Below are 142,396 nucleotides of genomic sequence, written 5' to 3'. Positions count from 1 at the left end.
TTCACAACAGAAATGATGGAAGATCCTGAATTTCCCCCTTTCCCCCCCATCATAAGCTAAAATCCAGTGGCAAGGTGAAAGACTGGATTTCAAGAGCAAAACCAGCTCTCCTCCCCCATGCAGCAGCATCACATCCTCCAGGTCATTCTGCTGCCCGTTCTCTTAGGCGGAGCAGCAAGATACAGCACAACATGCCGAGTTGTTTTTCTTCCACATATAATTATTGCATTTGAAGATAAACTGGCCTTCTTGCTTACTCCGGTTGATTATCAGGCAGTTTGGCTAAGAGATACTGTCAAGAAACTTAACCACTGAGCTATTGAAGAAAATAGCACACCGCTTTACAAGAGCACTTGGATCAGGTTTCTGCTCAGAAACAAGTTGACAAGGGCTGCTAGAAGAGCAAAATCCTCGAAATACTCTTTACCGCACTTTAAAAACTAAAATACTGCTTGGACTGGTGACCATCTGAGATGCTTGGTTATCTCACCTGTGCTACCAGCAGAGATCTTGCAGTCCATACCAGGGAAGGAGAGGAACTGAGCTAATGGAGGGGAACTGCGCACCAACCTCAGGAACCAGATGTTGAAAATCAGAGAAGAAAATGTGAGAAAACTGGTCTGGGAAAGTTATTTGGGTCAAAATTCTCTTGACCCATGGAGGACTGAGGAGCTGTTGCCCTCTAGAGACCTTGCCTCATGCACGTGGTCCTTGTGAATTCAGTCTCCTGGAAGTCAGCCTAGGCAAGGGCATAGGGTAGAGCAGAGGATTTGGGGGAGCTTGCTTACACAGCTGACACAGAGAGCAAAAGCCTACTCTCACTTTGGATGGAGACTAAGAGTTAGGGAAGCATCCCAGAAAAGCCAGATTGAACCGATGAACAGCCAAGTCACCACAAAGCTTTCCGGAAAGCAGGAAAACTCCAGGACAAGGGCAGTGCTGGGCACAGGAGGGCTGTGCAGCCAGCCATCTCCTCCAGCAACTGAGCCCAAGTTGCCCAATAGCTAGCTTGAGGAGCAGGTGTCAGAAATCATAGGAAACAGAGCTAGAAGAGATGCCCAAGCCCGATCCCCAGCTTCAAGGCAGTTTGTACAAGCCTGCATGTCTGCAGACATACTTACTGTGCTGCTCTCAAACCCTCCAGTGCCACAGATGCCCTGGGCAACCCCACCCCTGGAGATGCCTTACATCTAGGAAGGGTTTCTGAGCATGGAGCCTACCCATTCCTGCTGCAGCCCAAAGCCCTCACTTCTTGCCTTAGCCCCAGCAGATACAGGGAGCAAGTTACTTGCGCTGCCTGCAGCAGTTTTGGGTATTTGACTGCCACATGTTTCCTCTTGCGTGTGTGCGAGATGGGGTGGCAGGAGAGAGGGAATCTCCATCAGCGAGAGCCAATCTTTGTCATGCAAAAAGATGAAATTCTGCTTTTTGGCAAAAGTGAATTTTCATTAATTCCCCCAGCTGGAGGTTCACCATTTTCCAGAGGAATTTGGCCATTTTCCCAGCGTGCAAAGCCTCTGTGGGTTAGCACCAGCAGGGTTTCATTTTCACAAGATCAGCCTCCAAATATGCAACACAGCCTATTGTCTAAATACAGTATGAGCACAGCTGAAGCCACCTGATCGGGGCCTGGGTTCCTGGCATCTACTTTCCCCATCTGTTGGCTCTTAGCATAAACTAAAGCGCGAGTGCCTACTAATACTAGTCTCGCATTTGAACGTGCTCACAAAGCCATAATCTAACATGCAGAGAGCATATTGGACCGAGTTCAGTTTCTGTGAAACGCAAGGCACATCCCCAAGGCAGAACTGGAACTGCTTTGAGGGCGTGTTCTTTGCCCAGACCCCTTTCTGCTGCACATGCACATGCTGGAGACCTTTTTTTGGAAAAGGAGAAGTGCACGTAAATGGGAACTTTCCTCAGGCTAACTCTGATCCTGCTTCATTTCTCATCTGACCCCCAAACACATCCCAAATGAGCTTGGAGAACTCGAGGCCATTATGTGGAAAACAGAGTTTCGAGTGATGATCTCCCAAATTTCCTTGCACGTTAATGACTTGGATGTGCAAAGGAGTGACGCAGCTTTGCACAGCAGGATGGCTCCCTGCAAAGCCACACGCCATCCTAAAGCCAGGTTGGTGTTTCTAAGCTGCCCATGGCTTTTGCAACCTCCAAGGATCCTCTCTGCACAAGGGCTGCAATAAACCTGAGCTTCTGGACTAGGCGAGAAAGCAGCCCTCCTAAAAATGCAGTGGGTGGGTACAGCAACCAAAGCTACCATTTCACCATCGGTCATTTCCAAAGGGTCCTCTCTAAGCATCACGGCTCTGCCTTGTCTTGGGAAATTGGGAAACTGGGACTCTTCGCAGTCGGGGTTTGTCCTCTGCCATTGGCCATTTGCTTCACTCTTCTGCCATGTCACATCCCCGTGGAGCCGGGGTCCCTCGCGTGCCACCACACCGCCTCAGGGATTGCCATGCTCATCCCAGACCCCGGTTTCTGAAGGTCAGCTTCCCCGTAGCCTGGGCAAGGAAGGATCATGCTGATTAAGAAGCTTACCAAAATCAGCACCTAGATCTAACCCACAAGGCTTTTCTGGATTTGTGTGCCTGTAATTTCAATAAAGGAGCTTCTTCCATATGTGCACCTTCTCAGCACCTCAGTTTGCCTTTATCTCTTCGACTCATCCTTAAAAACAGCCATAAAGGCTTGCTTCGCATTTCATCCTCTGTTTCTCAGAAGTGCCTTCCAAGGACAGACACGCACCAACTCCCTGCTCAGGGATGGGCAGGGCAGAGCGTGACTGCACCGAAAGAGTTTGTACATCCACATATCTTGACCAAGTCAAGATATATATTAGATATGTCTAACATTGTTCTGAGGGCAGCCTCTGGGCACTGCCCTTTGAACATCCAAGCAGCAGCACTGCACCCTTGACGGGTCCCGTTCAGGATGTTTTGCTTTGCTTTCTCCACTCTCAGAAAAGCACGCTATTTTCTACTTTATATTGCTTGGGATTTTCGGTCAAGGCCTTACCCACATCCCTGTACATCGACAGCAGACAACCCCTTCTGAGCCTAGATCTCCACTCATGTCCTCCTCCTTCCAGTGCCACACGCACATTTTGTCCTCCATCAGTGTTGCACGTGTATGAGCAGCAGGCAGGAGCAGAAGCCGAGCAGGCACAAGACGAACAGGCACCATGGAGCTCGGCAGGAGGGGCGGCGCAGCATGGTCCCAGGAGAGCCGCAGCACAACAACGGGGATGATCTGGCAGCTCTTGCTGCAGACCAACCCCAACCCCTTGCCTGGGGCTTGCAGCCAGCAGAGAAGAAAAGCAACCCGGATCATCTGCCCCCCATGCCATGACACACACCCAGTATGCTTCGTCGCTGGGAGGTCTGACAGGTCCCGCTGGGATGGTGCTGTCCTGCCTGTCCCCAGCCCAGGCAGCTGCAGGAGGGGGCCCAGCCCCAGCAGCTCTGCTGCGTCCAGTCCCCACCACCACTTACTCCTTCTGTGGGATCTCCCTGACCCCTGCACAGCAAAACACCCTTGGAAGCACAGGCTTCGCAAAAAGGGTGTCAAGGCATCCCCAGCCTCCTAGCAGCCACTGCCAGACAGAGATACATTAAAAAAAAAAAAAAAAAGAGAGGTATTTCATTGCCATCATTTTATATATTGCATTGCCATCAGGCTGCACCGTTGCTTGCATAAGCCTGACCGGCCCTATGCAAAAGGTTCAGGGACAGACCCAGCACCATGCGGGGGTGCTGGGGAGGGAAGCCTGTAACACACAGGGACAGCAGCAGTGGTTGCAACCATAAAGCAGTTCCGGGGCACTCCCAGGGCTGGGGCAGGTGAAGGAGCTCGAAGGGAGCAGGAATGTCCCCAGACAGTAACAATTATCTACCAGAAACCCCTCTCCCCTGCTTCTGCCCAGGTCCCTGTCTTTTCTAGAAGACTTCTCACACTAAAGCCGGAGAGAAAGGCAAAGCCACAGGTGCCTCGCGTCTCCCGAGGCTCTGCCTGGCAGGGCAACAGCACAGGCAGCTGCCTGCTCCTGGCACGGGGCCCCCAGGACAGGGTGTCATTCTTCCAGAGAACACTTCTTTGGCAGGGAACGTCCAATTCCTCCAGAGGAGAAACAAAAGGACACGGGTTTGAACAGCGGCACAGACATCTCCCTATATAGCTGTGTGCTGTTCTCACCACACGCGGTCCCTGCCTAGGGAAGCCTCTGCCTGACCCATGCTCGCAGGCAGCATGAGGCGCACGGTCAGGGGCTCACCAGGAGCATGCTGCAGGGCACTGTGGCAAACCAGGAAAAAGCTCCGCAGGGTCAGGGCTGTTTCCCATGCCTACGGAGGGTGCCTCACATCCTAACCCTGCTTCCACCAGGAGCTGTGCAAACATTCACCAAGTGATGCCACATCCTGGGAGAGCCTCCACACGGGCTTTGCCTCACCAAAGGCTGAGCCCAACTCGACCAAGCATCTCTCCAGGCACAGAACTGGGGGTTTGGCCTCCCCATGCCCAGGGCAGCTCCCAGCTCCCCACAGTCTCATCTCTCCCTGTCGGCACAGACCACACATGGAAACAGCCACTGCTTTGCAATGCCAGGAGATTTGCTCACCAGCACAACCCACCCCGGGGAGGTTTGCAAGCTGTGCAAGACCACCACGGAGGGCACACGCCACTTCTGGTCCTTAGCAAACTCCTTTTAAAAAAAGTAGTAATTCACCTCTTAAAGCAACAGCAAGCGCCAAGCAGTCTATTTAACACCATCATTAACAGAGCTGAATGGTTCAGTCTGCCCTGGACAGAGAAGTGCACAGGATACAGCAGAGGGCAAGATTCATTAGCCTCTACTTTGTTTGCTTTGGGTTGCTCAGCAGAAAAACTTACTAAGTTGGCAGTCATTGACTATGGGAAGTAGTTTATAACTCTTAACAACTAAGAAAAAAACCAATTTCCAGAAATCAGTGGAAGTAGGCTTGGTCACCCTCCAGGTGATGCAGACCCAGAGGTGCAGCCACGGAAGTCCATGCTGCTTTGCCATCAGGGAAAGCCCCCATCACCTGCCACAATCATGGGATGGAATCGCTCATGCACAGCCAAGAGGGAAATCCCAAAGAACCAGCAAAGTGGCAAATTATCCCCCAAAGCCTAGGTAGGACTCCAATGCCCTTGTAAAGCTGAGCTTCATCTCACAATGCCGGGAGAGAGCAAGGGTCTGCTGCCAGTTCAGGCCACAGGAGCCACCCAGCCAGGGTGGGACAGGAGAGCAGCCCCACGGTCCGACCCCAGCACGGATGGGTGTGGAGGTGCTGTCACTCCGTCTCACAGCATGGAGAGGTAACCATTGCTGACTTACTTCCCCCAGACCAACGGTTTTCATTGGAATTTGTCCATGTCCAGCACCTTTCTGACAGTAAGCCAAACACCAAATTTTCAGCTGCCAAAGTGTGTTTTTGTTTTTTTTTTAATGGTCAAACCATAAATTCCCCCCTCCCTTGAATTTCCCTCGTGCTGTTGCTGGAGCCTGCCTCCAAGAAGAGGTCTGCAAGGTCTGCAGGGTTCAAGCCAGCAGGTTCACCAAGCCAGGGTAGAAAAGACTTTGCTGGTGTAAAAGGGAAAAAACAAGGTTCCACATTGCACCACCCTAGACCTCCCCAACTAGAATAAAGCTCCATTTTCACTAACCCATCTCAAAGTAGGTGACCTCCTCTCCACAGCCCATCGTGACAGCTATGGGCATCACAGCCCATGCCAAGGCGTGTGGATAAACCCCACAGAGGCAGGAAATTTCCACCTGCAAAACCCACCCGCTTGAGTGGGAATCTGCCCACAGACGGCTCTGGGTGAGGCTTTGGCTGTCAAGAGCAGTTGGATTCAGTTGTATCATCACCTCCAAATGCATCCCTCGCTTTTATCATTTTTCCTGAGCAGTGCTTCACCTGGACAGACACATGCATGTTACTGCATGCAAGCTCCAGCCCAGTAACAGCATCATGGCTTAGGAGGTACTTACGCTGCAGGGGATCCAGATGAGTACTGACACCGCAGCATTCAAAGTCACATAAGCTTAATATTTCTGAGTACACACACTCTCTGCCAAAAAGAAAACATCACTGTAAAACTGGATTTCCTCCCGGCTCTGTCCTTCCCTACCCCAGCAGGCAGCTTTGGCTTTTGACGGCTATCAAAGACACGCGCCCTGAAGAGGCAATTTCACCAGCACAAAGCCTCAGTGGGAGCACAGTCCGAGCTGGCCGCCGGCTCAGGTACTGCTCTCTGCCTCCTCCGTACGCTATGTGCAGCATGGGGAGCCCCTTCCCACTCCAAACCACTCTGGGCTGCTGCAGCTCTCCCGCAGCTGGGAGCGACTCCACCACCCGCCCGCCGAGATCCGCATCCCTGCCTAGCACCGCGTGCTCAGAACTGAGCGAGGTCCATGCCCAGGTTGGGTTCCAGATGCCACGGCTGTCCCCTAGCAGCAGTCCCATGCAAAACACGCTGCCTAGCTGTCACCTCTGAGGATCCCAAGCTCTGGCTCAGCCCTGGGAAAGATGTTCTGAATTTTGGTCAAGGGCACCTGTGTTACCCTACTACGAAGAGGCTCTTCAGAATCTGACAAAACAGCCCTTTCCAGCAAAGTACAGCTGTGTCCTCCTGCAAGCACAGGTAAATATCGCATGCCTTTTAAACACAAAGCACAGCATCCAGCCCTCAGGTTGAAGTTTTTAAACTGGTACAGCGTGATGTGAGCCAATATGCATTATGGAAGTGTCATTCGATAATCAAGGCTAAGCAATGAACTTTGAGTTGAGCTATAAAGATAAAAAAACCCCACTTTCAAACAGCAGTTTTGTTGCGACGGCATCTTTCCACTGCGGCATGGGAAGAGGCAGCCGTCAGGCATGGGACTGAATAACTCACGTACTTGAGAAAGTGCCTTTGCACACATAGCGTGCGGAGAACCTGGGAAAGCCTGCTTCAGGCAGACAGATCAGACTTACAAAAACTCACTCCTTTTGGGGAGAGGGAAGTGCAGGGAGGGGGCTAATAGCTGCTTTATTGCATTAGGCAGTATCTTCATTAAGGCAGAGAAGAGTAACCAAGGGGAATGAGCACGTAGCGTGACTTCTTTGCTAGAACCCCACAAACCACCAACTGGCAGCTCCTTGGCTCCCAGCCACCCAAATCCAAGAGACCATCTGGCAACTGGTTCAGTTATCCCTCCCCAGTTAACAGATGTACACTAGATGGTGTGGGAACAGCATTTTACAGAAGCAATTAGTTTAATCCTCAACTAAACAGTTTAAATTCCAAGTAATTTGGAGCAGGGGAAAAAAAAAAAAGGAAAAGAAAAATCCAAAAAACAAACCAACTTGCTTCCAGTTTCAGTGAGAATAACTAACAAAAAGCCAATTCTGCTTTTGCTTTTTGGTTTTGCTACCAATGCACGCCCACGGGGCTTGTTCCTATCCCCGACTCCACGTGCTGGACACCAGAAAACCGCCAGATTTACTCTGAGGCTGCAACTGGGTGGCCACCACTCGCGTGGCCGTGTGATAGCTGCACGCGCCGTCCCATAGCCAAACCCCAGCTGGGTAGGGGCTGATCTTTGAAATGCAAAACTGTGCCGACTTCAGCTCCTCATCTGACCTTGGGCAAATCATTTAACCTGGTTAAAATGATTTGCCTGGCTCATGCCTCCCTGTCTTCAGAAAATGGGGTAAATTACCTGGTCCTGCTACAGGGAATGGTAAGGTGGAATCAGTTAGGGTTTGTGAAGCACTTAGTCTTGAATGGGAGGAATCGTAGACATACAGAACATTGTTATTAATTACACTAACTGATTAATTATTATTAAATTAGGACAATTTTGTTCTCTTGAGAGAAGATAGATATGTTTTCCAGCCATTTCTTTTACTCACGTCCTTAAAAGAGTGACTTTCCAACTGAAGAAGACTGAATGAGGAGCTTAACCCAAATAAAATAAATTGCCAGTAATTTCTGGTATCCCCTATGCCATTATTGAACAATTTGCATTTGAATCGGGGCTTTTTCCATCACAATCCAGCTTCACCTGATCCTGCTCTATAATCACCATCCCCATTTATGAAATCCCAGCATGTTGCCACAGAAATTATGTCACAAATTCATCATTATGACTTCCCCAGCAGGAGCAATTGGAGCTGAAGATTGGCTATAAAAGTTGCCTTTTTACCAGTCCTGCTTTAAAGATATTTTAATATTTTTTTAAGGTACAGAAGTAAGATTAGCTACCATGGGGAATTAGGCGAACATGTCATGAATATCCCAGGGATACAAGATTACACCCATGAGTCACAGGAACCATAAAATATGATCAAGAGACTTTACGGAGGATGATCTTTGAAATCAACTCCTAATCTCCAAGCGGTTTACATAAAACAGACTATTAGTTTTTTTAAAAAAAATTGTAATTCAAAATTCAAAAGTGAACCAGACTGTTAATAGCCGAGTTACATCTATTTCCGTCAGGAAGGCTTATCTGTCAAACCACTCCAAACACCGAGGCTTACAGGTTTGCACGCTCCTTTGATAAGATGATAATTAGTCAGGTACTGGTGGCAAGAAACATTCAGAGTCAACTTTTGAGGTAAATAATTTATATTTAAATATTTTAGACTCTTCCTGCTAGGCTATGCTCCTCTCACTGCCACTTGTCAAAGACTGGCATGTGTTATATTTCCTAACGAGAGCCACTCAAGAACTTCGACACTGGGGAAAACCTTAAAACAAAGACTATTGATGCTATAAGGAATGCACTTTGCCAGCAATTGTCTTATTATTCTCCTTAATTATTGAAAATAAACCACATTGGAATAAACCTCTCTTTCTATCACTGCTAGGGCTGAGAAAATATTCAGCAAAAAATTAAAAACACCTTATAGGGAGTGTAACGCCTGGTTTGGGGACCACATGCCAGGTGGTTTGGGGACCACCAAGCTTAACATGTGTTCACGTTAAGCTTGGGGCTGGGCTGCCACCGTGGGATGCTCACAAGGCAGCCCTGAGAGGCTTCATGTTTGGTGCACGCTTTCTCCATGTGCTTTGTTTCTTCTCCACTAAACACCTCTCCATTGCTCTGATGGCCACTGGCATTTCCCGGAGGCCAGGCGAGCCCTGTGTGCACAGGGTGGGCACCACCATGGTGCCAGCACCGGTCCTGCCCCTGCCGCAACACTGGCGCCCTGCTCCAGTCCTGCTCCCATCACCTTGGGACTGGCCCTGCTCCACCTCCAAGGCATGATGCTCCTGCCCCAGCCTCTGCATCCCTTCAGAGTGGGGCACGACGGAGGCAGGGCTGGGTAGAGGGTTCCCAAATAGTCCCTTGGACATAAGCAAGGGAATGGAGGGGGAAACTTTCCCATTTTTTCAATTGTGCTGAAACACTCCAGCTCCTTGTCCAGTAGCCTTAGCATCACGATGATGATGCTTGGTGGCCATGCCTTGGTAGATGACTACTGTCCTTGGCTGCTTTATCCATGCTTGGAGGAGCAGCGTGCGATGCTGAGGAAGGACACCACACAGGGTGTGGGTGCCCTGGACAACAGAGGAGCACGGTGTTGGAAAGAGCGAGCAAAGAGAGAAATCCAAATTTCCTCCCAGCCACACCAGGCACGCGCTGGGCTCTGCTGCCACAGCGCTGCCCCATTCACAGCCCTTTCCATGTCATGCCTGGATCCATTTGCACCTTCCCCCCTTTCTCCCAGGGGCCCACCCCTCCACGCAGCTGGAGCCCACCCACTCCTCCAGGTTTCGGCAGACGAGCCTGGGTGGTTTGAGAAGCGGCTGCTCCCGTGGCAGAGGAGATCAAAGCTACCATGTGCCAGCTCCTTACTGCATCAGCTATTAACTCAAACTGCCATCAATTCTCATTTGCACTAACACAAACTATGGCAGCTGGAAAATTACCCAGCCATAAATCACCGCCGGTTGCTTGTCAACCATCAGCCCTCCAGTTGGATGCACAGATTTCTCCCCACCAGCTTTCCACCTTTTCTAAATTAAAAATGAGCCAAGGAGATGGCAGATATGTCCTGTATTTAGTTACAAGAAATCTTTTTGTGATGTTGTTAAGCAGTCTGGCAGGTTAATTAGTTCTTTGATGTTGCCTAGAGTGCAATGTTTGACTGGTAAGGGAGACACCATCCATTTTAAGCCAACCGAAAACATTCAGGATGAGCAAGAAACCACAAGACTGCCCCCCCACCCCCCACCCCCAAAAAAAAAAAACCCCACCAAAAAAAGAAAACCAAGAAAGGTGTGACACGGGAGGCTCAGCCCTCCCCACGTCCCCAGAAGACCAGCACTACAAGCAGCAAGTAACCACCGGCCGTCAGGTCCCCACAGCTGTAAACAGGAGTTATTTAGCACCGGTAAGCCTGTTACACCGCAATTGAGCCTTTCCATTTCTGAGCAGCGACAAGCAATAATTAATTAGTAGCAAACACTCTAATGGCTATTTGATCCTTACTCCAGCAATTAGACTCTTTCAGCTGAGAGGTCTGTCCCAGCGCAGCACAACTCATTAAGGGAAAGAGCAGGAGGAAACCTGGGAGTCAATCAGAGCGGGAAGAAGAGGGAAATAAAGACCCAGTCCCACGTGCCCCATGGCAAGATCCCAAGGAGCTGGCTAATTGAATCACCGCTGGCGTGTGGTTTCATATGCAGTGAACACGTTTCTGAAGCCCGGACACCTCTAGTCAGTATGTAAAAAGAATTACGTATCGTATGCAGGCATGGTGGTTTAAAGTTATTAGTGATGTGATGCGCAGGAAGGCGTTTCCTGAGGGACACCTGCATTGGGCCAAGGAAAGCATGGGTGGTCCTGCAAAGCGCATGCTGCAGCATCTGTCACGCAAAGAGGGAGCTGGAGATAACAGCCGCCTGCTGGGTTTGATCTGCAGCCCACGGACCTGTTCAGGGGCCTCAAAGGGATCTGCTTTCAGGCTGGTTTGGGGTTGAGTCAGAAGTCTGGGAGGTAAAAGGCATTCTCCTCCCTACATCACCCAACACAATGTTGTCCTGCAAGGTCAGCAGGAGTTCTCTGTGCCCACAGCCACCCCAGTCAGCCCTTTCACAAAGCACAAGCCCCGAACACGTTATGGATGTATCTCCACTGCCCACAGCACACCCACAGCATGACAGGAGCTACATATGGCACGTGGCCCTGAGGGCATCTCCCGGGCGAGCAAAGCCTGGTGCCACAGGCACCTTCTAGCCAACATGGCAGGGGCATCTTTGTCCTACCATCTCTGCTAGTCAAGCACTTTCCCCCAATTTAACCATGGGACAAGTGCCATCCTCCTGGGTTTACACCCGTGGCACAGAAACACCCCAGATGACGGGAGAAGCCCACAGGGTTTCATTCCCTGCTTTAAATTTCCCAGTTTGGCCACTTCACCGTGAAGCCATTTAGTCTCAGTTAAGCCTAGGGTAAGCCACTTCCCCACCCTGAGGTCTTGCTCTGTTCCAGAAAGCTCCTGGGGAGGTACCTGGCCTGGGGGTCCCCAAGCTTGCCGTGACAGCAGCATTGCAGCCTGGGGACTCCCTGTGAAGTAGGACACACCACAGCACAGCCCCTGCCCTGCCCAGAGACGCTCCCTGCTCCAAGGGAGCCTCAGGAACCAGCTCCCATATGACCATGCAGCCCATTTTTGCCCAGGAAACCCCTACGCCAAGAGAGTGTCACCACAGTGATCACCACAAACGCCCCCTTTCCCCCCCACTCCCTTCAAAGAGGGGAAGCTCAACAGCAGAGGTTTGCTGAACTCACATCGTGTCCCGCTCCTTGGGATAGAAAACCAGCAGAAGCTCCAGCCGACAGCCCAGCACACACACCCTTCCCCGACTCTGCTCCTCACCACACCTGAAAGCCCTAAAAGCGTCACAAGGTCTTCTCATTATCCCAACCTGGGCTCTCCACCAGGTGGGCAGGAGTGGAGGGATCTGTTTATGCATGTCTGCACAGACGTGGGTGCTGGTGGTAAACCCACACAGCCAGCACACCTCTGCACACGCGGTAAAACTTTTAATACGCTTTGAACAATTGTTTATAATTATGTTTAGTCACACTTAAGTGTCCTTGGTTCTTACCAGCCTGGTGGCCATCTAAAGGTACAGTGGGGTTTTTTTACACCATGTTGTGTGGGGAGGGGGCTTTGTTAGTAGGGGGGTCTCTTTGCTGGAGGTTGCATCTTGTAGTATGCTAATTAGGATAGTTCACACGCAGTTCCAGTAATTTTCTGTTTAGTCTCATTAACCATTTAGTTCTCCTTGAGCTTATCTTGTTGTACCCCAGCTCCACAGTTATGGCTCCGTTCCTTCTCCCAAGGCCATGTCTTGCTAACCATTTGTAAGGATTTAACGAACATCCTCTGTTTTTCAAATTCTTGTTTTTCACTACAGATGTTTACTTCCCCCCCCCCTTTTTTTTAAAGTAAATACTTCTTATTATGGGTTTTGCTGCTTAACCACCCTCAGCTGCACAATTAATACCAATTCACTGCTTTCCCTCTTTGATGCTGGAGCTCGCTCAGCTCCCCCAGCCCACCCTGCTCGAAGCTGTCCATGCAGCGTCCTGAGACACCTAGACCATTTAACGTGCTTTTCCTCAACCTCTGCTTCAGCCTCCCTAATTCCCTTGGATTTCTTCCTGCAGTACAAGCTTACCCTGCAATGCATGCAGGATGCTGCGCAGTTGTTTCATATAAAGTATCTGCCTTTTTTTTTTTTTTCCCCTTCTGTCTTAACCAAAGCTTCCCTGCTGATGCAACCTCCAAAGGAGATGCTTGGAGAGGAGAGGCAGGAGAAAGCTGGAAGCCAGCTGAGCCTGTGTGGAGCCTGAGGACTAGCAGTCACCTGCATGACCCTGCATCCCTCTGCCTGGTCAGGAGCTCCCCACTGCCACCCCATCTGCACCCCTCCTGGAGGGATGCCTGGCCACATCTAGCCATTCCACGCTTCTTGAGCATTACAGGACCCCTGCAACATTAGCAACCCTCCTCTTTCTGCTCACACACCACCACCACCACTAAGAAATCCAGAGGGCGTCTCCTGCTGCTGCCTGGGAGCATCAGAGAACATTTACTTGATGCACCCCACATATCCACAGCAAATGATAAGACCAGCTGAGAAAGACCGAGTGGAGTAGCCATAGCAGGCAGGTTGGGGATCAGCCTGAGATGCCCAGTGCCGGCATCAGTAGGAAATTTGTTGGAAAAAGTACCCCACACTAACCTGCAGGTGAAACTACACATTGGCCCCTGCCAGTCTGATGGACTGTCTCTTAATCTAGATTAAGTTTAACCCTGAGTGCGTGACCAGGCCAAACAAAGCGAGGACCTGTGAATGTAAAGGCAGGAGCAGCATCTGTCAGATGAGCCGAGCCAAACGCTGCCACAGCTTTTGCGCAGTTTGGAGAAACCACTTTCTCTCTGCTGGTCACAGCACCCCCGAGGTGACTGTGTTTCCCTGCAAACCCTCCCAAAGCACCCAGATGTTACTCACATCAGTACTGCAGAAAACCCAAAAGGAAGAGGCAGGGCTGTCGCAGCCGGTGGTCTCAGGATAGTGGTGGGAAAAGCTCTCCAGGCAGAGGGAGTGTCTTATTAAGCCATCTAAGACAGCCAGGACACCCGGCTGCAGGCTGCCCTCCACAGCCCCGCTCAGCTGGCCCGGCTGCCGAGGATGCTGTGGTGGCCACAGCCCCATTCGGCTGGCCAGGCTGCCGAGGATGCTGTGGTGGCCACAGCCCCATTCGGCTGGCCAGGCTGCCGAGGATGCTGTGGTGGCCACAGCCCCATTCGGCTGGCCAGGCTGACGAGGATGCTGTGGTGGCCACAGCCCCATTCGGCTGGCCAGGCTGACGAGGATGCTGTGGTGGCCACCATGGCCGAACGCTCCCACCCGCTGGGTCTGGCACAAGCCACCAAGCTCCAGCTTCCTCTGCGTAGCCATTCCTGGTCCCTTTCTAAAAAGCGGGGTTTCTTTATTGTATCTCTTTTTGCCTGCAGCCATCATCCTTTGGGATGAGCATTTTTGAGGTGCCGACATCGCACCAGTAGCTCCGGCACAGACTGGGAGTATCAGCTCTCAATCCATCCACCAACTGCGCTACTGGGATTTCCTCCATTGCCCTTCTCCAGGAGAGGTTAAAGCCTCATTGACAGCTCAGCTGCATATGTCTCTTCTCTATTAATGATAGCTCAAGAGGGAGATAAACATCCTCTGGATGTACAAATATAATACTTGTCCCATAGAGTCCAAAGGACTTTTGCCAGGGCTCCCACGCCTTTTCATCTACTACAGAGCCTGTCAAGGAGCAGCACAGGAGGGAAACAAAACCAGAAAATATGGAAGGCACATGTGCACGTCTGATTAACCCGACTTTTTATGATAAACAAAGCAGCTCAAGGGCCCTGTTCTCTCTGCCCCTGTAATAAATCTCTGGGTTTTACTGTTTTATGATGTCAAACATCTGAGAGTTTTCCCTGAGTTGCAAATAGAACATAAATTACCTTGGGTAAACTCCGCAGACGCTAATGTTATCTATAAAAATCCTGGCACTAATAACTTCACAGAAAGTCTAAGGGCTTCCAGTTTGTATGAGCACAGCTAATTAGTGTGTGTAGCCTGTAACAAAGAGGCATCTAGATTAGGGAGATAAAGTACCATGCTGTGAACTCCCTAACTGTAGTTACTCTGGGTACCAAAACAGACCGTGACCCTGACCTGAAGTTTTGGGTACAGACTTGCAGCATCCCAACAGAACATGAAAGACATCCATCCTGCTTTTATCCCAGCAAAGTCAAAGACATCCCACCCGGGTGCAAACTAACCCTACTAAGAAGGATGCACCGTGTCTCCAGGAGAGTTGCATCACTGGTTATTAGCCTAGGGGAAAGCCTAGGCTGTTGCTAAGCCTTTTCCCACCTGCTCTTTGCCATAAGAAAAAGTCTCTTCCCCTCAAGCAAATCACACTGCGGTCAAGTCCTGACTTTGGCCTTAACGGAGAGGCTGCAACAGTTTGGTCACTTCTCGTGTTCGTGGGCCCTCAGGCGCTTGCTGCAAGGGCTGCGCCCTCCAGGACCCCTCCTGGGCTCCGCTGCTGCAGGACTGCACTGGAAAGCTCTGGGAAATGGGGTCAGACCCTCTTTTTCACACCTCTCTGGCAGGAGGAGCTCTGCTCAGGGCAAAAATGGTGTCCCCAGATATGAAAAGGAAAAGGAAAAACGAAGGCCACCTAACCTAAAGCCACCCGCACCACCCTGAGTGCCTTTCCTAAAAATAATGGTTAGCACACATAGTTCCTAATTAATAAAACCAGTAATATTGAAATAACTCGGCTCCGTGACATGACTTTAGCAGACACTGTTTTAAAGACTTAAATCTAACTTTAGTTGAACAAGTCATAGTTGCAGGTGAAGAGCACAGCAGCTCTGCCTCGCTATTCTTAAGCCTGGAGGCACCAGCAGTTGTTCTGCAGAAATGCTGTGATCTCATTCCTGCTTGCAAACGAAGATGCAGAGTAATATAGGAGAGCTCAGAGAAACGGGGACACACTTCGCTTTTTCCCCACCAGCTTCAGTGCTATAGCTCATGGGAATGGAACTGGGCATCCGAACATTTGGTGTAGGACTACGGAGGACAGATCTCTGTCAGGAAATCACACGTCTAAGAATCATCCCTTCTTTACGGTTTCTGACCAGCATGACCTTTTTCCATCTGCTTCAGCAGCCATTTGCCTCCACCCCAATTCTTACAATGCAGAACACCTAACATTGTTTCTTTTATGTGTGATTTTCACAGCCGGACCTTCATGTGGTCAGCGTTGTCAAAGATCTCACCACTTAGGTTCCAGAAGAGATCCCACGTCTACACTAGCATTTGACTGCAGGCAAAGTTTGGTTTAAATTTCCTCTTCCCCAGTTCTCTGCAACAGAACCCACTAAACATTTGAGCTATTGGCATAGCAAACTAAGAGACAACTTTTAAATATTAACTTGGCAAGTGTTATCAAACGCAAAAGCCCAACTGGTGTAAGGAAGATGAAGCAAGCCACTGAAGCCCAGGTTATTGCTGTTCATCAAACATCCTTCCCTCACAACTAACCATGAACATGCCACGCATCCCCAGCTCCTCCACCCTTTATAGTCCTCAAGGAGGTTTTCATAGGATGGGCATGAATCCCATATCCGTACTGCACCTGCCTCCCACCTCGCGGTACATCAGCACGGCCTCGTTCCTGGCATTTACATGCAGGAAAAGAAGACGAGGCTGTGCCTGTTCAGCACTGTTCAAGCAAGTGGAATGAAATGTAAAACAGCAGCACTGAAATCCCTTCTTCCTTTGAGGTTCTGTTGTAACTTGTCAAGTTTTACTTAAAATGTGACAAACACAACATTTACAAAGTCTGCTGGATTTGGGTGGTTATTACAAGAAGAGTCTGACACGGGAGACGCTTTACTTCATCTGCTGCGAGTCCATTACTGGGAGCATCACAAAATGCAACGTGGATGCCTATAGATCCACTTCGGTAAAACTAAAACTCCACCCGATTTTTTTCTTTTTTGAAGAGGGGGGGAAGGCTGAAGTGTCTGCAGCAGGATAGGGAATGCTTTACTAAGCCCGTTGTTCTAATGGGAGTAGACGAATAACTGTTATTTCCACGTGACAGCCATTATTATTAAGTTAATATAAAATGGGTTAGAGATCAGACACCAGTTACCAGCGATCCGAGCACTTCCCACTCCCATTTCCCCATACTGACCACCTCTTCTTCAAAGCCCATGGCTGATTCAACACAGAGCGGACAAAAATCTTTAACCATGGTGTAAAAACTCCTGAAGAACACCGAGAGTCACTGGAAAGCCACTTAATTACAGCCCATCCCTGGGCTCAATAAAATGAAAACTAAGAAGTTTGTCTACTGCTCCCTAGCTAGGGCTTACACCACCTTTAAATCGATCCGTGCTTCCTCTGTAAGTGCGGAGCAGAAGACAGCTTGCAACTTTTCCTCAGTCAAAAAAAGACACCAGGAGATGCTGAGGGCTTATATTCAGATTCTCTGCAAACTGCACAAACCTTAGAGCTGGGGCCAGCAAAAATACTTTGATGTAGAAGACTTCAAGAGGCAGGAGGGGTAGTCGTCTCCTCGGCAGGGGAAGTGTAGCAGCAGCAAATCTCACAGGCATCCACAGATGGGAAAATAAGACTATTTTAGAACGTGCCACCATCCAGGTGTTAGTCAGTCAGGACAGTGCCTGCCCCAGCTCATCCCTGTAGCATGTAAAGATCGTCCTTAAAATTCACTCTAATTATACTCAAACGCAAAGCCCACGACAGACAGTAACAGTAGAGCGACGGCCCTTGCCATGACAGGATCCATCTATTTTGAAGAAATGAGACTAAAACTCAAGCCTTTTTCTGATTGTTTTAGATACACTCCGTTGCTCCACAACATTTTATTGCCATCACAAAGACTGCTGAAATATGAGTTACACCAGATTTGCATGAATAAGGGCCTAATTAAAAAAAAAGTAAAAGTTCTCTGACAACCGCTTGAGGACGACTGGTTTACTTTCTCATGGCTTTGGCTCTAGACTACTGGCAAGCTTCAAAAAACTCACTTAACCGAGTATCTACTTTTTATCTCACTAGCAGTCACAGTAAAAGCCCCATAAATACAATTTTACACCTCATTTTACTTTTCCGCTTGTGAAATGCGTATTTACTAACCTGGCAAGATTTTCTGCTGGGAGTTTATGCCAACTGTGGCTCCAAATTCTCATGAATTCATTTCCCTTTGAACATGTAAAATTCAAAACCAGCTTCAGCCAACATTTTTTTTTTTTTAAGTATCCAATAAAATCCCCCCAAAGTTTAAACACACAATTTAATAGGAAGAACCTTTTTAAACAGAGCAGTGCCAATTTCAAGAGTGTGAAATCTCTAGTAGAGTGAACGGTGCTCTTGAACCAGCAGATAACTGCAAGTTGATCTCTCTAATGGCAACTCTGTAGTTTTCCACCTCTGGAAAGGGAAATGGAGATTTTGGTGGTAGGAGGGGAACACATTTGGGAGGCCGGGTTGCCATCAGGAGCACACCTGAACCTCATTTGAAACAACCCTTACTGTAGCCAGCTCCTCCTGGTTCACTAACACTTGGCTCTTTTTATTAAGTTGTCTAAAGCCTCATTTTTATGCCACAGGCATTGTTCAAAAGATGCAGGCTGGTACTCATCCCCAGCTTAGCCAGGTGATCTGTCCCACACTAACCTGGAACAACGACACACAGAAGTAAAACTTGAAATCCTCATACCAAAGATTAAGTTTTGGAAAGCATATTAAATATTTAGCTACAATAACCTGGTGCTTGTATGACGATGAAAAGATAGAGAGTCATTTTGGGTCTTGTTAAATTGCGGGCTTAGACACCGAAAAGCAGCTTCCAGTGATGAATGTTTCCATATGCCAGTTAATAGGCTTTGAGTATTTTGCCCATTAATCTGAGAGAACATCCCCTTATTCATCTCCAACAGCATCAGTAACACAGCCATTTGAATTATATGTCTGCAGTGACTCCGCTCAGCTTCAAGTGCAATTCAAGATTTTGGGGAGCTTCTTTCTTTAAAGCCTTGCCATCCCTGAGAGAAGAACGCCTGCAAGCTTATAACTGAAGAGGCTATTAAGATACTCCATCTCATGTAATCCAGCATTTAAGCCCAAGCTCTGCAGAGCAGGAAGAAAGGCTTCGCCTTAAGAATCATCCATTCCCAAGCCCACTAGATTCATGGCTAAACTTCCTAACAAGCTGCATGCGATCTTTGCAGGATGAAGAACAACGAAGATGTGTGTTTTGGGGGGCTAGAAGAAAGAAAAGGTTTTTGCTCTTTGATAGAACGTAATAGTTTGCCCAGCAAAAAAATGTTTTGAGGAAAGTCAAAGTGCACAGCTGAGGCACAAGTAACAGCAGCAGCAGCTTCAGAAGCCCCTGCCCACCCTACAGCCCCATGGACTCAAGTGACCTACCAGTTCTGCTGCTTGCAGAGGCAATCTGCAGCCAGTCACAGCCAAACTGTTTATAAACTTGAATATATAATACAAATAAAATAAATACAATATAAAACTCAAAAGCTATCAACTGTCCAAACTAATGTGATCTGTGTCCAAGTGGTGAAGGTCTAATTAACAAGAAAGGAAACACATTAGAGTTGTGCAGTTTTATTTGAACAAAAACCAGTGTTGATATTTTTAATAAAGTCTACATTACACTAAATGAATGTACATTTTTAAGAAGATATCTAGTTGTAAAGAATGTGCAGGATAATATGTACAATCATAGTTAAGTTAAAAAAATTCACATTTTACATAGATTTACTTGACAGTCCTATGCTTTCATGGTACATAAATGTAACCAAAAGAGGTAACAAAAAAAACCCAAACCAAACCCAAATCCAAGGAATTTCAGCTGGAGGACTGTATAATGCATTCATTTTTCAAATAAACTAGGTAACAATTTTTATTTGTCCTAAATCACATTTTGGATATAATTTTTTGAATTATTAGAATTAGCATGTTCAATGAGTACACCAATGTAAACATTTTTCCAATGGTGCTATTTCCTTCCATAAAAATCTGTATTTTACGCTGTAGTCTGCTTTTCAGCTTTTACAAATTAGAATAATTACACAGGATGTTTTTCAATACATGGTAAAAATTATCAAACAGCAAGGGAGATATGTTCTAAAGACACTTTGAAGCTTTTCAGTCCACTTTCACAACACTGTAAATCTTACTTACAAACCAGAAGCAGGCAAAAAATCCAATAGTCCCTAAAATGAAAAAGCAAAAATGGTTAAGTTTATCTTACAGTTTGCTCTGAGAGAAAAATCTAAGAAGTACTTCCCAGCAGGACAGAATATAACATTGTATTCCAGCTAACTATCCAGAATAACAGTACTTGTTAAATTCAACAACACACATTCATCCCTAGGCTAAGTTACTGATTTAGATAAAAGATTACTTTTAGGACCAGGCTGCTTGATGTACATTTAAGGCACTGAACGTGATGCTACTGCCACCACTAGCAGGCACACAAGCACTAGTTAAGAAACTGACTTTTATACGCACACAAAGTCAACCCCCACCTGGGTTTTTCAGGTCTACAATAGTTAACAGCCACCTAAGAATTATACCACAAAACACAGCCTTGAGAAAAAGTCACCTGGCCCAGTTTTCTGTTCATCGTGCTCTATTTATACTTAAGAACAGGAAACTTCTTACTCTGTATATCTTGTTGCTTCCTTTTGCTAAAATAACGCTCCGAGTGCTACAGCAGTTGGGAGCAAGCATCAAATGAAACTAGCAGCGACACAAACCAAAACATACTTTTGTGTAACATATACGTATTCAAGCTGCGGATTTTCTTGTCACAGGTCACTCTAGATAATAAAAACACACACTAGTTGGGCAAGTGAACAAGTTCACGAAAAAAGAAATCCAAAGGCTATGAATTACAGTGACACCATTTCAAGTGCTAAAAAAGCCCTTGAGCCACAGCTGATGGGAGGCTGGGAGAAAGTACCAGTGCATGCTTGTCCTGTTCTCATACTGCTTCCGACTGCTAGTAGGGTGCTTGGGTAGCGGACCTGTGGTCTGGTTTGGTAGAGCCTTCCTTTGTTTCTTACCAATCCAGTTTTCACTCAGCCAACCCAGGAGGAAAAAAAAAAAAACAACAAACCAACCCATACAACTACCTTCTGGAGGCACTTTGGACCACGTGTCAAGTGCTGTGGCTTGAGTTAGTGCAGTGCAGAGTAAGATGAAGGAGAGCCGAGATCACACTGAATGAGATTAGCGTATACCAATTTTCTATTTTTAAGCTGAAGAACAAGTCTAGGGCTTTCATCCCGCAGTTGCTATTCTAAGGCAACTGCAAAGACACTGTCCATCATATATACTTTAAAATTACTTTAAGAACTTAGTACGCAAGGAGACATTGAGTCCCATACAATTAATTTAGTCTTAAGCCTCTAAGGGAAGCAATGCATTGTTCCTCATGCTTTTACCTAGGGGCAAAAATGCCACACAGATGTTGAAGCCCTACCAACGGAAAAAAGGAAGGGTCTCAGTTTCAGCTGAGTTCACTCTACCTGCCAGCCCTGTGACAGCGCTTACCAGCTACACTACAGGCATTTGCAAAATCACACACTCTGCTTCTCCAGTTTTACATTCCTCCTTTTCTGTTTGTAGAGCCCATGTTTAACATCGGCTCCAACTTTTTTCACTATTTCATTGTGACTGGTTTATACTAACTAGAAGGTTCTTTATAGAGCATTATTCTTTTTTACATTCATTACTCTTCTGTCTTTCAGAGTACATCTACGCATTTCCCAAGCCAGGAACCTGTCTTTGGATGCTTATTATCTATATGCCAATTCTTGTGTTCTTCATGCTATCATGTATATTTGCAGTTAAAGGCTTTTTGACAGCCTACTATTATATGCCACAGATTACCCTTTCCCTCCAAGTTTGCAGTTATCATCCTCTGAAACAGTAGGAGACAGCAGATTTACTGCTGTTGATAGGATATCAGACACCAACCACAGAAGGAATTTAATTCCTTTGTAGGCTTGACATCACTAAGTCTTTGCAGTTTATGGTCAATTCTCACTCCTTCCTACTGTGTCCAATACTCCAATATCAGCATTGTTACTCCAAGCCTTACTCTCACGATTTTTTCCTAATAATGGTTTCTCATCATCTGCTTTCTAGTTGTTTTTATAATATAGCCTACTTTGAGCCTTTTATGGCTTTGAAAGCAATGTTTCTTCCAAATGTTTAACAGATGAGATACCTTACAAATCTATCTGCTGTTCTAGAACAAAACTGTCATATCATAACAAAAACATATAACTAGCACAAGAATGGGATTTACCACAGCTTTCTGAGCACGCCATAATTTTATATGGGAACACACCCTAAACCCACACTATTTTCCTCCCATCTTTGTCACTCTGAATCTTTGTGACACAGCAGCTTTCTATAAAACATGGCCTCATTCATAGCAGAACCTGAAGACTTCACACTGTGAACAAGCATTTCATCCATGAACAGATTTTCACAGGTTTCAGTAACATTGATTTTCAACTTCCCTCCTAAAAAGTCTGTTTAGCAAATCAAAGACCAAGTACCCCCTGCTCCTTTTTTAAACTTTAACAGAATTTTGCCAATGTACTGGAATGAGAATAAGACTATATTTTCTAACACAAGTGGTAATGTTTGTCAGACACCAGATTTGAACCATGGAACTTACAAGCTCAGGAGAGCAAGTCTAGACTCATCACTAAGCTACAGCCTTAGGCAGTCAGTACCTTCTCTGGTCAGCAGAGATTCCTTCTGCTACTTCCACATCAACAGAAGGGCTTCCCTGTATTTTAATTTCTTCTTCCCTCCCATGAACAAACTGCAGATGTGGATAGCTCTATGGACCAGAAACTTCAAAATGAACATCAAACTAAGGACCTTATTACCCATTAGAAGCACCTCTTCTACATAGTATACATGACACGCAAAGATCAGAATGGTTTAAAGGTGCTAGCAGAAATACAACTAGGTTGAAAATCCACATCGAGAATCGAACTGCAAATTTAGAAGTGAGAATTAATTGCAGCAAATCAACTGGGTATTTTTAGCGCTCTCTTTTTAAAAATAACATGGGCCAAACAGACTAGAAACTTCCAAAGGCTCAGGTCAGCACAGAGTTGTGTTGCTACTACAAAATCAGTATTAATTGATAGAAATAAATGTAAATTAAAACAACATTATTTACAAGGCTTCCATGTGCAGCTACTTTACCTACATGATTGCTTGTGTTAATGCAACAAAAAACTTTTTTTTTTTTTTTTTTTTGAGAATGTAAACAGTACAGTGCCTGGTTTCACTGAAATTCAGTGGCTTTTTTCCACCTCAAACCTAGGGGTGCTTTCGATTCCACGAACCACTAAAAGGTCCACAAAAGGCGATTTAGAAAAAAGCTTCCAACTTTCTATACAGGAGTAAATATCCCAATCAGAAAGGGATCTGCAAATGAATAACGATTGCGGAAGAACAACTCTGAATAGTTTGGTTTGTTTGAAAATTCTAGCTTGAATGTGTTTTCTTCATTTTAGCCCATTTTCACAAATTTGCCATTTATTCCAGATTTTAGCACTTTAGATGGGGAAAGCATCAACATACTAGATCTTTAGGCCAGCGCTGGCTAGCATACAAGGGTAAACTGAGAACCCGTTAACTACTTTGACTAAGGCCAATCTTAAAACACAGGTAAGTGCACGACCAGTTTCCTGCAACTGGTACCTCTACCCAGTAAAATTGCCATTATTAGTTATAGTAGTTAAACACAACCTTGCCATCTCGAGCAGCATGGCTTGAAATATATTTTCTTGAAAAGCCCGCTCAGCTCTCCTATCTTGAGCATTTTTCCAATCACATCTTGCACCAAAATTAGAATCACACTTTATTTAAAAATGTGCCTCTCATTAGAATAGTACGACTATTTAGGTAAGCTTTAGATAACACCAACCTAGGATCTTGTTTATATTTATTTCTTTCAAAATACATTCAAATTGAAACCAAAGTTTTGAAGCACTACCAACAAGGAGCGCACCTCTTCAGCTTACTGCTTCACTGATAGACATCAATGACCACTGCATGACAGAAAAGAGACACCAAAGGTGTTTGGTTTTTTTTTAAAGCTGCTAAAATACTCTAACAGTAAGTACTTAAAAAAACTCACCCACCCCAACCAATCAAAAAAACCCCTCTAGCTGAAAGAGTGGAGATCTAGCCTTTTTTTCCAATTTGTCTAAACTCCTTTCCATTTGTAAGGTTTTTACAGCTTTTATATGCACATGTCTATCAAATGACAGAGCACAAAGATACCAAGCCTGACACCAATTCCTCCCATGAGCATGTAAAAGCTGTTTGTTTTAATCTACTATTACAAATCAGTGTCATAGCTGATGTTTACTTTAACCAATCCTGACCACTCACCAGCTTAAATTAAAAGAAAACCCATCTGAACAGCATGCATTTAAGAACTTAAGTTTTGTCGGCAAACCTTTATTTTTCCTTCGTATTTTAAGATTCTGCCTTTCTAAATGACCTGTGCTAGTCTAGGAAAGCGATGCCATCCTAGGGTGCTGCAGCCCCACTGTACATCACTGACCATCCTAGAGTGGCACGGCTAAAAAGATTGTGTTTGCAGGAGCTATTTAAAATTCAAAACCCCAGTTGTTAAGATGTCTCAAGTCATTTCTCTAGCCAATACATCCATTTATACTTACTAGGGAGACAGTGACACCTCAGTTTTTAAATCTTTTTGTCCTCCAGTTTATACACCATTGAATATTCTGGTCTGCGATATATATCCTACCACTCAGCACAAGTTTTCTTATACACAGAAAGATCTTCTACACAGCAAGCTAGCATCTGACTGGGTGAGAGAAAGTTATTAGTAAACTAGTTTAAACTCAAAATTAAAACCAAGGATTATTGCACAGAATAATGCCAAAATACATTAAGCAGACTGTTCTGCTCTATTTGTTTCTTCTAGCTTTATTGTTTAATGAAGAAAAGAGAATTCAAAGCACGAACAGATTGTAAGAAAGCAAATAGAAAGGCACTCTGCACTTGGCTGATACTTCTTATGTACCTTAAAAGCTCTCTGTATCATACTGGTTTCAATCACCGCACAGTGGTGGGTGCTTCAGAATCTCGGATTCTAAACACAATCTACCCAGAAGATCAAAACTCAATTTTGAAAATGGCATTAACTCACAAGTGAAAATGATGTTCAAAAATAGAGGTCACTGTAAAGCAACATGCTTTGACTATATTCAGCATTTTTTTTTGTCTCCTAGCATAAACCACATGTAATCATGCGGCTATCCCCATTCAACCGCATGTATTATTTCTTGAAAGATTAGCCGCACTTTGTACATTAAAATAAAATTGTCCTGTTTGGGTGTGCACATTAATCATTAGATTTCACCAGTCAGATTATATTATTGTCGTTGTTGCCATACAAGCATTCAGTTCCTATTTATGTATTCATTATGATCTCTTTTGTAATGTCCACAGTAACCAACACACTGCCATGTAGGAGGTATTAACGCTGCCCTTTATATTTCTGTCACAGTGGCTGAGATCTAATAGGCAAGAATAGAGAAAACCAAAATACCTAGTGCTAACTTAAGTGGAACAGATCAAGGTCCCATTTTGGAAACATACAGAAGAATGCTATTAATGCAAACAGTGTGTAAAGTTACATTAGCAAACTCCCTCACCTCCATAAACTTGTGAAGGACTAAACCCATACTTTCCAAAGCAAGTGCTATTAAGGAATATTTTACAAAACAAAGTTAGGTGTCTTCTGCTTGAGTAACCCATCTAAAATACTGTACATTTCAGTCCCCAAAATCAATCAAACTAAACACGCAGAAGAAATTTATTACAGCACTTTACATTAGTAAGGATGTGTTACACACTCCAAATACCTATTATACCCTACTACCTTTCTAGTGATTAGGCATTCTATTAAACATTTTTTTTTTTTTAAAAAAAAAAGGGAATATTAGTAGCTTTCTTTATGAACTAGAAATGCAGCATAGCTATCGCTATTGCAGTTCTATTCAAAAAAAAAGGAAAAATGAACAAAAAGAGAGACACTGCAAAAATACCAGCCGCACAGTTTATATAGCAGTACTTTGGGGCCTCACTGGCCTCCACATCAAGAACTCCAGGATCAGCACATCTGAAGCTTTTAATACCATTTCAGCAGCTGCCATGACAACTTCAATTATCATTTTATATATGAAAGGGATATTTTTAATTCTACCAATTTGCATCTTGTAACTGAAATTGAAATTGGCAGAATAGCAACTAAACTACGCTAAAATCCAGACACATATTAACATATTGCTTTAGTTTAAAAGTAATTAAAACATTTTAGACTATACTTCGGGAGGTTTTTTTAAAATATAGATCTATATTAGAAGGGACATCTGGAGCTTGTCTGTTTCACCAGGATTTAAACAGGGGTTTAACTGGCAACACGCCAACTTCTATGTTCACCTTCTAATAATTAAGAATTGGAAGAATTAAATCCTCCCTCCCCCACTTCTTTTTAAAACTTTTTCTTTTCTTTTGAAGAGACTTCTTTTGAAGAAGGTCTAAATAACAAACAACAATAAAAATCTAGCAGTAAGTGCCAGTTAACGTTATTAAGTATAATTTCTACAGAGTAATTGCTTTGTTCAAGCACATACAGTAATTTGCTTCAGTGTTCTATTATGAACAGTGTTTTTTTCCTCATATCAACCAGTATTAGAGGCAATAAAGATGAAAGAGGCCCTTCTCACTGCTGAACTGACAAACTTGAAGTCTGATGCTAAGACTTACTTTCATTACTTATTTTAGCAACTCTTTTTTAACTGCATCAAGGGAGTTAAGTGATGCATTTCATAAAGCCAACACAAAGTAATTACAGCAGGTTTCAATAATCAGGTAGAAGATATTAAGAAGTAATAATACAAACCATCATGCCATCCACAGCGAGATTCTCTATTATAAATCTTAGGAATGAACATAAACGTTGGTTTTATGAACAACCCATTGTGAACTAGCATTTTCTTTAGTTCTGCCACTGCAGTACTTCATGATGCTAAGCAGAGTGATACATAAAAATCTGACTTCATGTGTTAAAGCTAAATACACAACAGCAGCAGTATGACAAACACCAATATGAAGTGCTCCTGGCTATTTTTAAGGGCCAGTACCCTTCAAAGAGCTTCTAATTTCTTCTAACACATGCTGAATCTGGCACAGATTTCTCATCAAATCAACCTCGAAATTATAGTTTGAGTCAAGTGATTATGAACATTAGAGTTAATTCTGTAGAAGACACTTAGTCTGCATGAGTAACATCAGAAACGTTGGATGACTAAAAAAGGAGAGCTGTTTTTCAAATAGGTTCCTCCATTAAAGTACATTCCTGTCATTAATAAGTGGTGCTTAATGAGTAAGTAAGATCACCTCTAACAGTACCAGAACTCTCTATTGTCAACATTCACTTTTTTCCCCAGCATCAACCCGCCTCACTTGCTAACAGTGAAAGCAGAAAATATCTTTTCTTTTCCATATACAGAGGGCAATTGTCTCTAACTATAGAGCTTCTAGAACCAATTGTAAACTCCAGAATCAAGTTAAACACGCAATATCAAATGAACAAGAACCACACTTTGAAAATGTAATGTTTTCAACTCACTCCTAATATAATATGCAATAAAGGAAATTTGTTTTACTGTAAATAAATACAATTTCAAGTCAGGAAAAACCAAACCTTAAAGAATATCTTCCTGTGATGTGTGGTGTCACAAACCAATACTGACTAAGAAGTCATAAGTTATATTTAATGTTTCAGACAGTCTAAATTTCACCTGATGTTTCTCATTTTAAAACCAGAATCCCCTGCATTCATTCTACTTTGCACATTGTACTTACCTGTGAAAAGGAAAAAAATCAAGACCATGATCATTGTGTAACCGAAGTATAAAATGGTGCTAGCGGTTCCTGTTATCTGGAGTTTAGAGAAGAAGTAATGAACTGCATAGATAAAGAGATAAACTGCTGTAAAGCTACTCGTCAAGAATGATCGCCACCACCAGTGATAATCCTGAAAGAAACAATAAACCATTCAGTAAGACACATCACGGAGAAAACAGAATACAAATAAGCTAGTTAAAAAATTAACATTGTCTTAGGAAATAATTTAATTCTTCAAAATTTATCTCAAAAAATAAAAATTCAAACATAGCACATAGCTACTTTTTTTTTTTCTTTCTCAAAGCCAGCTGTATTGCTTCCACTATGAACATGAAATTATGCTATGATCAAGGCTCTTTATTTTTGCTTATCTGCTGCAAACAGTGGATTTTGAAGGAAAAAGGCACGTGTCGAAAGAGTGGCTAAGATAAGCATGTCAAGGGTTGACAATACAATCCATTCATAGTGTCCAGCACATCACAGCATATGTGAATATCTCAACTCTATTTCTAACATCTTCCAGCTAAAAGTGGTATCTGCATCAAAACTATACTTTATACCTCTGCACACAGATGGAAGTAGCACAGCAAAACTGTAGCTTCCGAACACGTAATTAGAAGAATTATAAAAACTAGGAACAGGAATCCAAACATATAATACATCTGATGAGACCTAAAATAAACAAACAAACAAAGTTTCATTTTTGGTTAAGTTCTGAGTTTTACAGTGTCACACTGCCAGATACTAAGCTAATCAAAGAATAAAAACAAAAACCGAAACCCAAACAACCCACACCACTAGGGTAACTTTGTCTATACCACTACTGGCTGATTCATGGAAAGTTTTGTTTGCTTGAATGTACTCTGTAAATACCATTCATTTAAGCGGTAATAAATCCACTGCTTTACAGAGCAATGCTCCAAGTCTTCAGTTATACTTCCCCTGAAATTAACATCAAACTTTCACAGAGAACAGTTACAGACAATTTCCACCAGAGATACTTATCACTTCAGGTCATTTGCTGAGAGGACCTTTAGCTTCCCTGCCTGCTGCATCACCTGCACCCTTCCCGAGTTACGATACCCATTCCCTTCCTCCTACTGCACCTAAGTTTTCCAGGTGTCTCTGCACGTCCTCACTAGATCCAACCAGATGCTCCTCCACTCCCGGTCTATTCCTAGACCAAGTCTGACTCCAATCCAAGGGTTAATGAAACACAAGAACACTCACAAAAATAAATGCAAAGGAAATACGTTAATTTACTTTTAATCTGGTCTTTCAAATAAGGAAAGTAACCAAATCTACTTATTGAGTGATGATAATAGGATGATTGATTATAAGCTTGGACAGAGGGAGTATTAATTGCACATTCCCTCCATGCTTCCCTTCTATAGGATAAATAATGAGAAAACAATTTTGGAATTCAGTAATTTCAAGTACAAAAGTCTAGAGTATACCTCTTTGTCAGCTGATTACGTTTTTCAGCATATCTGTATTACACAGTTTCTACTTTTGTTGAGGACTAATGTGAAAGGCTAACATATCTAACGTATCTGAGTTTAAGAACTGATTTAGAAAATTTTTCTGTAAGAAATCTCAACATAAAGACAGAACACATTAAAAAGCCAGCACCTTAGGTTAACACTTTCCACTGACCAACAATATATTAAACATTTCATATTTACATTGTGAAAAGTTATGAAAGATTGCAGTGGTTTAATTTGCCATGCACCTGCTTTTTTGGCAAGGTTTTGACAAATTTAGGAGAGGTGTGGATGCTTCACAGGGGGTGGAATCTTCTTTTTGCAGAACATGGCATCCCAAGATCTTGAACTCATTCTTATTCAGCAGTTGAAACTATTACGATTTATGAAACTAATAATATTTAGCATAGTTACATAACAGATTATGTTCCACCTAACCACAACAGCATGAAACCATGTTTGTGCTGTTCAGAGCCAGAAAGATAAAATAAGGCAACAGAACTGATTTCACACTTCGCAGCTGTCAAGAAGAACAACTAGTTTTATAAGTTGGAATATATATGCAGATTCTAGAAATGCCACAGAAGTCTGCACAACGACAAAAATTTTAAAACTTGTTTTATTCCTTATATTAATTGGCTTGGGATGTTCAAATTCACCATGTGTTTATTAACAAACCAGCATAACTAGAAAAAAAAAAAGTGGTACTCACCAAATGCTGTTCAGAATGAAGAAAAGTTGAATAAAAATACAGCCAAAGGGCAAGATACCACCCATTATGATACCAGGCAATGGCTTTGTGAAAAAGGACTGTTCAGGAATTTGGCGAGGAATCTGATTTGTACGAACCGGATGTTCAATAGGCTTTGGAAGAAATTAATATAATTAAAAGATAAGTTGTTACACCATTAATAAAATTATAAAATCTTTAATGTTAATATTAGGGAAAAAGTAAACAACTTTATTGTCATCCATAAGCCATCACAAGTTACCAAACCAAAAATCTACAAACTTAATATCCATCATTAGGAAAAACACATATACTTTAGACATTCCAAATACTAGCCAGTAAACAAGTCGGAACATGAGGGAAAGAAATTTGTTCAGTCTTTAATAAAAAAAAAATAAAAAATAAGGAAACCCACAACACAAAGAACACCACCACCCACAGCTTGTACTTAGTTATCTGGCATTATCTCAGACTAGTGAAATACAAATTGAAGTACTTCCAAAATGCTACTTTTAAAAAAACACTGCTAAGGTATTGCTGAAGCACAGAAGGCAAGCAAGAGCTCCGAAAGCACTATTAATTTCTGATTCTAGTGAACGGACAGAAAAAAAAAGTTTAATGTGATATTACAAGCATATACCCAGTTTCAAAATCATGACAAAGTGAAACATCATTTCACAATAATAGGGCCACAGATGTTTCGATCCAACCAGTTCTTGCACGCTTAGGGATTCAGAGGCTCAACTACAGAGGATCGGTGTATTTCAAATTTGTATTCAGAGAGCCCTACCTTCTCTTTGAAGCCAAAATAGGCACCAACAAAGGTCAGTGGGACTGAAATTCCAAACCACATAGCTAGGATCGCAACCAAAGTACCAAAAGGGATGGCAGCTGAGGATCCTTTCACCCACAGAATGAGATTCATAATGAAGAAATCAGCGAAGACAATCCTGAAAAAATATCCGAGAAGATACTAAAATATTAAGGGAAGAATAAACATCAGTTAGCATTAAAAACGATAAACAGTTAAAAGCCTGCATCAGAAAAATGTAGCTTCTTGCTACATTAAGCAATCTTAATAATAAGCTTAATGCTTGCTACATAAGCAATTAGCCAATTAAGAATAGAAGGAATCTTCCATTCCTTAACAGTGCTAGTTACTTTCAGCAATAGTGCAGTTTATGTAAAAATGCCTGCAACATCCAATGCTTCTAATGCAAGTTTCTATGGTAAAGCCACTGTTTAAATAAAGACTGCACATAAAACCAAAAAGTAACAGAAATATTCCATTGTAAAAATCTATACAAAGAATGCAAGAAGATAAAACTAATGAAAACCCTCTTAGCTGAATCACCTTTCCTATTATTGCCAGTCATTTAATTCTTTTATTATCAGTAAATTCCCTCTGAAAAAAATGCAGTGGTAACAAAGTCTCAGATTTAGGAAGCCACACATCACTCTTACGACAAACATATACCCTGCTGCAGCATGTGTCACAGCAACATGATAGCAGAAGCGTGGATTAAAGAGGGCTCTTTCCTACAACAAGAATTTTTGTATTAACACCTCACAGAGTTACAGCTAAGTAGCCCACACCTTTGGAGGATTTAAAGACAGCATCAGTCATGACATGTCTCCAGACCTGTTCTGCCCTCCCCAATGAAGCGCATCTACCTCACTTTCTAAACATCCTGGGAAAACACTAGGAAACAACTCCAAGACATATGATGAAGATTTCAAACACCCGTTCTGAAAACAAAGCAAAATGTACTGCAAAGGAGCCCCACATGAAAGCCTGCTTAAATTGCCATTATTCATGGATTCAGAGATGCATCACAGAAAACTCAGCCTCAGGAAGGGCCCCTGTGAAGTGCACCATTATCTGGGTTTTGTTAAAAAAAGAAAAGTGTTCCTGAGGCAGAATTTAAACTGCCCTGAAGTGAACATGCATCCTCTACTGTATTTAATTTAAAAAGGAAGTATGGAGGATCAGAGCAATAGGCTCCTTTTTTCTTAGGAGAGGCCTTACACTTGCCAAAACTGTTTGGGGGAATAGACTTATTAAATAAGCACACCCAAGCGACCCCTGCTGTAAGCATCTTGTTCAACAAAAAATAAAAATCAAATCCATTTTTAGGAGTCTTGCTAATCTTTATCATCTATCCAAGCTCATAACACAGACCCCACTTTACCCCCTCCAAAATTAGAAAAAAGTACTGCAAATATGAATTCCCATCAGTCTACTGAGACTATAATGGCCTCAGGCTGTTTATGATATTATGCAAATTCACTGAACTAGCATAGCATAATCAAGACATCTGTTCCTATTCTACCACCCCCAAACATTTTACTTCCTCTGTGAAACTTAATTTATTTGGGAGTTTAAATAATCAGCATGATATTTTTCCACTGATAAATATTTTCTTCTCTCTCATGATAATATCTAAATGACAGCAGGGAGACTGAAGCACATTTTGTTTAGAAATAAGATTTCCTCATAGAAATACTACACTCAGTTGTTATCAAATGCATTACATTTAATTTGATAAAATTCTACTTTAGTTGAAACCAAGTCATGTTTTATTCATTCTGGGCTTTTGCAGGGCTTTTTCACCTTAAAAAAATATTTATAACCTTCTCCTCAACTTTTGTCAAGATCGTTTGTCACAAGATAGCTTCATGTACCCAAAGTTGCAACCAAGAAAAACAGTAGACTTGCAGAAGGAAGTTTCTGCTCCCTTTCTTCACTGACCTAATTCTCACAAAATGTCTAAGAGCTATGAGAAAACAAAAGGCAGGAGAGCTATCATCCTTCCCAAGCACAACAGTATTGACCATAGTATGATATACACTACAGTCATATCCAAAACTGGACACTACCTAAATTTATACAAGATTATTATCAGTTTAAGAGAATCTCTGCATCATTCTCACCCAGAAGCATAATAAACATCTACTGTTTAGTATAGCCATTTACTTAAGAAAAAAACCCACACCTAAATTATATTTCTTCTGTCCTTTTCAATAACATGGTTACAAGAAAACACTGATACTGTAACTAAGGTAACAGAGGTTCTGCCTAAAGGGCTCCCTCCCTACTTACAGAAGAGCACTCCAGACACTACAAGGTTACTACAAAACCATGTACTTCCTAACAAGGTGTCCATACCTATTACCAGTTAAGACAGGATCACCTGGAACATACCGAGTGCTGTGATAACAAATTGGAATTACCCCATCACTATGCCTCATGTTCTGGTGCAGCAATTCTCAAAGGCTGTGACACTACCTTGCAAGAGCTACATCACCCCTCTTAGCCCCACAGCTGATTACAAAACAAGATGCTAAGAAGCTGTGTTCTAGAGTCCTGGGCTTCAGCTCCTCAGAATTCTTTTCTTTATATTCACAGAAGGGCAATACACAAAAGGAACAGCAACTTAATAACATTAAAGAAAATAATCACACAAACAATTCATTTTTTTTGCCCACTCCTTCCCACCTAGGATTCATTTATACTTAAGAATAAAGGAAAGAAAGAGAAGAAAATACTAACCCAGGGCAAAGCAGAGCTGTAAGCAAAACGTTTGTCTTCCACTTCTCGCCTCTAAATGCTGAAGGAAAAAGTAAAAACAATTTTAAGTTCAAGACTTTTTCCAACTGTTTTGCAGTACGGCAGCAAGATGCAGATTTGTTGTCTGAGACACCTGCTCCAGATTGAGGTTTATATTAAGCCCAAAAATTCTGAATTTAACATGCTGTGTCACATTAAACACACACATGTACTTACTCTTGTACATTCTAGCAGACACATAACCAGCTGGAGTTCCCAGTAAGACCCACAATACAACTGCACAGGTCATCAAAGCACCACGGTTGGCAGGAGAAAGAAAACCAAGGCAAGCTAGGACTAAAGAGACGAAAAGATTTAGTCATTTGTGGGCACATCAAAATTCCCTATTAACACATATGAACAGGTTTATCCCTTTCACTACCAGATATTTAAATTAAAACTACCAAAGTTTTATGTGCATAAGATCTCATACAGCCCTATCACATGATCATACTCCCAATGTCATTTTTTCATTCAAAATAATGTATTATTTATTTCCACCTCATCTTTTAAACAGAAAGTTTCTTGAGAGCAAAAGACGGAAAAATAAAACGCCACACAGAGATAAACGATGAATCTGAACCAAACTTCAGCCTGAAAAACTGTGCTTCCAAAATCTTACAGTCCTCCTGTAAACATACGTGGTCAATACTTACGCATGCTAAGTAACAACAGAAGTTTAATATGTGGCATAAAGGATACCCGAGGACAGCAGGTCTGAAGAAACCAAGAACTTCAACAGCACTAAGGGTTTTTTGTTGTGCAGGGAAGTTGTTAGGGGTTTGGGGTTGGGGTTTTTTTGGGGGGTGGGGAGCAGAGGGGGGAATATTTGTTTATTGGGCTTTTTTAAGGTAGAAGTAAGTGTGAAGACGTAAGATCTTAGGAGGTATGAGTCACTTGCTTGAAATTCCACAAAAGACTCTCAGCCGCTATGATGGACAACACTCCAGTCAAGAATGCACTAACTTGAAAATAAGCCTCTTTTATTAAAGAAGGCTGCCCGTGCCCAAACTAATTGTAGAGGCCAGCCTGGAGATATTCTCAGAAAAGGAGTCCATCAGTGACCGCTAGTAGGGAGTTTTGTTTTTTAACAGAAAAAGGACTCCCACTGTCTAATTTCTTTCTACGCTACAGGAAACTATCACAGTTAAGTAAGTTACAAAAAGTTGTGATCAACACTGAAAGACAAGCACATCAAGAAAATTCTAATAATCTTACAGCAACACGTAACGAATAGAAATGAAGCAGCTCCTCTATGAAAGACCAAAAAGTCTGAATAAAACCTGGAGAGCAGAAATCAGAAAAAAAACCTTCCTTTGTAATAAGTATCAGTATACTTCCCAATTCTGCTGTACAGTAAGAAAATGAATTGTCATATACTTTATAGATAACATATAATAAACCATCAACCTGCGACAGGTTACATCATCGCATGTATATATAGCTATTTATGGTAGGCTCTCATATATCTCAGTTTTGTGTCAGTATTATTTCATTGGCATTCATTCTTGCTCTTATTTCTGCATGGCTGCAGACTGTTGTGTCAAACGTATTAGACAGAAAGTGTTCCGAGAACATTACAGCTTTGATTAGGTGTCTTGCACTACTGGATCCTTAGATAATTTACATCATGACAAACTGTTTTTCTTTAACAGTGTTACTAAAACTACCTAGATTAAGGTTAATTAATAGTACTACTATATATTCTGTATTAACAGCACTAATATTTTATTTTACTAACGGATGGACTTCATTTCCAAAAGAAGGCTTCTATCACCTTTAATAATATATTGCACCACAAATATCACCTTAATAAAGTTACTTACATAAAGTAATAAATGTCATAATGAAAATTTGCGTTCCTTGGCCCAAAAAGACAGACAGTAACATTCCCTTCCTTGGAGGTCTAAATACATCTCCATGAACCAGCTTCCAGCCAAATTCCTCTTGGGCATCTTCCTGTATAAAATCAACAAAGTCTTTAGCAAAGATACATAATGCAGTAGTGAATTAACACAAACAAGATGTAAAATATACATTTAAAGTTTGAATGACTTCCAGTTTAGATCCAAAGACTGACTAACTGCATCCAATGAATCACTCATTGATTTTATAACCCCCTAATGGTTCAGTGAAAGAAAAAGGCAGGATTTTTCAAGAAAATCTTCATCTCAAAGCAAAAAAAACCAAAACGTTATATGGTTTGGCTAATTACATCATTCTAAATTTAAACAAAAACAGAGCATTCAATTTAATTTAATTCAGATTATAGCATTGCAACGTACTTCAAGCATTTATCTTTTTTTGCTTCCACTACAAAGAACATCAGTCTCAATGACAACATTGGAAAAGAATAAAATAGTCTCTGTACTCCAGAAGGAAGTTTGCTCCCTAGAATCACTGGGGGCAAGTACCAACAATCTTTATCCCACTGCCAGAGGTGAATGGATGGGTGGCACGGGAGGGATCTCAGTCCAGCAGCTCTAAGGAACCACTGCTGAAGAATAAAACTTTTAAATAAAGTCACTCGCACATCTTCCCTCACAAAAAAAACCCAAACACACACCCGTGACCACAAACAGTAAACAACATGCCAAGACTACCACTCTCTTCCTCACAACGTTACAAACTACACGTTCAATTCAACCTAGGAGTACCGAGTTTAGTTTAATGAACTTCTTACCCCTAGAATTACAGTACACAAAAAAATAAGGCAAGAAAGAATAAAGACCAAACTGGCCACTGACATAACAGCATCTTAACTTGTGACAGATTATGTAATTTTATTTATTTTTTTTTAGCAAAAGATTTCATTTGCTGGCTAGAATTTACTCTCAGAAGTCTGATATACTAATACAAAAACTGAAAACTATTAAACTAATATAAAATTTGATTAAAAAAACCCAAACAAACAAAAAACCCCAGACTGTGCCTGCAAAGACAATTATACCGGGTATCTAGGTATAATTTCAATACACCAGCACTCTTCCAGTAAAGGAAGGTTTGCTTGGTTAAAAAAGCATAAAGTTCAGATTTTTCTGAACTTGAACTAATTGTGACAATGAGAAAATTGTCAAAGTAAGACAGAAGAAAAGATTTTCCCCAGGTAGTTGTGAAGAATGAAAGAATTTAAAAGGTTACCATCTGAAGCAAATCTTTATCCGTTTTCAAAATGGTGAACACTAAGCAGAAGTAAATGCTTAGTACTTTAGTTCCCGACAGAACAAGGAAAGCGTTGTACAAATTTGGAATGGCTGGTATTGGATTTCTTATCAACACCTAATCTGGCAAATGCACTCAAAACACACCCTCTGGTTCTAACACAAACTTTAAAACATACAGCTACATAGTAAATATCTTTGTTTAAGAAAAAATAGACAGAAAACAAGCTTGGCAGATCGAGACCCCTGATTTATCTTTTACGGGCCTATGGGCCACAGTGTTTGTCTCAAAGCCTGATTTTTAATAAAACTCTTCTATTACAGGCCAATTAGCTATGAGACAAAGTATTTTCCAGACTTTTGTTTAAAGAAATCAGTAGTATTTTATATTGCTAACCTTTAACGTTCAAAGGACAAGAACTGTACAACTAATCCAAGTAGGAAGCTATACTTTATAGTTACAAAAAAATACTTGAGGAAAAACTAAAAATACGCTTATGATTCTTGGCCAATATTTTAAAATTTAGCCTAATTTTTAGCAAAGTGCAGTAATCCTCATCTTACCCATAAGTTTAGCCTAGTTCTCAAAATACTCTAACAAAGATCTAAGTCCTCTACACTCAAGCAGTCATGATCAAAAATTAAACAAACAAACAAAAACAAACAAACAAAAAAAGAGACTAGTTTTACCATTCACTGTTGAAAATATATTGACATGAATTCTCTGCAGCTCAGGAATCTTCTCGTAGTCCTAACACCCTAGAAGTAATCTAATGATTTCTAAACACTTCATTAATTAAAGTATGACTCACTAAATCTACATCTTGCTAAAAGGTATTAGCTGAACATTAAATGCATATACTTAGACCACAACTACTGGCTTGTGCATTGATCTCTTTTCAAGTAGAAGCACCAGCATTCCCTAAGTGTGAGATATTAACTTGCTTCACTGCAGCTTCCTCAGCCCAGGTCTTCTTTTGCACAATTACTTCACATCTTTTTAAATCAGTTCCTTGAAGTGCAAACAGGTCTTTAAGTGTCTTACAACTGGCAAGAAAATAAAAAAAGTGTGGTTTTCTGAAAGTCACACCTATCCCTGCTGTTAGCCATAAAAATGAACCAAGCTTCTACAGGTCATGTTCTTCAGCACGTTAAGAATGACCAATAAGGATAACACAGTATAAGATATTGAACATAATTTAATTGAAAGATCAAACAGGAGCTTCGCAAAAACGATCAGTTATAAGATGTGCAAAAATTCCTCCACTTTACTGAATTTGCATTAACAAAAGATATTAAATATCAAAACCACATAGAAGAATAAAATACTTTCAGATGGATGTTTTAGTTTCAATATGAAACGTTTTTGTGCATTTTAAAGTATTTCTTTATCCAGACAGATAGCAACAACAGTGAAAATTCAAGCCTTTCTAGTATCTGACGTTATTTTTCATCTTCTGCTTGCAGATACCACTTTTACCAATGACAGAGTAATTTTTACTCGGCCTTTCACTCACAGTCTACTTACTGGTCAAGTCTTTAACTCACAGTCAGTTATATTCTCTTCCACCAAGGCAGCAAGCCACTGTAGAGGCCTGCCCCCTTCCCATTTTAAGAGGCACGTATTTCAAAAAAACTTCCAACAGGTTCAGTCAGATGGCAACAAGCTTCAGTCACTACCTTAAGTTAGACAAACCAGGCTCTGTTTGACAGAGTGATCACCAGGAGAATTGTATTTAAAAAAACCCCACAACATAATTTACACACACACACACGAAGTAGTTCTAACACAATTAGAGATCGTAAGTTGTCTTGCACATAAACTGCAATATTAGAATTTCCTAACTGCAGACAAAGTATATGATTTCATCACACTTTCTAGCCACAGACAAAAGGCAACATCAATTTGTATTAGTCTATCTTAATCAATCTCTCCCCTAACATTTAGCAAAACTACTGATATTCACACTGATTTCACTCCATTATTAGTCGTTGGTTTAATTTTTGATCCTTTTGTGATAATCATCTGTCATCGGGGTTTTTAAAAAAAACACTTTGCTTTATGAAGTTGCATAGCATCACACTTTCATGAAATTTAGACCACAAACTTTCCTAACTTCACAAGTCACATGCTAACACACTTCCTTTCTGGACAAGGCACGCTACAAACTACTATAACGAAACACCACCTTGGAATCTGAAAAATTGCAGCAACTGAGCTTCCTAACACAGCTTCATTACAGTGGGGGGACAATACCTGTCTGCAGCACTCTTAAGCCTGATCTCCTGAACAAGGGAAAAAAACAGTGATCAAAAATAACGGTTCTCCTCACAAGTTTGGTTGTTCAGACTATAAAATGCAGTTTTAGACAAATATTTAGACAAAATAGGCCAAAGTGGGTAGCAAGTCTTTGCTTCTGCATTACAAATGTCACTGCAACAGATACAGTGCAGGTCCTTTTCACTAAGGCTACATAACATTACTTAAAACAGGGCTGCGTTGACAAGGAATCTTACATATAATCCTAGGTGGCACAGAATCACTCAACAGATGATGATGGAAGGGACCTCTGGAAGTCATCTTGTCCAACTCCCCTGCTCAAGCACGGCCACGTACAGCAGGTTACCCAGAACCATGTCCGTATCTCCAAGGATGGAAATTCCCTAAATAAAACACTGGCTGCTTAGGTCAGCGTCATACCACCAGCTACATGACCTGACTGACTGCACAATGCAACCATACGACTCTGGAGAAACCACCGCATCTTGCTGGTGAACCAGCGCCAGAACACTTCTCAATGTCTGCACTGTGTCTTGTGGCTGTTGGCACTGTGAAAGTATTTATCAAAAAAAGAGGCTTTCCTTGGTTAAGGCCTTGGAACAAAGGGACTTGCATTTCAAATACAAGTTTTTTCACTACCAAAAAGTTTCTGTGAATCACTCCACATACTTCTAAAATCTGAAGTATGTCCTCACACATTACAAGTTCATCGAACGATGCTAGAAAAGTACAACTGTCACATCTGCCCATGTATTCCTGCTTTAGAAAAGCTGAACTAGCAATAAAGCTATTTTTAACCCCCACATATATTAGCATGTATCAGATTCTTGGTATTTACACATCTCTTTAGACTGATTCAGAACTAATTGGTAGACAGCACTATTACCAGAAAAATGTGCTCATGTGGAAGCTGTAAATCTTACTCACAGAAGAGTCAATCTGGTTGTATCTTGCAATATCTTTATGAAGAGTCCTCAGAATGATCATAGCCACCATGCCAGATAAGAAGAGAACAATTACGAGGGAATTCATTATACTGCAGATAAAGAAGAAGTCAAACTTTCAATCCATATTCAGGTTTCAGGACACTCGCGCCAATGCATACCACATACATGTACAGCTCAAATCTGAGGAATAAATAAATTCTGAATATCTACAGTTAAAGTAATTCAGACCTTTTAGTATTTTCCCACCCAGAGACAGTAGACTGTTTTAAATTGTGTACATATATGACTTGTTAGGAGAAAGAAGCGAGAACAATATTCCATAATATATTGTTAATTCTCAAAACAGTTACATACTGCTTTTATTTTCCCCTTACATAGCTAAGAAGTGATTTCTCTAGTGAAACAGCTACAGCTCTTAAAGCAGACTTTGTCAAGACTTTGTAACTATCAACTAATGAAATCTATATCATGCCATTTAATATTTTGTAGAGACATATTTAACCAGATTAGCCTTTTCAAACATTTTATATTGCAAAACATTAACATTTCAACATAAATTACATACTTGATATCATTTCCATGGTACAGAGGGAAATATATAAGAGCTTTTCATATACTTTTTACTCACAAAAACAGCCCTTCTTTTTACTGTAAGCAGCTGCCGAGTACAAAACACGCAGTACACATATGTACCTCTCACTTGGCAGAGAAAGCCAGACAGTAACAACAGGAACACTGCAGAGCAGCAATGTGTCAAAAGTTCTACAGAATGGAGGTGATAAAATAAAACGATGGAAGCTGCTTTTCTTTTGTACACTAACAGTGCATTCCTTTGGTGAAATGCAATACTGCAGTTGCTCCCAAGAGATGGAAGACTGATAAAAGTTACTTCACATATGAAAACAAGAACATTTTCTTGCCTGAAAACTAAGAGACTTTGTTCTACCACAGCTGAAGTTATACATTCCTAGCAGCACAAATAAGAAATCTCTGTGCTCCCCTACAGGGTTATTCACTGAAAGAATGCAAATCTTACCTAAACCACTGGATGTTTGTATGTGGCATTGACTCCAAAATGTAGTCCCATCTGGAAGCCCACTTAATATTATTCTTTTCCTATAAAGAAATTAAACGGCAATTAACAGAAACAAGTACAAGTTTGGTGCGGTCTCTGAGAAGGAATAAGCACATCAAATCTCCTCCACAAACCTTCCATTCAGCATTAATACCTAAGCTTGGTACCGACCCTGGATGTTAAATCTCCCTCTTGCATTAATTCATCTCTTGAGTCTCTCAAGGAATATCTTGTTCACCAAAATCTCCTATCCACATCTTCCACCCTCAACTGCAGCTTCTCTAAGCCTCATCTTTCCCTAATTTGGTACGTAGCTGCCTGCAGCTGCCAAACACATGCTAAAAACCAATCATGCCATCACTACAAGATACTCCCAGTATAGCACACTGATACTGAAACTTCAACTTTGTTAAACATACTCTATGAATATGTTTCTAGTTTCCCCTGGAATTTTTCTCTCTTGCCATCTTTAATGTATTTAGCACAGGCTTCTTTGCTCCCTGTCATAATGCTGTCTGATACAGACTACTTTCCACTCTGATTCCTGGCAGACAACTTTCATTTCCAGATACCCCTCTGAAGGATTTAAGAGGAAATCATTCAACAACTTTCACCTTTGAAAGACACTTCCATTCCCTTCTATCTCCTCCTCTAAACACTTCATGTGAAAGCTGTACAAGTGATGGTTCTCTCTGATCCCCAAGCCTTGCTCTCTACAGCTTCTCTCATGAGATGTACACCTGCTGCCCTGTTAACAAATTTTGTCTCCTCACTGGCATGAAGTCCTGCTGAACTTCTTCATTTATTCACCAGGTGGTAAGTTTGTACAGATAATTCTCAAAATTTAGACCACGTCTCCAGCCTAGAATTTTTAAGTTCCGATTCATGTTTTGGCTCAAGAACATGTAACAATGAAGAACTGCACCAACGAGGCAGTCGAAATGCCGTAAGTTGTTCTTTATCAGCCCAATCAGTAGTTCACAGGTAGTTGGGACAGTTTCAGAAGTGTGGTTCTAAAGCTTGTTACTTGAGTACCAACCTGCTCACATGCCTACATTTTTGTGTACTTGTGTATTAAACATTAGAGGCACAAACATGTATACTTTCCACATACACAGAGCTGAATACCTCACCCATTTCAATGAATTAAAGCAGACAATGTAGCTTTTTATCAGAAGTCAGCTGCCATACTGGAAAGGACAATGAAACAGTTACGCATTTTACTAGTTTACATATTTGGGCTTACTGAAACTAATGTTCTCCTATTTAAAGATACTGTGAAACACTGATAACTGCTCCCCTTTTAAGTTCTGTTGAAACTAGTAATGAAAAGTAAAACATAGCAGGTATTATTTCAAGTGCAGGGTCCCAGGCAGCAGAGAAAGCAAGCAGGGCTGAAGGGCCCGTGACCGAGATGTGCCCAGTGCCAGCCGGCAGCACAGGGCCCACGGCAGCTGCTCCCCACCCATGGGACAGGGAGCGGGGACCTGGAAGCCCCACGGGTGACACAGCACCGCTCACGCTGCAACTCCAAATGGCAATCCATCCTCATTTGAACACCAATGTTAAAAGACAGGAGGCTCATTCATGTAGTAAAACTGGAGAGTCTGAGGAGGACTGGGTGTCTCAAGGGAAAAGTAACGGGATATAGAGCCTCACACCTCCGGGTCACTGGTTCAAATCAAATTCAATTTGGTAGAATAAAAGTTGTTATCGTATGACAGCTGCTTGACTGCCTATACAAAATAAGCTGGTGGTCTCAAGCCAAATCCAGTAAGATTGGTGCGTTACATCAGAAAAACAACCATGCTTTTGGGACAGACTGGGACCAAAGTACCAAGGTTTGAAGCAGCTTGAATCAAATCTTTCGCATCCCCCACGGAGGCTCACTTTCCATGCTGGGGTAAAGACCCAGTTGCGAGAAAGTCTAATTTCCTCCTAAGTCATAATAGGCTGAATAAAGCATGAGAGTATTAGTAGACATTAGAGTATTGAATCTGAAAGGCCACCTACTTGAAAAAAAGCTAGTGAATAAAAACAATGGAAAATGAGACAACACCTGCAAGTTCACTACAAAAAAAGAGCTTTAAATATTGATCTTTAGCATATTGTAACACAAAAGTGCCTCCAAATATAATACAAACCTTTCTTCAACACAAGACTTTCAGTATCCTGACTGAACTGAAAAAAATAGAGCATACCTCAAGGAAGACAACTCTTGCAGTTATTCAATCTACTACCTCTATTTCTATTAGTAATAAAACAGGGCAAAAAAAAAAGCACCTTTATTTATACATTCCAAGTGTCAAACTACATTAATAGAAAAGTAAGAGATTTTGGGGAAAGTGCTTCACAAGACCATCCTTATGGAATTTACACTGCTTTAATCCAGTTATGACTATTAGCAAATTATCCAATTGTCTTGATTTCATTCTTTTGGGGAATTACATATTCATGTAACAGATTCAATACTTACTTCAAATGTCACAGAGTAAGTGTAGATCAAATTCAGTTTGTTGGTGAATTCTCCAGGAATCTCCATAGGTGGACCTTCACAACTTAAGTTGTTCTCATCTGTATGTTTGTAGCTAAGGGGAGGAAGAAAAAAAAGTCAAATATAATTGCATATGCTCTACAGGATGAATTTTCACAAATTCTTTTCTGAAATAAAAACTTGCTTTAATTACTTAAAAGAAAAAAAAAACCACCAAACCACAAACCAACAAGGAGAGCTGTGTATATAATTTTGTACCAGCTATTCAAGTTCTTTGAGAATCTGTTTCCTGTTCTATCAAAAGTCAAAGATGTTAAAATATATTTTTATTAACACTTATGTTTGCAGCTAGAGATAGAGATAAATGAAATCACATATACAATTAGGTATCATTATTCAGAATTTTTCTAACAGCCTTAAAGCCACACCAGAACTGAATACTATTTTTCACAAGCAAGAGCTAAAAAAATCCACAGAAAGCACCCTAGTGATTTGGATCTTGGATCACTATCCTATATTCAATTAATATCTGTTCACACTTCTAGGTATTTGAGAACATTATAGGTAAAGTTGTTTGCAAAGTGTATGGGAAATGAGAAGCACAGATCTCTAAAGGTCATGAGATGTGGTGTCACCCTACCCAACCTTCTGCAATCATCAAAATGAAGTCCTAGCCCTAAGCTAAAGCACTGCATGGTTAACCGGGTTGCAGTCTGGAGATCTTTACCTGGTAAGATTGTAAGTTTTAACATAAAATATCCCTTTTCTGCCATCATTCCTCTCTTTCCCGCTTTAACAACACTGTGTTACTGGTGAGGGACTCAGCCTCACTGTGTGATCGTCAGTAAGGAAGACTGAGAATTTCTTAGCAATTTCCCACAGGTTCTCACCTTCCCTCAAGTTTCATAAGGAAAAGGGTGTTTATTTTATTTTGGTAGATTTGGAAGTGTCTTTTTTTTTTAATTACTATTATCTTTTTTTTTTTTTTTTACCCTACATAAACTTCAAATACATAAACCCTTCCCTGTAGTATCTTAGAAATACTGCAGCTATAGAAGCACAGTGTCAAAGAAACCTTAAAGTTTGCTTGAATTTACTCCTGTGAACCTCCTCTAACACTGGAAAATAGCTTCCCTCTCACAGCCTCTTGGCCAAGTTGTATATACCCAATTTAGGTAATTCTACTTTACACGCATTATTGTATGTCAACAACTAAATCAAGCCACAAGGTAGCAAAAACCTTCATGAGCCTTTCAGGGTTCTCCAACCCTGGTGCTCCAACCACAAACACTCCCCATCTCAGGAGAGCAAGGCTGAAGCAAAGCAGCAAGCGAACCACCAGGTCAGAGACTGACAGAACTGAGGTTATGTGCAACCTAACTGTGCCCCCTTGTGGTCTGCACTACTAGTGAAAAGACAAATTCCCAATTTTCAACCACTCTGTATGCTATTGATAAAGCGTTAATCAGGAATGGAGAAGACTGGTAGAATCTTCTTGCCACTACCTCGGAGCATATGTAAACGGAAGGAAAAAACTTGCATAGCAAGTATAATTCACTAAAAACACACTGTACCATTGCAACAGAAAAAAACAGTATACCCGAGTCATATTGTACCATACATGCCTGTATGACTCGCAAAACTGGAGGAGTGTAATTTTAAGAACGTACTTAACTCTGTATAAAAAAGAGCTTAGCTAAAAAAAACAACACAACTTGCTTTGATATTTTATAAACAGATTGTAGTTTTCAAATACAGGTAAGTATGAACCAAGCATGAACAAACTGACAAGAGGCCAAAGCAATTGCTTCAGTCTGTTTCTGACCTCTGAATTGTTGCATCTCCTCCCCGACCAACACAGAAACTACTGTTCGAGAAAGTCTTAGGAAATCGGTTGTCATCTTCTGCTGTTCTGAATATCAGTACTAACCTGATATCTTACCTGTACTTTAGTATCTGAACTAACACAGGAAAAAGTACACCTGTACAAGTACTGTACACTCATACAAAGTACAACTGGGACGCAATGCAGCAACGGTAAGAGAGATGACATGGGAAACTTTCTCAGTTAAAGGATGTTTCTCAGTGTATCTGAAAACATGTATTTTAAAAGAAAGTAATGCACACCCAGATGCAAATCAATAAACACATGAAAAAGCTTCTGTTGTTTGTGTCAGGTTCTAGGAGTCTGCATAAACAGTTTTCCCATCAGGAGAGACTCTGGGGAACATTTTTAAAAGCAACGTTAAGGTCGTGGAACTGCTCTCTTTGTAATAGTTCCAGCCACGAACCAGTATACTGAGAGTTTTATCAGAAGTCAAAGTAACCAGTTCCTCAGAACTTACGGACACCAAGTATCATTTCTAAGTTTACAACTACTATTAGGACTCCCTAGTACTACAGCTTGCTGCTTTAATACACATTACCTTTGCGGTCTCAGTCTTGCCATCACCAGTCTCGCACCAGGCCAGTTTTCATCCTTCCCACTATGGTACATGATTGTTATGTCAACGTGGTTGAAGAGGTAGAAAGTGTTCTTCTTGTTAAACTCTGACTACAAAATACCATCAACAGATTGAGAAACTTCTCCAACAAAGAGGGCACAAGCAGTCAAGAACTTTAAAATGAGACTACTGTCCAATGAAGGAGCAAGAAAGGAGGGGGAACACTTCAATATTTACTTTTTTTAATACACCTGTATATTTATATATTTTTCTATGTATTATATAAATACAAATGTATATAATAAAGCATCACATCTGTGTTACTAGGAAAACTTAAATGCATTTGACACCATTTTTGTATTTACCACACAAGGCTGCCAAAACAAGTTTGAAGATGTATATATTCAAGGTACAAGTAATTCAGATTCACCATTTCTCCCTGCCCCCTCCTCCCAAAATTTTCCTGGTAGACATTCCGGCTACCAAGGCTTACAAACCAGGTTCTGCTTAAAATAAACTTTCAGTAGCTATTCTGCTTTGTCATTCCTATCCTTTCAGAATCTGGAATTATGAAAAACTATATAAAGCTCAGATGACACCAGAGTCAATTAAGTTGGCTTGGATTTTCTTTTCTCCTCGACACTGTCATTGTTAAAAAAAAACTTGATTTGTATTAGGGGACCAGGATAACAGACTGCTCATCGAGTTTCCAAGTAAAATAATTCCTCAATTTATTGTGTATATTAGCCATTTTCCAACTGCCATACAACCTCATCCCTTGCCCCCCCACCCCCAGCAAAATATGAAGGTGTCCTGCATTAAATTTATCTGGATTGCTCTTCTTTCACTATGATCAAGATTCCCATCGGGAGAAGACTAGAACCATACCTGTGCCATACTATAACCCTATCTTTAGCTACCTGTTTCCTCCTTTTCCAAAGCAGCAATTGAAGCAATAATATAGCTCACCAGCTGCATAAGTGTGAGGATGAACTGTAGTTCTGCCATTGCATGATAACAACTCCTTTCCTGCCCCCATTTTTAAAGATAATTATGTCTGCTGGAATAGGTATTTGGGTATACATCTGAAAGATGACATTCCCCAACTCAGCCCAGAGGTTACACTTGTACCCACTGTGCTACATTCTTATTTGCCCATGTAACAATCACCCCTCTAGCATGGTGCCATGCAACATTCGCATCCCAATTAGAAGTCACAGACTAAAACTGACACTGGGTATGACAGCTACACTGGCAGAGCATCCACGCCACAGCTAGCATACATAATTTGCACAGCACTTCATAGATACGCAGTACAAGCTCCTTATGCACTCACTAGGGAATTCAACATTGATGCTGATGTACAAAAGCCTCCCCATAAAAAAAAATAACAAACATCAACTTCTCATTCAAGTTGCTGACTTTGCTGCAACTGCTTTCTGTGTATCAGATAGCTTCCAACACAACATACACTAGTATCAATTTCACATAAAACAACCTCACTTAAAGTAAGCAAGTTGAACACCCAACTGGAACAAGTTACTCAATTCACAGACCATTTTTAATACTCTAGGGAGCCTCAGGACTTCCAGCCTACCAAGCTGGAAGGTAACTGCAGAGTAAACTGAACATGCATGGTAATGCATCACTTCCAAGAAGCACCAGACCTGCTGAATACAAATAAATTGACTGCACTGCAAAAGAACACTAAGTCATATGGCAGAGCAGAGACATAGCACAAATGCTCCCCCCTCACTGAGAGGAGTGTGCTACCTCACCCCAAGACAGATAAAACTGTATCGCTATTATCTGTAACTGTACTAGTTCACCATGGAACTCCCAGGATGACTGACACATTTCAAGTTGTTGTCAATATAATTCTTTCCTTGTCACAGCTGTGTTTGTTATCTTCCAGCCATCTGGGAAAACCTCGACACATTTAACTTGTAAACTGTGCTAGACGTAACTTTTGCAACTAGAGCACAGCTCTCATTTCTAGGTCTTCACTAGAAAGCTTCTATCTGAAATGGGTAAAAGAAAGTCTTGCATGCAAATACGACAAAGAATGAATAGGTACAAGGACAGATACACATGAAATTTCAGAACAAACCCCTCAATTTTCTAAGGCTTTTAGACACAAATACAGTTGGTTTACATCTCTACCTATATTGCTCAAAAGATATATGAACTTTTTTTTTTTGGACAATCGTACCAGCAAGACACCGCATACAGAAGCAGCACTCCATGTTGTCAACGCCCATGTCTGAACATTAACCATGTTTACAAGGCTATCTGTTCTTTCTCAGGAAAAGAAAACTTAAAATTAAAATTGTAAATGAAATTATGTCTGCTATACTAACAAAAGAAATTCCACCACTTACATTTATAACACAAGCATCTTTAACTCTACCATCTGGAGTAACAAAACATCCTATCGGAAATCCTGGATTACAGTACTTTTGTCCATCTTCCACATCATAGCACCACGTTACAGGCATGTTATCGATAATCCTAGACAGAAATCATCAAAGAACACGTCCTCAGCAAGGGATGCACCTTATTTCACATTGATATTTAACATTCATGTAACACACAGTTTTCAGTACTGCCCACAAGATGCACAGTAGAGGACAACTATCACATTGAAGGAAGAAAGCAACCACTTAGAACATAAATAACAATGTAAAAAAGCAGCAAAAAACCCCACCAATCTCAAGCACACAGCTTACCAGTGATGCTGATAATTCAACTGCATTCCTTTCTTCAAAAAAGCCAGTTTGCTTTTATCCGCACTGTTTCCTGGGTCATATGATCTTGTGCAAACTTTCTTGCATGTTTCTTGCTTTTTGAAAGTGAACTGATTAAAAAAACACACAAAAAGAGTAATTTCAGTTTTGCTTCAAAAATCCAAAGAGGATTTTTTTTAAGTAAAGCTGACTTTTTTGAGATACTTCACTTCCTTGCTATTAGAAGTTTCTAAAGCCAGAATTTCCCATATAACAGTTTTAACTTAAATGTCAAGATTTATGTATATCCAGCACCAGTAATCCCCTTGAATATTGCTCAAATTAATTCTCTTCAGATAAATTCTAGCCCAGATAAACCTTGAGGACTGTGCAACCTGCCCAAGGTGGACCTGCTTTAGCAGGGGGTTGAACTACATAATTTCCAGAGGTCCCTTCCAACCCTGACCATTCTGTGGTTCAGTGACTGAAACTTAAAAATTAGTAAAAAAGTTTTTTTTTTCTTTTACCATTTTATTTTTGTAATTTCATCATCTGCTAAAACAGGATTAACTACACCCTTTTTGAATGTTTCACATTAATTTTAACTGCGTTTCCCCACCATGACTAAGTTATTAGACAAGGCTGCCAAAAATGCAACAAGTTGCACAGGATCTAAAGTCCGAGTGCAGACACCACCTAACACAAATGTGCTCGCATCTGTGTATCAGACTTCTAGTCTAACCCAGTTAGGATTTACCTGTTTGTGAGCTAACATACTTAAAATGTGACTTAAAATTCTAACATTATCAAGGCCTAAGTGCTAACCAGTAACAGCAATTTCTAATTCCTGCAGCATGCAGCCATTTCAAACAAGTGATTGTTATAATAATCTGTTCCATGGGTATCCAGCCCAAATGGTCCATCATGCTACATATTCAAAAGCTTCTTGTGGCCAGCAGCCATAAGACTTAAAATTACATTAGCTCAGAGCTTCAAAGAAAAAGAGACTTCTAGGAGCAGTTTACACAAGGGAAGAGGCATCACCTCCTTAACAGTCCTATGAAAAGATGTGACTAGGTCCCTAATGGCTGAGCTGCAGTAGACTCATAAACTCTACTGCCTCTTTTTCTCACAGGTATTTGGATTATCTAGCAACCCATGCATACAAACACAGCCCAGTTTCCAGTTTCACCATCAAATCCCAGTCTGGAAACTGCTTTTGAAAAGCGCATAGCTTTCAAGCATTAAGAGCCAGCATCTGACCATATCTCTTTACTGCTAATAATTTTCCCAAGCTTTTTTAGAGACGCTCCATTTGGTCATTGCTAATGCAGGGCATGAGACAGAAAATTATTACATACCTAATCTACAAAACACGTCCATATATTTATTTTACAGATTTCAAGTGACATGCATCAACAATGAAAATTTGGTTTTAGGCAACAGGTACTAAGTGTGTACAAACAGGGAAAAGCTGAAACTGAGCCCCAAATTCCACCTCCCACTCCAGAAGTTGCCCAATAGTACAACCAAGCATATGAAACAATTCTTGAACCACCAGTCACAGCCTCCAACATTACATTTTAAAAAATAATGACTTCAGATCACCTAACACACTATACAACCTGTACACAGCTGTTAAAGAATTGCTTAAGTTATAGTTTCTGAACTTCTCTATGACAGAGGAACAGGAAAGAACAGCGATTACTGGCTCAGCTTCCTAACTCTAATTAGCCACCCTAAGATGCCTTTGGGGTGGTTGGTGGGAGGGGTTTTGTTTTTATTACATAAACACTATAAGGCTGATATTGAAAAAAGTAAAAAAAAAAATATCACACAATCATCAAATATTCAGCTATGTCTGTATTACAGTCATTAAAATGACAGTTATCAAATTTAAACAAGATCAACTTCAAGGGATACAATAACCTTATATGGAGATGATGCTATTCTCTCCCCAAACAGCACTTGTCCAAGATTTTCTGATGGCCTCTTTTCTTCTGTGTCTTGACAGAAGTCAAATCTGGAAAGAAGTGGAAAACATTACCTTTGATTTTTAATTGACATACAAGTCTAAAGATGAGCCTAAAACAATTTCTTGAGTTATGCCTTTAACATGGCAGTTTTCATGCTTCTTTTGGCAGGTCAGATACTGTTAGTAAAAATTTGAGTGCCTTTGCAAAGAAATTTGGCGTATATTACACAGAAATATATCTGCTTTGATATCTCTTTCAACCAAGATGTATCACAGCTGAAGTATCTTTAACAAAAGGTATAATGCTTGGTACAAGCACCCTTTTCAAATGGCAATCTAAAACAACAGAATGTTCCATAGTAGGAAAAAAGAAGACTATGCTACAGCCTGTCCATTTCACTTGCTAAAAGGTTTCAGAAAAACAACCGCAATCCTATCTTAAAGGAGTCTTTACAAATAGTATTTAACCAGAAATATGTTCCAAACAAGGGAAGCACTTTTAATATTGATGTGCCACAGTGCCAAACACCATTCAGCAGTTCTTTTCAACTACATACAGTCTGAAACAGCTGAATATGGGAGAGAGAACATGCCTCCTATTCTGGATATTCATTATTCAAATGTGAGTAGTAGTAGGTTGGGAGGTGCGGGGGTGGGAACCACTTATAAGTACTTTTGCTCCTTAAGTGGCCCTAAATTCATTGGCTTCCATAAAGCTGAATTAAAATAGAGACAAAATCGGCTTTTTGAGCTAGTCTCTGATCTTGCTGCTACTGTTGCACTGCACAGGATAAGACGTATACCACCTACATTTTTCTCTTTTCTGTATGCCCAAGAGCAAGAGTGCAAATCATGTTGTGTATCATTGCTTTGTAGGCCTATAAATATCTGAAAAAGCAGGTAATAGTTTTCACAGACAAAAATCAAAACAAAAAACAATTAGACACAGAGCTTTGGTGGAAAAAGGAAAAAAAATAACAGTAACTCTTCTTCCAATTTCTTTTAGTTGCCAGAAACAAAGAACACAAAGCTCCTGTCTTCCCAGATTTGACTAACAGGAAGAATTTTCAACACTAATTCTAGTACTGGGCTCAAAAATACGCACCCATCAGAAACCCAGCAGCCTTGCCTTTAACAATAACAGAGGACGGTCAGGAGGCACAGGTGTGGCCTTCATCCACTCCACACCCATGTATTTCGTTCCTGCCACCAAGCGCTGGATTTACTCTTCCGCCCCTACATCCAAAACACTGCTTGCAAGAAACATGCGTGCTGTATCAGGAGTTTCACTGCTGCACAGAGAACAGACTTTCCAAACGCTTCTGGAAGCCTGTTGCAACGTACTTACGCATCGTACTCGTAGGGCAGGACAGATTCAACCGAGTCCAGTCTGTTCACGAAGAGCTCGATTAACGACTGAAACAAGGAAGGGCAGGAGGAGGAAGAAGTATGAAAATACAGGCTTGTGAAAACACACGCGTGGCCGACGCCAAAGGCATAGCCAGCTGGCAAGCGCCTTTGCAAGTTCCGAGGCTATCCCACGGCGGAGTTACCACAGACCCGTGACAGGCCCCGGCCGCCGCGGCGGCGCTGGGCCGCGCCACAGCCGCCCTCCCCCGCCAGCCCCGCCGCCGCGGGGGGCGCAGCAGCGGCCAGCGACCCTCCCGGCGCTCAACGGAAAGCTCAGCGGCAAAAGGGAAAGCTTTCACCCGAAAAAAACACGGGGTGAAAGACGGAAAAGGGCGCTAGGGGTGGCTGGGCTCCCAGAGCGAAGGCTGCCGCCTGAGGGAGAACGCGCGGGCCCGCAGGCGGCAGGGCGGGGGGGTACCCGGCGGTGCCCGCTCGCCGCGGGACGGGCCCGCTCCGGGCTTCCGCGACTGGGCGGGGGGGGCGCCCGAGCGGGGCCCTCCCATGAGGGCTCTCACCTTGCAGCCCTCGCTCTCCTCGCCCTCCTCACAGAAGCTGACGGGTGCCAAGCCGGGCAGGTAGAAGGCGGCGCAGAGAGGTGCCACCAGCAGCAGTCCGGCCGCCAGCAGCCTCATCTTCCAGCCTGAAGGAACCAAGGCACCATGAGCCGAGACCACAGCCCCGAGCGCCCCGGCCAGCGCCTTGCGGAGGCCAGTAGCGGCAGCGTCACATCGCGTTGGGGCCACGGCGCCTGCGCGGTGAGGCGGTGAGGCGCTGGGCGCCATCTTGAGGCAGGGCACGCTGAGGCACGGCAGTTGTTTCCCTCACGGAGGCCGCCGTTGGCTTCGGGACGTTTGGGCGGGCTGTCGCCTCTGTCTCGCTGGGCAAGTGATTTCCCTTCTTGCCTTACACGCTCACCTCAGCCTTTTTTCCCCAAGTCCCCTGCAGTGACTTGTACCAGAACCTCTTGTCAGGTTTTAGCTTCCGGCGAAGCAGAGGAAGACTCAAATGGGATTTTACCAGCTGAGAAAATTAGGGGTGGAAATCCAAGATTTTGTATTGCAACCTTTATCTGCAATCCTGCAATTTTTAAGAATTTTATTTGATTAGTTTTTTGATGCCTGGTTCAGCAGCTTGTGATGTTTGCAGCCGACAACAGCAGGATGCGCACCAGCTCCCAGTGTCCCGTGGCTCCTTGCTACAGCACAGCCACTATGGTGACACAAACCTGATGCCAAGCTCCAGGCCTGCTCGTTCAGGTGGCAATGGTAGGATCAGCACTCTGGGACAGCTGCAAAACCCGTCTGAGAAGCTGGGTAGATACAAATGACAGGTACGAGCTGAGCTCCGTTCTACCATGGCAAGACAGATACTACTGTCTAAGACATGGCTCTAATGGCATTGCTGTCGGCACTGGGTAGACACCACCTCCACCATCTTCTCTGTATTTCCTGTTTAGGCAAGCTGTTGCCACTCAGGTTTCCAACCTGTGACATTATGTTTGCATTACTCCTGAAAAACCTTCAGGTCCAACAATTTTACTCAACTCGTCAATCAGTAGTGAGTTGCTCTTACCATAGGACAGCACCAGGCAAAAGGGGAAAGACTAAAAGGTTTATAATAATTGTTTTGCCTGTGTCTTTTCAGCTGAGCCTGGAAAGCTGTAGTTATTTCAGGCAGCTCCAGCTATGTCTTAGTGACCTGTGGTCCACCTTCTATTGCTAAACCAAAAGGGACCACAATTAGATCCCAAACAAGTGATTTGGGAGAAGCACATGAGGGAGTTCCAGTTTAGAAATGGCTAACAAAGTCACTGTCAGAAACAATTACTTTGTGCTGCCCTCATCCGCTCTAGTCTGAGTTTTACAGAGGAAAAATGCTGAATTTCTATAAATACTTACCAACTGACAGCTGCCTAGTAAATTGCTCTTTGTCATGACAGTATCAAACTGATCTTTTCAGTTATTAGAGCTGGACTGTATCTCTAGAGGAAATTACATTCCCTTTTTTATTCATTCTGAATGAGTCTTATGTGATCAGATTATTTATGTATTTATTAGTCCTCATCCCCCAGCTCTCCTGAACCCTTTATCCAGTTTAAAGCCAAAGCATGATGAAGTTGGTAAAAGGCCAACATGGTTGATGAAAATATGCAGCATTGTACAAGGGAGATCCAGAGTACTGCCCGCTGTGTGAACAAGTTTGTAGTGTACATTCAACTACATTGTTGAACATCATAGGATTTATTCAGGAGTGTGACATTTTAGGTGAAAGATAGCACAAAAATTCATAAAATATTACCCTCATGGAATGTTGTCCACCTCTCCCATCTAGTGGGCTCATTTTTATGGTTATCACTGAAAAGGTACGAAGGGATCAGTTTATATGTATTGGGTTTGTAAGTAACATACTTAATTGCATTTCTTCTACTTTAAAAAATGTAAGGAAAATTTTCTAAGCTATGATAATGCAAGGGCAAGTATATCTGTGCTAGTTAGATAGCAACTGTCTTCTCTGTAAAGGTTGGTAGAGTTTTCCTGGTCTCTGTTTCCCCAGTTATCCAATCTAAGTCTGTTCCCTATTCTGTAGGGACCAGTACTCAGACCTCAGAAAATTCAAAGTTGAGAGATCATTTGTGAAAGAAACTGTTATAGCTCTTCAGCCTTGAACTTCTTACTGAATGAAGCATAAGGATTAGTTTCTATTCAGACTGCAGTTTGTTCCCTGAATATTTCTATAGTTTTTCTATAAAAATTCAAATGTACAAAAAAAAAAGGGGGGGGGGGGGGAAGAGGAGAGGGAAGAATTAAAAGACTTATATATTCTCCATTCTAGGACAAAAAAATCTGTCTCACTAAACCTGGAGCAAGATCGTACTTAAACTATGTAGTAGAATAGATTAAAATACTGTTCCATTTTGCAATGGAAGTAAGGTTTTGATGAGAAGCATGATGAAGATACCTTTTAGGACAAAGGATAGAAAAATTTGTTCCTAAAACAATTATAGCAGTTATGTTCAAATGCTGTTTCCAATGTAATTATGTTCATGCTAATCCCATCTAGCTACATGTACAGTACATATAAACAGAATGTTAATAAATCCTGGAGTTACCAATTTTACTCTTCTAAGCAGAGGAGGAAAAAGATACTTTTGTTTACATTTGCTTATCTTCCCAATTATTTGTGAGGCAGTCAGCAAATACGCTACTGTAGGTCATAGAAGCACACAGAGACTTCACACATAGATTCTGTCTATTTTTAGCATGTGTCTTACAGGACTAATAATTAGCTTTAGTCTTCACTATCCATTCCAGGGAGGCTCTAATGTTTAAATTCTGCTGTATTGAAACTAGAATTTGAACCTTTTTTTCATATGATAATTGGATGAGTATCTAGCTATGCCATTCTTTGGCAACTGCATTATTATCACGTGCAGTGCCCTCCCACTTCATTACCCAAGGTCATCTTTCCCTTTTCCCATGCACTGTAACAGCATCCAGTAACTCTTAGCATCTATGCAGGAAAGGTAATAATCTTTAACTATGTACTACAGTCTACAGAAGCATTTGAGAGCTACCTTCTTTTGTATTCTCAACAGATCTTTGAGGTAGTCTGAAGCAATGTTGCCTTCTGCTTTCCCTAACACAAAGAGCCGTTCAGTATCAGGATGAACAGAGGAGACGGAAAAACTGAAGATAAGCATGGAGTGTGATGTTCTCTTGCCAGAATGCAACAATTTTGCAGCTCTGCCACTGTAACGGCATTGGGCAATAGCAGTAGAGTCTGTAGATTATTCTGTGGCATCTCTCAGAAATAAAAGTCTGTAGAATACCACAAGGGAGAACAGAAATCACAGAGAAGTTGAGCAATGTCCATCCCATGCATTAAGTGGATAGGGTAATATGCTGGTGAACCATATTCTTTGTCTCCTGTGACTTGCAAGACAACACGGCCTAGGGAACTACACAGTTGCTGTTTGCTTCAACCCCACACATACCATCCTACACACCCCCCCGTGCAGCTGGTACAAACAGCAGTGTTGGAAGGAGTCGAGGGCAGTAGATACATGTGGGAGAGGCAGCGTTTTTTTCTTCTTAGTGCCCTGCAGGTTCGTTGTAGAGCCTGTTAGCCCTAGGGACTTCTCAGTAACAACATGCTATGGTGTCTGGAAGGACATGCATCTGTGTATGTACAAGCAACAGACTGAATAGGTACCAGGCTCCGCTGCCTACTGTCCAGCATGAATATCCTTTGAAAAGCCCTAGGAAAAAATACCTGTTAACCTGCCACGGCTGATGCTGGTGCAGCACAGGAACATGGAGTGGCTCTGGGAACCAGCTCCTCAGACATGACAGGCATCCCTCAGCACCACAAACCCCCAAGAATGTGCAGGGACTGGCCTTTGGCATCCTATTACTCAAACCTGGAATCAGGGGATTCACTTGAAGTTCTAAGTCCTCTGGTCGATCCTAGTGGGATTTCACCATTGGAACAAGGTGTATTAAATAATCTACCTGTGATACATCTTGGCACTGTTCCCTCACTGCACAAGGATGAGTCAGGAGCTATATGAAATCCCCAAACATTCAACAATTCCTTAGCTTTTGCATCTTCTAGAGATCAACTCTAAGGGTCCTTCTTCAACGAGTGGGAATAGCTGTTATTTACAGGCCCTGGCTGCCAGTTTTCAGTGACCAAGCTACCATGCTTCTGGAATTTTGATAAAATGTAATGAATGGAGACAGACAGACTTGCAAAATAGCTGTCCTGTTGAAAAACGACACAGGATACAAGATCAATTTCCCTTTTGTTTTGCCACTTAGTTTTTAAGAAGCCTACAGGAAAATTAGATTTTAGATTAAATCTAATGCTTTTAGATTAAATCAAAAGACTAGGTGGTGACTAGAGTGGGTGACTCGAAGAAAACAGGCCTCATTGACGGATCAATACCTGTTTAGATCATCTACAAGTTCAAATCATGAAAGCTTGGCCAATTTTTGTATGTACAGATTTCCTCCTAACTTTCCAGCTATCAGGTTTAGCCAGCAAAAGAAAATGGCCACGAACTTCAGGTATAATTAAGAAATGGAGTTAGTTGCACCAGTGCAAAACTTGGCGCTATGGACAACATATTTCATTTTAAACCGCGCTTACTGTAGTTTACTGTAAGTCTCCAAGGAAGGGGTATTGACATGCACAGCTATTAATTCAACTAACGACAACCACTTTTAAGATTGTTTTAACACAGGCACGTCCCCAACGTTAAAGTGACGCTACGGCGAGCGATTGTGCTCGCAGAGCCGTGATGCAGCCACCCCCCGGGCACCCCGCTCAGCAGCGCGGCGCGCCCGCCCCCGAGGAGCCGGCAGACAAAGGGCCGCGCTACCCGCCTTTCCTAGCCGGGAGGGTCAACCCGTGCTCCGCCATGGCGGCTCCCGCTCCCGGCCGCCGCACACCCCGGCCCGGCCCCACGCAGACCCCGGAGCGGCCGCTGCCGCAGCCGCGGGCGGGCCGAACCGGCCCCGGGGGACCCCGGCCTCCCCCTGCCGGGCCCGCCGCCGCGTGCATCCGGGGCTCCAGCCGGCAGGTGACGTCAGCGCTATAAAGGCCTGCAGCGCCTTTGTTCGCTCTCATTGCGCAGTTGCAGTTCGGTGTGCGCGGAGGTGAGTGCCGCCGGGCGAGCCGGGCCGGGCCCGGGGGCTCTGGGGAGCGGGAAGCGGCGCCCTGCGCGGCGGGAGTGGGCAGCGGAACGTGGCGGCGCGGCGGAGGGCCCGGGCGCTGGGCGGGGGAGCTGCGTTCCGGGCGCCCGCCGCTGCGGGCCCCAAGCGAGGCGCGGCGGAGCCGGGCCGGCCTCCCTGTCCGCCTGTCCCTGCGTGGGGTGGAGGGAGCGGTGCGGCTGCGGCGGGGCGAGCGGGGGGTCCCAGCCGCGTGAGGCGCGGTGGCCGCCATTTTAGGTGCGGAGGTTTCTGCGCGAGGTCCCGCCGCGTGGGCCCCCGCATCCCTGAGGAGGACGGCCGCCGCGCCTGGAGGGCCGGGCGGATGTGCAAAGCGGGGTTGAGGTGTGCGGCCGGCTTGGCGCCGAGGCGGTCCGTCGGCGCCGGGAGGGAGAGGAGGCCCTGCTAAAGGTGGCCGCCATTTTGTGGAGGTGTCTGGAGATCGCGGAGGGTCTGACGCCCCCCGCTCCCCCCGGCCCGCTGCGCGCCGTCGCGGGTAGAGCGGGGGCTGCCGCGCGCGCGCCGCAGGCTCCCGGTCGGGCCGGCCCCCGCCGCCTCCTGCGCCCCGGGGGGGGGGGGACGGGACGCTTTGTCCCCGCGCCCCTCGTGTGCGGGGGCGGGGAGGGCGCCGGCCCCCCTTGCGCGGCGCTGCGGGCTTCCCGCCATGGGGCTGGGAGCCGGCGGGTAACGTCTGTCCACAGGCGCTAGGCGGTTTGCCAGGCACTTTGAGGTTTTGCTTTGTCTTCGGCTGCTTTTTTATTTATTTTTTTTTCTCGGCCCTCCCGCCTTGTATTAACCGTGGCCTTGCTTTGTAGAACTGCCGCGATGGTCTGGTGTCCGTTCGGGCTGACGTGTTGTGTAGGCAAGCGCTTCCTTGTAGTCTCGATGTACTGTAAATAATTTAAAGAATGACCTCGATTTGGAATGTTGGTCCAAGATAGCATTGAAGTTGATATTTTGGGTTTACCTTGACACATTAAGTACTTGTCTTGAAACATGATGGGGTTTAGAGGGAGTAAGTGCTAGGATTGCCATCAAGGGCAAAAAGATGGTAACCCTGAAAGACATTCACCAATACTGCTTGATTTTAACAAGAATTCTTACGGGTGCTTTGTTCCGCTTCTTAATCTATTTTCAGTAGGCTGTGTAATGTGAAGTAACTGAAGGCAGTAGTACTTCTAGTTGCTTCAGTATAAAAATGTGAAGTTCTTAATGGTCTTTGTACTTAATACCTCTTAATTGACATCTTTCTAAAAAAAAAAATCGCACGTTTAAGAAAAGTAATTTATATTCCATGTGGTGGTATAGAAGTCTCTTGCAGGCTGATGTTTTGTTAATAATAACCTTATGCTTTTAATAGGTTATTTGCAGAATCAAAATGGTAGAAGCGGATCGTCCTGGGAAGCTGTTCATTGGGGGCCTGAACACAGAGACTAATGAAAAAGCCCTTGAGGCTGTATTTGGCAAATATGGACGCATTGTGGAAGGTAAAAAGAAAACTCTATTTCAAGATAATAAAAAACAAACAGCAGCAGCATGGCAGTGATGACTTTTTTGGCATTGATCGTGTGAAATGATGGTGCTTTCATGTCCTCTAAGAAGTTCTGAGCTTAAAAGGTTAAATAAAAGTTAAGTGTTGGCTGCCTAATTGCAGGAAAGGGTAATGTGGCTTTATTTCTGCAGTCCTTCTGATGAAAGACCGGGAAACCAACAAGTCCAGAGGATTTGCGTTTGTCACATTTGAGAGTCCAGCAGATGCAAAGGATGCTGCCAGAGATATGAATGGAAAGGTAGGAATTACGACCAGTTATATGTTGCTGTTGCTACTGACCAGCAGAATTGTTCTTTGGGGTGAATTAACTAGTAATAAAAGTTTGGAAGACAGTGGGTTAGAAGGTCCTTGAGACAAGTTGTAACTTGAGATTTGGCAAAATGTGTCTTGTCTCCACAAAGCTGGAATCACTTTCTCCTGATTGTGGATTTGACAGTAGAAAGTGAAGTCTGGTTGTCAGTCACACTTGTTTTTTTTAAATTGGTTATGGAGGGCTTTTTAGTAGTCAGCTCTTCATTGTTGGATGTCTCATACAATGTTTCTGTTTTATCGTATTTTAATGCAGTACTGTGTAAATTACACTTCAGGGAAGTGATTTGTCTGAAAACTAATGGTTCCCTTAACATGGGTTTAATGTGACTGCCCTACTGTACTGGAGCATTGATGTGCTATCTGGTAATCTGTAGATAACCTCCTACGTTTGTGAGTGGCATTGTCAATCCACTTGGCATGTATGAGGAGCATCTTGCCAGTTCATGTGAAACAGCTTCGCAGTTAGTAAATTTCTTGCTTATGTTCTGCAATGCAAGGATATGACTTTATGAGGGAATAAAAATGGAATACATATGTAATGTTTTCAGAAAGGAAAACTAGGAAGTGGGAGCAAAAGTTCTGAAATAATACCAGGAGTTTGTCAAAAGGATTGTAGGCTATTGAGATCTGTGTTCTGGCATGTGTTTGAAAAGCTAGGTGCAGGTTTTTTGCAATTTAATCATCAACAGCTGCATATCTTCATAGAAGTGCTGTCTCTTCAGGCAGTGAAAGCTGTCTCTTCTGGTCTTTTAATGCATAATCTGAGCAGTCAAGTTAAGGTCATGCTACAGTGGCCTATTTCTAAATAGTGTTTCTGAGATGCCATTCATGTAAGGTGAAGAAGCCTTTACTGTTTCTGGTTAATTAGCACTTGGGATTTTGATAGCTGTCATGTTAGTATAAGACATGGAAATGGAAGAAAAATGTCGTTTGTTGCAGTCAGTGAAGCATAACGAATACTTGCACATAAAATGAGCTTGCAGTAGTGTTCTCAGTGAACACAATTAGTAAATCTTGTATTATAGCAGGCTTTCAGCTGTGTGTACTTAGTTTCTGGGTGCATCAGGACAACCTCATGACAATTAGTATTACTTTCTTTGGAGACTTGCTTCCTTTTTAAACAAGTTTGTAGTTCTTGTAAAGGTAGAGTGACAAGTTGGATAATGTCCTTTCTGTACCAACCTAAACATCTTTAAAGGTACTCTTTCTGTTGAATTTCTCCATTGTGTGGTTTGCTACAGTTCTGAAGACTGACTTACTGTAGTTCTTAAACACTGATTTCCTCTGAAGTAGGCATTACACTGAACCCTCACATAAGGTAACTTCAAGCACCAACAACTAATTGGCAGACTGAAAGGAGTTCAGTCACTAATCCTAAGTGTTTGTGGAGTGCAGCTTTCAAATGAAAATACCTCTGAAAATAATTGCCAGCTGTTCTAAATCTTGAATGTTGTGGCATGTATTTGATCATATCGGAAACGTTCAGGAGGGTAATGTCTGGTAAAGTAGCTCAACGAGACTGAGGTAATGTCTGCGTTCTGGAATGCACAGTCTGCAGCACTGGCAAGAAATGCTAGAAAGTACTGCCTTGTGGATCATCATGCTCGTGGTTTCTGTTTTCAACACTACAAATCTCAAAGTTCCTTCATCTGCTTTGAAATTTGAACAGCAAATAGTGTATGAAAAGAATGCTATGTATAGCTCCAGTTCTATACTGGTCTAGCTTGGTTTGACCATGGATATGAAAGATGTGGAAGATGTTCATGAGGTAGTCTCTTGTCCTCGTCTTCAGAAAGCCTTCTGGACAAGTACTGCTTGTACCTTAGAAAGACTCTGTGTTCTAGATCTGAGGAGGAGTGACATTTGAGGCATGCTGTGGGAAGAGATCATAGTAATAAATCTGCACTTCGGAGTTTCTGTCCAGTTGGAAATAATGCATTGGAGCACTCGTGAATTTCAGGCACTTAAGAAGCAGCAGCAGCAGAAGTACGGTGCAGACAATAGTTCAAGCAGTCTGCAAAGAAGTTAGTTGACCTGTCTAGCCGGTGGAAGAGTTCTGCGTTGCCAGTGCATTGCTTGTTCTGTCATTCCAAAAGAATTCAAAGTTGCAGCCAGTAGAAGAGGCTGACTTAGATTCTGCAAGAGTGAATTTGCATTAGATTTTTTGCTTTGTAAGTGTGCATGAAAAAGCATATAAAATATTTTGCTCTTTCTGGGTGGGGTGAAGGAAGAAGGTTAATTATATTCCATTCTAAAATGGGACAAGCATGGACTCCTCTAAGCTTGCTTGTTGAAGAGCCATTTCAGTCCTACAGAAAGAGGTCAGAAGATAATGATTTTTGGAGCGGGGGTGGAGATTTTTCACTTAAATTACTTTCTCTGCAGAACTGGATCAATGTTAGTATGTCTGAGCAGCACAGAAGAAATGTTTAAGTACTTTATCATAGCAAATTACTAGCCTTTAAGAACCTTAATTCATGGCAGTCATCAAGTCCACGTCCTGATGTCATGGAGTGCACGTGCTTACCTGGACACAAGTGTTAATACTCCCAAGCCTATAATGGCCATTCTGTGCAGTAGGCTGTTCTCAAGATCTTTTGATTTTTTTTAAGTCCTGAGGACAAAATGGCTAATGAAAGAGAGGATATGACCTTAGAGGAAACATCCAGGACAAGCCAAAGATTTAATTCCAGTGTAGACCTGCCAAGCCAGCTGGACTGTGTTAAAAGGTTGGCAGCAAATATTACAGTCCAGTCAACAGTCTGATCTGTACTCAGCGCTGCAGAAGGTTGTTGTCCTCTAATCAACAGAATGTGTTCCCAGTTCTTTTGGTGAAGAAGAGATGCAATATGTAGAAGCTCAGCCTTGGTAAGAAGTGATCTTCAGTTCTTGAATATATTTGGTGAAAGGAAGCCCATTTGATGTGTTGGTCAAGGAACATGCAGAAATGGAGTTACTGCAGCATCAACAGTAAAAGATCCATTGGAGAGGAAAGCCCTATGTGGTGTTAGGTTGCAGATCCATGCAAGTTTCTGTAACAGTTTCTTCGAAGTACTTTATTTCTGCCCTACTCCGAAAACTTTCCAAATTTCATTCATCAATTTTGTTGGAATGTGGAATAGTTTGCAGGACAGTTCTCTGATTCTGTTTGGTTAAGGTTCCCTGGTTCACACTAAAAAGCTGTATAGATTGTTCATTCCACATACAGGAGTCTTTATGATTGCCAATCTATTATCCTTAAATGACTTGACTTCAAATTATTTCCTGCTTTGTAGCACCAAGGTGATTCCCACTTCATGGTGGCCATATCATACTAAAAATGCTACTGTAACACTCTGAATCAAGGTTCTAAACACCAATGAATGAATGTTTGTGTTGACAGCTGGTGTTTTGGGCTCTGAAAAAAAAATTCCTTATTCTGAGATGGCTTGTGTAAGTTTATCTGTTTGGTGAGATGAGAAGTTTCTTCTTTGAGCTAAAAACCTGTAACATGAGTTTTCCCCCTCTGCTTTAAAATAGGACAGACAAGTATTTTCTGATTTACAAAGGTAAATAGTCATCTTGGACCTATTGAAAGGTCTTTTTGGACCTTGGGGCATAGCTTTTTAAGACTGCTTGTATAAAGCAGTTTCAAAAGAAAACCATCTTTTGCCTGGGTAAGATAACGCAAGTGCAAGGCAGAAGGAAATAGGAGGAGAAATAATAAGGAAAACACTACCTCCTGCATAAAAAAAGGAAAGAACTTGGACCTAGCATCCAGGTTTTCAAAACCCAAGCCTAGCAGAAGGGGATGGTGTTTGGTGTCCAAACTTCAAACAAGCTGTCAAGAATACGCCATGCAATTGAGGATAGCAGTGGTCATGATGGTGAACCTTAGGGCTTCAGGCCCACTAATTATTCCTGTTTTGAGAAGGATGACTGAGGCAGATGAATGATGATGGATATGATACAAACTGAGAAGTTCCAGTGATTAGAGGTACTGATGCTCGCTCCAGGAATGTTTCAGATTGTCATGCCAAAAGGCTTTTTGAGGAACCTTCCATATGTTAATACATCTTTATTAAGTCAAAGCCAACAAGACTAATATGATTTTGCTAGTATTTTTTTTCCTCACAATGGATCGAGTTGGACCTGTGGGTATACACATAGTTTTTTCAGACAGTAGCTATAACTACATATGGTGGCAGAATACATAAGCTGCTGAAGTGGATGATTTCAGAAAGACCTAGTTTCAGTGAAGAGCAAGAAAGACTCAGTACCTCGGTAAAATACTGTCGGCAGTTCAGAGGAAGGGCATTACTAGCAGTTAAATTTCTGTTTGCTCATTGCAGCAAAATAGTGCAATAAACAACACTTTTTGCCTGTATAATTCATCAGTTGTTACAGCAGAGTTAAATATTTAACTGCTCAAAATGGCAAGTAAACTGTGCCTGGATAGATGTGCAGTAACTTAACTTGAGCAGAGCTTGTGATCTTGGCTTTGCTACAGTTACTAAATGTGTGGTATCTGAAAGAATATACAGAATTTTGATTAATTAGGTTGAGCTACTCAGGGTGTCTTAACCAGCTGCACATGTTTGAGGTATAATTGTTGGCTGCAGAGTTCCAGAAAAAGATTCTACTTTTTTTCCACCAAAAAAACCCCACCACCAAAAAAACCCCACCACCAAACCCTATACAACAAAACCCCCAAACAAAAAGACCCCCAACCCTTAAACCACAAAGCACCTCCACTGTGGAAAAGCAAGTAATAGAGTAAATCGTGACAGTCACCTTTTTTGAAAACCCAGCTTGAAACAGTAGGAAGGAGGGGTGAATTACCATACTCAGTCTCCTTTATAGATGCTGAAATTCTAAATACTTCAGTGATCACCGTTTTATGAGGACATCAAGAGAATGTACTAAACGGCCTCCCCATTGCCAGAAATCCCAACTGAAGCTAAGATATCTTCAGCTTAATCCTGTAACTACTGGTGCGGTCCTAGTTTGGTACAAAAGTCCGTGGCAATTGAAAAGTAAATTGGAGATCATAAATCGTGTTTCATTTACAGAATAAATGACATGGGGCTGCCGTAATCATTGGACGCTTGTGTTTTCAGTGAAAGTCCTTTCTGATGCTGCTCTGTATTTTTTTTTCGTCAATACCACAAGAATGAAGTACTGTAGAAATTAGGTCCGACATGCCGCTGAGTACATGGGGACTAATACTGAAGACTGAAATCAGTTCTAGAATTGCTCTAACTTTATAAAATGGAAGCCCTGTAATAGTGAAGCAAGAGGGGCTTAATTTAAATACAAACATGACTGAGCAGTAAGTAAAGCAGCTTCTTCTTTAGTCATTAGATGGGAAAGCAATTAAAGTGGAACAAGCAACCAAGCCATCCTTTGAAAGTGGTGGTAGGCGTGGGCCGCCACCCCCTCCACGAAGCAGAGGTCCTCCCAGGGGCCTTAGAGGTGGAAGAGGCGGAAGTGGCGCGAGAGGACCACCTTCAAGAGGGAGTCACTTGGGTATGTATTTACCTCTCTCATTATATACTTGGACAACATACAAGAGAATCCCATTGGAAGATCACAGTAATCCTACTGGAAAAAAAAAAGCCAAACAGCTGAATAGTGCACTCCTTGTTCTTTGTTAAAATGATCTCGGCAGTTTAGTCAAATTTTTGATTAGGCAAGTACTCCTTAAGAAAAGGCTTCCAAATATGAAGATTCCCTTCTACAACTAACACTCCACTTGACTTTTGGCTATGAAAGAAAAGCAATACTCCTGCCCTGCACGTGAGGAAGGAAGCTTTCTGGTATTTCAAGTTGAAAAAGTGATTCTCTTCCACCAGGGAAAGGGAACTGCCTTTCGTTCTTACTAGCAAGAGGTCTAAACTTACTAAATTCTAGGACTGATCCTTCCAGATTATAATGGGAGTTAGGGAAGCTAAGCCTTGTTGTTATAACATATTAGTGTGTTGAGTTGAAGCTTTCTGAAGTGGAAGAATAGTATACTACTTGATACTGGATATTTTTTAACTTAAGATATGTCTATTTATTCGGAGACTTTTCAGTATCAAAACAAAACTCTTGCTTAACAGAAAAAGCACCTGAGGTATAACAGTAAAAGCTGTAATGCACAGAAAGAATTGCAAACTTGAAATAGTGAAAACTCGTGTCTTGAAGAGTCTGTGTAGTAGGTTCTGCAGACTCTCTAGTGCCTCTGTTACCTCTCTAGGATCTTCTCTAGTACATCTTCCCAGGTGGCTCTTGTCTTCCGAGAACAGTAACTTGTTGAGCATTTAAGCTGTGACTGATTACATGTGTCAGCTGTCTTTCTGCCTTGTGTCACGTGCTGTGGCTTTTGGATAAGTTCTAAAAGACAGTTCTTGACAGGAATTTAGGCTGTGGAAAGTTAACTTGGTGGGCTCTCAGTTCTGCCAATAGCATCAAATAGTGACCAAAACACAAGAGAATGCTTTGAGGTCTTAATATTAGAGATGTCTGGTTGATCACATGGTGGTAATAACAAATAATGCCTAGGTTATTGCAGCTCAGGCTTTAGGGGTGTGCAGGTAAGTATCATAGAAATAAAAAGTTGGTTCATGGCTTACTCTTCTAGGGTCTTCTCGAGGGCCACTTCCTATGAAGAGAGGTCCACCTCCACGAAGTGGAGGCCCTCCACCTAAAAGATCTGCACCTTCAGGACCAGTGCGTAGCAGTAGTATGGGAGGAAGAGGTAAGGACTTGCTGAATTACTTCTGTTGCTTGGTCAGCTGTAGCACCTTAGTCTCTCTTCAGGAAGTGTTGCAAGTCATTGATTCTGACTTAAATGTGCTGTGGGGTAGTGTAGTGTAGCGTGGTGGGGTTTTTTTAATCTTATCAGTTCTTTTCATGCCTACCAATGTAATTTTGTAGCTGTGTGGAATTTGTGATTCAGTGAGGGTTCTTTCTAATGCTGCTTCAAAACAGTACAAGCAGAAACGTATTACAGATGTAGGCTGGAGATAGTTTGAAATAGCTGTAAACAGTCTGATAATACTTCTTTGCCTTGAAGAGTCTGTGTGGCTAAATGGTAATTAATTTTAAAAACTTGGGACTGTTTCTCTTAAGCTCCTGTGTCTCGTGGAAGAGACAGTTACGGTGGTCCTCCACGCAGAGAACCAATGCCATCACGAAGAGATGTCTACATGTCTCCAAGAGATGATGGCTATAGCACTAAAGACGGGTAAATTATTTTTCTAATTTAGTTTGACTTTCTTTTTGTTCAGAAAAGGATGTTGATCCCTGATATTTTGAGGTGTGACGTATGGCTAACATACCAATTCTTGTTCTTTGTAGTTACTCAAGCAGAGATTATCCCAGTTCCAGGGATACACGGGACTACGCGCCACCTCCACGAGACTATGCATATCGTGATTATGGTCATTCCAGTTCACGTGACGAATACCCATCTAGGGGATATAGGTACCTACTATTGGATTTTTCTCTCTGTCACTTTATTCTTGCTGTGATCTCACTGATTTGTACTAAGTCTTAGTAGTCTTTCCTCTTACAGTGATCGTGATGGATATGGTGGTGGACGTGACAGAGACTACTCGGATCATCCAAGTGGAGGCTCCTACAGAGATTCATATGAGAGTTATGGTAAGAATCCATTTTGAGGATTATGTAGTAATCTGTACAGGTGTCATAAAATCTGACTTTTACTAGGTTGCTTATGTTCTAGGGGGAAGTGGCACACTTTTTTTCCCCTACAGTGAAAGTGCAGTTGTTGGTTATCATTTGATCATCTTGTTAAATAAGCTGTAAGCTAAAGAAGCAAAGTCTACAGTTCAGAATTGCAACTATCTCTGGAAAATAATGGCTGAGTTTCTTCTCTAAAATAACAAGCTGTTCTGCAATACCCAGTAAAGAGCCTGCCTGAATAAACACCGTCTTCATTCCTTCAGAGTCTTTAAATCCACTCACTGCCTGATATGCAGTCCTCACTTTAAATACCATAATGTGGCAGATTATATTAGAACATCTCAATACATACGAAAGAGTAGCAGTAAACATTTAAATACAGCAATTCTGTAAATTCAGGTTGAAATTGTTATATATAACTTATGGTGTTGCCATATTACCTGACCATTGACCCTGCAGGTAACTCACGTAGTGCTCCACCTGCACGAGGGCCCCCGCCATCTTATGGTGGAAGCAGTCGATATGATGATTACGGCAGCACTCGAGATGGATATGGAAGCCGAGAAAGTTACTCAAGCAGCAGAAGTGATGTCTACTCAAGTGGCCGTGATCGTGTTGGAAGACAAGACAGGGGTCTTCCCCCATCCATGGAAAGGGGCTATCCACCTCCTCGTGATTCTTACAGTAGTTCAAGCCGCGGAGCACCCAGAGGTGGTGGCCGTGGTGGAAGCAGATCCGATAGAGGTGGAGGCCGAAGCAGATACTAAAAACACTCTTAAACTTTTGGACCAAGACAGATTACTTCTCAAAAAAACGAAAAGTGGAAGTTGTTCTATCTTTACTACCAGAGAACTACTAAAAGGAAACATTGTTTTTACCTTTTTTTATTGTTGCCTGTTAAGTTTTCCCCTCCATGACTTTTATGCTTTTGTGAGGAAAAGTTAAACCAATGTTTAATTTCATTTCAAAATTGTTAACATTTCTTTCAGAAAGCAGATGTTAAATGTATAAAACTTGAGCTGTGTACTAGTGTTGTAATTTTCAAAGTAAAGTTTCCCTGAAATGCCACACTTCCCATCTGATTTTCCTCATGAATGGAACAAGCAGTTCTTAAGATCTTCCACACAACATCCAGCCATCTAACGTGGAGATGGATTGTTCTACATGTTCAGCATCTCATTCTTTAACAGAGTATTGCTTGTGATGTGGAGGGTGGTGGGGATATTCCACACTAAGTACAGTTGTGCCTAGAATTTGAAGTCACAGTTTTCCCAGTACAAATTGCCTTCAGATCCTTGTGTAAAGAAAAATAGAGGATATCATTCAATTAACCTGAGAAAGCAAGTGGATAATACTATTTTCTGCCTTTCTACTGTTTCATGGGGAGTTTGAAAAGGTCTCCCCTTCCATAAATCATGTACATGTAAGTGAGCTACAGAATACTGTAAAAATAAAAAAAAAAAAAGAATTTGACCAATTCCATCAAAGAAGCTGCAAAACGATGCTTACTCATACTGTTTCAAATTTTTGCAACTCTGTAGTGTTTCACTTTTAAAGGAACATCTTTGATTCCAAAGGAGAAAATAAGATAAGCAAAGAAGTCTTTCTCTCCAACTTCTCAAAGGCTTATGGCTTCATAAAAACAAGTGAATCTTTCAGCATTCCACAGCTGATTTAAAGCATCAAATGCCTGTGAAACAGCAAAGATGGTAAGCAAAGCAAACTAGTTTTTCAGTCTAAGTCAAAATTGAACCAAGTTATCTTCCTCTAGTACAGTAAGACAAGCTGCACGTCATGGCAATGGAAGTGCTGTCTAGATTAAAAAAAAAAAAAAAGGAAAAGAAATACTCCAATACATTAGAAGTTCTCAAAATTCAACATTTCTTCTTGGATAAAAGCATTTATGGCACCTATTTTGAAACTAAAGACATTAATGCAGCTCACTGTAGACAGAATATTGCCAAGTAGGGTTGGGAGGGGGTATTTTGTGCCCAGTATCTTTCAGTGAAGATGCTTAAAGAGGCTGCATATGCTATATTTGAACAAAATTTAAGCCTTGTGAAATCAGGAATTGGTTTAGATTTGACAAATGTCAGCTCGGCTATGGGGAGTTTGAAGCGAGCCATTGCAAACTTGACGTTTAGTTGGATGCCTGACTCTGTTTAGTTTGACACTGCATTGCGGGGATACCTAGTACATGTGGCAGAACCTGTGGCAAGTTGTGACTCAGGTAAAGCCATGAAGTTCAAAAGATGCTCTTGAATATAGTAGGCATGAAGACCTCCAACTAAAAACAAACCACAAACCCAAAAGCTTTGCACTACTGTTTAGTCCTCAGTAAATTTTGTCGTTCAACTTATGGATTTAACATGGCAGTGCACCATTGAAAAGGAATGAGAATCCATAAGCCATGCAACCTATCACTAAGCCATTCCAGTCCATTCCAAGGCAGTGAATCCTCCACCACTTTTAAAAGAGAAGTAGTAAAACTTGCAACAGAATAATCTGCAAACCCAAGCTTGTGACTTTTTTTGTTTTAAATGGGGGGGAAGCACTATAGGTTGACTCATGCTGTAAAATGTACTTTTCTCAATTAGTTGTATCTTCTCTTGATTGCAGGGTGATAACTTCTAGAAGATACCACTGAAGTATAGTGCTGTGTCATCTGTTTTGATCGCAGAGATGGATGGTGCCTCTACCGATATGTAAGGTAAATATACTAGTGTAATAGCTGAAAGGAAGATTTCTGGAGGTTCTGTGTTCAGATATTTGGATGGGCATCGTTCATGGCTAAATAATATTTTCAACTTGTGTTTGAATTTTGGAGGAGGAGGTTTAAATAGGATTTTTAAGCCTGACAGGTTAGGAATGATGGTGAGCCCTGCAGAAACTGGTCCAGTTCGGGTATGGTTGAACATAAAATAAGATTAGAAATGGACTTGTAAATCACGCTGCAGAGAGTATTTAATCTTGTAAGACCAGACCATAAAAATCTGAATTGGAGTAATACAGCACAGTCAGTACAGATGTTAAATCACTCTTGTTAAGTGTGTGGAACATGCAGTTTAACGATTATAGTGATTATGATCTTCAATTAGGAATTAATCTCTACAGAGATCATTGGATTAAATTGCAGACCCCTGCAGGTGCTTCCAGAGTGGTTTAAAACTTTGTAGGTCAGCTGTGTTTTGTGACTTTGAAGCCTACCCTATTAAAATTGTTTTTCAAGTAGAGGTAGGAGCAACTGTCTTCAGACATTATGTGGAAGAGTGGTTGTCTCCCATTTCTCTGATAATTTGCCAGGGAAAAAGTGGTAATGGCCGTTATGCTAATACAGCTTTTTGGAAAACTTCTGTACTAAATAATTGTTACTAAAAAAAACCCCAACAACAAACCCAGGCTTATAATGTGTACAAAACGTGTGAAAATTTAGTAAAGTGTAAAGGATAAGGACAAATCCCTTTTCCAACGGAAGTTATTTAAGAAGTTTGTGTGTTTTTATGTAATTTTTAAATTAGTTTCCAAAGTACTTCGTAAATGCAAGAACATACTTTGCTGTTCGTTTCAGATACTGCTTTTGAGAATCGACTTTGAAATGATGACAGAAAAAAAGCTGTAGTTTGTACAGTGTTGTTCATCTGACACATGGTCACTGATTTCAGGGAATTTCCATCTTGTGTGAAGGCTAGGTTCTGTTGCATACTGTGTGATGTTCGTATTTTCAGTTGGCTTACAGTCGGTTCTTTGTGTCTCAGCAACTAAATAGCTCTGTGCAGCACCTTTGTCAGAATGTGCCAGTAGTGTTTTGTAAATACTTCAGATAAATTGCTATTACCTTGATTAAGAAGAAAAAATGCACTTTTATTTCAGGATACTGGGTTGTATTTCAAATCAAGTACAGTAGAAGCACGAGTATTTTCTGTTCTGAGTCAAAGGAAGCATGTAGTTAAATAAAATAAAAACTGCTACCTGGCACAGCTTTTTTTTTTTTTTCTGTGACCTGGTAGAATTTCAACCAACAAAAAGCTTTACTTTCTTTGTCTTTGCATTCCTCTTAAGCTTGACTGTTGAAATATTTAACTCACAAATCCTATTGGAAAGGACACTATGTGAATTACAGGTGTCTCTTTAAAGATTAAAAACCCTAAGCTTTTTCATTCATAACTCGCTGATCAGTAGTGTGACACCAAAGAGGGTTAGGGAAATAATGTCTAAAAAGTACATTCTCACTCCCCCAGAAATCTGCAAAAAATATCAGCAGGAGTCAATCTTTTACTTTATAGAGGCTGATCCAGATCATGAATCCTCTAATAAAGAGATGGAACACTGTCTTTAACAATGCAGTATCCTAGGTGACACTGAAAGGTTTTGCCAAAACGTCACATAGGTTGTGTTAGGATGCGTTGGACTTCTTAATGTGTGTGCTTCTGTTCTCTGTATTAGCTGGGAAGCTGAGGATTACTCTCTTGTCAAGTGAAAAAGCTGCTCTTTTGGAAAAATTAAGTGTTTTTTTCTCAATTCACTGAGTGTTTTGTCACTTACTGGTGGTAGTGTGTCATGTAATTAATAAAGATTTAAAGATTTTAAAGCACACTTTCTCAGCCTGCTCTACAGCACATAAACATTTCCAAATTCTTAACAGGCATGGTGCCAATGTTAGTTTAGGGAGCAGTAAACTGAACTTCACTCATGGCAGGAAAGGTAATATTATCTTTGTAAAGCATAAGGATGTAGTTCTGCTAATTCAGCAAGCTGTTCTTCTCTTGATCACGTTTTATTTCTTTAGAGCACATAATTGTTTACAGATTAGTACCAGTGTATATACCAGTTTATTAAAGGACTCCTGAGTATTGTGCTGAGATGATCAAGAGTTAGTGACATTTTGTGGTAGGCAGAGTTTGGAGGGAGGATACGCACAGGAATTACGGAGGCTTTACTTAGTACTTGCTGTGGAGACTGTTGTACAGAAATGTACATAATACAAGTAAACCTCTAATCATTTTGATCATTGCAGTTAGCTATTGATGTATTTTCGTACTGTTGGAACAAATGGAATATAATAAAAACGTATGCATTGTGTGTATAAAAACAGTAATCTTGAAGATGATTTAACTTTTTTTGTCTCTTGGTTTCTGAGAGGTACTAACTTGCATTTCCTTTTTTTCAGTTATGGTGACTAGAAGAAGGCAGTGCAGCAGTGGATATGCATTTGAAAATCAAAGGATACAAAACATGACTGATAAAACTTGGCTTCTGAGTGTGGTGTTGCCCACTGTTTGTGTTACAGGGTTGTGTTACCATTCAGGAGTTGCCTTTGAAAGTAGCACTACTAAATCTCTTGGATATAAAAAGATTCTCAGGTGGAAGTCAGCTCTGGTCTGCCATAGCTAACATCTTCCAAGAGTCAAGAGTGAGCCTTTTGTTTTGGTCAGTATACATGCATCAGTAGGTTCTGTAGCAGAAAGAATTTGGGGTTGCCCTTTATATAGGGTGCTTTCCATTTATGCTGAAAAAAAGAGCAAGTTACATGACAGCAAATTTTAGTCCTCTAAAATACAGAGGACTACATTGTCACAGATTATTCTTCACCAAGAAACCATGAAAAGTTTTGCTATATTCTTGTATTACAGTTTTGTAATTGTCCAGGCCTTCCGGATGAGAGGAAGTATTGATGTACTGAGACGATATTAGTGATAAATCCCCAAAGTAATTAAGTGTTCTTGTGAGTAATAGCTTCTTGCAAAACTCTAGACAGCACTGCATCTCTTGAAACAAGATGCTTTGTTCAAAACTTTGCCTTGGTTTGGTGCAGTTTTATCTTGTATGTTGATGTGCCAGTGTATGTGAGAGGAATCCACCAGTGTTTCATGTAGAAGACATAACTTCAGATTGACTGAAGTACTTAAACAGTCACGGCTAATAAAATTTACACTGACTGCTTCTGTGGTACACATACACTGATCTCATTTAAATGGCTGACAGTTTGTAACGAGTAGCTGAAGAAGAAAAAGCACACATACTTTGCCTAGGGATATAAAACTGCCTTTGGGTTTTGGGATATCACTTTAAACTTCAGTTACGGACTGCAGATTCGAAGAGTTACATTTGCCTGTATTTAGGAGATGGGTAGAATTGCAGTATTTCCCAGGGCTAATAAACTTACTGTTAAACAAAAGCATTATGGGGTTTGGGTTTGTTTGGTTTTTTTTAAGTAAAAACAAAATAAAACCTGTTGGTGACATTTGCATGGTGGAAGAGATTACTGACGTGATACAGTGATGAGAATTTGTTGGTACAAATTGGTCCTAGTCTATTCCTGTGCAAGAAAGAATAAAATACTGTAGTATTAAGAGACTAGTTTTTCAGCAGTAGCTTATAGTCTGGGTAATGCTGTTCAGGCTGAACCAGATCATCCTAACTAAAATGTAATGCCAACATACGACCTATCATGAACAAAGATTGGTACCTGCCTAAAACGCTAAGCAATGAGAATGTACCAGCAATGTAAATCGGCTCATGTGCTGACTCAGACTTCATGAAAGCCACTGGTTTGCGTGTAAGGCATCAGTAGATTCTGCACTGGAGAAATACTCCAGTGGTGTTCTTTGTATTGGGTGTTGTACCTCTGCTGAAAAAAAAGAGCAAGTTACATAAAAATAAGTGACTTTGAGGAGAATCGCTCCAGAATATTTTCTGAACATCCGAGTAATGTTAAGTTGCTGCTGTTACTATGCTGTTACTGATGCATATGCCATCAGAGTCCTTCGATAATTGGGTATAGACTACCTCACCGCCCCCCCCACTTTATTTTTTAAATACTACTGTGCTATATAGTCATTACTGGTGTAAGTCGGGGTGCAAATAAATATTTTCTGACTAGGGGGTGGAGGTTGACTGCAAGAGGTGATTGACAGTTCATTTTATTTGTCCGTGTCAGCAAATAAGCAAAGCTGAAGTCTTTTCCAAAGACCCGATCAGAAGCTGTTCCTTGTTTGGTGAATAGTCATACATTGGGCTTATGGGCTTGCCACAGAATTAATTTTAGAGTAGGGGTGGGTGAACAAGCTGGAACATTTGTAGATGTGTCCTTTTCAGAAAAATGTAAGGTTGGTCTTGAGGTAGCTAATCAGGAATGCCTTAAATTTTTGGGCTTTCTGAATATTCGTATGTTTCCAGGTCTGTAAAGCAGTTGGTAAGTGTTCAAAATGCGGGAATATTTTAATTTCATTGTAGTTGCAACCATTAACATCTGCTTGGCTGCAACAGCTGCATGTGAAATAACCATGAAACTAAACCTGCTTATCTACACAATAAAATGTTCGCTTTAGAGGAGGGAGTGGGTGAAGTACTCTCCTGTGTTCACGTTCATAACACTGAGTTTAATGAAGCAGGTGTGTAATTTTTCCTGTGTTGAAATACTTCTCTTGCTCTTTACATCAGAAACTGGTGTGTTCTGATGAGATGACTAAAGTGGATGTCTTCCATCACAAGTGATTGTCTCCAGTAGATGAATGAGCAGTAGCAGTTGTCTTGCCTACTACAGATGTGGAAAAAGAGAGCAAGCTACAGAAGCGGAGACTGCAAGTACTCACTTCCACAAAATAGAAGTGCTCATGAGAACTGGAAAAATGAAAATTAACACCTAAAGTTCTTGTAATTAGTCATAAATTCGAAATGTTTTGCACACATGCGGGTAGCTGTACTTCACCAGATGGCCATGAGTTCTGTGATTTAGCTTCAGCCAGCTTTTATCATTCACACTGTCTGCAGCTATGTGTTCCTGGTGTTTCCACACAGCAGAGAACTGGCACTCGTCCCCATGTCCTCATAAAGGTCAAAAGTCTGTCTAACCTTAAAAGGGTAATTCTGAATTCTTACTGGTAGCTGTTAAAAATGATCCTTACATAGGTCCCAGTAGCAGTTTTAACACATGAAACCATGCATATTTGCTGTATATAATTTATCCTGCTGCCGTTCTGTTTTTTCCCTACCCTATAAATTAATAGCCTAGGCAGTTTGAGAGTGCCGATTTTTTGAAAACGTTTACCTCGAGTCAGGTTAGGAATTGGCTCAGAATATTGTCACTGAGTAATTCTGGTCTCTAGGGTAATTTGGTCCTGCTTTATTGCTTCAGTCCATGACTCTTCAACTTCCTGACATCACAAACAGAATGCTTCATTCCATCTGTTATAGCAAAATGACAATTAAAAAGGAGAAAATGGCAAGATGACTGGACTTTTCTAAACTGGTATGATAGATAGTGACAGTTAATACTGTCCCAGAGCAGGGTGAAAAACGTAGTATGGCATACAGTGGATCCTGAAGAGCTAGGGAAAGGGACATTTTAATAAGACTAGTAAAATGGTTGGGAAGTTTCATTCTCAGCTTTGGATGACTTAGATTTATGAACTTTTTGAAGTTACTCAGATGTTTGTTTTGAGAGGTTATCTTTCAAAAAAACGTTTTGAATTACATGTGCACATCTTGTAAAAAAACCTTGAAAAAAACCCACTGAAGTGCATGATGAGAATTTCTTTTCAAAAATCAGATCAGATCATGAAAATAGAAAACTACTATAAAAGGGTATTTCAATAACTTGGTTTGTTGCATAAAGTTGATAAATGTTTACCCAAAATTAGTGTGATATTCCTGCCATTTCATCTTTAGGGTGAAGTTCAATTGTAATACTTCAGTATTTACAGTATTAAAGACACATTTACTTCTTTGGGTGATAGCCAGAAGTTAAGACCAACTTTACCAGCTGCCACAAGGAGGAAGTCACTAGGTAAGGTATTTTTAGTGGAATAAGTATCCATATAAAATTCTTCTATTTTCAATAATGTTGAAATTGTGTAGTTAAAGATCTTTCACTGTCTCTCTTTAAAGTAACAGAGCACGAGAAACTTCTATTAAAATGTTTATTACCTTAGAGTAACAGTAGTTCTGGTTCTTAAGATTTGGTGAGTTTCTGTGCCGAGCAAAAAAAAAAGTAGTTTCACACTTGAGCTCTGCAAGCAGCAGCAGAGGCAGGAAGATGTAATCACGGATGTGGGTTCCAGCAAGCTGCTGCACAGGAGAACCGTGCTGGTGGCAGAGCTCCTCACGATGAATCCCGAAGAACAAATTGTAACGTGGCTTATTTCATTAGGAGTCCTAAATTCCCCTAAGAAAATAGTAGATGATCCGGAGGAGTTCCTGCAAACTTCTCTGAAGGATGGAACTGTGCTTTGTAAACTCATTAATCGACTTCTTCCGGGATCTGCAGAAAAGGTAACTCTTTCAGATGTACTTTGCTAGCCTGAAACAGAGCACTGCTCGGTGAAACAGTGCCCTCGTCGTTTCGAGGTGCAGTTTTCCTTGGTAAGATGAGCAAGGAGCATCACAGAGAGAAATTTTTTACATTTCAGTAGTATCTAACTGAGGGCAAAGTACGATTGTAGCTTTAGTTCTTTTGAGTTTTGTCTCAACATCCAGAAAAAAAAGTGAAAGGTTGCAGCTGGCCGAGTTAATGAATGTTCGTTGAGTGGCAGGAAATACTGGGCCTACCAGAGATCAAAATATCTTGGTTTTGAATAGAAGGATATGCAGTTTGTATTTACGTAAATATCATTAATTACAACTCCAAATATATTAATTATTTCAGAACTCTTACTGTAAAATGCTTCATTAGTCAGGAAATATACTAGAGGAGCGGATTAGGTTAGGAATAAATAATAAACCTTGCATCTGTGCCATTCTGAAGTGTCGCAAGGCCACAAATCCATTGGTACTGAAGTTGTTTAAGCCATGTGGGTGCATCCTATTACAGTTTTATAAGGCATATGTTCACACAGTCCAGAAGTGTGATAAGTAACTGCAGGAGAAAAAAAGGGAAGGAGTCCAATGAGAGGTAGGAAATGGCAACGCAGAAGAGAAGCTGTTTAATTAAAAAGAAAAACAGGTTCTCCACCCTGTAAAACAGGAGTCTTGTTATGCAAAAATCAGTTTTGCTAGCTCCTTATCTTTTGCTTGTGTGTGATGGTTGGAAGGCAGTGTGTTCTTAAAGGTCATCAGTTTCCCACTGTCACTTAGGGCACTGTCATATGTTGACATTCAAAACAAGATGCCGACCATTTCGATGTATGCATCACTTCCTCCGGTGGCTCTTTCTTCCTGCTTCGACAGCTTGCCTGCCACCCCCATCCGCCCCCTTAAGAAGCTTCCCTAATTCAGTATAAAACGCACATGTCAATATTCATGCAGGCCTTCTGAACAGAGGCTAGACGGGAAGTAACGCAATGATCTCAGTGGATTTTCTTTCTATAGTATTGCCTGGAGCCTAAAAATGAAGCTGATTGCATCAGTAATATTCAAGAATTCTTGAAAGGCTGTGCACTCCTTAAAGTGGAGGTAAGTCAACTTGGATCCTTTCTTTTATTGTCATAACATGCTTGTTTAATCAGCCTTCTGAAAGCAAGACAGATGCCAGAGGGATGAAATCTGTAGTCATTCCTCATCTTGTGTATTAATAACACAAATGAGAGTGTGGGTAATTTAATACTTTGTCCAGAGAATTTAGAAACTGAGTGTATTGAGAGAAACCGAGCTTAACAGATTCCTTCTTGTCTTTTGAGACAAACCTAAATGGTAGAAAAATGTGCAGCAATACCAGGAGGTCTGTGTAAACAGAGTTGAGCAGTGTGGACCTGTTTACATTGTTTTTTTATTATTAAAGAGAAGAGACTGCAGGTTTTAGCCTTGCTTTAATATGAAAGTGAAATATTCTTAATACTGCAGTATTTTTCATCTTGCAACAGTTGCATGAGATTCTGGCAAACACATAATATTAAAGTGATCCTTACACATAATATTAAGTTGATCCTTACACATAAAAATAATCCTAATGAGGTCAAAAGACACCTTTTCAGTGGCTGATCCTGATCCTACTATATGCTAATTCTTATGCTTAAGAATAGCTCATATTTACGAGATCAGAGTCTAAACAAATCACTTTAAGAGTTCAGCTAATTTTGCCATCAGATTTTTTACTAAGTGCATATGGATTTAAAATGTAAATACTTTTGTATCACACTTAAATTCCTACAGTAAAAAAGAAACCTGTAACCAAGAGCTGTCACTGTCGCATTTCAAATATACTCAACATTGTGAAAAAACCACATTCTGAAGACAAATTCTGCCAGAAGCAGGGACAGCATCCTTGGGCATTACATGGAATATTCATACACCACAGTGAGAAAAGTTCAACCCATGGTAGCTCTGTTCCTGCGCTTTTCCTTTGAAGGTCTAAACAAGCAAAGAGCTTTCCTTCTTTTCACAGCTTTTTAGCTAAACAGCATGAAAATTTGCTCATTCCAGAACCATTTCACTAGTCATGCATTTCTCAGAGCCTGCTGCGGCAGCCCAGTTTTAAGAGCGGATGTATATAGAATCACTGAAGGCCTATCACATCAAAAATCGGGTGTTGCCTATCTTCTGGAACTGGCCATGTGTGATTTCCTCCCTTTTTCAGAGAGTTTATTTTTCTATTTGAAAACTAATCATAATGGTTGTAGTGGAAAATATTAAAAAATAGCAGTCTTAAACAGCTAACAGGTAGGACAAGGGTACAGTCCTCAGCTCTTGTGCTTTAACATCTCGTAGTTTCGAAGACCAGTTCTGCGATAATGCACTCCACAATTTTCAGATACTAGGAAATAGCAACATTGTGTGTCCAGCTCTGAGTGTTGCTCTGATCTTCCCTGTGGCTCTTCTTCCTCAGTTTTCATTTAAGAAAGGGTTTCCGACTTCTTTTTTCTTCTGATTTATAACCCTCTTAATCTTTGAAATACTCTGACCCTTCAGTAAGTTTCCTAGCATTCATGCGGTTGCCTCCCTCTTGGTTGCTGTGAAAGGAGGCCTCAAAAGCTGAATAAAAGCTCAAATCTCTGAAGGTGGAGGTTAAACTTTGCACTAAATTTGCAATAAATTGAAAATTATTTCTGCTTATTTTTTTCCAAAATATGAAATCATACTAGAATGCCAAGTGAAGACAGGAATTTTGCTTCTTCCTGGCTCCTCTCTGTAGCCTCGGGCACAGGAATGCTTGAGGTAGGACAGATGAGATGGTGAGCAAGACATGGCACAAGACAGCACTTATGCTTCCCTCTGGTTCTTTGCCTCCCATGTTGCCAGCTTTTCTGAGTGCTCTGGAGGCAAAGCCAGAAGAGACATGAAAAACCCTCTGCCATCTGTTCCTTCCAAAAGCAGCCCTGTTTGGTCCCTCTTGGCAAAAGAGACTCCAAGCAGCATGCCTATAGGTGGTCCTCTGTCATGCCTGATTCTTAGTTTGCCTTGGGAGCGGCTGCTGCCCTTCAGAGGGGGCTTCTCGGTAGCACATTTACTCTGAAAGCATGTTTGGAGCATCAGAACAGGCAAAAGAACATTCTGGTTCCAAGATCTAAAAGCACTGTAGCTGCAATGATTATTATGTCTAAGGAAGGTGAGCATAGGGTTAGAAAATCTGTTCTGCTCCAGTAACCTGGCCTGAGAAAAGAGTAATGTCAGGAAAGCTTTTGGCTTAAAATGTTTGAATTCCCTGCTGCTTTTACCCAGACCTTGGATTTGACAATAAAACCTTAATGGTTCTAATTCTGCCCTTCTCCAAATGCCATGGAGAACTCTTGTTGCCTAGATATGAAGAAGTAGCCTGGGACGGGATCTGAGCCACTTCTCCTCTCTTGAGACTGACAAGTGCATGTTAAGGTTTGAGATTCTGTTAATGTTGCAGATGTGAGCAGAAGAGGATGTTCTGAGGAAATTCAGAGCTCACAACTTCTACTCTGGATACCGACTTGTACAAAAGGGCCTCATCCTGGGGAATCTCGAGCATGGAGAACTTCATACATGGCATTAGCATCCTGTCCCAGCATCCCATGGCTGCATTTGCCAAAGCAGGGGCTCCCTTCATTCTATGCCTTAAATTTGTTTTTGCCGTAGACGTTTGTACAGCTGCCGTTTGGAGCTGAATACATCACATCACCGGGCATTGCTAGTGTGCAGGGAAGGTGATCATTGCGGAAGGTAGGGTTTCCAACACCAGTTTTCGGTTGAAACCCAGGTCCCGCCTTCCACTGAAGGGATACTGCTTGCCAATCTCTTCCAGTGGGAAGGCGTGCAAAGAGGTTGCTCCTGCAGAGCTCCACATACGTACTCCCCTCCTACTCTTCTTTGTTGTCCTGGTAACTCAGTCTTCGGAAGTGGAAGAAAGACACAGCAAGGCAGACAGCACCTTCTCCTGTTTTACAGGAGCAGTGAAATGTTTGGACGTGGAAGGTGGGGGAGAAGGATGCTGTGACTTTCCTGCTTCGAGGTGGCTCCATTAAGTTGCAGCAGCTTTACAGGCTGGTGATGTGAGCTGGAAAAGTCCATCTCATTGCAGGGTATAAATAACCAAACTCTTCCTCAGCTTCAGCCCAGGACTGAAGCCTGCAAACATTTGCTGCTTTCAGATGTGTTAGTCCTAAAAAAGAAGGCAAGCAGAGGAATCAGCACCTTCTAACTAGAGAAGTGCTGTAATGAGGTGAAACAATGAGTGTGTGTAAAATTGTCCAACTGCTTTTCAGTGCTGGAATTTGATCCATAAGAGCATCTATCGGTCCAGCTCTGCCGAGACAGAGGACTAGGGGGGCATGCCCACACATGGAGGGGATCTTAAGTGTCCTTAGAGGATTCTTTGGTGATTTGGACTGAGGAACGGTGCAGATAACCTGGTTGTGCTTCATTTACACTGTGGCTTCAACCTCTGAGCTGTGTCTGACTGAAGACCTGGTTCAGTGAATGAGTTCTGCTAAGGCAGTGACAGCTGGATGCAGGTGGGTTGAGGTGGAAAGTGGAAGGCGAGAGGGTCTGTCCCGATAGCCAGGTGGAGTCTAGTGTAGAAGATACAGGGAGAAGACCATGGGGAAAGAGAAAAATCAGGTAGAAAGCTCCTGGCTTAGCTTGCTTGAGAACACAAATGGGAACTGTTAGTCTTTGCTTTTTGCTCTTGATGCCACTGTGCACCTAAGAACAGCAGCTCAACAGCTAAGCAGCATTTACTGCTGAAGAAGCACAAGCCCTTCATTCAGCAGCAGCAGCATTTTATTGCTAATACAACCAAAAACTTCTGGCAAGGGGCTGAATTTTGTGAATTAAGAACAGTATCTGCAGGATAAATCAGTAGCTGGATTAAACCTGACTGTCCAGAACAATCAGAGAGCATTGCAGCGTGTCTTTGCCATCATGGGCAGAACTGGAGCTATTTCTGCAGCTGGAGATGCTCGCAGCCTTCACCAAACTGTTTGTACCTGGACGGAGGGCGTGTGAGAGCTCGTGAGAAATGGATCACCCCCGTAGCTCCCCATCCGTGTGCTCCCAAAGCCTGCACTGCTTTGGCTTACTTCCCAAGAGACATTTTCCGAGCTGGATAACTGTCAAAACAAGAGCTCCTGCCCAGCATCAACCAGCACAAGCACTGGGAAATGGGTATGTCTGGATTCAGAGCGCCCCAGTGTCCCGGAGACCTCAGGCTTGCAGGTGTGTGGGTGTCTGTGACACCCCTGTGTGGGGTTGGGACCTACAGCCGGGCTTCGCGCCGGGATGTCAGTACAGGGCTTCGTTCCCTTTCCGTGCCGCAGCCTGCTGTCGTGCTGGAGCACCTGGGGACATTCGTGCTGCCCGGGCAGGTGGGCACAGGCAGCAGTGGCACCATGCTGGCCGCGGCGAGGACGTGCTCCCCCTGGGAACCCCGTGCCTCAGCGGAACTGTGCCTCGCCTGCGGCCCGTTCTCGGTGGTACAACACTGCTGTATTGCCATTGCAATGGGCTGGGGTTTCCTTTCTTTTCCTGTACTTTCCCCCTCATTTTCCTTGTCCTTTCCCTTTCTTTTTCCTTTCTTTTCCTATTTCCTTTCCTTTTTTTCCTTTCCTCTTACCCCTCTTTCCTAGTTTACTTTTTCCCTCCCCCCCCTTTTCCGTTCGCTTCCCTGATTTACTTTTTCCCTTTCCCTTTTTCTCTCCCCCTTTTCCCTTTTTCCCGCCCCCCTTTCCCTTTCTCTTCCCTCTTCCCTTTCCCTTTCTCCCTTCCCTCTTCCCTTCCCCTGCGCTTTCTCTTCTCCCCTTCCCATCTCCCCTTCCCCGCCCGCTGCCCCCCTCCCGCCGGGCCGCCCCGCGCCTCCCGCCCGCGGCCGGCGGAGGGAGCTGCGGCCTCTCGGGCCCGGCACCGGCACCGGCGGCGGGGCGGAGCGGGGCGGTGGCGCCGCCTGTCACTTCCCCTTCTCCTTCCCCTTCCCTTCCCCGCGCCGCGATCCGGCTCCGGGTCAGAGCCGCAGCGGCCGCCCCGCGGCCCGCAGCACCGCCCGCCGTGCCGCCATGCCCCGGGGCTGCGCGCCCGCCCGCCCGCCGCCGTGAGTACCCACCGCGCCGCGGCACCGGCACCGGGCCCGGCCCCTCCGGCGTCTGCGGGGGGTCCCGCGGGGTGTCCCCCGGGGGGTCGCCGGGCAGCAGCCACGGGTGTTACCGCCGCCGGGCAGCACCCACGCGTGTCCGCGCTGGTGTCGCCAGGGCCAGAGCGCGGCCGGGGTGCGGGGCATGGCGGCACCGGCGGTGAGCGACCGGGGCCGGCGCGGCGTGCTGCGCTCGGGGGGCCGGCGGCAGGGCTGGCTCTGCGGCCGCCGAGGGCGCTCCCCGGTCGCCGGCGCGTCCCCGTGTCGCCGGGCTCGGCGGAGCTGGCGGCGCCCCGCTCCCGCCGCGGGCAGCGGCACGGCCGGTGGGCGCAGCCCCGGGGCACGGGCACCCCGCGGCCGTGGGACCGTGGGCTCCAGCTTTCCTCCTCGGGTTTGCGGGGGTCGCGGTCGCGCCGGGCTTTGGGCTTTGCCCCCAGCTGGGGGTTTGCCGGGGGTCTGCCTGGCGGCGGGATCAGCTTGTGCCGCTGGAGCAGCTCGGGCTGACACGCAGCCCGGCTTCCCCCGACCTTCCTGCCCCTCCCAGCCCGGCCCCGGGATTTGGGGGGCCGGTAACTTGCTGGGTGCGCCTGGGCTGGATGTTTCTTGACCTTCCCGAAAAGCCGGGTGTTCTGGTAGCTGCCTTGCGAGCACCGGCCGCTCCTCGCCTCCCTGCTGTCCCGGCAGGAGCGCTGGCGCTGCGGGGCTTGCACGGACCCCCCCCCCCCCCCCCCGGTGCGGGGCTTGCTCTCCCCCGATGCACGGTTGCTCCCTCCCGGTGCGATGTCCGATGGAGCAGCCAGAGCGTTTCACCCAGGGCAGCTGCAGTATGTGATTATGAAAAGTCGGAAAAGCATTTTAATGGAGATCCTCAGGTGACAGCCGTAGATTTAAGCAGGGTTTTACTTAACGTCCACCAGGATCTTCCATGACCCAAGAGCAGAAAAGCCTTTCTCCCCTCTGTTTTTCTTCTAGCCTTACAGCTTGTCTTCTAGTTAGGAGTGGAATTATGGATGGATCGTGCTGGGAAAAGTAATGTTTAGCTCATAAATGAAGACTTTTTTTGTATGGTTAATTTATTCTGGAACAAGCTGCAGACTGCATTTACGTTACAGTAGCTGATCCAGGAGAGTTTTCCACATAGGCATTGTTCCACAGTAGCTATTCCAGACAATTTCTCCATGCAGAAAAGTCCTAAAAGTTACTGCTTGCTGTTGTACTAGATTTTTTTATATATCGCTCTTGTTACCATTTTCCTCTATACTTTTTCAGTCTGTTGACTCTGAGCTTACAGCATTATTCTGTGCACTGAAGGATCAGGGATGTATTTTACTCCTTTGGTACCTTAAAAAAAAAAAAAAGAAAGCCTTTCATTCAAGGCAGGACTTGTTTTTCTGGACTTCCTGAAGGGGAAGAAAGAGGGTATGACTGAGAAAATGACACACCAGAGACATGCACGCAAACATCCCAGCCTCACTGTTGACTTTCCTCTTCTGCTCTGCAGAAGGGTGAAGACGTGTTACGGTAACTTTGCATCCTCCAGGTTGCATCCTCCAGCGGCTGCCAACAGGGTCAGCGCACGCCCAGGCTCTCCGTTACCATCTCCCTTTCCACGGAGCCTCTAACATCGCTGCCTAGGGCTGGAGGCGATGCTCAGATAGCGCTGCCTGCAATTGCAAGGCAGGAAAACTAGTTCACACACCAGTTGGCAGAGGGGATGGGGTCCGTGTGGTCCCAAGGAGCAAACCCAAGCGAGCGCAGGAGATAGATCAGCTTGGAAACAGCCCAAGGTAGGTGGGGATGTCCCCAAAATGTGCAGAGTGGTAGATATGACCAGAGCTGTGGAGCTAAGGACTTTAACATTTGTAATGATGGCAGGCTGTTCCCCATCTGAGCGTGGATTAAATTTCTTTTAGGGTAAAGCCTTTTTCCCAGTGCTCAGGGGCTGAGTCAATTTTGAAATATATTCTCAACAAAGAGCATCCCTTGTACTGCCCATGTTCGACTTTGTTGCTGCACTGATGTGTCTGTCAAAAGGCAGAGATGCCGCGAGCATCCAGGGCTGCGGAAGAGGCCAGTCCCCTTCCTATTTGAAATGTGCCAAGTGTATTCAAGGAGCTATATGTGGAAAGCAAGAAAGGGCCATTTTAAAGGGCAGTACTACCCTAAAGGTAATTAAGACCCATGTACTTGTTTAGCAGGATACGCTCTTTAGTGCATTGGAAGTGTTTCTAAGTAGATGGTGTCTGCCAGGAGAGCATTAAAAGCATCTTTCCTCTTCGTTGGATTTGCAGATCTGTGGTCTCCTTCTGCAAGACGTGTATTTGGGGGTTAGGAGGCAGTGCCTTGGTGGTACCAGTAACAGGGGTTTTTTGTATTGCTTGTCTTTGTTTCATTAATGGTTGGATTTATACAGTCTATATGAATTTGAGGGCGTTTCTCAGGGGTTAGAGGGGATTGCAGTGTTTTGGAAACTCAGATTGACCCTCATTGTGCTGGTGGTGATTTCTGAAGGGCTGGGTGTACAAGGTTCACGTTACCAGTCATAGAAAATAAGCCCTTGCTCACTATGTGTATCTGTTTTGCTGTTGAGGCTTAGCAACACACAATTCTTTAGAGTGAAATTTTTGCACATAAAATAACTGGTTTTGGCTTCCTGTAAAAAATGTGAATGTGTTATGTATGCCATACTGCAACAGCAGAAAATTCTGTATGTTTCTTGTGCTGTGGAAAGTAAATGTGTATGTATATATACATATATATGTACAGTCTCAATCTCTTCAGCTTTCGATAACAAAAATAGCAGCAAAATCTTTCCTTCCCTCAAGGCAAGCAATAACCTTCTCCGTGGTTTTCAGAGGAGTTCCTGCTCTGCAGATTGCACTGATTTCCTTCCCTGTCTCCAAACGCTGCTGGGTCCCCCTGCCCTTCCCATGCCGCCTGCCACCTGCGCCCCAGGAATTCACTCGCTATAAAGGAAATGGGACTTGTCAGCCCTGAATAAACGCCCTTTCCCTGCAGAGACACAGGGGCAGCTTAACCCTCACTGTCACCTTCCAGCGACGTGGGCTGCTCAGACAGCACTAGTGAGATGTTTCGAGCTCAACTGACCAAGTTCCTCTTTCACAGGTGTTTGATCCACATGATTTGTACACCGGAGAACAGTTCTCCAAGGTCCTGAGTACGTTAACAGCTGTAAATAAAGCTACTGAAGGTAAGAAAAATACATTATTTTTTTTTCCTGTGGTCTTTTCAATTTCTGTCTCATTTGTATGCTGGGGTGGGGTTATTTTTTTGGTAATTCCTAGTTTATGATGATTTCTGGAGGCTTAGCAGATTGTGCTGATGGCACCGATGCCTGATGCTGGACAGTGGGATCAATATTTCACGCTTCTACCAGCTCCGGGTTTAAACGTGGCATTTCAGAGTTGCTGTATGCACTTTGCAGAGCTACGTTATCGCTTTACACTAAGGGACCTCTGCTCAGTTTTGACAGTATTAAGGGACCTCAAAGTAGGTCATCGTAAAGGAGCCTCAATGTAAATGAGCATGCATCTCCCAAAATGCAAATAGCAGATTTTAAATAGTGCGTTTTAAAGCTGAAGGGAAAAACAGATCCATCTGCATAATATCTTTACTGAATGTCAAAACAAACAGTTGCCACATGCTCAGTCAATTGTATTGATGTTTCTCTCTCTCTCCTCTCCCTCGGTCCATGGAGGAGGCTCCTGGGTTTGGGAATCGGGGTGGTGATGGCTTGTCCTGCCTCCCTGGGAGCAGGAGTGGGCTGCTGATGCAAAGCAAATCAGCTCCTCTTGTTTCCATCCCAAATACATAGCTGTTCCCCACAGGCTCTTTTAAACTGATATTTGTCCACATAGGCTGTGAAAGGAGAAGTTCAGCAGGGAGGGTGATGACAGTGTGGTGCTCTGGGGAGGGGTGAGAGGACCAGGGTCTCTTTTCTGGGGGATGAGGAGCAGGTCTGCATGGACCTGGGAAGAGTTTGCAGGGTGGAAAGCTTTTATGGCCCCCTGTCATACAAGTGGATTTGCACGGAGTCCTGATCCACCAAAATCCAACATCAAGAGAGGAGTTCAATTCCCCTCTTGCAAGTTACATTTTAGGCAATTAAAAGCGAAAAAAATTAAACCCCAAACCCAACGATTTTCCTGTCATGGGATGTTTTTTCTGTTGGCTTACTGCATTTTGCCTAGTTTTGGTTTGCAGTGGTTTTCTCGGTTCTTTCAGTTCTCTTTCAACTTAGTTTTTGCTTTTGGGTTCTCTTCTGCTAGTACAGAGGCTGCTCAGGTTGTTCAATGGAACAACTTCATTGCTGGGACTGGACCGTTTTCTCCCTTTTCCCTCTTTTCTGTTCTCTTCTGTTCTGATGCCAGGTTTTATAAAATCAGATGTATATAAAATATATACTATACTTACACATGAGTGTTGTGTGAATTTTCAGGTATATGTTATATAAATAACGACATATATCTGATACTATATAATGTATTATAATCATAGGAATAGTATATATTTGTACATACACACCTGTATGTGTGTGTATAATGTTGCTGTAAAGAAATCAAGGTTCTTGGACTGCCTTTCTGCAGCCAGCACTCAGCTCTGCCGCCAGCTCGTTCCCTAGAAGTCAGTGCACGGTAATTCAGCTGCAGCACATCTCCTGACAGCCTCCTACCGCTCCCCTAAATGCCAGCACCCGGTGACCCCATGTAGAAAGCCCTTGCAGGTTGTTATGACGGGGGATGTAAAATGCAGGTTACCTAGTCCAGGAGCAACCTTTGCAAATGCTGACATTATGATCGACGTTAGTTTCAATTTTCTGAAAGCAAAAAGAGTGAGAAAATTTTCTGCCTCTGTGCTTGCCTATTGCCAGACTGGAGGGGTGTGATGGGGGTGTGTGCCAATGGGGCAGCCAGTGCCATTGTCACAGCCCTTATTTACAGCCCCCACTCTATTCGTGCAGCCACCCGTGTCCCAGCTCACCCCTGCAGTCGCTGGGCAAGGCTCGGGACGTGGCTTTGCTGGGGAATAATTTCTAGCACACGTTACCGACAGGCTATAGGGAAGCTGGGATCCTCTTGTTTTCATGGCAAACATCTGTTTGAACATATGCTTTCTCTGTTTAAATGTTTAAAAGCGCAATGCCTGTGATATAATTAGCTGCTCCGTCAGAGAGCACTCTTGGGAAAAGTACAGGGTAAAATAAATACATGCCTAAAACGTTTGCTTTTTGGTGGCTTGGCCAAGTTCCTGAGAAGCAGGAGCCTGTGTCCTACAAACTGCCACTGCAGATGGTCCCATTTGTCCCTCTTGCCAGAGGCCGAGGGCTGAACGGAGCATCAGGACAAGCCTGGTACTGGCTACTGCAGTTCCTGCTATGGCCAAGGCTCTGGCATGCCTGCACATCCCAACACCGCAGAGCTGCTGCATCCCAACACCCTTGCTGGAGGCAAAGGGAAGCAGGTGACAGATAAAGAAACACTGTGGGAATGTGATGTGTTTGTGAGGATCCATTTGAAGTTCAAATCCTTCAGTCTTTGTGGATCTTGTTATGCAAATAACTAGAGGCATCGTTTGTAGCAAATTAACTCAGACAGAGTCCAGCAGCTGTCCATCAAATAACAGCAACACAGAGCTTGATGCTTTTATCTGAAAGAGAGGGCAGGGGAGGAAAACCAGCTGGGCTGGATCAGATGAGGCTCATCTGCCAAAAATAGTGTAGGAATGTGAGCAGAAAACCCAGCTATTTTAACCATAGTTTAAGCAACATATGGCAGCAGTGTTCCATGCTGGACCAGGAATAAAATAGGACGCTGTCACGATGCAAGATAAATGATACACTTCCCTACCAAACTGTCAAAGTCAGTTTTACATTTGTTTCTAGGTTGCTGCAGATATTTATAAAAGCTTTGGAAGATTGGGAGGGGCAGGGAGAAGCATAAAATCTACAGTAACCGAGTCATTTCCGTGGGACTGTTGCTGATGGCTTGAATAAGCGGAGAAGTCTGGACTCGCGGTTTACACCCTCCCTTTTTAGAAGGAATCAGGGGAAGAGCATCTCGCGCTGGCAGCCAGCCACCCCTCCTGGCCTGGGAGTCGCCGGGAGCAGCCGAAACCGCTCCTGCTCAAATATCAGGATGCTTCAGAGAAAAAAAACAACCCCACTTTGTGTCTGCAAAGTGAGTTTTCCACGCAGAGGGTTTTGCTGTTGCTGCAGCCCAGGGAGATGGGAATTCACCGTGCGGTCATCGGGCAGTTGTGTAAGGAGCAGGGCGAGAGAGAAAACTGACTCACTGAGAGCACACAACACTTACCAACAGCGTTGTCTGTCACTGGAGCGTGGTCTGGGCGGACTGGTGTGTGGGTATGGTCTGGTTAAGGGTTTTTAAGGCAGCGGCGCCTGGAAGTCATAGTCATAGACCTGGTCCCTATTGTGCAAGGCGTTGGAGAAAGACAAAGCAAGTCTGTTCTCCAGGAGCTCACAGTTTGTGTTGCTCCAGGCCCAATCTAAGGATGCGGTGTTTTTCTATTGAAACAAAAATTCTCTGGGGAGAGTGAAAGCCCAGCTGAGTTCCTGTAACTCCCACCAAACTTCCCCTTCGGAATGATTTTTCCATGTTGACACTCAGACTGGAGGAGAATGGGGGAACAGCAGCTTTAGAGTTTATGTTTTCTCATTCCTGCGTATGCTTGGTGGCTCGATCACCCTCTCTTCTTGCAGCATTTTCAAAGAACAACTCCGAACATCACCCAGGGAACCTTGCACGGTCATGCCTGCAAAACACTCTTCTCTGTCCTCCTGTTGAGGTCCACGGGCATGCCAGGTCCACGCTGCAGGTAGAAAACAAAAGCTCTGGAATACAGAAATGTTCTTGAATCTACAAGGCAAATCTTAAAAGGGCTTCACAGTTTGCTGAAATTATAATATCTGCTGTGGTTGCATTTTAGCACCATGGCATATAGAAGGGAGGTGATCTGAGCGTTGTCCCACAGCGTGGTGTGAGGTACAGTGGCAGAGAAGTACTGGGAATGACTGGGTGGCTTGGATCCCATGGGTTTTGCTGCTCTGCAGCGCCCAAGCAGGATTCTGGGGCTGAGCGCTGCCAGGTCCTGCAGGAGCTGGGACTGCTCATAGTGACAAGGCCACTGACTCAATCTCAGCACAGGGCGGTTGCCACCAGGAAACTTTTTACCTTCTGGCAGCTTTTTGAGTAATAATATAGAAACAAAGCTGCTGCTCTGACACATGTCTGGTTTTCATGATTACTGATTTATTTCCAGCATCAGGCAGGCGGTGGCAGGAACAAGCCCAGAGACTAGTTTGAGAAAGCGAGGAGCTTCGAGCGTGTGAAGGAGGCAACGCCAAGAGCTGCTGGGGCTACCTGAGCCTTTCCGAGGGCTGTCTGTCTCCTGGGGGTGACAGTCCTGTCCTTCCTCGGCGTGGTCTGAATCCCTCTCTCACATGGCTAATGGCAGCAGTCCACGAACAGTAATCAAAATTGTGCCTAGCCTCTTTCAGCTGTATAATGAACCCAGACGGACTTATCTAAATAGAGAAGCGATTGTGTTGACCAGCTGTTCAGCATTCTTCCCCGCTCGGCGGGGAGCCCTAAGCTGCAGCTGTGGAGGTGACCTGAGAGCGCTCACTTGCGAGCTAAACTTCGAAACACCTTCAACAGTGCTTACTTGGATCCCAGAAACATTCACAGTTGGACAGCATTGGGCTGAGAATTATTCTAATTTTCTACAGTTTTGAGGGGGATTTAAAAAAAAAATACTGTGGTTGGATGTGTGGCTGCAGAGGTGGCATAACCTGGGAGTGCCGTGGGATGCAAATCAACTTCTTCCAGCATGGAAGGGTTAACCCAGCCCAGCAAAACCATCCTCGCTGTTGACTAGGAGTACCCGCACTGGAGATGCAGAGCACTTGCTCTCTTGCTCTGATAGATGCTCTTTCAGCTGTTGTGCCCTGTTCTTGTTTTCTTTATAGGCTTTACTCTTTGCTTTGCTGTGATGCAGAGGGATGGTGGACAGATGGGTAAAACTCAGATGTTGTTTTTGCCTCACCAGATCAGCCGTCAAAAGGGCCATGTGCACATCTGTCGTCTCTTAGCTCTGTGGCTGGAGGTCCCCACACTGACTCCAACGGCACAGCTTCACAGTCAGCGCAGGTGTTAAGGAGGCAGTCCAAGCCTGTGGTATCCTTTAATTAACATCTCATCAGGGGGTTGGTGGCTGTGGGGGTAGAGGGGTATGAGTGGTACCCCTGGGTCGAGCATGCCAGGGGGGCTTTGTCCTCCCCCGATCTCCATCATGGCTTTGCTGCCTCGGCTGGAGACAGTCTTGCGGCTTCTGCAAACCGCGGTGCTCCTCTCTGTGACATGAGGAGAGCGATTCTTATCTGCCATCCGTTGGGCTGTGAAACGAAATTAATGCTTGGGAAGGGACCTTGTGGTCCTCTGGTGGGAGCGCTTGCACAAAAGCAAGACGTTACTGCTTGTTATAACAAGCAATACTGAAAAAACAGCTGTCACAACAAAGAACAACAATGGCTTGTCCTAGTGGTTTCTGCTTTTTTGGACTATTTAGTGATGTTTTCCCGTGTTTCTTTCCTTAGGAGATGACCGAGAATGGCAGTCATCAGCTGGTGGTAAAGGCCAGGTTCAATTTTAAGCAGACCAATGAGGATGAACTCTCCGTTAACAAAGGAGACATTATTTATGTCACCCGGGTTGAAGAAGGGGGCTGGTGGGAAGGGACCTTGAATGGAAAAACAGGCTGGTTCCCAAGCAACTACGTCAGAGAAATCAAATCCACCGGTAAGCAAATTGCTTTCAAGGGCTGATTGAATGACAGCGGTATAATGCAGCGTAGATCCTTGTGCCTTTGGGAAATTGCTGCTATTTAGTAAGGACCGTTTGTGTCCTTAAAGCAGCAGGACTAATGGAAGGATGAACAAGGCCAGAAGGGTAAAGCCTAGTCTTTCGCATGAGTTGTTTGAGAGCTGCTTCACCCTCTTCCCCAGCGCATCGTGCCTTTTGATGGCTCCCCCCAGCCACGCAGGAGCGGGGACGTTGCCGGAGGATGAGGCTGGAGATGGCTGTGTGGGTCCCCTTTGTCCTGGGGAGCTGCCAGGTCGTTCCAGTGTCTGGGCAAAGAATTAGCTTTTTGTTAGAGACCTCGGTCAGGCGCTGTATTTGTGTTTGATCCTGCCATTTCTGGTGGCAGTGGAACGGGTGCTCGTGGTCACAGTGAGGAAACCAACAAAAACTAGGTGGCCGCAGGGAATGGTTCCCTGGTTTTGCCTGTCGTGGTGGCTGATTTCACACAGTACGTTTTCCCCCAGATGCGTCTTCTGCTACGATAATGAGAAGGGAAGAGGGAGGGGACGGTCCATCTGATGACATCTGCCTTTATTGAGCTTTGTCTTGAGTGTCCTTCATGTTTTCTGCAGTGTGATTCTAACCAGATGTGGGGTGGTGATGACACGAGGCATGCCCCTGGCTGACTGCCCTGTAGTGTTACATATCCATTCAAGCAGCTCACCCCGTTGTGCTTCTGAGGCCGTTGTGTGACAGTAAACTTGGTTTTTTACAAAATCCAACTTAATTCCTTAATGCACCTTGAGGGCTTACCCTGCGCAGAGACCAGTTCTACGCTCAGTGCTGGTTTCATGGCTCAGGATCAGCCCTGGCCTCAGACATGTGGGACATCAGCAGCAGCCTGCAAAGTGGCTGCAATATGTACAACCCGTTAGACATCCTCGCTGCCATGCTTGCAAGTGAAAAAGCAAAGGAGGGAAGAATAAAATTAGTGAGCGCTCAGAATTAGGCCAGATTTTATTTAATTCTAAGTGAAAAAATCATTGTTAGGATATCTCATCTCCCACCGTTTCCCTCTGGGAAATGATGTCTGAGCTGGAGCAGGACATTGCAGCAGAGATTGAAGGCTTGTCTGGCACAACCCAGGAATCGCTAATTAAGTCAGTGAGTGGAAAAGAGAAATGTTTCAAAAAAAGGAGATCAGATTTCAGTCCTATGGGGAAAATCAGATGGGAGCTGCATGAAATAACGGCACCTCATTGAAGCAAAGGGCAAGACTCCAATTGATCCTGACTGTAGGAGCCCGGCAGATTTTTTTTTACCTGCAGAGCTTTTTCCGCTGAAACCCTCTCACCAGCACCCATTTCACATGGGAGGAAGGTTTGCTCCTCTGGTCTCTGCTTGCTCGGGAGGCATGGCTGGATTGCAAATGATGGGGGCAGGCACCATCAGCTAACCCTCTCCTGCCCCAGGACCACTGCCGAGGGGCTGCACCCGGGGGGACCCCTCCCTGCAAGCCAGCGGAAGCTGCTTTCCTCACCTCCGAAGCGTGAGACGTGTCACTCTAAATGGAGTTACTTGTTTTTCAGCAGTGTCTGTACCTCCGGTGTGTCCTAAGCGTGCCCTTTGGTGGAAATAACTAGCTGCGTGGAGCAAGGCTCCTCCAAGTCTTTGAATGAGGCGCAGAGCTCCCAGCTGAAAGTGACAGGAAACTCTACAAGGGCAATAATTAGACAATACATTAAGCTGCGGTTTCCAGGGGCTAAATTTATCAATTCCAAGCTTCTGCCTTGCTATCGGTGTGAAAGTAATTGCCTTCTGTGAGTGATGGCAGGGAGCAAGGAGGCGGCTGTCCTGCGTGGTGCAAAGGCGTATCGGTACGAGGTGTGCAGCGTGGCCAGGGCTGGCGGCACAGCTCTCCGGTGCGGGCAGAGCTGGCAAAGCCATGCTGCTGGCAGGGAAGAGGCTTCTCTAGGGAAGGAAAAGTGGAGCAGGGACTTGTGTGTGTGTGTACGTGCACATGCGTACCATGCTGGAGGCATCCACAGGGATTTAGCGAATGCAGAAGAAGATGAGAATTGACTTCCAGGTTTGTGGGAGCTTTGTGCTCAAATCTGCCTTCGTTCAGAGAAAGATTTTGTATCGCAAATGACTGCGGGGATCAGGGTTCAGTGTCTTGATTGGCGCTGGCTTCAAGTGCTTTGTGAATCACCTGGAACAAAATGCTGTATCCAGCATTTCTGATAGACACCCAGTTTTGAAACCCAAATTTTGTGGGCCGGGTGAAGCCACACTGTAGCTCCAAACAGTGCCAGACACTGGGCTACTGCCAGGGATTTCAGAGCAAACCTGTAAGTTAGTTGGCAGAGGCTGTGCAGTGCTTCTGGTGCGACTTGCTCGGCTGCCTTCGGTGCCATGCATGCCTTCGGTTTGCTCCTAGTTTTTCTGGAGCCGGCAAACAAACCCTGCCGTTGAAGTTTTGCATTCACAGGGGTGAAGCTTTGTTTGCTGGACATGATGCAGCAGTGACTTTTCCTGCTGGAGTAATGAGAGTTGTACACTGTAATTTATTGATGTATTTTTTTGTACAGATAAACCACTCTCTCCCAAAGCATTAAAAGGACTTGAAAGCACTCAGCTGACAAAGAATTATTACCCTGTGGTAAGTTTTAAAGTGCTGATCATACATTTTAATAAGTAGCATATTATTAATCTCCTGAACTGGCTCTTTCCCTCAGAAATCATTGAAGCAATTTATAACAACTGGGGATGTGACTCTGTATTTGAATGCAGCTGTTGCCATTTCCTTGGTTCAAGGTTGTCAAGACAGTAAACCGCAAATGGAAGTTGCTGCAAGATGTCAAAAGGAGAGAGAGACTCAAAGTAGGCAACTAGATAGTATGGCAGAGGTGGCAGCTCTGAGACCAGTGTTGGGGAATAAAGCGCAGTGTCTCTGGTCCAGTCCTTGCCGTTAACTGAGGGCCATCTTCTGTTGATAAAGATGGGGAGAGAATGTCATTGTGCGTGGCCAGCCAAATTAGGGCTCTGATCCATGATCCCTTTCTTAGGTTTGGCTGGAGATGTTACACCCTGAGCTGCCTGCCCTGTGTTCTCCCTTGGAGAAGGGGCAGGTGCTGCAGCTCACAGCCTGGCTTGTTAACTGGGCTTGGCTTTGGAGCAGGTCAGCCTGCCGGGCTGTGAACTGCGGCTGCAGAAGGGGTGAAGCATCACCCCCTCTACCACCTTGCTACAGGAGCAGCGAGGTCTGGCAGAGGGCGGCAGGTACCTTCCCGCTGTGTCCAGGCTAGAGCGAACCCTGCGGTGTGGGAGAGTTAAAATGCCTGCATGTGAACATCCCTGGCTCTCAGTGCTGGAGGTGAAACGTGCTCATCAGCATGTCTAAATATATTTCAAGCAAAGCAAAGCAGAAACAATATGTCCAGAGAGCTGGGAACCACCTCCACTGTCTCCAAAGCTCATCCACACTGAGAAACTGGAGTGCTAACTGGGAGTGTGCAGGCAGTGGGTTTGCCTACCCTGCTGCTGGAGACGAACTGGCTGCTGAGCAGGATTAGCAGGACCAAACCCAACACGGCACGTCCTTGAGTGCAAGTGAGCTGTGCCCTGGCTTGAGCTGCCGCAGGAGCCGTCCTTGGTCCGGCCACTGTTGCATTTAAATTGTTGCCTGCCTTCGTGCAAACGGTGCTCCCAGGACGCATGCACAGATCATTTGTTTGCATACCTTGGCAGCCAGTTGTGCATGCAGGGTTAGGCATGAGCCTCTCGGGGGTCAAATACTAAACTCAGGTCTGAACTGACATTGTCTTCATGCTTTGCCAGAGAAGAAGGAGCAGCCCTTAACACCTGCTTTCCAGGCCTCCCCCAGTTGCCAAAGTAAAATCCCAAAATTGGACCCCCCAGGGCTTTCCTGAGCGTTTTGGGTTCTGCATTAATGAGTGTAATTTATGGATTTAAAATACACTTCCGTGCTTTTCCACACTTGGAAGCTGATGTCGTGTTCCTTTGACTAGTCACTAGTACAAAGATCTACTCAGTGCTCTGTCTCTCACCCTAGGTGTTGCAAAATATTCTGGAAACAGAACGAGATTATGCGAAGGAACTACAGTCACTTCTGGGAACTTACTTAAGACCCCTCCAGTCTTATGATAAGTAAGATATAAGGGCATCTGAGGTGGAGAGAACCCTGTAAAATCGACCATAGTTCATTACTTTCCTGCTTTTGAATGTTTAGGGACTGTTACTGCTCTTCTTGTAAAGCTTCTCTGTGAACCAGAAAAAAAGCCCACCTTGTACAGGTTTCTGCTCTTTCCTATTCCTCAGTGGTGGTGCAGGCATTGGGCTGTGTTAGAGACGGGCTTTTCCATCTGCTCCAGTGCTGGCTGTTCCAACCCATCTGCAAGCTCGTGCGTGGCTGTCCCAGCGTGCATGTGTCCTGGCGGTGTGCCTTGCATGGCTTCTCCCCTTGTGATTTGCCTTGTTGTGACTTCTCGGGCCCAAGCTGCATCTCCTAGTCATCTCTTCATTCCGTGCGCGACGACACACGTTCTCGGCGGTTAGGTTGCCTCTCGCTAAATCCAAACTGCTGCTGAGCCAGGAGTGACTTCCCTGTCTGCGCAGCCATCAGCATTGAGTACCTCCGTGCTCGGGAAGAGCATGCTGCCATCCCGTATGCCGGGGGCAACAGGGGGGCTTTGTCAGGGCTTACTTGCAGAAACAAGCCGATGTGCTTTCCATCCGTGCTGGCCAGTGTGGTGCCGAGGCAGCACGTGCCATCCTGTCCTTACCCAGGCAGCGCGTTGGTGCCTATTGGCAGGCTCCTATTGATAGTTTCACCCGGCATAAAAGACCTGGTGCAGTTAACTTCACCTCCTGCTTATTGCTTCAGCTTTACCGTCATCTCTTCCAAATGGTGCCATCTTGGCGACCCTGTCCGTGCAGCTGCATTTGGGGCTGGGACCCCTCCAGCTGAGCGTGCTGCGGGAGGGCTGGGCAGCCCCGGGGCATCCCGGGCAGAGGGCAGATGTTTAGTCATCATGCAGTTCCACAAGATGGGAGAGTGATGTCTTAAGGCTTCTGTATTTAAATCTCTCCTCCCTTCCTCAAATCATCATGTGAGAGATATTCAGCTGTGAATATTTCTCGTGCTCTCAGCCTTGTAGACAGCAAATGGCTTAAATGAGGGTGGTATGAGAGTGACTCTGAGGATGGCTTGGAGGATGAGAGAAGCAGGCACATTAGCTTTGCCTAGGGAAAATCCAGCCTCGCTCAAGGAACAAAGGACCCCTACCCGAGGGGCTGCTCTAGAGGACCCTCCTCCCCTAGGGAGACCCACAGAATGAATCCCTGAAGACAAAGCTGTTTCTGTGTGCACACACCTCCCTCCCCACCCCTGGCTGAAATCCCATCTGTCTGTGTCTATTAGACAGCTAAACGTCTGAGAAGATTAGTGTGATTAAGTGATTAAAATCCAATTAAGATAATCCTTGACAGCAGACATCTTCTCCGGGAGGCTGTGGTCTGTAGCTCACAGATCATGGATTTTGTGTTTTCCCATGTCCGATGGTGTACCTGGGGAAAGAGAAATTCTTGGGCCTTTTTGGAAGGACTGCTTGCAAATACCATGGGGGTGCTCCTGAGAGCAACATCTCTTTGATGCTAATTGGTGATTTGACTCTCTTAGGCTCAGTGCTGTGGACATCGCGTCATTGTTGGGAAACATGGAAGAAATCTCTGCGTTCCAGCAAACACTGAACCAAGCCTTGGAAGAAGTTGCAAAGTAAGCTCATGCCATAGCAGTGAGGTTGTTAAACTGTTAGACTGCAGCTAAAAATAATAGAAAGACACGTTCATTGATGTTCCTCCTGGCTGCTGTCTTAGGCTTGTTAAATATAGAAGAAAATAACAGGTTTGAAGAAAGGCAGGTAGTGCTTTGGGAGGAGGGAGGGTAGAAGAAACTCTGACATTTCCACTGGTAAGTCACCTGCTGAATGAGAGCATCACTAGACCTGACATGAAAGTGTACCTAGACCAAAGATGCAGACACATGTGGTGTGGGAGATCTGGCAGCATGAAGATGGGGCTTGTCAGGGAGCAAAGAGCAGATTATTAGAGGTGATGGTTTCCCACGGGGAGGCTGGCAGACGTGTTCAGGCTTAGCCCAGCCTCTCCTTGGGAAGGGCTGAAAAGAGATGGGGAAAAGACTGAATATTGGAAGTATATTCAGGTGTGGCTTCTCTTTCTCTCTCCATCTGCTCTCATATTCATGGGCAGCCCAGACATTGGGACCACTGCTGCATTGCACCCAGTTCTTCCCAGCACATCCTCATCAGCTGCGGTGGGCTGCCGCATCCCAGCTGCAGCTCTGCTGGTGGGACAGGACAGGCTGGGTCACACCTTATCCCAGGCTGATAACGGGTTGTGATACTCACTGTCTGCACCACAGAAACCCAGACCCACCTGAGAACCTCCGTATTCCTCCTCCCCAGGTGGCAGGTGTGGGTGTTTTGCTGGGTGCCGCAGTTATGCGGTGACCTGGGATTGTCCCCGTGCAGTGGGTAGTTCCTGGGCAGACACCTGAGAGTGCTGTAGCTGCCGGGTGCCGATCAAGAGGCTTACCTTTGTGGCTGGTGTGTTGGTGTCCACAGGCTCCCCGAGAACCAGCAGCGTGTGGGAGGCTGTTTCATGAACCTGATGCCCCAGTTCCGCTCGCTGTACCTGACGTACTGTGCTAACCACCCGTCGGCAGTCAACGTCCTCACGCAACACAGGTGAGTGATGGAGGAGGAGATTCAGACTGAAATCCCTCCTTTAAAAAGTCACTTTTATTACTGCTTGTCCTGGTATGGCTTTTGACCTGTATTTTGACAATAGGGCAAGGGCATAACATGGGATCCTGCTGCTGGGAAAACCGCTGGGGCTTTGGGCTCTTCAGCGTAGCCTCTAAGCTCCAGCCTGGGGACAACTCCTGCTGCTTGTGTTCAGAGCTGGTCCCACAGGTTCCCTCTGCACATGCAGGACTCTTGCCTTGGGTAAAACAGAGGCAACCTCAGCCCTTGCAGTAGTATCTCCTATGACTTACTCGCTGAAGGACCCGGATGATATGTGACCCGTTGCTGCAGTGCTCACACATCTGCAGGTGGGGCTACGTTCCCCTGTGGCACTACGATGTGGGGCACATCATTGCAAAAGGGGGGTGCTCATCAAGTCACCCGGAGTTACCCAGTTGATTAACTGAGCTGCTGTTCAACCAAGTGGTTGATTTGCAGAGTTGTTGGTAGATCGCCATAATAACATCTTTCTTCAGCATGTCCCACTTGAGCAGACACTTGGATTTGAGCATGCCAAACCAAAAGGCTACAGCTGTGTCATCCCTAATACAGTTTATCTGTCCCCGCTGCAGTGATGGGGAAAGCCAGGACCCCAGCCATACTGTTTAAGTCTTCCCGTTCTGTAATGGGAACTCACAATATGTTTACTTACCTGCTGAAATCCAGCTTTAATTCAGCCTGACGAAAAGTCTGGCTCCTGTAAATGACTCATTCATGTGGTTCCTCAGTCTGACCTCTTTTCTTAAATCAATCAAAGATTCAGCTTTGGCAAATGTGCTGACACACGCAAGCCATGTTTTCCAGAGTTGATGTATGCGCTAACACCTGCGTCATGGCTCCCAGCAGGGTCCCAGCGCATTGCTGCAGCATCCTCCAGCACAGCACCAGCCTCTGCAGCCCATGCTGTCCACCAGATGCCTGGCACTGTGCCACCTCGCTGTGCCAGGGGACCAGCTGCCAGCACCGATGTACCCCGGAGGCTGCGCACACCAACCGGGCATCCTCCCCGGCATCCCTGGGGAGCAGGGTCTTGCTTGGCTGGGAGCTCACAGGTCCCTGCCTGCCCTGCTGGGTTTGCAGCAGGGGGACGCTCAGAGGGGAGGCTGGACTGTCTTTAGAAAGACACAGCTCGGAGCAAAGCCCTGGCCATCAGGAAAACATGGGAGGCAGCAAAACACAGCCCTCAGCGGTGGCGAGCCCTCCTCGTTGTTGTTGTCTCTATTTTTAGTGATGAGCTGGAGAAGTTCATGGAGAGCCAGGGTGCGGCCAACCCAGGCATTCTCATCTTAACCACGAGCCTCAGCAAACCCTTCCTGAGGCTGGATAAATATGTGACACTGCTGCAGGAGTTGGAGCGGCACATGGAGGTAGGTGGGCTTCAGGGCTGCTGGGCAGGCTGTGCCCCTTGATGCTGCAAGAGCTGCCCCCAGAGCCGCAAGAGGCATCTCTGCCTGTCGGTATTTGAGCACCACATTGCTAAAAGTACTTGCCACCCCTCCAAGGAGTGTGGGAAAGCAGTGGAGAGGTCTGGGGGGCGTTGTGGGAAGGCATTGCCAGCTCTTCACCCCGCTCCTTCAAAGATGGGCCATTTCCAGCACAAGTAAAACCAGCGTTCAAGGTCAGGCTACAACTAGTATTTATTTGCACAGCGGGAAATAAATAAATAAGTGCTTTTATTACCATTTTTTGAGATTCCTATGCCTGGCCACTGGTTCCTGCAGCTTGCAGGCACATCCCCAGCCCTTGCCTGAGGCTGGTGCTCCTGGGTGGAAGCAGAGCCGTGCAGGCAGGCAGAGACCTGGCAGCCAGCGCAGACACGGGGGTGGAGGAGCCAGTGCCTGGGAGCAGGGAGAGCAGCTAACAGAGATTTCCTCAGCAAGTGTCACATCTGCTGTAGGACATTTCCCCCCGCACAGGGACTGTAGAGCTCTGCTACTCGCCTGCCAGTGTACTCCAGCCACGGGGATGCAAACGTCAGGGGTTGTACCAGGAGGGGAAGAAAACAGAAGTAACAGTCTGTTTTTAAGTGGGTTTGCTTTTTCCCCCTTTCAGTATTAATTACCAGTTAATGACTCGGCACACTTAGGCATGATCATTCAAATCCACATCCCAGCCAGAGGATTAAAACCTCTGTGTTTGGGCCAGGGGTTTTTCTGCATAGGGCAGGGCATAAGAGCCTGCACTGTAGGCACACTACAGACCTGACCTGTCCCGCTGTCACCTGGCTTTGCTGAGCTGCAGGGACAGCTGAGCTTGGCTGCAGCCACTGTGCCCATACAGACAGCATGCTCCTTGCAGGATGCTCTCTAGGGGGTCAGCAGTGGATTTGGGGGGGACACACATCACCTATTTTTCTTAGTTTCTAAGCTGAGAGTGGGGGTTTTGTGCATGAATCAGCAGGGTTGAAGTTTAAGCTGTGGTGCCATGGGAAGAGCGTGGATGTGTGCAATGTGGATGTGTGCAATGTGGATGTATGCCACAGCGTTCCCTGCACTGTGTGCAGCTGGAGATGGGGCAGGTATGTTCAGGGCAGCTCTTGTCCCGGATTCAGAGGTGAACAATCCCAGGCAGCCTCTGACAGCCACGGGGACAGCTCCGTCACAACCTAGACACCTTAGGATTTGCTTGGCAAGAGGACTGGAAGATGAAGACCTTTTGATGTAGGGCCCTCGATCCAGGAGGAGGTGCCAGGAGAGTACTAGCATGCAGCTGCAGTCATAGATACGGGGCAGCATCCTGCATTTCCCTCCCTGGCCCAAGAGCTTTCTGCTCAGACTTAAACCCAGAGGTGAAGATCCCTTTGATGCTCATGGAAATGGCACGCTTGATGGGGCAATGGCTGGAATACCTTGCATGCCAGTGGACGATTCCTTCCTGAAGGTGAAACCAGAAAGCCACCCTGCAACTCTGCCTGTTTTGATTGATTTTCTTTGCAAGCTGAGTTTGTTCTAAGTAAAACCGTACCTGCTCTTGCTCTGGCCACTTTGCACTGATTACACTGGTGTTGATGAATTGCGTAGCTGCCTTAAACCGTGTCACATTGAACTGGGTGGCGGGGAAGGTACCTGGGAGACTTTGTCCCCCTCCTGCAGCCCATGCTGCCTGCACCCTCAGCCCTGCATCCCCCAGCACCCTGCCAGCTCTGGGTGCGCTGGGGTGGTGGGTGCTGCACAGGGTGGCTGCTGCTGGTGGTGGCTGATGGATTTTTCTCTCTCTTCACTAGGAGGCGCATGCAGATCACGAAGAGGTTTTGAAAGCCATCACATCCTTCAAGTCCCTTGTGGTAGGTGGCAATTCTTAAAATAGAGCACTCCATTTCAGGGCTGCATTTCATGAAGAATGAGTCAAGCCTGACATTTGTCTTCTCATTAGAAAAAAAGGTCTTTTGGAATGGAAAAGATGGGTGACAAAGAATCTTAATTTCGAGTTTCAAGCCTAGAGCTGCCCTTCTGGGGCAATTGCACGCTGGCTGCGTGGTCCCAGCAGCAGAGACGGAGGATCTCCAACTTTCTCTTCAGCTGCAGAAAGCCACACGTGGGTAGTGGTGGTGGGGGGGTCCCTTTCATCTCCTTTGGCTTCCATACCCTAAGCATTTGCCACCTGAAACTGGACCGCCCCTTGCTCATTGAGACGAGCTGTGAAAGGTTAGCAGGGCTGTCCGACTCAGCTGCTGATGCCAGCAGTGAGCTACTACGCTCCCAGCCCGTCGAGGGGCTCTTGGTTTTGCTGAGATTTGCTCCATGGGCACTGGGAGGCATTGGCCATATTGCAGGTATTGCGAAGGTATCAGCGAAGGGATGAGTCAGAGATAACAAACCTATTTCTGTGAGCTGCGTTTCCTACACCCCTCAAAGCCCTACTGCACCAAGATGAAAAAGAGGGGGAAAAGCCATCCATGTGCACAAAGCTTTTACCTGTCAAAGCTTTTTTCGGTTATTAAAAACGCCATAGTGTGTCTCACTTTGTAGCCACTGAATACCTTTCACTACAACCACTCCAGATGTGGTCCAACTTCCTTCCTCAGCGCAGCAGATGCAAGTTTTCAGTGCTTAGCAGCGCAGATAAAAGATGGGGAGGACAAAGTTCATAGAAAACAGGAAAGGGCGATGATGTTAGATTTACTTAGAAACTCATCTCCCTTTCCATTTATTCTAGTAGATAATAGGGGAATAATTCAGTTAAATTACAAGGTGTCATTAATCTTTAGGAATGCTCGTAAGTGATGGGATGGTTTTACTTGAAATGTGTACTTGGGTGTTGAGTAATTGAATGTAATTATGATACAACTAAAGAGGTTCAGTGCGGATTTGAGGTTAGACAGGCAGAGATGCCTCTTGCCGTGGACACATGGTCCCGTGGCAGGACCAGGGAGGCTCCTGAGGGAAGGCAGGGAGGAACCACGGAGCCACCATGATTAGCAGTGGTGCCTCTGCACAGACTGTGGTGGAATGCTGTGGATTTTATATGGATTTCCATCACGGGAACACTGGGTTTGGACGCTTGGGGAGCTGTCAAAAAGCACACAACAGTTGCAAAAGGAGAGGAAGCCCCCACAGTTTGGTTCAAATTTGTGTGTTTTCATACTATACCCAGTGCAGCTTCTCTGTGGATCTGGATAGTCAAAGAGTGTATGAAACTGAGCTGGAAAGAAGGAAAATCTCTGTCAGAAGCAGGGGGGTGGAAAAAACCAAGCAGCTGGTGAAAAACGAGCCTGGTTTTGGCTTCGCAGCAGTTTTCCTCGTTGGTAGAGGTATTGGTTAGAGCAAGTTCTGCTTGAATTTGCAGGACTGTCCTTGTTCAGTCAGCATTGCCCTCTGCTTGCTGAAAGCTGCTGAAGGACTGGCCGCTCTGTGGAACTCTACCAGTCCCCAGCCGCTGAGCATCGGTGCAATCTTTTCAATTACAGCACCTTCAAAGCTTCTTTTTGTGCTACTCCGCTGCCCCGCAGAAATATTGCACCAAGTCCTGCTTTTGGGTTTACAAATTTTGGCTGGAAAATATCCACCCATCTGATTCGTGGGGACTTTGCATTGCTGCAAATAGAACTCTGCTGTTTGGGCAAAATGGGCAGAATCTCTCTCATCGGCAGCAAAATTAGAGGTGTTTAACTCTGCGGCTGTCTCGATTTGGAAAATGTGACCCTGTACTCTCAGAGGTAGGACTGGTTTGGAAAGAAAAGTTTGTTCAGTGCAGTTTGCAATTTCTTTGATGTTTTGATGTATCAATTCATTCATAAATTGCTAGGGTGTGATTCTTTTTAACAAATTTTGTGTACCAGAGCCAAAGAGGCTCTCCTGCTCTCTTGATGTGACCAGCCCTGAGCCCATGTGGCTGTGGGAGCGCTGGTGGTGAAACAGTCTTTGCTGGGGTGGTTTGGGTTTGCGCCTGCCCTTGGCTAACAAAGTGCCCTGCTGTGATTCCCAGTCGCAATGCCAGGAGCTGAGGAAGAGGAAACAACTCGAACTGCAGATCCTTTCTGAATCCATCCAGCGCTGGGAAGGAGAGGACATAAAAACGATGGGAAACATCATCTACATGTCCCAGGTTATGGTGCAGTGTGGGGGAAGTGAGGTGAGTGCGATGTCCAAATACCCCCTTGCTCACCAGATCAGCGATGCGAGGTGGCAGCTACCCTCACTCCAAGCCAGCAAAGTGCTGACAAATAATGCTGATAAATAATTTTACCTGGAGAAGAGCTGTGCCATGGGGCTGTGTACATCTTTGGAGTCAGGCACCCTGGCAGCATAGCTTCAGGCCTTTGGTGACACACTTTGCAAGCAAAAGAAGTATCTCAATGTCGTATAGTACGTTAATTTCCCTCTTTCCCCCCTGTGACTTACTCTGAGAAATGAGAGTGACTTGAAAGTGTGCATTAGCATAACCATTTTGCCACGTCCTGTGCGGTGGCTGCCTTGACGTCCCACTCCAGAGCTGACTGCACTTTGGAAATAACTGGAGGGATTCCTTTGCTACTGGTCCTAAAGCATCACACCAGTGCTTGCCGCAGACCTTCAGCAGTGGTGTTAAAGCCGTGCATACTGCATGTTTGGTGTGGGGAAAGTGCCTGTTATCACTGAATTGTGTGTTTGCTGTAGGAACTTTTCCCTGGGAAGGGAAGGACCTGTAAAACAAAGCCCTGTAGAGTCTAGTCCCACAGTCTTGTTTGAGATGCTGGAGGACATAAGGTCTTGGTCTTCTGAGGCACTCTGAAGTGATGGGAAGAGGATTAGCAGGATGCAGACAGAAACGTATGCAGGAAAAACAAGTACAGAAATGAGATCCTGTAAGGAAAAAAAGCCCAAAGAATTGATTTGGGAGTGATCTCTCACAGGCTGTGATTCCAGCTGCAACAGGTTCAGTTTGCTGGAAGAAGGTTCTTGTGCTGCATTGCAAACTAACCTAACCTAAATTCTCCCCGCAGGAGAAAGAAGAGCGATATTTCTTGTTGTTCTCAAACGTTTTGCTGATGCTGTCTGCAAGCCCACGGATGAGTGGGTTCATCTATCAGGTAGGCATGCTTAATTTGAAATTGCAAGGCGTTAGGTGTGAAAAAGGAAATCAGATATCTCTTATCAATTTAAAATCCTTTTCTTCCTTAAACCCCTCTGTTGTGATGCAAACACCCCAGGCTGGGAACCAGGGCTTTGTTTTACCATGCATGCCAGGACACTTAGTGCCTTTGTCCTGCCAACTCGTTAAATAGCATTTGGTAAATGTGAATGCTGTGAAATCAAAAAAAAAAAAACAAAAACCCACCATCCCAGCATGTTGCCTACATGCTGTTTTCTAGAATGTTCTGTGTGTATGTAAGGTGTCCTGACCCAGCTGTAGGGTTTTGCCCCACACGACCAGCCAGCCGGCTCTGTGTTGTGTGAAAATTTTTCACTACTATAAAGCCAACTGTAAAAAGCCCAAAATTTCCACTCCAAAACTCGGCATTTCTTGTGTTTTACCATTTCAATGGCTGCGATCAGGCTGTTGGGAGCTTGGCTTTTCTCCAGTTGCCTGAAACCATCAATACCCACCAGGAAAGTGATGGTCTTTCATACATGAGAGAGATGGGAAAGATTTGGGAAGGATTTGGCTGGGTTTTTTGATTTCACCCACCAGCAGGAGTAAGGCGAGCAGGCAGTTCAGCATGCAAAGCAGAGGGACAGGGAAGGCTTTCAGAAAAACCGGGGGAAGTTGATCCTGCTGACTTGGTTGTAAAAAGGGTTTGCACCTAGTGAAGGGAAGGGGTGGCAGGTGAGCCAGGGATGACTCAGTTGTCACGGGAGCCTCTTCTCCGGGGTTTGACCTAATTGTACAGGGAAATCTAGATCCATAAATTAAAGCAGGCTTTTCCTGCAGTCTGAAGCCTTCATAAATTAGTTTTTCATGGTGGTTCCCAAAGAGAAAGGAATTGGCAGAAACAAGCAGAACAAGATGCACTGAGAAGGAGATGCAGACACTGACTCCTCCTCAATTCTCCTAGGGAAGGCTGCCTTTGACAGGAATGACACTGACAAGGCTGGAAGATGCTGAAGGGAATGAACACGTGTTTGAAATTGCAGGTCAGTGGGACCCCTACCTGGGGCCTTCCTCCCAGTCCAAACAGCAGCTGCTGCTGGAGGTACTGGTCTTCCTTGTCCCTCTAACCATGGCGTCACACGCTTTGCTCTTTTACCATGTGTTGTCTGAACTCCTGAACATCTCCCTCCTGGCTGAGGCACCATCCTCCCAGCGCCCTTGAGCTGTCTCTGACACTGGGCTGCTTTCAAAGACCAGAGTGTTTCATGTGGGACAAATCTTCTGCCCCAGCAGCGCTGCTCTGTGCTATACGTGCCCTGTCTGTGTCCAGCATCTATCCCATGCATCTGTGAGTGCCTTGTTTATTGACAGATTAATGGCTCTGGTCATCAGGTAGCTTTCGTAATGTTCTTCCCAATTTTCCCCTTCGATTTACCTCATTCCTTGTAGCTATACACAGTCATTTCATGCTCAGTGCCTTGGCTGCAATGCAGCTGTTCTTGCTGGTGGCATTTGGTGTCATGGTCCTGCTAATCATGGAAATGTTTTGTTTCCTTTTAACATTAAATAATTCCTCGCATGTTCATCTTGCCAGTTCCCTTGCCTTTCTGTGCAGCTCCCACACTGGGTGCCTGGAGCAGGATGGGCAGTGGCATCTTTGCCCTGGCCTTTTTGCAGCCTCTGGACTTTGCAAAGTGAAGAGCTGCTGGCTGCTGGGCTGAGTTGAACTTGCCTTGCGTTTCCTCCTCGGTCTCTACTGCTTGCTAAAGATGGTTAATTAATCCTCTGCCCCAGGGAACATGACGGAGCGGATCACCGTGTCCTGCAGCACCAGCCAGGACTTGCACGAATGGCTGGACCACTTGCAAAGGCTGACCAAAGGGACGTGCAACACCGTATCCAAAACACAGTCCTGGAGCGCTCATTCGGTAAGCGTCTCACCTCCCCAGCCCCTCTGCTGCGCTGGGTTCCTCAGTGCTGGCTGATCTCTCTGTTTCGGCAACGCACCTTGATATTGAGGTGATGTGGACAGCCGTAAGGCACATCCCGCAGTTTTCTCTGCAACCGTGGCATGCTTGTACCATTTTACATGTATCCTGCCCTAGTTTTGTTGCAACCTAGATGTCTCAAAGGAGTTCACAGGGAGCTCTTGCCCATCCCCCTCTGCTTCTCTATGTTGTTTGGTGGCTAACAGTCTTCATTTGCTCCTCGTCTATGTTCTCAGACGTTTAGTTCAGCTGGACAGATCCGTGGGCCTCTGGAACCGCCCAAAATCCTCAAACCCTGGAGCTTGAGCTGCCTCCGTCCTGCTCCACCACTCAGACCGTCAGCAGCGCTGAGTTACAAAGAGGTAACCATCCCGCGTGCCTGCGGGGGACCCTCACCTCATGGCAATCCCTAGTGCTGCTGCCCGGGTGGCTTATCCCTTAGCGAGGGCACAAAAGCTTAGGTTAATGGGGTTGTGGAGAGAAATGACGCTGCCCAGTTCTTCCCCAGTCCTGCGATGGATGCTCGTCGCTGTGGCTGGCTTTGTGCTACAAGTGAAGTGTGAGCACGTGTGTTTGCAGGCTTGATGTTTGCTGTCGGCTGCTGCAGCCAGCGCCCTTGGCTGCTGAATGTCACTGGTCCCACAGCCTTGCAGGGTGTCCCACAGCCTTGCGTGTCCCATTGAGCCTTTTCCTTCGGTGGTGCCGTGGTGGAGCTGCCTCCATCTCCTCCTCCTGCCTTGGTTGGAGCTGTGGGTGGGAGCCGGGATGTGTTCCAGCTCCAGCTGTAGCAGCAGCTCAGCGTTGTCCAGGCTGATGCTGCAGGATTGAGCAGCAGTGCTGCACCAAGAGGAGGATGAAAAAGGCCTGTTGGTATTTCTTATGTCTTCCACCCTGTGTTTTGGTGGCTGGAGAAGGGCTCCCTGCAGCAGCCGTGGGGCTCAACCCTCCTTCGCTGCCCACCTGAGTGTTTCACACACCTGTACCCTGCTGGGATGCAGCAGCCCAAGGGATCGCTTCCCCTGCAGAAACCCCAAGCCTGGGAGGTAGGAGGCTGCGTGGGGAAACCCCAAATATCGCCCAGCTCCAATTCTCACCCCCCGCTGCAACTGCAGTGCTCTCCATCCCTACCTCACGTTAAACTTTTGGGATTACTCACCAGTAACTCGGGTAACGTTCTCCTTACTGAATGAGCACTCTGGTTCTGAGTCAGCTGCATTTCTTGGTACAGCAGCCCTGGGAACATCACTGCCCAGGCTCCCAGTGGGGATGGGGATGGGGAAAGGGGGCTTGGACCCCCTCAGCCACCCCAGTACTCAGGGATGGAGAGACTGGCGGCAGGGGGGGGCTGTGGTTTCACTGCTCCAGGTAGAGATTTTTAGGTAGCCTCACGGCATTTTGTTACATTTATTTATTAATATTTGTAGAACAATGCGTTTCAGTTCAGAAATTAAACTGTTCAAAAAACAGCCAAGCAGGCAGACTGCAAATGACCCTTAATCTTTGCATGGTCCAAATCCCTAACGTAGACTAAACTGTTTCTTGCTTGCATGGTGAATTAAAATATAGGAAGAGACTTGAAGCAGAGGAGTTTTTCTGTGTGAAAAGGCAAGGCTGATACTTATTTCTAAGGTAGGCCAAAACCACGGATTGAGCAATATTATGAATACCACGGTGCCTTGCAGTTTCTCAGTTGTCTCCTGCCATGCACAGCAGGAGTTAAAGTCTCTGTGTCAAAACCAGGCAAGAGGTTTTTGCCACAGAGGCTGAGCAGGCAGGGAGCCCCAAGGGGTGTGATTCTGCTGCAGGCTGGATGGTAGCGTGCAAGGGGTCAAAGGACCAAAAATGTTGTTTGCACAGGAACAGGCTGAGCTGGCCACAGTGATGGAAACTCAAAGGCTAACAGGTCTACCAGAGCTGGAGCAGAGCTGGGCAGGCACAGCCTGGTAACCCACTCGGTCCAGCCTGAGCCTGGGGGGCAGCTCCTCTCTCAGGGGAGGGGCTCGTGGGCACCAGCCTGCAATGAAAAATGTGAAATAAGTTCAGTTGTTGGCCCATACAGCTCTGCATCTGCCTTGTCCCTCCTGCCGGGTGCTCAATCGCTAAGCAGAACTCCTATTTCACTGTATTGTTATTTTTTAAATTAAAGTAGGGCACAAAAAATTATGCTAACTGCTTGGTGCAAGTCATCTTCCTATAATGAAGATGTAACGAAGGAATACACATTTCAAAGGTTATTTGCAGGGAAGCGAGTGGGGGAGTTTGATTAAAAGATTAGAGATTTTCAGACATCCAGCGTTACTTTAATTGGCTTCTGATAGTGTAGGATGGGATGGCACAGTCTTGTGCATTTCCTCATACCTAGCTATGATCAGGAAACCCCAGAACCTGCTTGCGTACTGCACAGCACTCTTGTTATTTCCATTTAAATTGGGTCATTTTTCCTGTTCTGTTTCCAGTAATCATTTGAAATTACAGAGCAGGTGCTGTGGGTAAAGCGGTGTGTCCGGATTCAGGTTAGCAAAGTGAAAAAAGATTTACAGATGATTTCTTCTACATCTTTTTTTTTTTTTTTTCCCCCCTCTTTTTTTTGAGTGGCCTGCTTTGCATTAGGTGAAGGGTTTGTAACATCGGGATTCAGGACTTTGCTGGCCAGAGCTGCTGGAGAGCAGTGTGGCTCCCTGTACTGAGCATCCCAAGGATGGGACCCTCCATGGGGTGTGCAGGGAGCAACCTGTCCTTCAGCAGAGCAGAGAGATGCTGATGTCTGATGCTGCCAGGTCTCCAGTGAGGATGGCAGGTCCCCTCTGAGGAGGTCCCCTTTGAGAAGATGCAGTCCTGGGAGACTTGTCACCAGGATGGGCAGAGCACCCCATCATCCTGGCAGGGTTGGGCTGAAGACTGCAGGACTGGTGCTGAGCATGGGGCCAGACCCTGAGCTGATCCCACAGAGCCGGGCACGTGGGGTGGCTGCACCCGTGGGTCCCACATTTTTAAGCACCATTTTAGACAACCAACATCTGCAGAAACCTACTACTAACCGAGGAGGCATGTTTTCTGTTTTGATGTGTTTAGAGTGTATTAATGCCCACTTAACCATGCGTTTCACATGTAATTTTTTCAGTTTTGCATGACACGGTGCTCCTTTGCATGTTGGTAGTGCTCTAAAACCAGTACAGAGGGTGTGCCACATTAATCGCAAGACTAACATTCAAATGTGTTTTAGAATTGTGGATTTAATGGACTTGGTCAATAAAATCATCAATCTCTCACACTCATCTTCTCTTTCTTTGCATATTCATTGTAGAGGATGTCTTATATCTTAAAGGTAAGGGTAGATACATCTCTTTGGCTTATTGTGGCAAAGAATGCTTGTTCCTGTTCATGCTTGTCGTGCTTGCATGACCCTAATTTTGTCTGGCTGTATCAGTTAGTTATCGTGAGAGTCAGTAGTGACTGGCAAATACGTATAGAGATAACTCACAAGAAGGATTTAGTATTATGGTACTTAAACTCCTGGTGTGCCTCTTCTCCTGCTTGAAATCTGTATTGCATGTAACCTACTAATACACTAATTCTCTCCAAATTGGCAAGACTTGTAACTCGGTGAAGAAGATAAAAGCTTGTGTTTCTTACTTGTGGAGTCATAGCAGACACTAACTTTATGTGTGTGTGTTTGTTCTCTGTGTACATGGAGGGGGGATTTATACTCTCAAACAAATTGTGTGCACTTCGAAGCAATGTTATTTGCCAACTGTTTTATATTAGAAATCAAGTCAAGGAAATACGCAACTGTATAGGGCTTTCCAACAGAGACCACAGAGCTGGTAAGCAGACAAAAAGTGCTGTGAATGTGTTTGAATTCTTTGGCTAAAGGATCTTAGCCGAGGGTTGAATTTGCTAGAGGAGCTTGTCCCAGCCCAGCCCCGCAGGCGCAACTCCCTCTGCTCTTCCAGGGAGCAGTTGGCCACAACTAGCGCATAGGAAGGGCAAAAAGCATCATTTTCCCCAACTTTGTCATTGTCTGCTTTGTAGTTCTCTAATGTGTTGTGTGCAACATGGATAGCTGCATTCAGCTGCGCTGCTCTGCTGTTTGGGCTGTCTTTGGTTCTGGTTAAACACAAGAGTCTGTTTCTCTATAGGATTCCAGCAAAAGTCCAAAAACAATGAAGAAGTTTCTTCCAAAAAGGAAAACTGAGAGAAAACCATCTGATGAAGAGTTTGTTATTCGGAAAAGTAAGTGTTGTATTTTTCTCTTCTTTCTGGAGGTTTCTGTGTACTCAGTGATCTCCATGGGACTTTAAGAACAACCTTTCTTATGGTGCAGGATGCAACCGTATGCTCACGTTGTGCGCAAGCCTACGTGCTGCTGAGCAAGGGTCCTCAGCTTCTGACGGATCCCCTCCCAGTTCTGACTGCCAGACGTGCTGCCACCCTCCTCATGATGGCTAGCACAAGGTCACGGGTTGTTGGTTGCCTTGTTCTGGGTGCAGAGCCAAGGAACTACTTCCAAGCAGTGAAGAGCTGCAGTAAAACTGCGCATCAACAGTCATCAGAATATGTCTGAGAGGCAGGATAAATCCTCACCTGCAACAGTTTGCGTGGGGGATCAGGGAACAAAAAAAGGCCCTGTCCCTGCAGGGGTGTTCACCTCCAAAGAGGGGTGTCCTGACAGCTCCCCGAAGTCCACTTGGGACACCCCTTGGGGGTTTTACATGAGAGGCCATGGTCACCCAGTGGTGAGCTCCTGCGGTATGCAGCTTGAAGGTCAGTTGTCTCCCTTGAGAAGACACCACTGAGCTAGGGCTGGAAATGAAGACTTCACGTTTCCAAATCCTGCTGGTGATGCAGCTGTCCCAGACCCCTCCTAGCACAGCTGCTCTGCCTACACATCTCCCAGTGCTCCTGCACCCAGGCATCACCCCCTGGGTTTTTCTGAGATGAGCAGCTAGAAGTGATGTTAGATATGTTAGATGTATCAGCAGCTAGAAGTTTAGTCGTGATGCTCAATGCCTCGGGACGTTGCAAAGGCCAGAAAATGTAAATGACCTCAAAAGGGACTTCGGTAAAGCCCCGGTGTCGGTCAGGGAAACAGCTTTTAAGGCACTTCGGAGCAAAGGCTGGGACAGGTGAAAGCCAGCGCACTTTGCCTTTTGTGATAGCTGTTGATTACAATGTTTTACAGGTACTGCTGCACTGGAAGAAGATGCTCAGATCCTGAAGGTGATTGAAGCGTACTGCACCGGGGCAGGTTTCCAGCAAGCTCTCAGCTCAGGTGGGCACACAACCAGATTATTTAGTTCTTACTCCGCCTGCAACACTGATAACCCCTCTGAGAAAGAACAGATGGTTGCATCATACAGCAGTGAGGCTCATGCTAGGAAACTGTGTGGTGTTCAATCTTCAAGATAAGGGAGCTTCATCTACCTAGTGGTTTAGTTGCCATTGTCTTTCTTCTAAACGCAGAGAATGAAGCTGGTAGGAGGGCAGATGAGACACCGCTATTTCACCAGCACTTGTTAGGAATTAAGCAAACCTAGTGAGTGCCTGTGGCTGTCAGCACTGAAAACGTGATGGTAATCTCAGGTTGCATACAGCTTTAGAAAGGAAGCATGTATATTATCTCTCAATCAGCTGCATGTTTAAGAACAAGCTGCTTCATAAGAACCTATCTAACATCTTCAGCTCTGGAAATATAACTATTTATCATTGCTGGTGAGATGTCAAATTAAATCACTGAACTATCAAATAATGGTACATTTAAAGAGGGGAGGCCGTGTTTCTTCTGAGAGCTCTTGACTTGAATCAAATAATTTCATTTATAAGTCATGACGTAGCTTTAGATGCAGCGAGCACTCTTGAAAACTTTCCACTTGCTGCTTTAGCGCCAGGTCGGTGGTACGTATAAGCCCGTACGTAACCGTGGCAGATAGGTGGTGGCTTCTCCAGCCCCTGTGTCCCCGCAGAGGAGCGGAGAGAGCAAGGGCTGCTGCCTCCAGAGCACCGTGGGCACCGGGGAGACGTCTCCCTTCTTCTTCCTGATGGGTAATTCTTGTACACAGGCTCCCGTAAAGACTCCATCCCCCAAGTCCTTCTTCCTGAGGAAGAGAAAATCATCATAGAGGAAACACGAAGCAACGGCCAGACTGTCACGGAGGAAAAGTAAGCGTGGCTGCTGGCCGATCCCCTTGTTGCTTTTTGGAAAGCCGTTAAAACCCGACGCGCTCTCCTTCTGCGTCCCTGCAGAGGAGCGGGGCTGGTCTCACCGACCGCTGCCTTAGTCCAGTTGCTGTTTTGTCCCTTTTTAAGGACAGAGCAGCCAGCTGCCGTGACGTGGCTGTAAACCCTCTGGGAGTCCGTGCGCTGGGTCCTGAGAGCCAGTTTGTTGAGTCCCAGAGCTTATCCGGGTGTAGCTAATGGCGTCAGGGAGGACAGAACCAAACAAGTGGCTTTTTTTTAATTTCTGACATACTGGGCTGCTGCTACCCCTCGGGAGCCTGCCTGGCACCCTGTCTGTGAGGGCTACCCAGCTTCAGCATCTGGGCGACAGCGCTGATCGGCTCCTTCTCTAACCCAGACAGCGCATTGCTTTCGTGCTTGTTATTTTTGCAGTATAACCTCAAGGAATCAAAGCCATTTTACAAAAGATGCTCGGGCATTTCCAGGTTTAAAATCATTGTTATTTATTGCAGTAGCATAAGCAGGGAAGCCAAAACCACAGACCTTTGTTGATAACTTAAAAGATAGCAGAACAAGGTATTTTTCTTGAGTTTTTAGAAAAGAGCCCTGAATATCAGACCGGTGGCCTATTAAATGCTCCTGGGCTGTGTTTCCAGAATCCTCTCACAGGCAGCAGCATTCGCAGCAGCCTGATGCTGGCCAAGCAGAAGCTGGAAGCACCTTCCCCATCAGCACCTCACTCACGAAAGCTCCCTTGCTGTTGCTGTTTTGCTATACTCCAGCTTTTTTTAAAATTTTTTTTTTTAACGTTGGCATTTCTTTTTGCAGGAGCCTTGTTGACACAGTTTATGCACTGAAAGATGAAGTCAAAGAACTGAAGCAGGTACTCTGAGCGGGGTTGTTTGTGCTGGGGCTTGAGCAGAAGCCAGCCAGGCTGCACTGGGTCATTATCTTTGACTGGTCAGTGCCCTGGAAGAGTCTTGCTGATGCTGGTCTAATCCTGCAGCTCCCTGCGTCAGCATTAGTTTTCTTCTGGTTTTTAGCTCCCTGAATCAACTCACCACACAATTGCTGAGCACCAGAGCCAGCAGGAGGGAAGGAGTTGTTGGTCTTTGTGGTAACATGAAACTTGCCCCCTACTCTAAAACCCTTTCAACTTGTTCATTTTATAGGGGTCTGGTAGGTACCAATTCTTGTAGACTCGGAGGAAATACGTCCTCCCTCCAGCCCCCCGCCTGAAGGTGGGAGAGCCCACCCCAGGAGGACAGGGTCCTCCAAGCCAGGCTAAAATTAGGTTTCCACAAGGATGCTTCTGCCTGCTCAAAGTCACAGGGACTTCTGTGCAGGTCTATAAGGTAGTAAGGGTCTGCTTGAGTGGATCAGGCCACAAGTAACCTGTGGTGTCCATCCTCACAAGCCAGCAGGGCCTGTCAGATGTCCCTGGTATTTCATCACCTCTGAGGCACCAGGCGTGTGGAGCTACCTCATCGCACCTGCATCTTTAGCTCTTTATTTTTTACCTTGCAGGAGAACAAAAGGATGAAACAGTGTTTGGAGGAAGAGCTTAAATCCAGGAAGGACTTGGAGAAGCTGGTTAGAAGGCTGCTGAAGCAGACGGACGAGTGTGGCAGAGAGGACACGGGGCGCAAGTCGTCTCTGATCGCCTGAATTTGGGGAGAAGCTGCTGGCAGTGGTGTGTGACCTCAGGTGGTTTTTGGGAAGCGGAACTGGATCCTTTGCCTCTTCTTGCTCCTTATTTTGTTGGTTTGGGGAATTTTGTTACCAAAAAAAAAAAAAAGTCATAGAGAAAAAAAAGAATAGGTTTTCTTCCATCCAATAAGGAAATAAACCAGAAACAATCAATCACAACTAAACCAGTAAGCAAGCGGTCCATGATTCACAATTCATCTGCAGCAACTAATACCTCATCGTACCTGCTACTGGGAGCAAATACAAACTCTGCTAATGATTGCTGCTCACAAAGGGTTTGGCAGCAGTTTCCTAGAGGAAGCTTAAGCACTTTTTAATGCTTTCATTCTTTCCAAAAGCACCGGTACCTATTTATTGAATGAAAACATTACTGAGGTAGCATTGAGCAGAAACCAAGAAGCACCATGCTCCTCTTTTCAGATAATCACAGCTGGGGAAGCTTGTCCCATCCACCTTCTTTTTCCCCGTTAGTTGACTGTAGCGAACTAGAGCCCAGCAATACTGTGGTTCCCGTGTGGCCTTGATACTGATTAAAATGTGCAATTAACATGAAGACATTCGAACTCTTTGGGGAAGTCAGATCTGGAGCACCTGTCAGAGCGCATGGGAAGGTATGTTGCACAGTGCTGCCTCCTAAGAGCTCGTGATTAGCGCAACAGGTAACTGCTGTTCTGCCCCCACATCCCTTTTCTTATGCATGACCTAGAACTCCTACTCCCTTCTTTGTTTTCACATTGAGTGTCCAGGTATCATATGAGTTTATAGTTTTGCTGTGCTTCCCCTTGCAGGACATGCTTTTCTCTGTGTGAAATGTAAACACTGCTTGACAACAAGGAACAACCCCCACACGTGCTGATTCCCTGTTCCCGTCTGCCCGTGTTAGCTGGGAACAAAGCCAATGACCACTTCTACCCCCATTGCCCCCCAACGGGCTTTCTGCTAGGAAAAAGGAACTTTCTCTCGGAATAGGAAAGGTATTTATGTTTTGACAAGAGCTGGAACGCTCCTGGGGCAAGGATGGTCAGCACCCTTCCAGATCCCTGCACAGCACCTCGAACACAGCACACAGGCAACATGCATATGTATTGGCTATCTTCATCTTATTCGGTGTTATACCCTAGTTTAGAACTGATGTTTTCCTTTGTTCCTTAGCAGCATTATAAAAGTAACCTTCTGTTACAGTTAATTATAAGTCTTAATGTATATCACAGGGCAGCATGGTCCCAGGGTGTGCAGACACACCACAGCTCATTACAGTCACATCGTTACGTTGGTCATGAAAGACATAGAGGCAATAATTACAACTCCCTCCTCGCAATTAAAATTTAGCCAGAACATAGCAAATGGTGTTTGGGGAGAGCTAGACTCCAAAACATCACAAGGAGTGTAAAAAGAAACCCTCTCTAAATCTAAGCTGTTTCTAGGACAAAACAGAGGTCTTTTTTGCTCTGGCTACATTTGACATCTCCAGAGCTTCCCAGCTGGATGGCAGCTCCCCACATCCCGGTGCAGGCATGCCGTTGAGCATTTGGTCAGCAGGCAGGTTCTACCGTGCTGGTTAATGGTTTGCCAGGATGATGGCCTTTGCTGCACACCGAGCAGCTCGCGCCGCCGATCGGGGGTGCTGTGCCCAGGCACCCCAGCACTGTCCAGTCCTGCTGCCTGCCCAAAGGTGGGCTGGGAGCCAGGCTGGTGACATGCACTGGGTGCTAGGCAGCAAACCAAGGGTCACTTACACTCCAAGGAGAGGGTAGAAACGTTTCCTCGTTGCCCCCTGGTTTAGTTGAAACCTGTGCTGTGTACATATGCATGTTCGTAAGATGTAATGTGATGGAGGGCACACTGGGACTTTTTGGATCAAGCGTTTGTCAAGAGCTAGAAGCCAAAAAAGACAAGAAAATAAAAAGGAAAAGAAGCCATGCCGGATGGACAGCAATGTTTCCATATTTACTTTGTTTACAGTGCTTTGTAAATAGGTTCCAGTGAGTCTGTCTTTAGATGGATGTTGTGTCAGCTGCCTTCCAGTTTATCTTTGTCATGTAGGTTTATTTACTGTAACTACTTATGCAAGTTCAACTTTTCTAACATGTTTTTATTTTGAACAGTTTTTTAATTGACATTTTCAACAAATAAAGAAGGATAAAAATGGCTTCTTAGCTCTCGGTGCTGCTTCATTTCCGCCACGAAAGCAAAGCCAGCGCTTGCTCTGGGCATCCCTGATTTGCTCAAAATGCCCGTGGGTGCCTCATCCACCCTCCAGTTTACTGGCTGCTGGCAGGGATACTGGTGTGAATGGTGATGCTGGCACTTGAGCTGTTGCTCCCACCACCGCCCAGACCTGCAGCAGGGAAGGGCACCTGGTCCCAGGGGAAGGAGATGCGGTTCCATCCCTCAAGTTCTGCTTGCACTCTGCTAACAAGGATGCTTTAGGGAGAATTAGCTGTGCGGGCAGGTTGCTGTAGATAAGTGACTTCCTGCCTAAGTTTGGTTTGTTTTGTTGTTTTGGGTTTGTTTTTTTTTTCTTAGTTAGCTTGTGTTTTTTTCTGGCATTTAGGTGTGGTGACAGGATTTCCTTTGGTCTACCACTTGGACAAGACCTCTCCTGCATGCTGGTATTTTTAACTCTTTGGTAGAGACATACCGCGCTCCCAGCCCACAGCCAAAGCGGGAGGATCGAGGGCAGGAGGGCCAGGCCCTGCTCTCCCTCCACAAGCACAGCAGTCGGAGCAGGAAAAAAAAAAAAGTGAAAAAAGAACACTGGCCTCGGGTGCATCATGGAAAAACAATGAAGTCTGCAAGGGAGCCAGCCTGAACCCAAGTGGCACTTCAGGGAATTATTGCAGAGGCAGACCAGAGCCATATCCAGACCAGAGTGCCCCTGAGCCTGCACTGGGCACAAGAGCAAGGAGGGAGCATCCCCTAGGCTCATCTTGGGGGGAGCATCTCCACTCCCAGGTCCCCATGAGATCCACACCTTAACCAGAGACCGCCCATCCTGCTCTCCTGCTGAACATGGGGTCTTCTTTGGCCCCCTCTCTTATGCCAGCCCCCAAACAGCCCCTTTGCACAACCCAGCTCCAACACAGGTAGCGCCAGCAGCTCCCAGGCAATGGAGTTTTGGCTCCAAACGACCATCAATGTGAAAAACCAGAAAAAAAGCCCAACCAACAGCTTAAATCTGTGCAGCCCCAGCCATTGCCACAGCTAGAGATCCCCTGGAGGTGGTGGGCTGCTCCTGCTGCCTGCCCCAGTGCGGCACCACCCCACAGCACAAGTGCCCCCAGCTCTGAACTAAAACCGGGGGGGGGGGGGGGGGGGGAGAAGGCTCCTATGCCCCCAGGGTGCATGCAAGAGGTTTGGCTTCCTAGAGGAGACCTAGACACTGCCTGCGCCAAGCAGGGGAAAGAGCTGTCACCAAGCAAGGGGTGCCAAGGTAAGGCTGGCACCCAGGCAACCAGTGCCTAACTGGGAAGGGGGATTTTAAAAAAAACCCCAAAAACAACAACAACAAAAAAAAGACCCCAAAGTAGTGCAGAGATTCTAGGACAGGCTTGTCATCTCGGTGGCCACTGTGCACAGCCCCGCAGCATGTGGGCAGCCCTGCTCCAGCTGCTGCTGCCCAGCAGCCCTGAGCTCATTGGCACCAGCTGGAGAGACCCTGCTTGGAAAGTGGCATCCCAACCTTTTTTGAGGGGAAAAAAACCTGAACCAAAATCTCATTTTTTATACAGAACTAAAAAAAAAATAAATATATATTTCCCAGTGAGCTGTGCGTCTTAAGCCGTGCAAGCACCTCTCCCAGCAGATGACTATACTGCTGCTTGCTCCTGCCACTGCTTGCCTGTGCCCCCCCATCAGCTGCCATGCTGATGTGACCCACGTACTCATCACCCTTTCATCCCCTTCTTAGAAAGAGCGAAAATCAGAAACCGTAAAATCCACAGCCCAAGGATGACAGAGAGGGCCCACATCAAGGGGAGAAATAAATAAATATAAAAAAATCAACGTATTGGTGATGTTCAGACTTTCCACGGGTAGAGGAAACCTGCACCTGCCACGGCACTGGGCAGGGGCCAGGGACAACAAAACCGCTCGGGAGAAGGCCACAGCTGGATGGCAGCAATCGCAGCTCCTCCCTTCCCACGCACTACCTCACATCCGAATCCCACAGGCTATTTTTGACAAATGAAGAAACAGAGGCAAGAAACGGCAAAAGCCCTGGGAAAGGCAGTGCTGCGGGCAGGGCCGGGCTGGGCAGGCAGCCCGTGGGCAGGGGAGGTGGCAACTGGCATCTGCTGCTCTCGCTACAGCATTTATTGTGCTTTTATGCTTTGTTTTGTTCTCTCTTCTTTAATTGTCTCCCCCAGTCACGCAGGAAAATCTATTTTTCCATGCAATTTGCAGCTCCTGGATCCCCTCTCAGTGACTGGCGCCAGGGACTGCAGCCCAGCTCAAACCCCCTGGCCGATGGAGCTGGGAGCTGCAGGGGGTTCAAGGCTGTGCACTGTTTCCCCTCTCCCATGATAAACTGTTTCTGAAGGACATGGACACCCAACAACAGCTATGCACACACTCCTCACAGCTCTTCCCTCCCCATCCACTTGCTCCCAGCCAGCTTCTCCCCCGTTTCAGACCGTGCAGGTTTGCATCGTCTTTGGTTTCTCCCGTGGCTCCCACCCACACCCCCACCGCTGCTGGGCACCTCCACTTCCCCTGCAAAGCTCTGGGGCTCTCCAGCCACGCAAGCGTTGCCTTAGCGAGCCCAACCTGCAAGGGTGGCCAGGTTTCAGCAGCAGTGGGGATGCAGTTGGACCCACATCACCGCAGGAGGTGGTGGGACCCACCGCAGGAGGCTGCGGCCACCCAGCCCCTGCACCCAGCACCCATAGGATCCTACCTTGTGCAGTACCCATCCCTCTGCTCCAAAGCTGAGACATCCCTGAAGGTACAAGCAGGAAGAGTCCTCTTCCAGCCAGGTGTCCTAAATACCTTTAAATTTGCCCCCACCCTTTTCCTTCACAGCTGTGCAGGGGGCTCCAGCCCCAGGGCCTTGCTGCCTTCCCAGGGCAGGGGGGGTCCTTGCTCCCTTCTCCAGCCAGAATGTCCCCAGCACTGCATGGCCCTGGTACCCCAACATGTCCCAAGGAGTGGGGTGGGACCGTTGCCCCCAGACGCTTTTAGGGACTGGCTGTTCCCCCTGTGCCCCCTAGTGCTACCCCACTGCCCTCTGTCCCCAGACCCCAAGCAGGAGCCTGGAAAATCCCAGCCTGGCGCTGAGAAGAGTGAGCGGCATTCAAAACACACAAAGCACCCTGTCTCTTCATTCCCAAATTGTATTAGTTGTGGGGTGACAGTGGACGAACCCCCACTCTCAGCAAGGGGAACCATGAATGTTGAAATACGCTGCAAAACACAGCGCTGGCCATGCACAGTCCCTTGGCATGCGGCGCTTCTCCGTTAATAAGATGGTTTTAGTTAAATAAATAGTTTTTATACATTGTGTCAGACAAGAGTGCTCGATTCCCTGATGAAGTTAGGTAGGCACTTTGGGAGAACTGCCAACAAATACATATTAAATTATAGTAAAACCAGAGTGGCTCTGAGCTCTCCTCTGCTGGCTTTGGGAGGGGGCCGTGTCGGGCACCCAGCACTGCAAGGAGCTGTGCGAAGACTGCCCCATCCGTCCCGGCAGTGGTGGCACTCAGGCGCCGTGCTAGGACCAGACCTGCAGCCTCCAGCCAAGAAAACCCCAAGGACTGCCCAAATCTGAAAGCTCTTCCACTTGCAAACCTGTTGGCTTCCAGGAGTGTTTCCAAACTTCTGCACTCCGACAAGTGTGACCTGTATAACCAAACGCTCCAGACTGGCCACCTTTGGCATCTTTAGATGCTTTTAAAAAATGCTGCATCAAGATCCTTGTGCCCTGCTGTTGCTCAGCTCACTTTCTCTGTGGGCCAAGCTGGAGAAGAGGGTCAGGGAGAGCCCAGCATGCAGTGCCACCCAGGTACCTCCTGCCTGAGAGGGGGTCCTGCCCCTCTGCACAGCCTTGCCCTCCTGGAGCTCCAGGAAAAGCACTGCTGTGGGCGCATCCTCACAGAGGACAACCAGAAGATGCTCTACACATGTACCTTGGAGGGCTTGGCAAGAAGCAGTTGGCCCTGCCACCTCCATGCTTTCCTGGTCGTCCTCCTAGGGCAGGAGGGGTCTCAGGAGAGGAGGCAGGTCCAAATGTGATGGTGCTGGCCAACACCTGTTCCACAGGGGAGTGAAACAGTCCACAGGCAGAGGGTCCAGACTCTACCTGCAGAGGTGGGAGAAGGACAGCCTGGTGAGCGGATTTGGGTCACCAAGAGCAGAGCACCACTAGCACCTTACCCACACTCTGACTTGAAATCAGCAGTGTCCCCTGCCACCGATCGCCCCTGTGCTGCAGGGTGGTTGTCACCGAGCACGACCAGGGCCAAGGCAGTGCCACCCTAAGCAAGAAGGCTGGTTGAGTTTCGTAGATAGGCACGGGTGGAAAAAAGGAGGTTCTCAAGATAAAGCAGACAGTTAGGATGGCAACGATGCATCACCAGCAGCTAGCACGTAAGGACAGTGCTTGGCTGATTGATTCCTTTAGAGGAGACGTTCCTAAGCCGTTTAATGTTTTTCCGTTGATGTTTTGTAAGCAGATTGGTACGGAAGATATGTACCAACCTAGCTTGGCTGGAGTGCCCTGAGCCATCCTACATTGCTAGGAAAGAAACGCTGATGGTAGAGCTCGCTAAATAAAGCTCTTGTGACATAACGGGGACATCCACCCTGCCAGGCACGTGGGGCATGGCAGACCCAGGCACGTACCAAACTGTTGGCAACAAAAGAAAAAAGCAAAGTGCAAACAACAACAGCTTCAAACTTTGTTCCATTTGTGTTCTCAGGGCCCCTTGGCCCTCATTAATAAATAACAAAATATACACATTAAGAAACAAGAAAACCGAAGAGACAGAGGAACATAAATACGGGAAACAGGGGAAGCCACTTTGCTCAACAAAGTTGGGTGGACCCCCAGCTTGGGGCGGCCCCCTCCTCACTACAACTTGAAGATGCCAAAGTAGGTGCTGCCATGCCTGTAGTTCACTCGTGTTGAGTCTGTCACATTGACAAAGACCATGTCCCCTTCCCGGAGCTGGAAGACACCGCCCTCCCGGATGGACTGGAGGCTGCAGTGAGACGTGGAGCTGTTGTGTGTGTCTAGTCCCTTCAGCAAGAGCCGGTCCTCTTCCATGGGGAGATACAAATAAATATAGAGGGTGAAGGGTGCTGAAGTCTCCGCCTTGGTGCAGAAGCTGACTTGGGAATAGATGTAGTAGAGCCCTGCTTCCTTCACCTTCAGTTTCCCCTCCTGGTAGGATAGCGATTTGTTGTTCATGGGGCCATACATCGTTGTCCTCCATTCTAGCACTGTAGGGGGAAAGCACGACAGATGAGCTTGGAGAAGGTGACATCCAGTTTGGCAGGCTGATTCTGGGGGGACACCCCACAGACATTTGGCATCACAGCCTCTGTCTGCTGCGGGATGCAGGGCTGGCTCCTGCCCACCCCAGGACACCATCCCCAGCCCAGGGGAGCAGGGTCCCCTTCCCCAAAGCCAGGACACGTTTAACCCTTGTTCCTGGTCACTGGCCTTGACACCCTTGAATCCATTATGCAAGCAGAGGAGCACTTGGTTTCCTTCACCCAACCAAGTGGAAATGCTTAGGGTGGAGGATTGCACACAGCTGCCACCGCGGGCTAAACACCCCTGTGCCCACCCCCGTAGGGTTTCTGTCTCCACAGCTTTTGGTGGCACAGCCTCCGAGCCCTCAGAGCACTGCCAAAACACACCGCAGCTCCTATCTCCAGAGGCACCATCCCAGGGCACATAGTGTTCTGAACTGGGTGCTGCCTTTCCTCCAAAGTCCATGCTCCACTTGGCCTCTGAAGAAGGTGAGACTTTGCCAAGGAAGTGCAAAAATCAACGTCCCACAATTTTGGTCCCTGGCAGCATTCAGAGCTGGGAGGGTTTTGCGTGGCAACTCCTGCCTCCCACCACTGGGACCACTGCCCACGCAAACCCGCTGCTGCCAGGGCTTTTGGACACTGTCACTGTCATCAGAGCGTAAGAGTAGCTCATGAGGAGGCGCTCCTGCCAGTCTGTACAGGTAAGTCCCTACGGACACCAGGAGGCCATGGCCGTAGGGGCTGAGCTCAGCTGCCACCTCTGGGAGCGATTTTGGACCTCCGCCTTCCCCAGTCCCAGAGACACTTGCAAGAGCAGTATGGGTGAGCAACCCAGCTCCAAGGGGAGTAATAATTTCAGCTGTCCCAGCCCAGAGTCCCAGTCCCCGCAGCGGGGGGTCCTGGGGGAGCCACACAGCCCACGGTCTGTGCCCGTGCATCCCACAGGGACATTTATTGCCTCTGTGCCTGACTGCCGAGGCGCGGAGCCGAGCTCCAGGTAGCTGCTGCTCTCTGGAGAATTTCAACCCGCTTTATAGGCTCAACAAGTGCTTAAGCAGGGAGTTTTAAAATGCAGCAAGTTTCTCACTTCTTTGATCTTATCTAACACTAAGCTTTCCATAGGCAGACTGAGCTCTGGGTGAAATGCTGCGTCAGAGATGGAAAGAGCGGTTGCCGATTACTGGCAGTTACTCCAGAATTAAATCAAAAGTACTCAGATTGCGAAAGCCTTGCCTGATTGAGAGACTGACCTTGCAACCTCTTGCTCGCTTTGGTAATCCTTGCTCTTGTGGGATATTCCTTAGCTAAGGCTACGCTGAGGGACAGAGCTGCGAGAGCAACCATGGTCTGTGCAGAGGGATGCACATGTGCAAATGGACTCACGTGCATTTCTCAAAACTAACCTGGCTGAGGCTGTCAATAAGTGCATCTTGCCTAGATCAGTTTGGAGCTATCTATGCTGTGACTGTAAAGTCATCACCTCGTCCACGTTGCTATCAGGACCACTACAGGTAAGAAGATGACTAGATCAGCAGATACAATATGCCAGCAGAGCCACCCTGGCAAGACACGTCCAGGAGAGCAGAAGCATTGCATTTTGAGTCCAAAAGAAAAATGAGAGGTTGGTTTCATTACATACAAAAAGAAATAGTTTTCTGCTCATGAGAAACACTGCAAAGATTAAGCCACTGGGGTGCATTTCTAGGAAGGCATAAATAAGGTTACTGAGGACAGCTGGCATGGGATGCACGAACCATGTGGCACAGGTGCATGTGGTGACATTACCACCGAGAGGTTTGCTGTACTCTGGGGACATGCTTTCATGCCGGGATTGTATTGTCCCTGTCCGTGCCCTTACTGAGCCACGGGGCAGGATTGCTGGGTCCGGCTGGGGGACGCATGCTGCCATGCCCCGCTGGCTCCCTGGCCAAGGCAGTGCTGAGTGGGTCTGTCTTACCTGAGACTGTCTTGCTGCTCTGGTGACCTGCCAGGTGGGCTGCGACCGGCTGCCTCTTCTCTGCTGCAATTTGGGAGAGCCAGTGTTATTGATGCCTTGGCACCCGCGGTCCCCCCACAGGAGCACAGCTCCTCTGCCGGGACTGTGGCACCTCCCACCCTTGATATTTCTCTATGGGCCAAATCCAGCTCAGTGACACACTCAGAAGTCGTCGTGTCCCCACCCCCCACCAGCCCTGAGTGAGGCAGGATCTGGCCTCTGCTCAGCAAAAACACACAGTTGCCTTCCAGGTGGAGCCTCTGAGGGATAAATCCTGCGGAGGAGACTGTGCCACCTTACCCACCATGGGAATGGGAGCTGGATGTGCCTGCCCCTTACCTGCCACAGATGTCTCATCCTTGTGCATCAAATGGGGATGCTCATGGCCTGCAATGCAAAAAGGCCACAGATTTAAATTTGGATTCATTTTCATCAGCTCCAGGCACTGTGGCACCCAGAGCTGCCTGCCCTGGTGAGACAGCCATGCCCGGTGACCCCCTCTGCCAGCCCCGTGCTGTGCACAGTCCTAACCCCATGGGGATGCTCCAAACCCCAGCCCCGTCCCCTGCCTCCGTGCCCTGCCCCGGGGCCCCAGTGGGCTGCTGCAGGGTGAAGGAAAGCCCTCCCCACGCCAAGCTCCTCCTGCCCTAGCCAGCCAGGGGTGCACTGGTGGCACCAGGAGACTCACCTTTCTGCATTTCAAACTTGGGCTGCTCCTTGCTGGCTTCCCCGTCCTGTAACAACAACAAAAATGTGTGGGGTTTTTTTTAAGATGTAAAAATCAATGGTTTTGAAAGTTTCTGTATAAAGGATGCTGTGCTCACTGCTCGGGTTGGCATGGTTTGTCCCCAACAGCCCTGCCAGCTCTCGGCAGAGGGTACCTGGAACCGCAAGGCCCCTCCAGTACCTTCCCCAGGACCACACAGGGCCATGGGCTGGCTGGCTGTGTGCAGCAGGGGGGTTGTAGGGTTTATGATCTTAGGTTTTATGTGATTAAAATGATGTGATGGGGAAAATTTATTTGGAAAAAAATGAAACAAACAAAAAAAACATTTCATTTAAAACCATGTCAGTGAGCCATGCTGCAGATGCTGCCCAGCCAGCCAGGCATGTCCCAGTCCCTGCAAAAGGGTTTTCAGGGCTGCTGAGCAGGGTCTATCTGAGACACAATTTTCTGTTGTCAGTTTGGTACCAATGCAAATCTGAAGATTTAGCTGAGGCATTTGATGTCATTGGACACTGACAACGAGGAAGAAATGTCCCTCTCCTGCCTGCTCTGGCCAGCACAGCCACTCCTAAACAGTGAATTCAAGGGCTGAGCAGGCTGAGAGCACCTCATCCCTGGCTGGGCAGCCCTCAGCTGCTCTAAGAGGGCATTACAGTGCAGGTTCAGTTCTCTGCACCCAAACACGAGAAGCCGCTGCACTGGCTGGAGGTGCCATCCCTGAGCCTGTGGGGTGGCATTTGCACAGCATCCTCCTCCTCCTCACCGGCTGCTGGCAGCTGTACTGCCTGGCCCAAGCCTTGCATAATCATCGACACCTGAGCAAAGTGGGCATAAAAGTCTTCCCAGCAGCAGGTGGCCACAAGCATCTTCACAGCCACCTGGCACAGGATTGGAGCTAGGTGCCAGACAGCAGAATATCAATATTTTTCATACTGGGATCAGAGTGCAGTGCCAGGGTGGCTGCAGCTCCATCCCTCCCACCACAAGCCCCAAGCATCCCTCAGCATGCTGCAGCTGGACGTGCTCTGACCAAGACTGGTTTGAGAAAAATATGGATGAGATTTTTCAATTATATCGTGTAAAAAGAATATAGCATAAAAAAGAGCATGTCTGTGCAGCCCCAAAGTAAAGCGTGCCCATGGTCTTAAAAAAAAGCTTGGGGTGAAGCTGTGCATGTGCCTGGGAGCCCTCCTCCACCTTCAGCGGGGTCTTTATCTGCCTAACAGCAGTGTACCTTGCACTGGAGGTCCTGGAAGCCCTTTAAAATCTTTTCGCAGTCCAATAATGTCGACTTCTGACCTTCGGCCGTCTGACATTTCTGTACCTTCCTCAGGAAGATGTAGTCTTCGTTTAAGCTCAATGTCTCTTCCATCTGCCAGCGAGGGAGAGAAGAGAGAGTGAATGGGATGTTAGTGGGAAACCTGTAATGGCCAGCAGCAGAGCCACGCTGTGCTCCTGCCAGTGACAGATCACAGCATGAAAGCTCAGCATCAGTTGTTCAGCATCGGGGTGAGCCGGGCAGACACACCACGGGTACCAAGCGCTCCCACCAGCCGCCCAGCACAGCATCTACACCTGCATCCACCAGGAATTGCACCCGGGGGGCTGACCCTGGCTGGCAATGCTGAATGAGTGGATGATCGCTCAGGATCTTTTCCTATTTTCTATCACCTTAACTTTGTATTTGTAATTCCCACTCTGCCTTTCCCAAAACACAGGTGGCAAATATCCACCCACCTGCATTTACAGACAGCAGCACACAATTTCAGCGGGTGGCTCAGGGCTTGCTGCCACTGCCCCAGCGGCCCCAGCAGGCAGCTGGGATGCTCACCCAGCCCCACGCTGCCCTGCCCGTGCAGCCCGGCTTTTCATTTTTTCAGCTAGCTTATTGACTAGAAGAGCTGCCAAGAGACTAAAACAACTTCTGGGTTGGGGCTGAATTCTGCCGAGAACTTCAGGTTAAAAAAAACAGATGTAAAAAAATCACCCCCCAAAAAAGAATAAATAAATATATATAATACTAATTTTTGAAGTTACACCACTTATTTGTAAAAACCTAACATTCAGCTAAACAGTAAAAAGAAGTGCAGGTGGACACGAGGAGACACATCCTGGCAGAGTGCTCAGTGCAGGCAGCACTGGCATGCAGAGGGTCGGGTTTGAAGCCCTGCCACAAGCTCTGAAGGCTGCTGAAACCCTCCTGCCACCTGTGACTGCATTTTGGCCACCTCTGAACCCCTGCCACAGCCCTGTGCAGCCACATTTTGCTCTGCCGGAGACCCTCTACTCACCCCTTCACTCCAAGGCTGCAACCTCCTTGCAGCAAAGTCCCCTTCCATCGCCCTGACTTTTAAGTCCCTCTAGCTCAGGATTTCTTTCCACCCTTGAAGGTCAGAAGTCACCCACTTAAATTTCAATTTAAAAAATTCAAAAATCAGTAATGACGATCCTCATATCTGGTAGGGAGAACTCATTCTGGATTTTAGACGCATTTTATTCCTTTAGCTGGTAGTCTTTTCTGATTTGTTTTAGATTGGTGATTTTAAACATCGTGCAGTGCAGCTGCAGTCATGGCAACCTCAAAACCAGCTTTTCAGTTCTTAATTTTTTGCTAAATATTGTCCCAAGTATGGGACAGGATCACTAATACTCCGTCTCTTCAAAAGAAGACAAAGTAGTGGGATCCACTCCTTTCCTCCCTAAACAGAAAGACAGCATCTGAAGTGAGATGCTGGTAAAATTCATACAGGCAAACACTAAAAAAAATTCATTTCTGGACCACCCATCCTTGTGCCTCGTGTCACAGTGCTGCCAAGTGCTACGGCACCAGAAAAATCAACCACAAGCCTGAAATAAGCACTTGTGTGTTTAAGCCACACTCTCCTCTCCCTGGACTGGCCATGGGCTGCAAGGTTTGCTACTAATGGCTCTTCTCGATTGATCCAATCTCATTTTGTTAATGAAAAGAACAGATCTCTTCCTCAGCATACATCTTAGTGGCAAATTAAAGCAGAAATGAGAAGTCAGGTGTAATAAATGCCACTCCCGCATCCATCCAGTGGCCAGCATCATTTCTACCTTGTTCATCCTTTTGGTGAGCACATCTCGCTGCAGCTGAAGGCAGATCGCGTTAGCAATCCAACAGAGACAACCTTATTTCTCCACTTACCTTATCCATCTTCATGTGAAGATACAAACAGAAGAGTACGGTCCCAATCATCTGTGCTACAATAAATACAGCGAGAAAGCCCATGAACATTTTCATGGTGCTGGGCGAGGTGCTGCTGATGGGTCGGGGTGTTGCAGGGCTGTAGGGTTCGTTCATCCTCCGTGCACGTTGCTGGGGCGCCTTCAAATGCACTGCTTGCAAGTAGCATGAGAACTGTTGTGTGAGCACCCGCTGCTGAAGGGATACAGGTTGCAGCAACCTACACTTCCTGGAAAAAGCTCTTCGTAGTGGGTAAGTTTGTTCACTACCGTCTCCCACAACAAAAAAGGTTGCTTAGACTTTCTTCTCTGGTGCACTTCCATGCTTTTTCCTACCGTTCTACCAAAAGCAGAGAGATATTCTTATTCCATATATTCATATTTGCCCTTGAAACAATCCAGACTATGCCCTGGTTGGGTTTTTTTCTGCTGTGGATGAAAGTTTCATGACAAGTTGTCTTCAAAGAACTGAAGACCATGAACACACAGACATGGGCTGCCAGGGGCTAGGAAGCACTCGGGAACTCGGTTGTTTCTCAACAAAGGATTTTTGCCCTGTTTCCGATGACTTTGCAGTGAAGATGCTTGGCTGAGGCACACGCGTTGTGCTAATTTCTGGCCTTCCCTTGTGCTCCACATGGGTGAAGTCTGCCTGGGTAGGCTGTATGATCCTGGAGAAAAGACCATCTGTATGGACATTGTGACCCTAGTGTGGGCTCAGTTTTCATGCTCCTTGACAGACAGCAGGACCTTAGGTCTTGGTGCTTGGCCACCACTCTGAAGAGACAAGTTTTAAGCAGCTCTCTTGGTGCCCTAATGAGGTGCTCACCCCACACCCAAGGGCACAAGCCATCTCAGCCCTGTCCCCACTTACCCATGTTACCTGTATCTATAGACCCAGGCGTGAGAAGGGCTGTGGGGGGTTGCTGGCCACTTCTGCCAGCTGCTGACCTCCCAGCATCACCTCCATGCAACTTTGGGCAACCCATATGTCCCCATGTGTCTCAAGCGAGCAGCAGGGAGGTGAGGTCTTGCCCCCAAGCTCTTCAGGCATCTGGCACCTGTGTAGCCATGCACCACCAGTAAAATAATTTAGGGTTAATGCAGAGGGGTCCTCACTGCTTGCTACAGGGGACAGACCTCCTTGTCTTCACATAAAGGGGATAAATCTGGGTTTCTGTTGGGGTGCAGAGGAGGAGGGCTGGGGGACTAGTTTGAAGACAGTCATCATGTAAACTTCTTTTCAAAGTAGCATGCTAAAGGTGATACTCTGATCAGGAAGCTGCATGTGCAAACAAAGCAAAGCAGAACAAGGGATTCATTCACCACATCCCATGGGCAGGCGGGAGTTCAGCCATCCCCAGGAGAGCAGGGCTCCATCACGAGTAAAGGTTACTTGGGAAGACAAACGCCATAATTTGGAGTGTCCCCCCTTCCTCCTTCTTGCCCCAGCTTTATATGCTGAGCATGATGTCATTATGGTGTGGGACATCCCTTGGGTCAGGTGGGGTCAGCTGTCCCAGCTGTGTCCCCTCCCAGCTCCCTGTGCCCCCCTGCTCACTGGTGGGGTGGGGTGAGGGGCAGAGCAGCCCTTGGCTCTGTGTAAGCGCTGCCCAGCAGTGGCTAAAACATCTCTGCATTATCAACACTGGTTCCAGCACAAATCCAAACGACAGCCCCATACAAGCTACTGTGAAGAAAACGAACGCTATCCCAGCCAAAACCAGCACAGCATGCAGCATATGAAGGGTTGGATCCTGCTAGAAGCAGCAGGGCGCTGAGCAGGACGCTGCTCACCAGCAGCCCCAGGAGAGGAGGGTACACAGCGCCTTGTTGGGCTGCTCAGAGTTGCAGGATGGAGTCCAGCGTTCACTTTTGCTTATCTACCCACTCTCTCGCATCCTGTCCTGTGTGGTTAGGGCGCTGCGAGCTGCAAATGCAAAAGCTGGTAACAAAGCACAAACATGTCTGCAACCAAGTCAGAGCCTGACTTTGGCAGGTCACCGTGTTCCTAAACATACCATCCAAATCACAAGTGTGGGATGGCACCAGGGTCTTCATGGGCAGCAGCTAGGTAGAGGACAGCCCGGGGCTGAGGACCTGGATGGTGCCCTGGAGACGTGTAACCCCTCACCGTGCCAGGATTGTCACCCCTCTGCAACAATGGGAGCTTTGGGACGGGACTGCCAGCTCCCCGTGTCACTTTTGCCTACTAGAGGAGACAGTGGCCGCTGGGGTCCCCGTCCCTGGGTGCCCGTACTCTGAGGGCTGCCTAGCCGTGCAGCTGACCGGGGCTACCCAGCCTCCACAGGAGCATCCTTCTGGTAGCAGCGAGGTGACCCAAATGGTGCTGAGGATGCACCATGTTGGATCACCAAAGGAGGTCCCCTCAACATTTCCGGGCTTTGGACCCAGTCCCTTGGGCTTGCAGCCCTGCTGTGCATGGGACCAAACCCACACACAGCCTGGGGGCTCTGCCAAGCTGCTAGTTTTATTCCTTTTTATCTTAAAATTGGCATTATCTTTGGGAAGACGTCTGGTCTGACACCCAGCTCCTACACACCGTCCCCGTCATGGCAAGCTTGCCACAGGCAAAAAGCCATTTCATGGTGGACATCCCCAGGGACACCCCACACAGCTGAGGGCCACGGCGGGGAGCAGCGCCCGCTCCCCAGAGCCTTCATCCCATCCCTCAGCCCCGCGGTGCTCACCAGCATTTTCCAGGGCTCTTCAGAGTTTCCTCTGAGTTTAACACTCACATTTGGGGCAAGTCTTTACATGAGAAACAAAATGACAAGGGAAGTCGTTACTTAATACTTTCCCTGAATTCTGAGTGTCGGGACTGAGAGGCAGCCAGTAACTAGTGAAACCTCAGCAATGAGTGTTGCAGAGAGCAGCAAGTGAGGGTTTATCCAGTTATTCCTGAGACCTGGCTGTCCCTGGCAGACAAAACCTTTTCAAAGCTGTTTCTGAACAGGCACCCATCACTGTTTCACCAAAATGAGAAGAACCTGCAGGCAATGCCAGAAACCCCAAGTGCATCACTGACCCCATCACCTGCACCTTGCTGGGGAGGCTGGAGCCAGCGGCAGCCTTGGAGGGGCTGCCAGGTTCGGAGAGGAGGATTGGGAAAGGCTCCGGTTTTGGGTACCCAGCACAAAACTTCACCGGAGGGTTGGCCGGCTTGTGCTGCAAACCAGGAAACTGAGAGTCGCTAGTCACCAGCACCCTGACAGGAGAAATTGGGTGGAAAATATGACAGCAGGGATCCTGGCAGAGGTTCGTCAGCGGGGAGGGGAGGCTGGCTGCTCCTCTTCAGGAAACCATTGCTCCACGTCAGCAATCCAGCCCCTCTCTGTCCTGCCTGGTGGTGAGAGCCGGGGAGCCACCTCCTCCACCCCACCCCACCAGGTCCTGCGGCTTCTCCGGCTCGAGCCAGGAGTCGATGCCAGTAGTGCCAGACCTACCAGGAGGTGCTGGCCGATCCCTGGGGAAGGCAGAGCCCCCTTGGGCCATCCCACCACCACCACGGTGCAGAGCCAGGCAGCCAGGAGGACAGAGCTGCCATGGGGTGTGTGGTGGTGATGGCCCCTGTGGACATGCTCTGTTGCCACCTCACTGCTTCACGTGGATGGTAGGGATGGAGGGAAAGACTCAAAACCCTCAAAACCCTCAAAATCCATGTTATCCCATTCCAGGGCCAGGTAGCATCATGGCTGCACATCCTGGACTGCTTGGCTGCTGTAGGAAGATAGGGGAGTGCGGCAGAAAGGGGGATCAGCCTTGGGGAAAAGTGATGTTGTGGTTTAACCCCAGCCAGCCACCAAGTACCATGCAGCCGCTCGCTGACTCCCTCTGCCCCTCAGAGGGACAGGGAGGAGATTTGGGAAAAAGGTAAAACTCATGGGTTGAGATAAGAATAAATAATGAAAATAAATTATAATAAGGAATGTTTAAAATAAAGATAACAACAATTGTAATGAGGAGAGTGAGAAAGGAATAAAACCCAGAAAGGAAAATACCCAAGTGATGCACAGCACAGTTGCTCAGCACCTGCGGACTGATGCCCAGCCAGTTCCCAAGCAGCAATTGGCAGGCCCTGGCCAACACCACTCCCACCCCCCCACCCCCCAGTTAATATGGTAAGCATGATGTTCTACGCTATCGAATATCCCTTTGGCCAGATCGGGTCACCTGTCCTGGCTGTGCCCCCTCCCCATTTCCCCTGCCCCTCCAGCCCTCTTGCTGGCAGGGCCCAAGAAACTGAAAAGTCCTTGACTTAGTATAAACATTACCTAGCAATAATGAAAACCATCAGGGTGCTATCAACATTGTTTTCACACTAAATCCAAAACACAGCACTGCACCAGCTACTGAGAAAAAAATTAACTCTATCCCAGCGGAAACCAGGACAGAGGAGCATAGTCCAGAGGGATGATGGGCTGTGGGAGAGGACCCAACACCAGAGGAAAGATCCTGCCTGCGTAGGATAACCCTGGGGAAGGTGAAGTCACGCCTTCAGCTGGTGATGAGCCCACCACCGAGAAAACAACAGGGTTTTCTGTCACCCCCCAAACCCTCTGAACACAACCGTACCCAGTCACTTGTGCACCCCAGCCGGCACAGTTCCTCCAGCCAGATCACCTCCGGGTGAGACAATGGGAAAATGTGATCCATCGTTTGCATTCCTATTGACCTAGTTGTGGTATTTCCGCTGATCAGCACATTGTCTCCACTTGTACTCAGTGCTCAGAGTTTTGTTTACTGAGAAAATATCCGGTTGCCTGTGCCGGTGATTTGTCAAAGGCTGGGAGCATTTCTGAAGGCAGCAAGGTGAAAGCTGATGAGAAGAGAGTGATATTTTTTTTGGGTGCCCGCTGTGGTTTCTTGACTTGCTCCTTATAATGTGCTGCTCACCCCACATGCTCCTCACAATTAACAAAAGCTGGGTGCTGTGCGGTACTAAGAACAATACATTCAAAAAGGAGATTTTATTCTGAGTCACAAAAGGAGTTTGCCTGTGATGCTGTGGGAGGAATGAGGAAGGGAACCTATGAGAGAAACCCCAAGTAAGTCCCTTCAGCACAGGGCCATGAGCAGAAGGGAAAGTTGAGCTTTTCCACCATTTGCTTTGTCACTTCTTTCGATTTTTCCCTCTCCTGTATCCTCTCAGCTCTCGTGTCTCCAGGACAACCCATCACCAGGGGGGAAGGGGGAACAGACATAGCCAGAACACCGCAGAAAACATCACCAGCATCCGGAGAAGGAACAATTGCATTGCAGTTTCCATTTGTCTATTACTTCGGTATGAATGAGAGAAAGCTCTTGGAATCCAGAGCAGCAAGAAGCAGCCTCAAGGAGAGATAACTGTGTCGATACTCGTGATGGTCATGTCTCTCTGTGGAAGGGAAGAGCAGAAGATGATGGCTGCAGCCACTACGGTGGTAACAGCAGGCTGCAGCCCCATCGCTCATCATGGCCTTCAGTCACGGAGACACCCATGCAGAGGTCAGCAACAGCTCCAGGCTCCAGCAGACATGAACACAAGCCGTCCCAGGCTCCTTCTCCCCAGCAGGTAGATCAGAGGAGAGTGTAGAGCGTCATCTCCATTGCATTTTCCCCAGAGATGTGAGGAGACACCTGCCCCATCCCTGCCACTCTCCATAGCAGCAAAGAGCAATGGGAAAGAGCTGCAGGAGGTGGCACTGGGGTGCCGCTGCCCCTCTGAGCCACACTCCTCCAAGGGCCATTGTCCCCTGTGCCCCCTTCCCTCCATCCCACTCATACCACCCACAGACACACACCCGAGCCAGCCTTTCCCAAGGGGATCGAGGTGGATGGAGAGCAGGGAAAGGCAGAGGAACAAGCCTCAGTGACCCCAGAAAGGATGGAAAGCCCTGTGACCATGTGGCTCTCGCACCACATCTGGGCGGCGATGCCAGCCTTGCTGTGCTGAGCCACGGAGAGCACCCAGCCTCTAAACTGCTGATGCTGAGCCTTACTGAAGCTGTGAAACCACAAATTGCACTAGAAACTTCTTGCTGTGAAGGCTGCACCTACTTCTCCCAGCTTCCTAAAAATAGAGCCTGGCGTGGGGAGCCCCACAGCCCCGGCCCTGCCAAACAAGCCCCTGCTGCCTGAGTCACAGCGGAAGGGAGCGGGAGCATCCCATGCATCCCCCCACACTCGGCCAAGTGCCGAAAGCAGCTCTCCCCGGCACGGGGTGTGGGGGCCTGTGACCATCAAAGCCACAGCGAAACGCTCCAGTGAGGCTCTGCCCTTTCATGTTGTGAAAGGAGAGGGTAAGAGCGGAGAAAAGCAAAACCTGCGGGAGGCTGCGGGGCTGCCGGTGCCAGCGGCTGCCTCCCACGGCGTAGCGCCATGGGGTGGGTGGGGAGGGTCCCAGCATCGCCTTTGCATCGCCCCTTCCTCCCCCACTCGCCCTATCGAGACGGGATGAAAAGGCAGCCAGGACCACATCTTCTGCATCCGCAAACAAAACAAAAGCCCTGGGAGGGGGAGGACGCTGCCATTCCTCTCCACCCTGTGGGGCTGAGCCCCCAGCAGCCGCTGCTGCAGCCGGCTCCAAGCACTTGCTGGGCTCCATGGGGTCAAACCCAGCCTTGCTGTGGCAGAGCTACCCAGCCCTCCGGTCCCACCGCTCCTCGAGGGTCCCCGGCCACACAGGTGGGACATGCCCATAGGTCAGGGTCTGCATTGTGCCCTAAGGAGGGTTTTGCACCTCTTGGCCAAAGTTCAGGAGGTGTTGCCATGTGCAGCACTGGGATGGATGAGACCCCAAGGATTTTGGGTAGGTTCTGTCATGGGAGGTAGGCGAGACACAACACAGCCTGTCCCTCCGTAACCAGAGGTTGGCAGTGAGCCCTCGCATGGGCTGAGCTCTGGGCTGGCCATATACCAGGGCTGTGTGGCACTAACACATCTTGCAGCGAATCATCTGGATCCCTATCAGAAATGATCAAGAGATGGGCAATCTCCCAGGGCTGATTTGGCAGCCACTAACTCAATCTTCTGCCTTTCTCTCCTGTATTAAACGACAACCCCCCCTGCTAAGGCAATATTAATGCAAATTACTCATCTTTTTCAAAACCTCACACACATTGACCTCCATAAGACTCCCATCACAGGGCTTTCTTCACCACTACAAGAATGAACTCAGTGGTTTTTCACTGCATCCCCTTTCAGCCTTCACTGTCATTTCTCCCCCCTCTCTCTGCATAAAATCCTCAGTTCCTGCCTGGGACTAACCATCCCTGTGGAGAAGGCATCGCCTGGGGGTAGGAGAGATCTTTGCTGGGGTAGAAATCCACCTGCAGCCATGCTCTCTAGCAACGCTCGGTCTGAGAGCCCAACCAACACAATACACACACAGTCAGAGGCAGCAAATCCAATTTGGAATCTCTTTCAAAGCGATGCAAAGGCAGAACAGCGTCGCCTTCGATGGCATGCAATAGATACTGCGATGGTAACCCACAGCCCTTTCGCCTCAGCGGGATGTTCCGAGCCAGGCACGTAGGCGTTGCGAGGAGCCCTCTCCCTGCAAGGTGCCAGCCTCGCCGCTGCTGCGGCGCGATAGTCTGAGCGCTTGCCCTGACCGACTGGTTTGCAGCAGCCCCAGCCCCAGCTTGCTCCTAGGCCAGGCTGCAATGGCCCGAGCTTTGGGGCATCATCTTGACAACAAATCCATCATGAAATCCTTGTGAGGCTGCGGGAGACCCGGCAGAGAGCGGATGCTAAAACAACTCTGCCATCTACTGACTTCTCTGGCTCCTCTGCCTGCCCGGTCCACCCCTCCGTCCCTGCTGCGTGCAGCCACCTGGGGAGGTGTTGCTAAGAATGACGGGCCTCCTTGCTGGGACAAGATGCCGTAGGTGACTCCCGAGGAGCCCTGCAGCCAAGCACGCCTGCAGCATCACCTGCCCTGCACCGTGGGCACGTGTGCCCAGCTCAGGTAGTCCTCAGGCTGCAGGGCAAGGGGCTTTGTGAGGAGAAAAGCAAACTCAATCTGCAAAAGCTGCTACCAACATAACCATGTTCCTAGCGCTCAGGCCAAGGACAAAACCTGCTTAAAGAAGAGACTAAGTATGACTTGCATAAAGCACTGGTGTTTCAGGAATCTGTGTCTGAACAGACCTCGGCTGCAGGTTTTCCTTTGCACGGCCAAGGAAGCAGTGCCCCATGGCTGGCGTGTGTCTCCTCAAGGTCCGGCCACATCTGCTTTCCCCACAGACCACGGGAGCAGGGACAGAGCCCAGGTCTGGCTTAGCGCTGCGCTGGCAGCCATGGTGGGGAAGAGCAAGTGACAGTCCCAAGCTAGCCTGGCAGCCCCGCTGCTGTGACCAGAGGCGGGCGGTGCAAAGCCTGGGTCCAGGCTGAGCCCCAGCCTCACACAGCTGGTTTTGCTGACGGCCACAGTGGCGCAGACAACCTTCTGTAGGAACTGCTGCTCATGGGTTGCACACAGAAACCTGAGCAGCAAGATTAGCTCAGCGTTTCCTCATTAGTAAAATCAATAGGAAACAATATGTGCAGAAGTGGAAATAGAAGAGCATCCCTGGTGCTATGGAAACCATCCTGACAGGGTAAGAAGGTACCTCCCGAACTAAACCCAGGCCGCTGGGGCAGATCCCTCTTTTCAGTGCTCCAAAGCAAAGGAGCTCCAGCTGCAGAGGTCAGGGGACACCTGGACATGAGGGCAAGGATACCACTGGCACCAGTCCCAGCTCACACCTTACATGCCTCAGCTGTGCAGAGGCAGCTGTGTGTGATAAGTGGGAGTGCTGAAGCACACCAGGAATTCATTTTCTCTTTTGCTTTCCTCCACAGCAGCATCCCGGCATGCGCCACACATGCAGGACCCCTACAGCTGGAGGTGGCCTGTGGGCCAGCACACCACACTGCATGACCATGGGCCATGAGGCACCATGGGCTCAGCCCCAAACTCCTGCCTCCACACCAGTGGTCCCAGTGGCTCGGGGGGGCTTCTGCAGAGCAGAATGGTGGCAGCACGATGACAAATGTCAAGCTTGTGTCTTGGAGGCCCGGGACTGCCTCTCCCTGCAGTGCCCTGGGGATGTACCAGATGAAGGATGGAGACTTCCCACAGCAGTGCTGCAGCAGGATGGTGCTACCAGAAGCATCGACACGAGGCTCTTTAAGATGTTTCTCTTTCTGAACAGTGGAAAGCTAAAACCATGGTCACTGTGTAGATGAGCTGTTCTACCAAAACTTTTGCTAGAGGAGATATTTCCTTTCCAAGGAACCAGTGGCAAATAGCTGTGTTGCAGCTCAAGTTCTCCTGCCCACTGGCACACCATTTCCATCACAGCCAGACACACTTGTCACCAGGAAGACCTGCTTTGAATTTTTTTTTGTCACTGCCCAGAGAGGTGCAGGTCTCCAAACACCCTGCTGAGCTGTCTGTGCTAACCATCCTTTCTGCAAAGGGTGCTGCAAACTTGGAAATGAGTAATGAGGTCAAGAGATCTGGCCACACATAGTACCTGCTGATGGTCTGGCATTGAATATGCCAGCTGCAGTGATCTCCTCTGCCCTTTTCAGCTCAGAAGAGAGGCATTTCCAAGAAGTGGCTCCAGCCCAGGTGAATCATAGCCATGATGCACGAGCAAGGCATCTCCCATCCTTCCAGGAATGTGACGACAGAAGATGCTGCAGCCCTGGTGCCTGTGTACCACTGATGCTGGGAGCAAATCTGCTGCCGTTTCTAGGTACAAGTCACTCTTACCGGCAGATGCACGGCACTTCTCGGAGCTTGCAGCCTGTTTGCAGAGAGCTGAGACACCTCAGCTCATCTCACATTTACCACAGGGGCCAGGCATGCACCCAGGCAGTTCCCACAGAGTGGCTGCCGTGCCGGGAGCCCCACACCCGGCCCGGGTCCCTCTCACAGGGCTGCTTCATGGTATGGGAGCTCTGCTCCGGCTCCTGTCCCACCACACTCAGGCTGTGAGGGGCTGGTGGCTGGAAACCCCCAGAAAGCATGCGGAGTGTGTCAGCAGGCTTCATCCTTCCCAGAGCTTTCCCATAAGATGTGGACAACTTCCCTGTAGAGCTGCAGAAAAGCACGGCTTGTTCAAGCATTCTGTTTTAGAAGGGTATGGGGCTAAAAACCTAAAATTTATCATTCACATGCAGGTCCCCCAGGATCAAGTCACACCAGAGGAACAAGCTGCATCTGGAAAAGACTCCTCCAAATATCTCTCACACATAATAAATTGGACGCAGAGCTACATGCCTCATGGGTGGGTGCTAGTTATGAGTCTAGGGGACAGAACCCGACATCAAACTGCAGAATCATGGGATTCCAGCTTCTCTGCTGGTGCCCAAGGCTCAGCCAGAGTCCCAGGTGACACATCCCCACCTCCCCTTGGACCCCACCATGCCACCATGCCAGCTGATGAAAGCTGGCCTGGGGACACGCAACACGCTCAGAGTACACTTTCTCCTTTCCAGAGCAGCTTCTCATGAGCCCAGGCTGGGGGACACGCTTCTCTTCACTCGCTTGAATGAGTCAACAAACCCCAGAGGTTGTAATTCCCTTTTAGAAGAAAGGCAACCTTTATTTTAAAGTGGAAAATACTTGGCCCAAAAAATCCCTGCACACCTGGAGGGAACTATTACACAGACGTGACGCAGTCAGAGAGACTTGCACGGTGAAATGACCACTTGCTGCAAAACAGTGAAAAGAAAACCCTAAATACCCTGTTAAAGGAAAACACCCAAATGGTACTAACCGTAAGGACAGAAAAAAAGGACAATTTTCCTCCCAGTATTCAGGGAGGGGAAGATGAACGTGTAGCGGTTCAAGAAACTACCACCATTTTGCTGAGCCACAAGGAAATCTGCCCACGTAAGTGCTCAGTGTTGTCAGCCCCGTGACAGTAAGCTGGGGGAACCGTACTAGAAACAGGGTAAGTGGTTTGAGAGAAAGGAAAGCAAACCCAGAGCACATCCCAGCTGGTTCCCTTAGTATCAGCCACTCCACGCCTTGCCACGGGCCAGGAGCCGGCCGGGATGCGGATCCTGTTGGCCTTTGCTCGCTGGATGTATAGGTGATCTGGCAGACAGGACACCGGCTTTCCCTTGCTGCCTGTGTCCAGCTCACAATACCTTGGATAAGTCAGCTGCTCTCGTTTCATCACTGGTGAAATGAAGCAGCTTTGCTGCTGGGGAAAGTAAATATGCAGAGGTGGAAACATCCCAAAATATTCAGTGGATACAGAAAAGAAACACCGTGCTAGCTCTAATCTTCAGAGCAATATTATTTCAGAGCAGATTGTATCTCGAGGTGAGGCTGCAGGATTAGCAGATCCATTTTTTCCCCCCAAGTTGAGTCTGTTTTGGATGTGACAGTAATTATGATCTCCAAGTCCTTATCTCAAAACTTTTTCATCTTACCTTCTCCCTACATCTTGTAGAGGAAAGGGAGTGAGAGAGTGGCTGGGGGGGGGAGGGGAACACGCATCTGGCAGCCAGCCAAGGTCAACCCACCACAAGGTCCCAGCCCTCCCACAATCCCATCCACTTCCCACTCTGCAGTGCAGCCCCTGAGGAGCATCACCCGCCCTGCCTGGCTTCCTGACCACTGAATTCACCCTAATTCTCAAAGAACTGAGCCGAATCACTGTTAATAATGACATCATGCAATACTGAGTCTCAGTATCGCCGCATGTACACAACTCCCATCTCTACTAACCGGCCCCCTGGACCACGAAGGTCTGTGGTCTGTGGCAGTGCCACGTGATGCAGAGAGTTTCTAAGCGACAGCCTGGATTTGGTGCAGAAAGGTGAATTCCCCCCAATTCCCTCCTGCGGTGCCTGAAATAATAAGAGAGCATGCAGCCTCTGGGGCGGTCAGCAGGATCTTTCAGAAGGGGATGTTCTGCAAGAGAAGAACATCAATGGAACTGAAAGTAGGTTCACATCACAGTGTCCTCCCATGCAAAACTATAATGAACCACAAAACCAGGCAATTACACAATCTTCTTCTAATATTTACTAGGTTCGTTTTCCGAGCACCGCTGCTACTGAAAACAGCCTCAGAAGAGTTTAGTGGTAGAAATGACTTCTTGGTCTGCTATTGCCAGAAAACCCACCGAACTTGTCCTAGAGGGTAGGAACACATAATTCTTAGAGGTCTCTAAGAATGAGCCCCAGTCTTCAAGTAATCTTGCAAGCGTTTCAGTACAAACCCAGAGCTCTCATATCATCTTCTTTCACATACCTGAGCTCAAAGGGAGAAGACGTAAAGCAAGGTTTCCTCCCTGCGTGGCAAGGATGGACAGGCATCTTCCAGCAGGATGGAGCTTGAGCTTCATGGTGCCTGCAAAGAACCGCATGGAAAGGCCATATATGAATAACACTAGACAATGGATATCTATTAGACCCAACTATGTCCTTTTAGCTCATTTCAGGAGCTGCCAAACACCATTCCTGCTGAAATCCAGACAGGTTCTCCAGGTTCTCTTTGGTCGTGGCCAAAGGCACTATCACACACAGCATCCAGCAGAGAAGGCAGGTAACCATAGACACCACCACGATACTGATGTGATGTTCCTTCTTCTACGAACCTCCTCAAATAACTAGCTGCTTTTATTAAAAATCCCACTGAATTGAAGTCAAGGTAAGAAGCAAGTTGCATTACTCTGAAGAACGAGGATGTGGGAGCCCACCCGGACACACTGACAAGTGAGCTGTCCCAGCCATGCCATGGGATCTGGAGCCGAAACCGTCTCTACCCACAAAGGATGGTCCAGGCCAAGGCTCTGTGTACACTGAGGCATGCGAACTGAAACCCCAGCGGGCAGACGCATCGTGGAGCCATGCCAGCTCCAGACACGGTGCCCACCTTGGTGCAGGGACACTTTTCCATGTCAGAAGAGAGGTGACACGAAATAGCTCTGCAGCAACCGATTCCTTCCTCTGAGCAGACTTCCAGAAACCCTGAGAAATCCCCCTCCAGCGGTGTATAAGGGCTCAGGAGGAAACACAATTTAGAATCCCTTCATGCAGGTGGGGACATGCCTACCCCTCCTTGCACGGCACAGGAGCAGCAACATGGCCTGGAGGATCACGGGGCACCCAAAGCCTCAGCTGCCGTGGCCTCCTCACAGCCTGTGGATAGCCAGTGTTCATAGGATGGGTCAACTTTCTCCTCCTTCCCTGAACGAGAAGGAAATTTCTTCCCTAAGAGCTGCCATTACAATCCTTTGCAAGGCAGTGGCTCCTGCTGGGTGGCAAGGTGCCAGTGAGTCATTCATAAAATTATGCCTCAGGTAGGAAAAAGGCCAGAGCTCTGCATGGGAAATTAAATGCTCTGGAACCTACATAGCTGTCCTGGGGTTATTAACATACAAAATTAATGAAGAGCCCTTGAGCGTTTCATACATCAGCCCAGTAGTGTACAGCCTCGGTGAACACCCAGCCCCAGCGCTCAGCAGCTCTGGGACATGATTAAATCCAAGGAAACACTCAGCAGCTGCTGCTCCTGAATTGTGGTGTCCCTGCAGGGTTCGGTGGTGGCAGGGCAGCAAGTCTCCCTTGGATTGGCAGCGCGCTGGCTGGCAGGTTCGGTTCCCACACACGGTGTTAGAGGATGCAGGATGGAGTTGCATGATGCTCAGCACGCACCATTACACAAGCTGAGGGTTGGATTATGATGCTAGACCAGACCTGTTGGAGCTCAGGAGCCACCAGGTATAAAAGCCATCCTACATTAAGGCCAAATATCCAGTGCCCACCACTTAACTTCCACCAACAAAATTAAGGACCTACCTCATGCCCATCAAAGGTTGTTTGTGGCTCCCTACACTGGGGATCGCATCCCGAGAGCTGCATTTAGAAGAGACCTGTGCATACTGCTGTCCCCCACAGCATCCCTCAGCTGGGAGCACCACAGTTTGGTTACACAGTGCGACAGAAACACTTTCTTTCCCCTCGTTTCATCCATCTGTCTGATCCTTGCTGAGCTGCTCTACAGTTTTCGTTTCCTTAGCAGTGGGAATTCACTAGCTGTACTGATGCAATACGGTAAAGTAGCGCTTCTTCAAGCTAAACCTTATGGGAAGTTCCTTCCCACACTGCGCCGTTTGATGGCAGCTCTGGGACACAGCGTGGCTGCCTGGGAAGCAGTGGGAGCTGTGGGAGCCAGGACCTTCGGAA

General features: G+C 45.9%; 4 protein-coding genes and 1 non-coding gene across 8 annotated transcripts; 3 read left to right on the top strand and 2 right to left on the bottom strand.

Annotated features, from left to right (window-relative positions):
• Positions 1-19,265: 19,265 nt before the first annotated feature.
• LOC101910334 (transmembrane 9 superfamily member 2-like) lies at positions 19,266-52,800 on the bottom strand. The gene is made up of 17 exons (XM_005232754.4): positions 52,519-52,800; positions 51,942-52,009; positions 50,548-50,641; positions 48,622-48,749; positions 48,274-48,403; positions 45,875-46,002; positions 43,431-43,542; positions 40,916-40,995; positions 39,860-39,968; positions 35,317-35,449; positions 33,668-33,787; positions 33,434-33,491; positions 30,671-30,830; positions 29,863-30,014; positions 28,227-28,338; positions 27,625-27,796; positions 19,266-19,892 (listed from the first exon to the last, which is right to left on the bottom strand). The coding sequence occupies exons 1-17, from the start codon at positions 52,783-52,785 to the stop codon at positions 19,825-19,827; spliced, it is 2,091 nt and encodes a 696-aa protein (XP_005232811.2). The 5' UTR covers positions 52,786-52,800; the 3' UTR covers positions 19,266-19,824.
• Positions 52,801-57,514: 4,714 nt separating this feature from the next.
• Positions 57,515-68,317, top strand: RBMX (RNA binding motif protein X-linked). 2 transcript variants are annotated; one of them, XM_055818343.1, is made up of 9 exons: positions 57,515-57,663; positions 59,075-59,201; positions 59,398-59,504; positions 64,915-65,086; positions 66,183-66,299; positions 66,674-66,788; positions 66,902-67,027; positions 67,119-67,207; positions 67,709-68,317. In XM_055818343.1, the coding sequence occupies exons 2-9, from the start codon at positions 59,093-59,095 to the stop codon at positions 68,014-68,016; spliced, it is 1,143 nt and encodes a 380-aa protein (XP_055674318.1). In that variant the 5' UTR covers positions 57,515-57,663; positions 59,075-59,092; the 3' UTR covers positions 68,017-68,317. The 2 variants fall into 2 exon arrangements, with proteins under 2 accessions (XP_055674318.1, XP_055674317.1); XM_055818342.1 differs by having other exon boundaries at positions 67,104-67,207.
• LOC114010893 (small nucleolar RNA SNORD61) lies at positions 59,254-59,326 on the top strand. The gene has a single exon (XR_003552586.1). It is a non-coding gene; the product is annotated as a small nucleolar RNA SNORD61 (small nucleolar RNA).
• Positions 68,318-76,288: 7,971 nt separating the features above from the next.
• ARHGEF6 (Rac/Cdc42 guanine nucleotide exchange factor 6) lies at positions 76,289-116,931 on the top strand. Of its 3 annotated transcripts, XM_005232758.4 has the most exons (22): positions 76,289-76,519; positions 77,555-77,638; positions 85,836-85,920; positions 90,798-90,925; positions 91,345-91,546; positions 94,141-94,211; positions 95,625-95,719; positions 97,251-97,346; positions 98,215-98,337; positions 99,626-99,764; positions 101,621-101,680; positions 103,822-103,968; positions 104,819-104,905; positions 105,872-105,950; positions 106,702-106,835; positions 107,132-107,257; positions 110,200-110,220; positions 111,035-111,128; positions 112,078-112,167; positions 112,955-113,054; positions 113,901-113,955; positions 114,600-116,931. In XM_005232758.4, exons 1-22 carry the CDS (start codon positions 76,355-76,357, stop codon positions 114,738-114,740), a joined length of 2,322 nt encoding a protein of 773 aa, XP_005232815.1. In that variant the 5' UTR covers positions 76,289-76,354; the 3' UTR covers positions 114,741-116,931. The 3 variants fall into 3 exon arrangements, with proteins under 3 accessions (XP_005232815.1, XP_027635993.1, XP_055674316.1); XM_027780192.2 differs by lacking the exon at positions 110,200-110,220; XM_055818341.1 differs by lacking the exons at positions 76,289-76,519; positions 77,555-77,638 and adding an exon at positions 82,537-82,670.
• Positions 116,932-121,668: 4,737 nt separating this feature from the next.
• CD40LG (CD40 ligand) lies at positions 121,669-128,392 on the bottom strand. The gene is made up of 6 exons (XM_005232760.4): positions 128,157-128,392; positions 126,222-126,359; positions 124,949-124,994; positions 124,600-124,647; positions 124,222-124,284; positions 121,669-122,225 (listed from the first exon to the last, which is right to left on the bottom strand). The coding sequence occupies exons 1-6, from the start codon at positions 128,310-128,312 to the stop codon at positions 121,855-121,857; spliced, it is 822 nt and encodes a 273-aa protein (XP_005232817.1). The 5' UTR covers positions 128,313-128,392; the 3' UTR covers positions 121,669-121,854.
• Between the last annotated feature and the right edge of the window lie 14,004 nt (positions 128,393-142,396).

Source organism: Falco peregrinus, chromosome 13 (genome assembly GCF_023634155.1).
Source record: "Falco peregrinus isolate bFalPer1 chromosome 13, bFalPer1.pri, whole genome shotgun sequence".
Classification (NCBI taxonomy): domain Eukaryota; kingdom Metazoa; phylum Chordata; class Aves; order Falconiformes; family Falconidae; genus Falco; species Falco peregrinus.
This window is presented reverse-complemented; position numbering and strand designations above follow the sequence as displayed.

Bases quoted from the DNA above. Each gene is read 5' to 3' on its own strand.
- RBMX (XM_055818342.1), top strand. From the start codon at position 59,093: ATGGTAGAAGCGGATCGTCCTGGGAAGCTGTTCATTGGGGGCCTGAAC. The intron at 65,087-66,182 runs GTATGTATTTAC...TTACTCTTCTAG, and splicing joins TTCAAGAGGGAGTCACTTGG to GGTCTTCTCGAGGGCCACTT. The intron at 66,789-66,901 runs GTAAATTATTTT...TGTTCTTTGTAG, and splicing joins GGCTATAGCACTAAAGACGG to TTACTCAAGCAGAGATTATC.
- CD40LG (XM_005232760.4), bottom strand. From the start codon at position 128,312: ATGAACGAACCCTACAGCCCTGCAACACCCCGACCCATCAGCAGCACC. The intron at 124,285-124,599 runs GTAAGGGGCAGG...CCCAAATTGCAG, and splicing joins GGATGAGACATCTGTGGCAG to CAGAGAAGAGGCAGCCGGTC. The intron at 122,226-124,221 runs GTAAGACAGACC...TTCCCCCTACAG, and splicing joins GAGCAGCAAGACAGTCTCAG to TGCTAGAATGGAGGACAACG.
- ARHGEF6 (XM_005232758.4), top strand. From the start codon at position 76,355: ATGAATCCCGAAGAACAAATTGTAACGTGGCTTATTTCATTAGGAGTC. The intron at 76,520-77,554 runs GTAACTCTTTCA...TTCTTTCTATAG, and splicing joins TTCCGGGATCTGCAGAAAAG to TATTGCCTGGAGCCTAAAAA. The intron at 90,926-91,344 runs GTATCCTTTAAT...TTCTTTCCTTAG, and splicing joins GGAGGCAGTCCAAGCCTGTG to GAGATGACCGAGAATGGCAG.
- LOC101910334 (XM_005232754.4), bottom strand. From the start codon at position 52,785: ATGGCGCCCAGCGCCTCACCGCCTCACCGCGCAGGCGCCGTGGCCCCA. The intron at 50,642-51,941 runs GTAAGTACGTTG...ACTTCTTTCCAG, and splicing joins CTGCCCTACGAGTACGATGC to ATTTGACTTCTGTCAAGACA. The intron at 30,015-30,670 runs GTAGGGCTCTCT...TTTCTTCCAAAG, and splicing joins ATTTTGGCTTCAAAGAGAAG to CCTATTGAACATCCGGTTCG.